The sequence below is a fragment of the Blastocystis sp. subtype 4 genome (genome assembly GCF_000743755.1).
Source record: "Blastocystis sp. subtype 4 strain WR1 chromosome Unknown seqid_0004, whole genome shotgun sequence".
NCBI classification, from domain to species: Eukaryota; class Bigyra; order Opalinata; family Blastocystidae; genus Blastocystis; species Blastocystis sp. subtype 4.
This window is the reverse complement of record NW_014569543.1, coordinates 1-107,108: the sequence shown is the minus strand read 5'-3', so window position 1 is coordinate 107,108 and position 107,108 is coordinate 1. Positions and strand designations below refer to the sequence as shown.

Below are 107,108 nucleotides of genomic sequence, written 5' to 3'. Positions count from 1 at the left end.
CAGAGAAGCACATTCAGTTCGCTGAGAACTCTCCCTATGGAGGTGGTCGTCCTGGACGTGTGGCTAGAAGAAATGGAAAGAACACGACTGAAGAATAAGGGTTTGAGTGAATTCAAAGGGACTCAGTGGATTGTTTGTTCACATTTCACTTCGGGATGGATTTTCGAGAAGTGCTGATTCACAGCTGCGAGCAGCTTGGTAGTTCGCGTATAACTGTACGGAAAAAGAGTGCTTTGGCCATCTTGGAGTACTAATCTTGTCTGTTAATCAATTGTAGTATTCTTAATGATCAAGAACGCAAAAAGCAACTGATCCAACTTGAGATTCTCTTTCCGGCCAATTCGTTTTTGGATGAATTGCTGAATCGGTTTGCTGAAGTTATTGTATTTGAAAAGGAACGTACCACAAAGAAGGCAGATACATCCTGCAGTCAATTGTTCTTCAGTTTTACGGTCATGCTTTCGGAGAACAATTACGTGCTGCAGAAGTATGCAGATCGCATTTTAGGTATTGCTCTATCCAATTTGCAATGGGCAATTACAACTCAAGACCAATCCACTCACTATCTGCTCAATGTGTGTAACATTCTCTTTTCTGTAATGATCTACGGATTCCCTATTATGTAGAATTCTAGTTGCTATCCGTGGATGTCTCAACGAAGTCTTCTTGACTTGATACGACTTGTCTCAAATGCAATTCTGTCTTTGTGTTCGACTTGAATGAAATGTAGTGAAAACGAACTATCTGATAAAATAACTCGTTCAACGGCGATCCAGTGTCTGATCGAATATTGGCGTTTTGCTGCATCTTTCATCAACCGTAATGATGTTCAACAAGTTTTAGAACAACTGTATGCAGTTATGAACTGTCCTAACGTGATGACACATGCCCAACGATCTATGGCTCTGTCTTGCTTAAGTCCATTCACTCGAGAGTCAGAATACAGGAAGGATATTAGATTAGGTTTCCATCAGAGTGTACATCCATTCTTCTACACCATGGAGAGTATTCAGTGAAGATCCTCAAAGAACTGTGTATTGCTGGTCAAATCGATGATTCAATTGTGTCTTGTTTCCCATTTGTGATGTTTGTTTGTTCTTTGAAGGACTGTCCATCTTCCTTCTTTCATGATGCTTGTTCTCTGATTGAACTTGTTTGTGTTCCTAATCAGCAGGTTGTCATGATTAGTAACTCTAATCGATAGTCTTTTTCTGCCAATGGTCGTGTGAGTATCTCGCTTACATTGACCAATACGATTGCCGAAGGACTTGTACAAGCTCATTCGAATCCTCTCTTTGCAGACTCTGTTCAACACCTTCTTACCTCTCTTCAGAATACTCTCATTGAAGTAGGTCCAAATGACTTGACTCATCCAAGCAAATAACTCAACTTGAAACTCAAGGAACTCTTTTTCCTCTCCCTGCAGACATCAACACTCTCATTAGTCTTCTTCATCTGACTGTATCTCTTCTTCATTCATCGCTTCTGACTCTTGATGCTAACTCTCTGATTCCTCGTGTCTTGGGTCTGTTAGATTCACACAATCTCAAAGCTAATACTGATTGTTATATTGCATTCCTCTATCTTCTGAAGGAACTGTTCATGATATCAACTTATCCTATTCGACCTATTGTTCTCTCTATCACGAAACGACTCTCTGTAAGGACTTCTACTGTTAATCAATCTATAGCATACCCTCATGACACTGGATGATATTGTGATGTTGCGTTTCGATATCGTTAGCAAGCTTCTGGTAACTTCAGAGATGGAGATGCGTCAGATATGGTTTGAAGAGTTCTCCACAACAGAGAAGGTTCTCTTCGTGAGCTGCTGTCTTCTTCGTGTTTCATATTCTAATCTCCCAGCTATGTTTTCATCGGTTCTTCAGATCCTAATTCAATGGATCCTTCGTTCTCCTTCGTTTGATTCGTTGTTCCAATGTACCTGTGATACTCTCATTCCTCAAGTCTTCAAGATTCCATCCTCACCATTGGGCACTCTGAATAGTCGTCAAGTTATTCATCAGGAGATCCAGTTTGATGGATGTCTAGCTGTCTTCTGTGAGTTGATCACGGTTCTCTGTGGTGCCAAACTAACCATCAAATACTTTGACGCATCTCTGAGTGAATATGCAACCAAATATGAACAACTCTTGCGAGATGAAGGAGTCCCAGTGGAATTGTTCCAGACTCGATTCATTGAAATTACAGACTTCTCAAACCATCCTTCAGCTCTTAAGAATCTCACTCTAATACGTACAAAACTAGTAGAGGTTGTGAAGGAAGAGTGTAATCGAATCCATTCAGAATTATCGCAAATGGATTGCACAGATGATGTGTATTCTCGATTCCTCCTTTGTGGACAGGTGTGGCAATTGGTTATTCAGTTATGTAAATCAGATCACGAGACTCTTCAATCTCTCTCCAATATCTTTGTATCTTTGATCATGCAGACTGACGTGCATTCACAACAAGGAGGACGTGTGTGGAGTTATTTCCTTCAACTCTTTCTGTTCTCCAATGCTTCACTCTCATCATCCTGTTACTCTCTGAAACCTCTTCAAGATTTCTTTAGTTTGTTAAGTGATCGAATTCTAACTTCTCGGAAGCTGGTTCTGTTTGATACTCCAAGTGTGAATGAAGGATTCCGTTATAATCTGGCTACTTCAATTCACAATAGTGATATGATTCTAGTCTTTATGTTAACAGTGAATGCTCGAATAGCTCTGAAGAATGAAGTAAAAGCTACTGATTATGATACTGTTTTGAGCCATGTAAACGAATGGATGGAAGATATGCCTTTCAGACACTTACTGCGTCTTTCTCTATATCGATTGACTCTCTCCTTATTGGAACAAGAGGATCAGTCTATGAAACAAGCAGGTTCTTCTCTTCTTCAAGCATTATTTACTGTTCAGGATACATATGGAGTAGCTTCATCATATTTTTTCAGTGTTCTCTCTCATTCATCCTCTCTGAAGACTGCGTTTCAGTCTATTCAAGAGTCAGTATTTAACTCAATCTTTGTTAAATCTGTGACATGTCCTCTTCAATATCACACTTTGCTTCAGATCACTAAAGGATTCTACTCTACTCTCGATCGAAACACTCAAATGAGAGTTCTCCTATTTCTTGAAAAGACGGTTATGCTCTCTTCTTCATTATCACTCTCTCAATTCGCAAGACCAATCTTGGAGGAGATAGCAAGTATGGAAAGTCAACAGGCTTTTGTTCAATCCTTTACTCTTAGTCTTCTGAAGAAGTCATGGAACACTCACCAATTGTCTCTACAAGCTATGATTGAACTACTCCTAGTTCTTTCATCTTCTCTTCCTTCTCTTCTATCCATTGCTCTCTGTTGCATGCTTCAAGGAGCTAAAGGTTCTCTCTCTTCATCTCAGAGTCTGATTGCTGCGGCTAATTTGGCCAAGACCCAGTTCTACTCTCTTCAAGATACATCTTTCATTCATCCAATCCGAGAAGTTCTCACGATTCCTTTAGCTGAACGATTTGCTCTTGCAGGTATGGTGTGGGAACTGGTTCAACAAGTCTTATAGTGTGATAATGAATGAGTAATAGGATGAATCATCTCTCTCTCTTCTTCTTCAGTCAATCGGGGAGCATTTGAAGGTAAGTGGAATCAAATCGTCAACATGTTATGATACGTATCCTATTCTTACGACACTCCGACGAAACTGCAAAACAGATTGTGATTTGATTATGAAGTGTATTGCTAATCTTCTTCCAACTCTTTGTGTGATTGAGTATTCAGAGGAAATGAATCTGGAGTTACATCGAGTGACGGACTCACTGAGAAATGATGTGAGAGCTTCTCTTCAAATAGCGTTAGAGAATCACAAAGAACAGATCCAGATAGAATATCTAACTTTTCTCTTTGTCCATAGTCATACCAATCCTCAAGTCATGAATTGGGGTATTTGTGAACTCTTGGAACCAGCAGAGACTCAGCTTCCATCCACATACTTCCTCCAAGCTCTTCTCTCTTTCGATACTTCGACTCGAAACAGTCAGTACGTTAATTCTTTCCTTCAAACTCTCCTCTGTCTTATGGATCGATGTGTATGTGTTGTCCTTTCTCCTTTTTTGTAGTCATCCTGGTTCTCCAATCGATTTGTCACTTATCTCATTCTCTCTCGACTCCAGTGTCTTGCATCAAATATGAGTCGAAATAGTCCTTTGTTAGATTCGATAGCAGATTGTTGCTTCCATCTCTGTAGAGAATGATAACAGTATTTGATCATTAGTGAAATTGGAGGAGTTTTTATGGCATGAAGAGACTGATTATCTGAGTATCAGTGAATACGCTGGGGTATTCGAAATAATTCTTAACCAACGAGATGATTGGAAACGATGTACGGAAGGTTGGTTACGATCTAATCAACCAAGTGTCCAATGGATCCTGTGTTGTGTAAAGACAGCTCTTCCTGTTCTGGTGATGGTATGAATGAATGGCTACAATGAAGAATAGAGATTCAAATCACTGCTGATCACACTTCTATCGATTCTTCAGAAGGATTATGCTAGTCATTGGGACTGTGTGACATCCCAATTGCAACGAATCCTTACAAACTTTATCCAGACTCAAATGTTGACAGTGCGTGTGATGGAGAAGGATGATTCTGCGGAGGGCTCACAATCTCTTTCTACTCCTGATACTTCAGATTTGCTTCTGGATAACAATATGTTGAGACATGTGATCGTTCAAGCTGTTCAGTTTGTATATGCTCGTGCCGATGCGGTAACAGTTTCTGAAGGACGACGTATGTATGATGCATTGCGTACAGTAGGTGACTTAAGATGTGTTTCCCTGTAGCTTCTGAATCTAAACCCAGAGAATCGAGACCTGATGAGTTCCCAGGTGGATTTAGAGTCAGAGACCTCATCTCCTCATGTTCAGTTGATTCTCTCGTTATTAGATTCAATAGCACTGTCCTTGCTTCATGATACTCCTTCTTCTCGATGGATTGAAGCACTAACAGTCCTTCAAAAGGTTATCAATCACAAATCTCTTGAATCCATCGATCATTCACGTTGGGTCAATCATCCGCTTCTTCTTTCTTTACGTGTGCGTCATTCAGTAGAACGAGTGAACACTGAGGTATCCACTCTCACAATTCCTAGTGTTGATGCAAATGATATGATGACGCAAAAAGTGCATATCATGCCAACGGAAGAGGTTCCTAATCCCTCATCAGCAGATACGATATCAGTCGAATCAATGCTTCGTTATCTTCTTCATCTCTGTGCTAATTCTCTCTTTTCGCCATTTCTATCTGTTCTAGAAGAGTGTTTCTCAACTGCAACAATGGAAGGTCGAGAGAACCAGATTTTGCTAATGACTCTTCTGTTATATGAAGCATTACAACAACAGTATGATGTCCAGATTGGAGTATTGATCCGTCTGGCTCTCAGTAGCCAGGAAACAGTTCAACGAATCACTCTTCAGACACTCACTCATCTTCGTCGTTTCATCTATTATGATTTTTCCCATCATTCGGGCCTGTTTCTCTCAGATTCTCCTTCAATCACAAGTACTCCTAGTTCTTCAAAGCGTTCTCGTCCTTCACAAAGTAATCATGAATCCATGGTTTTGCTAAGTGGACACCAGAACTCATCATCTCAGTATCCTTCTCCTGTAGATTGTTTGCTTGTTCGTCTCCAACTCCCTCTCACACTTATCATTGATGCAGCCTCCTCTCTGCATAAGCCAATGACTTCGCTTCTCTGGATGCATTCAGTGACTCTTCCCATCACTCCTGAGGACACTCACATCTACAGCTGGAATACTATTGTGACCTATCCTTCAGTGGTCTCTCACACAGATTCAAGTAGTGATGAAGAGGGAGAATCCATGGAGATGGCTGATAAGCGACTCCGTAGTAATCAGTCTGGGGTTGATGTCCATACTCAAACAATCACTGAACAGTTCTTATCCTTGATTGATATGAAATCACTAAACAGCCAGCTTGTCAATAGTTATCTTGCAGCAGGCAACCCGTATGCAGCCCTTGCTATAACCCAGAGTGGTCAAACCAGTCAACAAATGTTGGTTCAATGCGAGACTCAACGATTTGGTTTTGCAGCAGCTTTCCAAGAGTAAGGAAAAATGAAATGCTTCTCTTCTAGTCTCTCAGCCTATGCTTCTCTGATTGGTGAGCCTCATGTACTTCAACAGTCATTATCAAGTCTTGGAGTAACAGATCTATTCTCAGGACAACAGAAGGACTTGTGGATGGTGTGGCCATGGAGACAACTCACACAATGGGGACGAGAACAGAACGAAGGGAATCAACATGAAGGAGTTTCATCTCTCTTGTTAGAATATGAACAACAGATCAGTCATCCTCTGAATTCACTAGGAATTACGCAGTCCTGGCATCAGAAATCAGAGAAGATTCTATCTCTTGAGTTTCTGGAGATGCTTCGCAGTGAGAGTATGTGATCGCCCATGAAATGAGGAATAGACTTGTCATCATTGCAAGAAGTGATGATTGACTCTGAATTACTTCAATATCTGGAGTTCTGTGCGAAAGATCCATCAATTCAACCTGAAAATGAGAAACAAAGACTTCTTCAGGCGAATCTACTTCTGCTACGAGGTCGACGTGATACTGAAGAGAGTGCTCATTGCTATCAGTCTGTACTGGAATCTCTATTGGAACATATGACACAAATGAATATCCGAACCAGCCATATGGATGAGAGACGCTATGGAGCTGAAGGAATGATTGTTGATAGTAAGATTGCTCAGCTTCGTTACAAGCTGGAACTATTGAGTACTTGTCTAACAGGTCCAGCAGCCGAACTGGTCACAGATAACCATCGAAGTCTCCTTCAACTAGAGACTGCCAAAGTGCTGTATCGACAAGGGTTTATCCAGCTTGCTGTGTCAATGATTCGGTAAGGATCATGAGAGTGAGTTACAGTCAGATCTGCTGAGCACCTTGCTACAACCTCGTTAGTATCAGGAACCTGTCGATTAGAGGAATTGCTGTTAACTTCTGCTAACGAAGATGAGAGTAGACGATTGAATAGTGTTCAAGCGATGTGTTCTCTACTTCACAATGAGGAGGATGAGTCAGTAGCTGAATCATTAACTCCTCTATCAACAAACTCTTTTATTTCATCCATTTGTAGCCAAAGTCAGTTAATCAACACCTTGTCATGTCTAGAACGATCATATCTCACATTGGCCAGTGTTACAAATGATTTACTAAAGCGGTTACAGGGATACTTCGAGAGTAATGAGTATAATCAGATGGAAACCACAATGGTGAGATCACTGAGGAGTGTTAATCTTAGTCAAAGATACGACAAGAATTAGAGATCCTGAGTCGAAGAATCGTCTCGACGTAAATATGGGTGATTCATTGTGATCTAGACACTCACAAGCAATACGACAAGTATTGAATGAACAGAAACGAGAGAAGGAAGTAATGTTGAAGGAATTTCAAGAGGGGCCAAATGCCGCTGATAAAATTGAAGCGAGATTGAGTCTATATCGGAAATTAACTTTAAAACTATGTCTACAAGGAATCCAGAAAGGTGAACAAAATAGTGCCGATTTTGTATATATGTTTGTAAGTCTCTGGTTTAAGAATATCCAAGAGTATGAGAATGGAATAATGATTATGGATAAGAAAGGAGATTGAAGTTTCAATCAAACCATATCTGTTAAATTGTCCTCTTGCAGTCTTTGTTCCTCTTGCTCATCAAGTAAGATTATTCCTTATCTGTCACATAGATTGTGAGTCGAATTGGTCTAGAGAATCCTCTTCTAACTCAGTTCATTCATCGACTAACAGAATCATATCCATTTCACCTCCTTCCATTTGTATCCTCACTTATTCCCCTCATTATCAGCTTCTTCCTATTGTCACAGAGAAGAATCATCTCAATCCAACTAAGCGAGAGTCACTTGTTCTATCTGTTCTCTCTTCTCTCTCTGAACCTGTCTTACCAATCTATCATGCCTACTGTTCTCTCTTCTCAGCTTATCATTCTCTTATTCTTGCCAATCACAGTGATATGGAGAAGGATGCTCCTATTCCTCTTCCCAATTCCTGGGTATCCTCGTCTTCTCTTCGATTATGGTCTCAGCTTCCTGTTCTCACAGCCACACTACCCATTCTCCCATTGGAACAACTCCAACGACAGTCTATTCCATTCATTCACGACTTTGGATCCTCATTCAAGTTGGTAGCCACAGGAATCACATCACCTTTGCGTGTAACCTGTGTTGCTCATGATGGATCAAATTTCAATCAGATTCTGAAGAAGGATGAGATTCGCTCAGACTGTGTAGTCCAGCAGTTATTCGAGCTGCTTAATCGTCTCTTAGCAGAGAAGAATTGTGAATCACAAAACCCTTCGTTTCAAGACATTCATCTCCGAATTTATCGAGTAAGTCAGATTGAAGAATGATGAGCAGATTGTAAGCATCACAAGTAAAACAGGAGTAATTGAATTCGTTTCTAACAGTACGACAATTCGTGATTATTTGGTCTCTGACTCGTATATCAGGCTTTCTCTCTTTCATCTCTAGAAGACACAAAATGGATACTTCTGCACATTCTCGGTATCATCCTGGAGAGATTTCAAATACTCAAATCTGGAAACAAGCTGCTACTCTGAAGACTAGACCTGCAGAAGAACGAATTCAGTTCTATCATTCAATCACTAAACAATTCACTCCTGTTCTTCACTATTTCTTCTTGGAACGTTTCTTTGCTCCACAACAATGGTACCAAAATACCCACCATTTTGTGTCTACGTTGAGTGTGAATTCAATTATTGGTTATATTGTGGGATTAGGAGATAGACATCTTCGTAATATCTTGATTGACAATAAAACAGGCGAATTAGTACATATCGACTTTGGAATTCTATTCGAACGAGGTCGTATTCTGTGTGTTCCTGAGCGAGTTCCATTCCGATTAACGAGAGAATTTGTAGATTGTCTGGGAGTGGAAGGAGTAGATGGTTTACTCCGAGAGCAGATGGAATTCTGTATGAAGCTGGTGAGTGAAAAACGTGAATTGATTCTGACAATTCTGGAGGTGTTCTTGCACGATCCATTGAACAGTTGGGTTGTGAGAAATCGAGATGAGAATGCAATGATGGATGGAGCGAATACGAGTGCTGAACAAGTACTGTTTAAGATCGAAAACAAGCTTTTGGGGCGTGATAATCAGAACACAGAATCTATAAGTGTCGAGAAGCAAGTAGATGTGTTGATAAAGCAAGCAACAAATGAGAATAATCTAGCGCTAATGTTTCATGGGTGGGGAGCATGGTTATCGAGTGTTTGTTCTTAAACAGAAAAGAGAGATTGCTCATATTCCAATCGTGCCTTTCTGACATACCACCATTTCTTGAATCCAATCAAAATCAGACACAAGCTCACTAAACATGCACCAATCAGACTAAACTTATCAATTGGATTGTGCACAATCCAAACTTGCCAGAAGTACGAAAACACTATATCCAAAAACCTCATTGAAGTAGCAGGTCCAGCTTTCTCCAACTGCAAGCCACGATTAATACAGTACTATTCATGAGCCTCACACTCTATCTCTACCTGTGCTCCAGCACCCAGGAAACCTGTTGATACAAGCCATAACCAAGCCTGTACAGGCAATTGTTTTTTGGGCCATGGGAAGATATGAATCATGAAGTAACTCTGGAAGACTGCAATGAGCATGGTAAATATGAGAATATAGTTGATAAGAACAAATGCAGATACAGACGGTCCAACCTTCCGTACAGCAATATAAGCTAGAGCAGCAGCACAAGACCCTGCAAATGCAATCAACAAATATCCAACTTGAATGCTCTATGATCAATCACTAGAATCATTCTTACAGACTCACCACCAAAGAGGAACTTCGGTTTAGCAACGAACAGCACACCAACAAAACAGAAAATGGAGGCAATGGCATCAAACCATCCCCACTTCTCATTTAGCATACAAATAGCAAGAAAACCAGTTAATACTGGGGCGATAAATGTAAGTGTAGTTGCATCACCAACAAATATCTATCTTATAGAAACGAAATATTAATTACCTTGGTAAAAGCAAAGAAATAGCAAGTAATCTGGATACCTCCGAATAATCCACGTAGAATGACCCAGATAAACTTTCTCGTTTCCTTGTAAGGTCCAACTGGATTTGCTTTCACAATAGCACAACAAATGAGGTTGATCGCCAAATTGACGAGACAACGAATAAAAGTAATAGCGGGAGAGGGGATTTTGTAGTGGCTTCCTAAAATACTGACAGCTGTTGCCATCAAACTATGGAGAATGAGTCAAGACAATCCCTACCTTCCAAATAGCGAGCCCAGAGCTACAAAAAACATGCCAAGAGCAGATTTCTTTGTCAACTTGTAGTTGAGATATACTGCTGACTCCTCTTTGGGGATCAGAACTGTAGTAACCTCCTGGTCTTTTCCTACGCTCTATAAGGTAATGAGGACTACAAACGAATACAGGCGTCTCCATTGGAAATAAAAGAAAATATGTCGTTTTGGTCACACAAAACGCCTGATCGTAACTCCAATCTCATTGTAACTCTACAAATAGAATTCTAGCACTCATCTACAGTCTCTGGAACTAACAAACATGCAACTGATGGATCATGTCCCACTATTTATTCTAATGATCGCAACATATAAACTAATAGGAAAGGACATGAAAACATGACTACCATCTCATCTACGAGGTAATTCGGAAACCAATCATTCCAGAAAAAAGCCATATTATCACCAAGATAGAGAATACAATTATCTGTTGATATGGATGTATCGCTGCTAGGGAACAATATGCAAAATGCAGCTGAAGTAGTTAGTTCCAAGGAGGTTACTACCACTCATGTTGAGAAGATGGGACAAGTGCCTGTGAGCGGAGTGATGGACAGAGCAGCGATGGAGGTTGTTAATATGTCGAACAATGAACATTATATGTTGTTAGTGGATGCTAATGCCACACCGCAGTCAATTGAGCCCGAGCTACGTGTAGTGGTTGTATGTGAATAATAACTGTAGCAACTTGCAAGACTCCCAAGTGATGTTGTTATCTTTCTTTTGTTTGAAGCTCGTGTATTGACAGTGGACGAATATTTTCATCCTTTGATCTCAGATACCAACAATACTTTCTACATGTTGTGTGTAGGTTCAGAGACGGTTTTGGATATAGAAAACACCCCAAGTGGAGACTACTACAACCGAAAAGCGTTCACCTGTTGAAGAAGTTACAAACCAGTTATTGGTCTATGAAACTAAGATCTCGAAGTTGCTCACTGAAATAACTTCACTGAAAGTGGTTAACAAGCAGCAGAAATGCCGGATCGATGAATTAGAGTCCCTCTTGAAGAGTAGCCACATTCCTCTTCCAGAAGAGCAGGACTATCTGAAGGAACACGAAGCAGAAATTCAAAAGAGCCTTGAGGAGAAACAAGAATTGGAGGTTGAATCCCAAGCCGGTCTTCTTAAATGGACAGCTCAGGGAGTGGAAGGAATGCGTGATTTGATGAAAGAAATGACAAAAATGACCTATCCAAACCTCGAAGTTCTCGATATTTCTGGTAATTGAGTTGCCTTCTTTCCATCCCTAGATATGCATATTGGTGATGAGGGATGTAAACTATTAGCCAAGTTCTTCTCACAAGGTTGGTCCTTAGTTAACATTTTCCAATTCTACTTTTCACCTCCAACCATGCCTCGATTACATACAATTATCCTCTATGGTAACGATATTGGGAAGGAAGGAGCTCATGCCTTAATCAGTGCATTCCGCTATCTACCTCAGATCGAGTTACTTGGTCTTGAGGTCTTGAGTAGGAGTACTAGAGTGTGTTCAACATAGGCCGTAGGTTATCATCTGCAGAGGTATCCACTTTTAACCAACTTCAGTTGAGTTCACTATTGTTCACCTCAACAGCACTAACTTTGACGAATATGGGTCTTACTGATAACTTCCTTGTCCAGTTCTGTGGATATATCGAATACCTAATCACGGGAGATGAACCCACTCTACGATGTCTCTATCTGAATAGTAGGGTTGAGATATAATTCTAACAAACAGAAAATCGATTCAAGTCTCGTGGAACGATGAAGTTAGCATCTTTGTTCGCTGATGGAAAAATGCCAAATGTGGAAATTCTGAACATCGAAGATAACGAAATTGATGATGAAGCAGTGCAGTTCCTGGCGAATTCCATCAGTACACAGACTACTCCCAATATGCATGAGTTCTACTTAGGAGGGAATGCTATTGGCGATAAGGGAATTCAAATTCTGTTCCGCTCCTTCCGCAAGAACAATCTGAATTCGATTACTCATATGTCTCTTCATAGTAGATATATGGAGTGATGGTAATGAGTAGAAACTGGAATGGGATATGAAGGAATCAAATTTGTTAGCAATTGCGCTCTTTTCAATTGCATGATAAATCTTCAGGATTTGAATCTTTCTGGAAATGCAATTGATTCTAAATGTTTTGTTATGCTTATCAAGTCGATTGAACGGGGTGGTTTCCCCAAATTGAGTCATCTCGATGTTAGAGGTAGTTGAAATTGAAATTGCCTGATTCTCTAGATAACAAGATTGGAGATGATGGTTGTAACTACTTGTTGACAACATTGGCACGATGTCAATTAGGTGAGGTCAATAGGATTGACATGGGAAGTATGATAAATTGATATGATTTGACATAGATAACAATATTAGCAAGGAAATGATGGATACTTGTTCTCAGGTATTATTTGGGCAAACACAGTTAAATGTTTCATTTAGCTAAGTGCAGTTATCATTGAGTGTTTGTTCTTGAACACACGAATTCTTAGTACCACTTCTTCCTCTTTGTGTCTCTGATAGATTTCATGCATTCTTGTTCCTGAAGCTTGATAAAACCGTGTTGATAGAATTGTGGAAACTGTACAAGGAACGATCCTCTTCCCCTTTTCTACCTTTTATTTCGAAGCTCGGTTTTGAGGAATATGAAGTGGTTAAGACCCACTATTCTCAAACTTAACAATACTCATGCCTTTCCTTCGCTTTATCGAGGGTTTTCTGATACTCGAGTATGGAGTTCTAGAAGGCTTTGATGATCTAGTTGCTTGCTAGAAACATCCCAAATCCATCTGCCGCTACAATTTTCCCCGGAGATTTAGTTGTTTGTGAACATCCTTGGGAAACTGGAAAACTGTTAGTTCGTCGTGTTAGATATGTCTCACAAGTGGGAACTACCAAAAAGAACTCTGTAGTCTGGGTAGCTTCCGAAACACTCCATGGAGGTATCGATAGCAGGGTTTTTGGTCCTATCCCTATGTCATCGATCCTTGGCCGCGCAATCTACTATTACAATAGTGCTTCGGTCATGTGTACTGAGTCTTCTTTATTTGTAGAATCACGGACCTGTCCACAACAATGAACAAGCTTTGCGCTATGACAGTGAATTCATTTCGAATGGAAAACAATTTTTCATCTAATATCGCGCTCTTTCTCTTTTCTGTTTGTATCTGTGATTGTGTTTATTATTAACACTTTCAAGTACTTGCATTTTGTTTTCTGAATCTCACAAATGGGAGTTGAGGAAGCAATTCTAGATGTGGAGAGGTAGGATGTACTTATTTAAGTTGAATTATAGTGTGCTAGTGTTTTCTCCTCTAGGCTTCCTCTGTCGATTATTAATGATTTATGTATTCCAAACAGATGGTATCTATGGTCAATTGTTTGCTGTTTTCATTATCAATGTAATAGCAAGGCAGGGTGTGTTGTGTTATCAGAATATAGTTTTATTCTTGGTATTTTGAGTACTATTCGGTCAACTCCTTGCAATAGTTCTCTGTTGAAGGGTTTATCGACGGGTTTCTGTGGTTGTGCTTCCACGTTTGGAACATTAATCACATTGGCATCGTATCAATTTGTATTAGGTGTAAGGATTCAATCTAAGGATTAAATATAGGCAAAACAAGCATCATTTTTTGTATGTGCCATATCTATAGCATTTATTGTGGTTGGAACCGGAGTCGCACGCGACGCCTTTGATGTGATTCTTGTTAAACTGAATCACAGGTAGAATGGGTATCAACTGTACACGTCTATGCAGAAGTTTCAACGCACGCTCCAAATAACAGAATTAGACACCCCTCACTATCCTATTCTGTTCCTTATTTTCAGTACTCTATTAGGTTTGGAGATTATTTGCTATATTGTACTAATTCCATTCTATGAAAAGACGAGTTACTACTTGTTTGGTTTTGTCTTCACCTGTCTTGGGGCTTTACTGCGATTCTTTATTTCCAATTATCTGAACCCTTACAGTAACCGGTTCTTCATTGGTACCTTTGTTTGTAATGTTATTGGATCGATCGTGGCTTCTGTTGTGATGATGGTATTGAAGTGGAAGGCATCTCGTAGTGAATCCTTTTCCTTTGTTATTGAATCGCTTATTTCAGCGCAATCTGTTGGTTTGGCATCAGCATTGACAACCATGAGTACTTATGCAAAGGAAACAACTGGGTTAAAGAAAAACTACAAATGGTTTGTTGTGTATTCATGGTCAAGTGTGTTGGTGAGTTTTGGTTTTTGTTGCTTGATTTTCGCACTCAACCTCCAGATCTATCAATAACGTCATTTAGGAAGCTATCCAACAATCGAAATGGCTGATACATCGATGTTCTGAGGTGCTTCTTTCCAATTGTTTGTTGTTTGTTTTATTAAGAATAGAGAATAGATGGAAGATTGAATAGTTATACCGCTTGTTTAGACGTCTCTTTGTTGATTGGGGGCACCAGATCTCTTCACCAATCAATTGATCGATAAGACATCTATGAATGAACGCAATTTCAGCGTTAGAGCCATAATAAACCTGGAGAATGTCTCTCTTTTGTCAAGATTTCAAATGCAAAATTTGCTCGACACTTGTAAGAAGCAATTCTGATGGAGACAACTCCATCCTCCTTCACGTATTATTGAAGAATCATGTTGAATATGATGTGGAAAGTTCGCAGAAGGGAACATATAAGCGTGTTTGCTGTCTTCATTGTCAAAACCCAAATGTTATGATTTTGGGTTATTGTTTCAATCTCCAGGATTATCTATGTATTGACTGTCTTGAGAAGAAGTCCGTATTTAAGGATTTTACCGATTGGCGAAATGCCTATTCGAGTTGGTTTCCTCTTATCTTTTCAAAGTCTCTTGTTACTCATATGGACTCTGTCCCCAATGAATATAGTTGTGAGAGACCAAAGAACTCAGATTACCCCTTGGCTTTGAATGCCAGTTATTTGCATCAGCTGAAGAAGAACTTAAGTTCTGAACCATGTATTGGGATTACATTAAAGGGTCGTTTCTATGGTTCCTCGGAGTATTGTTGTTGTTTCATGATAACCGTACCGGAGACTCAAGTAAAGACATATTCTGTAGGATCCTGTTATTCTCTTCGTGTTACGGTGAATGACTTCCCTCAGGACTTTGATGCTGTAGTTGTGGCGACTGAGGTGAATCATGTGATATTTACGGTCCTCAATACGAGTAGTTCAACGTTTATAAAGATACAAGAATGCACATTGACTCCTTTCTCTCTTTCGTGGCCAACGATTACACCTCTTGTAGCCTGTGGACGTCTCTTGCAAAAGACAGATATCAATTCCATGCTACTTGGTTATATTACAGGTCGAAGTTCAAATGGACTTTTCAGGAATGTGAAGTTGGATTGTTACGATCGTGTATTCCCAACAGAGAAAGAGATTCAGACACTGGATCGATGTATCAAAACACAGTGTAGTATTTTGGAATGTGGTGAAAATGGAAAACGAGAAGCAGGTACTATTTCTTTCATTTTTGTGAAGTATAGAATTGGTAGCTCTTACTGCAATCTGTATCAACAGAATGAGGAACAGACCTGTTATATTTGTGGGTATGAATGACACAGTGCTGGATCTGGTTACTTTGATTGTAAACAACTTGTCCAGAGATATTGATCGAGAGGTATCCAAAGTATACTGTGGTCGTTTAGCTCCACAGCCTTATTTCCGTATGCATGGGAATGTTGCCCCATTCAATATTCATGTTCTTTCGAATGCTAATCATCGTGATACCACTCAAAATCGTTTCCAGCAGGATGTAAGGAAGGTTCATGCCCTCACGACCTATCTCAAATCAACTCCATTCAGTGCAGTTTCGAGTGAGTATTTCTCGCTCCTTGAGACACTGGATCAACATGTTGTGATTGCAATGGATGCAGAAGAGATGACGGATGCTACGGTGAGCTCTCTGTTGCCAAGAATCGATCAACTTCTATTGTTCTGCTCGAATTGTTCTAAGGATGATAATTCTCTGTTGGTTGTAAATAGAATGAGGAGTTGTGGTATTCGCATTGAGGATTTGAAGGAGGAAAATTCGACTCCTGCAGGGAAGAAGACCAATGTTGAAAAGACTCAGCAAGCAACTAAGGCTAACGAGAAGAAGAAGACTGTGGAAAAGGTAACAGAGAAGCCTGAGAAGTCGGAAAAGAGAGGCGAGAAGAAAACAGAGAGATCTGGGAAGAAGAGTGAGAAGCCTGTGGAGAAGGCAGCAGAGAAACCTGTAGAGAAACCAGTGGAAAGACCTGTGGAGAAGAAGAATGAAAGGAGAACTGAGAATAGGAAGCCAACTCCTGTTGAGAAGCCCAAATCTGTAGAGAAGTCTGGTGAGAGCTATGTACCAACCAATCCGAAGCCCAAACGAGAACGGAAACAGCGCGAGCGGAGAGAGAAGCCGGCCAAGAAGGAGGAACCTGTGGAAGAAGAGAAGATTGTTAGAGAGGTGAAGCCTACTGAGGAAGAGAAACCTATCAACGAGGTGAAGCCAACTGAAGAGAAGCCTGTTGAGGAGAAATCTGTCAATATGGTGAAACCCATCAAAGAAGAAAAACCTGCTGAGGAAGAGAAGCCTACTGAGGAGGAAAAGCCTGTTGTTGAAGAGAAACCAATCGAGGAAAAGCTGGTTGAAGAGGTGAAACCGGTTAAAGCAGAGAAGTCTGAGGAGGAGAAACCTGAGGAAAAGGTTATGGAGGAGGTGAAGTATGAAGAAACGAAGCCTATTGAAGAGGAGAAGCCTATTGAGGAAGAAAAGCCTGTTGAAATGAAGCCTGAAGAGGAGGCGAAACCTGTTGAAGAGAAGCCAGATGAGAAGCCTGTTGAAGAGGTGAAACCTGAAGAAGTAAACCCAGTTGAAGAGAAGCTTCAGCAGGAAGAGGAGAAATCCATTGAGGAAGAGAACCTTGTCGAGGAAAAGTCTGCTGAAGAGGTGAAGCCTGAAGAGGAGGCGAAACCCATTGTGAAGAGGTAGAACCTACTGAAGAGGTGAAATCCATTGAAGAGGTGGAACCTGTTGAAGAGGTAAAATCTATTGAAGAGGTGGAACCTGTTGAAGAGGTGAAATCCATTGAAGAGGTGAAACCTAAAGAGGATGTGAAACCTATTGTGAAGAGGTAGAACCTACTGAAGAGGTGAAATCCATTGAAGAGGTGGAACCTGTTGAAGAGGTAAAATCTATTGAAGAGGTGGAACCTGTTGAAGAGGTAAAATCTATTGAAGAGGTGAAGCCTCTGGAGGAAATGCTGCCTGTAATGACTTCAGGCGATGATACCCTCGAAGCAGTTAATGAAGAGCTCAAGAGTGAAATAGGAATTGCTGATACTCAATTCGATTTTCCTGATAAGGTGACTGAGATCAAACCGATGGAAGTTCCTGATGTTCCTGCTACGGGACTAGTGTTACCAGAGCAACCAGAACAGGATCCAACTCTCTTCGCTAATGAGGAGAAACAAGGAGAGAAAGAAGAATCACTTATTTCAAACGAGCAAACGCAGATAGTCGAAGAGACATCAAAAGAAGCACTTCCTGAAATCCCAAAAGAAGAACCAGCAAAGGTAAATCCAGAAGAAACAAAACCAAAGAGATCATTCTGGAAATGTTGTTCTTTGCGTAGGAAGGAAGAACCTCCTAACTCTGTTATGACACCTCTATTGGATCCAACAAATCCAACAACTCATTAGTATCTTGCTTTGTTTACAAACAGGTTAATTCATATATTTCTTTAGTAACCAATCCACAAGAAGTTGAACTCCAAATCCAGTACCACCTTGAGGAATCCAATCCATTGTCTTTGTTGCCATTCCTGTACCCGCGATATCCAAATGAGCCCAAGGTAGATTGTCTACGACGAACTGTTTCAGGAAGGCAGCAGCTATTCATCATTCATCCTAATCAATCGCTTACCAGTACACGCACCACCATCTCGTCCTTGACCCATACTCCGAATATCAGCCACACGACAATTTTTAATCTCCTCTTCATGTTCTTCTTCAATTGGCATGTACCAGCACCGCTCCTGAACATTCTTTCCTGACTCAATCAGACTCTTCACCATCTCCTCATTGTTACTGAAGAGACCAGCCGAATATTCACCCAGAGCCACACAAATTGCTCCTGTCAGCGTAGCTATATCAACCATACTCTCCAATTCGTATTTCTTCTGTACATATGCCATTGCATCAGCAAGGATCAATCGACCTTCAGCATCTGTATTACACACTTCCACATACTTGTTCTAAATATCATTAACACTCACTGTAATCACATCATATGATTTTAAGATCGAACCTGGCTTATAAGATTGATTGTCAATCATGTTTTCAACCGCGGGAATTACACCTACCACATTGACAGGAGCATTCATCTTAGCCAGAGTATCGATTGTACTCAACACAGCAACAGCCCCACCTTTATCAAGATGCATGTCTTCAATGTGTCCAGTAGGCTTCAAATTCATACCACCAGAATCAAAACAGACTGCCTTTCCAACAAGAGCCGTAAATTGGGGTTTTGTGTTGTCACCTCTGAGTAACTCCCATCATTTATCTTCTTACACATATGTCATTAGAATTAGACGAGGAGGATAAATTGAACCCTGACCAACAGCTTCAATCATATTGAGAGACTCTTTATGCAGATCTGGGGCTTGAAGCACGGAGATTTCAACATTATCACGATCACAAATCTGACGACACAGCAACTCTAATGTGCGAGGATTCATCTCACTAGCTTGCTCATTCGCCCAACATCGAGCATTCACAGTACCTACACATCATCAAATTATGTAACCTCAACCTTCACCAAGAAGTGCTCCATACTTAATCGATTGCTCGATTTTGGCATTGTCTTCTGCTTCTGCCACCTTGTCAGGAACAAATGTCACTTCTTTCAACAATGTTTTCTGCTTATCTTTGGTTGTGAAGTACTTCCCATCGTGAATGAGATGGTTGGAACACACAACAATCTATACTCAATACTCCTTGATACTATTACATCGGCCATAGTCATAGCTACTTCATCCATAGCAAGATGAGGTAGTGTCGGGATCTCCATTACAGCCTTTGTCTGATCCATTCCTTGAAGGGAAGTTGTGGCAGTGTTAACACACTTTCGGATTGTCTACAGATTGCTATTACCAGATGTACATACATTCATTGTCACTTCCTTTTCTTTTCCCAAAGAAACGAGAAGAAGACGATTACGATACACAGATCCAAGATTATCATTCCACATTGATTGACTACATCAAATAGTAACAACTACTCAATACTCGGGAATCACCATCGTACAATTGCTTCTGGGAGATAGTTTCAAGTTTTCCAACTGCATGGAAATCATAGGACACTAACAGTGATCTCTTCTACAGGAACAGAATACAATATTCAGCGTCGAAGCCTTCAAAATGGTAAGATACTCGTTTGTCACAAACTTTACAGTCACAGGAGCATTTTCCGTCGCTAGTACTCAGTAGAGAAACGAGAATCTACCTGACTCCATAACAGGAAGATAATTCAACGTCATTCGCTGAGAAATCTGAGGGATCTTCAGGGAGGCAAGTTTAGAATACATTCGCCTACACACTCCAAGCATACTCAAAAGAAAGTATTAGAACCTCTTTAATCCGAAACGCCGGTTTATTTACAACAAACACTTCAATATGATTTCGCCCACACATCATGGCCAAAACGATCCTTTCCATCTCCATCAGAACCTCCAGTGCGAATACGTGGTGCAATGTTCATGCTGAGCAATTCCTGGAACAACAGCTTACAAGCATATGGTATTTCCACACGAGAGATCTACAAATTATATCCTTCCCTCACAAGAACCTTTGTTGTATTATTACAATGTTTGCAATAATAGGTATTATCTTTGGCAATGCAAATTAACCCACAAATATCACAAACAGCAACAATATACGCATCCGATGAATAGAAGAACCGTTCTCTTACAAGTTGAGAAGCACCATAAGCAATCAACACATCACGCTCCATTTCTCCCATACGCAGACCTCCATCACGTGATCGACCTTCCATTGGCTGACGAGTACTGTGAAGGAATTTAAAGATCAAAGGATCAAGGATATACTAACAATGAATTCATTCCACGCGCACGGGCATGAATCTTATCATCAACAAGATGCTTCAGTCGTTGATAGAAGGTAGGTCCCATAAAGACACGTGACTCTAAGCGCCGACCAGTATGTCCATTGTACAATACTTCATATCCTCGCTTTTGATAGCCTTCATGATGCAGTTTGTTTGATATGTCTTCAACTGTCACATCACTGAAGGCTGTACCATCACCTTCTCTAGCTTCCAATGCAGCACACTTCCCCAACAAACACTCAATCAATTGTCCAATTGTCATACGAGAAGGAATAGCATGAGGATTCATAATTACATCAGGAACAATTCCTTCACAAGTGAAAGGCATGTCTTCCTGACGATAAGTCATTCCAATGGTTCCCTTTTGTCCATGGCGAGATGACAATTTATCACCAATCTGAGGAGTTCGTTCTGATCGAACTTTGACTTTAACAAAACGATATCCCTTGTTGCTTGTAGTCAGCATGACTTCGTCTACTGTGCCTCGTTCTGCATGTCGTAATCCTGTTGAACTATCCTTCAGACTGCTCTTTCCTCGGACATTCACTTCTCCTGTAGGGGTTACCTTACCAATCAGAATACTATCTCCAGTCACAGAACAGCCCTATGATCTCATCACTCTCTCATTCACCTACAGGCATAGCCAAGCCATCTTCATCCAGGTGTTCGTATAGTCTGGACTCTTTCCCCACATTACACTTCTCAGCCAGAGGTTTACAGAATCGCTCGTTACCCAGACTCAAATCTTCTGTACTTATTCGAGACACCGAAGTATCCTGTCTCACCTCTGTATCCATGTAAGATCGATAGAAGATTGAACGGAACAGTCCTCGCTCGATAGCTGAACGATTCACAATCAGTGAATCTTCTTGGTTATAGCCTGAATAGCAACAGATTGCTACCACCACATTACATCCAGCAGGGAGCTCTTTGAACTTCAGATACGTCATTGCTTTGGTAGTCACAAGAGGTCGTTGAGGATACGAGAGAACATGAGCTGTCGTATCCATTCGTTGACGGAAGTTACTCACATATACACCCATGGCTTGTTTTCCCATAGCAGACTGATAAGTATTACGAGGAGATTGGTTATGATCGGGGAATGGAATGATTGAAGCACAAACACCTAGGATCATAGCAGGATGAATCTCACAATGAGTATATGTCGTACAACTGTGATCTGCAATTGATGCCTTCATCGTCTTTAAATCCATTCCAATCATACAATATTCCTCTTCTTCAGCAGACACATATTCAATCAATCGATTCTCCACAAGGTCACTAAAAGTACATCCTTGTCGCAAAGCTTCGACATGAGCTCTCCTAATTACCAGTCGTTGTGCTTTCTGATCCACTACATACAAGGGTCGACAACAACGCCCTGCGTCTGCAGTACTATGAATCACACTCTCTCCTCATCTCTACATTCGTAATTCCTTCTCTTGGATGTCATAAACTAATGAGACATCTGTATCAAAGTCTTCACGTCGAGCCAGGATACTTGTCGGATCACGATGAATCCCAATCCACACTCCATTAACAAACACCTTAGTTGTCTTTGGGATTAGTGATGGAGCAATAGCTTCTAATTCTTCCACTCCATTATTCTCCAGGATTCCGTATATATCAGTCAACTAATTCTCATCCCCATTCACTGCCTCTACTGGCTTTCCAACAGAGATGTAACTCATCAGAGCCAGATTCTTGACAATACCACAGGACTGACCTTCGGGTGTCTCGGCAGGACACATCATACCCCACTGCGTACTATGTAACAGACGTGGCTTCGTCACTTTGCTTCCAGTATCAATTGGCGACTTCAATCGACGCAGATTACTCAGAGACGATGAATATGTCAACCGATTCAGGGTTTGAGACACACCTGTTGAAGTAGGGAGACCACGGGAGCGATCACCCCAATTACCTGTAGCAAAGGAGTACTGAAGACCACTGGTGATAATGGTACTCTAATTGGAATTCCAGAAAATAGGGTAATTACTTTCGCTCCTGTTGCTAGATTCACAAATCCGCTTCCCTTCTTATTGTCAACCACTTTCTTCATATATGCCATTAATTCCTATGAATTATGGAATTCCAGAATTATCCACTTTAGTGAACCGATACAACAGTCCATGGAACAATCTTCCAATCATAGGACCAGCCAAATCCATTCGCTTATTACTAATGTGATCTCGATCTTCCTGTTCATTTCTACTCAGAGAACAACTGAGCAGCTTGTGAACCATGTATCCCAAGTAGAACGATTTCTTGATAGCACTGTTTGCACCCATCTCCAAGCCGATATGGGGCAAAAAGTTCTTCTGTAATAGTCGTTTCGCATAGTCAATTCGATCTGCCTTCTTGTGAGTTCCATCATCACCTGTCATTGCAGAACAACGCAATGCAATGTAGTCAAGAGCCTCCTACAACTAAGTAAGTATGATCGAACCCTACATCCTGAGTGTGAATCTCAGCAGATTCTACGAGACTTGGACGGAATCGTTCCATCATCTCAACATCTTCGAAATTCTAGGTTAAAGAATGACAGCATTCGTACGTAACAAATACGCTCTAAAATCGAACGGTCATCGACACACCCGAGAGCGCGGAATAAAACACAAATTGGTACACCATCGCCCAATTGTGGTAGATAAGCCCAGATACAGTACTTTGTCTGTCTCTGCGTCTTGCTAGGACGAGCAAACATACCAAGTTTCAGTGTCTGAGCAGGAATATTGGATCCCTCAGGATTGCTTCGGATTTCTGCAGTCCAACTGAACTTCGATGGCTGCTTGCGTTCGAATACGTACACTTTGTTCGTGGTTTGGCGTTCTTGTGCGATAATCGCCTTCTCACCTCCATTGATGATGAAGTATCCTCCCTGATCGTAAATACACTCTCCAATCTCCGCCAGACGCTCAGGACCCATTTTATAAAGATTACAAGCACTAGAACGCAACATTGCAGGAATCTACGAATAATACCACTGTTACAACCTAACCATGCAGAGACGGTAGTTCATCGTCTTGGATGTCTTTTGAGGTTCCTCAGATCCATCACGGGTGGATCTTTCTGTAGTCTGTGTCATTTCAACGAATATAGATGCTGCATATGTTAAATTTCGAAGACGAGCTTCACGGGGCCATAATGTACTCACTTGGTCTGAAGCCGTTGTGGTGACAGTTGGACGGGATGCTCGGATATTGCCGATCGTAACTGACACTTTAAGCTTCTCGTTATCATTGTCATCGGCTGTTCTATACTAACCACTAACCCTATTCAAATTGTAATATACCTGAGCTTTTGATTCAACCTCAATACCTCGGTTGGATTGATCTGCAATCTGTTCATGGATGGTTCTGCCCATAAACGTGTTGAAGGAATCCAGTTGCTGACTGACCAATCCTCTCTCAAGGAAAAAGGAATTAATGACTGTCCAAGTATCATCCTAGGATTCAAAAGCTTTATGAACCCCAAACCTCAGTAATCTCATCATTATCCTCTTCTTCCATTAGATTGTCATCATCTTGGAAAATATCTTCAACTTCCATTCTTTGGTTTGAGCTTCGAATCCAATCCAAAGAGAATTTGCTCTTTCTTTATTTGAGTGAATACCGCGGGAATTTATCCTAATGACCTGATTCAACTGATAACAAACAACATCTTCTACCAGTTTCGTTTAGGCAAACGATTCATATTCACATGTTCCAGACGTTTGAGAGCTAATTGCTGCATACTACGATCAGAATACTTGACAGGATGCATATGAACACAAGTTTTTCGCATCGGCATCATTCCATGATTACAGTCAATCACTGTTTCCTTAGTCAGACAGTACATCATCGTGGGAACGGCCATCTCCAGAAAGACTCGTTGAGAATACATGACTGTTGACATTTTCAAAAACAGATCAATATCCGGTGCTGCAATGTAGAAGAAATCAGAAAACCCACGACGTGTATTGTCTGGATTACTAAACTGACAGGTTTCATTCACTTCGGGGTCTTCTATTAGAAGCATGATGGCACGATTCAAGGCAACTGGAAAACGAACTCCACGACTATTGCTTCGGATTTTCCAGTCCCAGTAACTGGAATTATGATACTTCTTTGTTGGTTCTGACAGACTGGAATTCAGATTCAAGGAATTCAGGAATTGAGGATCCACATAACTGTCATCATTCATAAGCAGGTACCCAGCATAAGGGCGTTCGGCTGCATCTTTAAACAGTGCTAAGGCTACATTCACGGTGTGATAGGAGTAGAACCCACCATTGGACAAGCGATTACACAGAATCCGAACTGTCTCGTTATATCTTGGACCAAAATACACAACATCAAAGTCAAAATGGAAATGATGGGCAAAACGAGGAAAGAAGGATTCATTCAAAAAGGAATATGAAGAATAGACTCCATAATGATAATTCACAATAATCAGATAGATCGCACTAGAATTATGAGTACGGAAGCGGTAAAGAAACTTATGCCTCTCCTCTTCCCAATTTTCACAGTTATTCATATAAAGAGAACAAGATGGTATCCCAGATACATTTTGTGGAATAGTCACTGGGGGAATAGTTGTAGACAGATTCACAATCGTCCTTGGACTCGGTATATTCAAAGAATCGCCGACCTCCGCGAATCTTGTTTCAGAGGTATTCATATCTACTCCATAGAGTACTAAATGTTTGAAATATAGTAAAGTAGACTCAATAGGCAAATCAGCATATGCATTCCTAATACAGACTGATTCCCATGCCACCAACAAAACAATTAAGTAAAACACAAAGGCTGGATTACCCATCCAACACCTTTATCATGAAAGAAGGAGATTGTGAAAACAAACACTCAGCATATTTAGTTCTTCTTTTCCTTTCTTTCTCGCTCATCCAATTCAATGATTGTCTTTGAGCTATCAACAAGAGCCACAAGGGACACAATTTGCTTGAAAACGAATACAGGGAAGAAGTACTTATTGATAAGCTTCCACATCCATCTCCATGTCATACTAATAAGTCCCTTGTCCATACTAATCATCAAGTCAAAATAACATCCTTACTAGTAGAGCACATAACTACTGACGATATATGTCTCGTTTAGAAGACAAACGAAGAATAACGAATAAGGAACAACGTAATAAAAACGGAGAATAAAAGGACGCTCGCTATCAAGCGCCTTATGGCTTTTACCAACAAGTGCTGCACTATAAATAATTGAAAGTACTAAAACTCACCTATACATCTGAATCCAATGACTTGTAATCTCGAGAATCAGAAGAAGAGTGTAGTAGTACTTATAATCCGGGAAAACATTAGAAAGAGAGAGATACAATGAAGCTGTACAGAAACGATCGCAGATCATATCCAATACGGCTCCAAAGTGAGAACCTTCAGATTACAAACGAATAAGCTTGACTTACATTGATTGAACCTTCTTGCACAGACTCCATCCAATGCATCCAGAATGTAGCTTATAAAGTATAGCCAACAAAAAGCACTACAAATCAATCCAAGTTATCAACTTCGACGTAGGATTAGAATCAACAAAGTAAAACGAAAGAATACCCGTTACAGCTCTAATATAGCCGATAATATTCGGAATGAACAACGCAACAGACACCATTTCAAGAATTAAGTTTTCCATATGATAGGAGAAAAACAGGGGTATTTCGTCATTCCATTGATAAATATCAAACAAACATAAATCTTAGAAATTCAGGAAATCCTCTTCTGGTTCTGGTTCCTTCTTCTTCACCACTTTCTTTACTACTTTCTTTACTACCTTTTTCTTTGGTTTCTCTTCTTCTTCAGGGACATCAAACTCGTCTTCTTCTGGTTCGGGCTTCTTTACTGCCTTCTTTACCACTTTCTTCACCACCTTCTTCTTTGGTTTCTCCTCTTCCTCAAAGTCATCTTCGATTTCAGGGGTTTCATCAAAGTGATCAATATCAAAATCATCAAATCCATTTAACAGATCATCCTCAGGATGGTGTTCAGGTTGTGCAGGAGCCTCGTCAAAGCCGCCCAGTAAATCCTCTTCAGGCTCAGGTTCAGGTTCAGGAGCTTTCTTCTTCACAACCTTCTTGACTACTTTCTTCACCACCTTCTTCGGTTTCTCTTCTACGGGAGCCTCACCGAAATCACCCAACAGATCCTCTTCAGGTTCGGGTTCAGGTTCAGGAGCCTTCTTCTTCACCACTTTCTTCACCACCTTCTTTGGCTTCTCCTCAACAGGAGCCTCACCAAAGTCACCCAGTAAATCCTCCTCAGGTTCGGGTTCAGGGGCCTTCTTCTTCACAACCTTCTTCTTTGGCTTCTCCTCCATGGGAGCTTCCTCAAATCCTCCCAACAAATCTTCCTCAGGTTCAGGTTGCTGAGCAGGAGCTTCGTTAAAGCCTAACAAATCCTCTTCAGGCTCTGGTGCAGGAGCATCACCGAATCCTCCCAACAGATCTTCCTCAGGCTCAGGTTCAGGAGCCTTCTTCTTCACAACCTTCTTCACAACCTTACGCACGACCTTCTTCTTTGGTTTCTCCTCAGGCTCCTCTTCAAATCCATCTAGCAGGGTCTCTTCAGGTTCCTCCTTTGGCTTCTCATCACCAAATCCTCCCAACAAATCCTCTTCGGGCTCAGGTTCAGGAGCCTTCTTCTTCACAACCTTCTTTACAACCTTACGCACCACCTTCTTCTTTGGTTTCTCCTCATCTGCCATAGGCTTCTCAGGTTCTTCAGGCTCCAACGATTCTCCAACCTCAGCTGGTTCCTCAGGCTCCTCTGCAACAGGAGCCTTCTTCTTCACAACCTTCTTGACAACCTTACGCACCACCTTCTTCTTTGGTTTCTCTTCAGGCTCCTCAGCACTCAGAGATGCCACCGATTTCTGTGCTTGCAATACAGGCATACCATCACCTCCCAGAATCGCAGTTGGATCCAAAAGCTTCTTCTTGCCCTTCAGATTCGTACTGCTGGAACCGATCTTACTAGCAAAGATATCTGTATTCACTGCTGAGGCTACCGTGCTCGATAACGAGACTGGGAGAATATCCGTAGAAGGTCTCAGAGCACTGTGAATTGCAGCAAAGTCCTCATCAAATGCCTTTGATAGATCCAATGAACGCATTTTCGTGGTCTCCACAGTATCATTGCCAAGAATAATACTAATGTTCTCACCTTCAGGAGTTTCATCTTCAGTCGTCTCTCCAGAAACATGTTTCACAGGACCACGCTTCTCAGCAACACGAGCACGTTCTCGCTGTAAACGCATTGTTTCCACCAGCAGACGATACGTACGCTGTCCAAAGAGTTGAACTATTTGTGACCAATCTCAATCAATCATACTCTGTTGAATACGCTGAGAGTTAAGGGACTTGTTCTCATAATCAACAAAAGGCAACACGTTGTGAATGTTCTGAATAGTTTCAGATACAACACGTTCAGATCCATTAACTAACAGATATGCTAATGCTTGAAGAGCCTTCAAACCATGCTTCCAGTTACCAGCAGCAGAATCATTACATCGCCACCACAATGTATCCAAAATCTCTCCACAAGTCTCAGAAGAGAAGGTTGCTGTAGCTAAAGTGTGAAGTGTTTTTGGCACACTGATTCGAGAACTGTTGTTTGAAGTAATCTCAATCACCAAATTACGATACCTAGAAGCTTCTTTTGTTAACCCTTCCTTTCTATCTATCATCCTGTTCTTCATACCTTACACTTTGTTCACCTTATCCTTAACTACTGTAGGAGAGAATGTTCCATCTGTCATTACACACAACTTCTCAAATAATCCTTCTTGAAGGTCCCGAGGTGACAATACTTTTGCTTCCACTTGTAGACGACGTTCAATGAAACGTTCAAACATTTGAGAATGTGGAAACTCCTTTAGTACATCGTTTAAAGGTCCTTTCACATGCTTAGCGAAATTCTCCAGATATGCCACTCGGTCAAAAACCAGTTCTCCCTTTGTTTCCTTTTCAGTACTCGTTGTGAAGAACTGATTGTAACAGCCAAATACAGAAACAAAGAAGGACAAGAATGAATAGAACAGACGATCCTCTTCTAATACAGCTCGTCCTACTGCAATCTGTTTTGCATAGCTACTCATAATCTCATTCTAATTCTTATACTTCAATGCACGCACAAGGAAATCAACGGGATCCACACCTTGGAGAGTTTCACGAGCCTTATGTCCAGCACGCGATAGTACAGAGATTGTGCTACGAACACTTGACATGTCTACACCCATCTTCTTCTCCAACTACACTATCAGACATATCAATCTATCCTACTGTCGACACAGACTTACCTACACCTCCCATGGAACCAGTAGGAACAGTATTCTTTGGATAGAGATCAATGATAGGATCACGCTCATCATATGCAATAGTTCCGTTATCAACATCCACATAGACACACTACGAATCATAAGGAAAACTAATGTGATACAGCTTCCATAGGCAGCTTGTCTAAAGCAGGTTGAAGAGTACGCTTGATTCCCACAAGGAATGGCATAGGAGCAGTGACATATGATAGTAATGAAGCAGGAACAATGGGAATGAAAATATGATGCCAAGAGAAGGGGCAACTATGAGTAAACCAGGATCATAGAGACAACAGAATGGCAACAGCGGCATGAATGCATTCTGAGAGAACAGTAAGGTTATCTCCAATGAATATGATTCTCTTCTCACACATCAAGGAAGAAAGAAGGTTAATCAGACTCTTCACATCGAAACGAGATACCAAAGGAGCAAGCTTCACATCGATCAAAGGAGCATCCATATCACGAGGACGAATGAACTCATATTCTCCAATGTAGAACTTCTCTCCAGGCTCTGGAAGAGATGTTTTACGACACTCATTCACAAAATCGAGAACCTTCTCAGGCTCCAGACGAGTCATGGTCTGGGTAATCTTTACTAGATGAGAGAAGATGGTAAAGTAAGGTCTTCAACTTAGCTTTCACCACTATTCGTACCTGCGAGTTACATAACAAATCACTTGAGGGAGTCTCTCACCCACATCGTATCTACCTCCAATACCTTCAGGAAGATAACGACGACAGAATCCATACAAACGCTCTCCATTGTCTCCAGTAAGGACAACAGTGTATTCCTGTCTATAGAATCACGCAAAACGAGTCCAAAGAGATACGGTTCATATACACTTAGAGGCTTGATCTCATTATAATCGGGAGTAATGAAGAAGGGAAGATCTCCAGGTAGCGACTTTGTACTGTTCTCAGGGAACTGCTTTGAGACATAGGGAACGATTGTACCCTTCGAACTATCAAATGAACTTAGTAACATAGATCATACTCTTTCTTCATCGAAACCTCGATATATGCACTGAACAAGAGGTTTTCAGTATTCTCTAATTCTGGTTTCTTTGGCATTCTTTGTATATCGGGAAAATGATGACATGATATCCTAGACCTTAATTGTTCTTAATTGGGACACCCCTAAATACTTTCATTCTCATAATAAACACATCAAATGACTATTCAAACTGTACAGGCTTCCTTCTTTCCATCTGCTTATTGGATTCCTCGAATGAATGAATATCTTCATCCAATGTTACCCAATTTTCTTTAAACAGAGGTCCTGAAATGACACGTTTTGCCATATCCAATTTGGGTTCCTATTCATTAGAGCCGTCTAACACAATTACCTTATGAAGAGGGTTGTTGCACAAATCAATAGTCTTTGCATCTTTCTTACTCTCCATACTGCACCACGACTCACACCACAACCATTCTTGTGGAAGACTGTAGATTGGAACTTGATCTTGGATGAAGTTGGGTAAATCCTGATCCAGATTTGATAGAGAGTTAGGATCTTGCGATAAACCATTATATACTGTTCTCAATATATCACCAACACCTCGTTTACGAAGTAACTACATCAGATTCATTCATTCATCCATACATCTAGATCAACCTTATACAAGGCGCTAATGTGATAAGGTTTACCACGGAGGTGATCTTTCCAGTATCCTTGAGTCCAGAACTACACATTATCTTCTTCTTTCTAGAATACCATGAATCCCTTTGTTTCCGGATTTGATGTACACAATGGAGTATAAGCATACACATGATCATGAATATCCATCTCCCACAATTCATTCAAGTCAACTCGAGCCACCTGATCAGCATCAACATAAATGATCTACTCTTCAACCCACTCCATTTTACAACTTTCTTAACCTTAAGTGGGAACAAGACATCTAGGAACAGGATCTTGTATGCCCAGATAATGCGCTGTTTCTCTGATTGTGGCCATACCCATCGTGGCCACTTGTAACTAACATAGCTGACGTTATATCCGTAATGAGCACATAATGAAGGAACTGAATCCTTAAACTGAGGAGACAGGAAATTCTCGATCAACCAAAAGTGAACTCGTTTTGAGGCTTCCGAACTCACAGATTTCATCATGATTTTCAAGAATCGCTCATACAGATGACCTGATGCCAATGAGAACACATTTATTCTAAATGTCAGAAATCGGCCTGATTCTACTCTTCATCAGATTCATTCGCTAATTCATCAATTGCTTCTCCAATATGAGAATGTTTAGATGTGAAGAACTTCGATTTCAGCTTATCTGCAAGTGATTCCACTTTTGGCTCCTTTTTCTCCATTTCTACAGTTGTCAATTTCAACGGTATATTTTCCTCCAAATGGTTCCATTGGAATATCTAGAGCTATAGGTTGATTCTCTCACCTACTGGTTTCGTTAACCATAGTGTACCATTCTCAGACACTAGTGCTTTCCCTGGAGAATCTTTACTCACAGATACTTCATACACTCCCATGTTTCCTCGCAATTGCCAATATCCGCGGTTATTCATAACTACCGTATCACTGACAATTTCAGTCATTCCATAATTCGTGAGTTGAAGCATGACACCACTAGCAGGATTCTTCATTTCATCATAGCATGACCCTAGAGTTCATTCCTCAATTCTCTGATACCTTCCAGAATCACTCCATCAACAATGTACTGAGTGAGAATATATGTGAAGTCATCTGAAATACGGAGATTATCAGTATCACACTCAGCATAATATGCAACCACATTCCATTTGAATGGAACTTCCACTGCCATCGTGTACACGTAATGATTCGGGAGATTATGCCATACTGCTTGTGAAGAGTCTTGGAGAACATATCGATAGAAACGCATAAGAGGAAGAGAAGAGTAATCGCTTTCAGGGAGAAGCAGGATCTCGTAGGAGATTGGAAGAATTGATCGTAGTTCAACAAGAAGAGACGAAAGACGTTGCATTTCCTTGGTCAATGGATTGAGAATGGCTTGGATTCGAATAACCGAATCCTTCTGGGAATCATGGATCCTTAGCAATGAAGATGAGGGCAACGCGAGAGATGATGTGAGGAAATAGTTCAGATGGCTGTGAACAAAAGGCAACAGACTCTGGAGAGAATGTCTAAAATCAAATCAGCTGGTAAGACCTACGTAGGAAGAAGAGAATGGATAGGAGTTGAAAGGATCTGATCCATATCTAGTAAAGCTTTGACAATGGATGGAGTGAGTGTAGAGAGGACAATAGAACGTCCATTCAAAAGGATTTCGATTTGAGAGGAGGAGAAGTACTTCTGTAACTTCTGATTCAGTTCAGTATGAGATTCTTCTGTTTTCCAATCCTCTCCCAAGTTCTGAAGTTCCTCCTCCTCCAGATATAACTCCAAACAGCTCTGAATTCGTTCTGTTGATAAATTCTCATCCTTCAAACAGATCAATACTTCCGTAAAGGAATCAAGAGCGTTGATACGCTGAATAGCATGAAACAGAGGTATCAGAGGAGTTAATGGAGTAGTGAGATAAAGAGAATAATCTCCAAACAGTGATATAGATGACAATGCTGTGATAAAGTATGATAATGAAGGAAGAGACAATACAACAACACCTTTATCACCTTCATCCAATGTCATATCTAGTTGAGAGTATGTTTGTGAAGTGAATGATAATGATAACTCAGGGATATAAACATCAAAGACCTGACTATGACTATACAGATACGACTGAATATCACTCATATTCTTGATAGCTTCCGATTTCACACCCTCAACAATACGATCAATCTCCACTGAAATAGCTTGGAAGAATGATTCAATAGACCGTAATGACGATACCTGACCATTGAATATCTCCTTTTCTGCATCTAATCCCAATTCTTCAACCCATTCACACATCGCTCTTGCCTTGCTCCAATATATTTCAGATTGTAACACCTTACTTCCATCTCTATCAACCAACTCATCAAAGAGACGTAGAGCAGCTCTCACAGAGTGATCTGAGCCAGCGAAGAAGTTGTTTAGGAATACAATCAACAGAAGCTTAGTGTCAGTCTCTGTAAGAGCAATCGATAGTTCCATGAGCTGAGCAGCTGAGATCGTCTCGTCCTTCTCCAGGTCAGGAATCGCTTCCTTCAACTGTTGGAGAGCTGATGGCGAATATAGTACAACTCCCCATTGTACAGGATAACCCTGGTGAATGAACTCATACATAGACTGAAGGACACCCATATCAATATGCTGAGGATCCAATACGACCACTCGTGAGAGATAATTCGCTCGGACTGTTGGTAACTGAAATAGAGGCATCAAGAAACGACTAACAGAAGAGGAATAACGAGAATAACGCTTATCTCGCTGAATATCGTTCAAATATGTGATAAATGGATTCGATAGAACCGTGGGAGACAAACGTGTTATATGTTCGCGTTTCTGATCTTCATAGGAGGAGAGAATCTCACTGAGAGACTGGATATCACTCTCACTTAGATTCATTGCTTCTCGTTCTCTCTTAAAATCTAGAACATCTCTCAGTATATGTTGGAATTCAAACACATTGAATGAAGTGGAAGTGAATGACAAACGCTGGTCATTCACATATATAGAACCACTTTCTGTCCCATAAAGTTCATTCATCTTCATTACTTCATCCTTCAGATTCTCTCCCACAGGTACACGTGCAATAGAAGCAGCTACAGCAGGGAGATTACAACTCACTTCCATAAGCTGTCGTAATGGATCCTGACTGTGAGTAATGCGTTGTACAGCTTTTAGACCCAAATCCTTCATTTGGAGAGGAGGAATAGACTCAGCTGTTGCTTCCTCTTCCTGTTGAAGACTCTCTTTGAAAGCTTGCAGTTCCTTTTCTAGAGAGGGATACCGATTCTTCAAAGTAGCGAAGTAAAAGCCGTTAGTATCGGTCTCCAACTCCCCTTCCACAGCATCATTCTCCATGAGACGCACTCCAGCACTGCTTCGATCATCCAACACCTTGTACTCAGTATTCTTAATATCGAGAGCGATTCCGTAACCACCTAGTCGTGTTGTTTTAGTTACATGTGTCGACTGACTGTGAAATGGACGAAGAAGATATGAGAGGTTCTGTGATCTAAGTAGAGAGAGCCAAGAAGCCAAGTCGTGTTGATAGGAAGAGAAGATGACAATAGAAGCGGATGCTTCCGAAGAGTGGTCAAATTCGTGTTGAGAAAGGAGTTCTCTACGTTGCTGTTCGTCAAGGGGAAAATCAGGAGGATATGAAACTCCTTTCAACAGGTCATCGACGGAACATGCATAACTAGATACAGATACAGCGAATGTGTCACTTTTGGGGCACAAAGACATAAAATGCGTCGCTATGTCTTGGAACATCGTCACTTTGGGAAGATATTCTCTATATATTACATAACCGAAACGAGAAGTACCTCGTTGCCAAGGATAGACGCAACAAGGAACAGGAGTCAAAGGAATACTTCTTCATGCAATAATCGTATATCCACGACTGCTTCTCTTCATGCTCCATGGTTTCGACATCCGAAGCAACAATCGCATCCACAAAAGCATAGAAATCACTCTTACCAAAATGAGTAAAATACTCTCTATAATTCAGATAATGAGTTCAACAAAAATACGCAGCTTCCAGTAGCAGAGACTGTTTTGATGATACCCATGGGGCAAAGATCATCGTGTCTACTCGTGAAGCGGAGATTAAGACAAGAGAGCACGACAGGAGGAGAAGAAATCCGCTCATTATTGATAACTGTCATTCTTATCAGACACACCAAGTCTTGGGATCCCATATAAGACATAGTTTATTGGAATCTCAAAGAGTATTCATATGGATATTCTGTATTGGTTGACCGTTGTTCTTTTTGCGATTCTCTATATTCGTATCGTGTCAATGGTATATGTAATAACTAGAAGTTTCTATTTCATCCCGCTATAAGGACGATCGTCATTTTGTTGGTTGGGTTATTCAGGTTATGAACATGACTTCAGTTATTTCCCCAATAACATATATTATAAGAAATAGCAATCCTTCACCTACTATAGCGCATCGTCCATCGTTTGCAACGAACTCCTATGTATTTAATACTTCAAGTTTTCAGACTATTACAGTCAATAAATCAACAGAAGTTCAATCCATATTACCTCAGGTAACATCTATCTCACTAGCTCGAGAATCAACTAGGTTAGAAAAACTGATTCAACGTAATCAGACCGACCCAAATATCTATCTTTTGGGTATCAAGTCTTTATTGCACTTGGTTCCTGACAATGGTTATCCTGAGGATCTCGTCTTACACTCGCTAAATACTCCATCTACAGAGACTCTTCGTGATATATGGAGAGATAACGCAGAGAAGGTGCATTATTCATGTTCGAAGAACCCCATAAACTATTCATTTTGTCAGCGACATTGGATGCTCTCTTGGGATTCCAATACCAGACATTTTACATACTACAAGGAACAACCAGGTTTCACTAATGCTTTGGTTTTATGAATAGTTCCTCCAATGGATGCTCCTGTTGATTTTACTTATGTCACACACTCAACGTTAGTCCTTAGAATCATGGATCATGAGTAGAGTGAATCGTTTGCCTTACATGAAATATATAGTGGAACGATGGAAAGGACCTTTTTCTATAGCAATCTTTCTGTTAGATTCGGAGATTGAGATTGTTGATGCATGGTTAAAACAGTACAGTAATGTCCCGAATCTGAGAGTCACATTTTATATTGTTGATTCCAGATATGATCGCTCCCATTTCGACATTGTGTACTGGAAGCATGGAAACGTTTATCGTCCTTTACGTCAATACAAACGAATTTATCCTATTAATGTTCTCCGTGATGTAGCAATTCTCAATACAGTCACTACTCATTACATTAATCTGGACATGGACTTATGGCCATCAAGTTCTTATTTTATCTCTTTCTTATAAGTAGATACAACGTATGACCATATTAAACAGCTTAATGACTCCATTCTTCATGATCGCAAAACAGCGATTATTCTCCCTGCATTCCAGTTAGCAGGGTCAACTCTCTCGGAGGTGAAGAAGATGGAAGATTATACAATTGAAAAGTCGTGTTGATGTCTGTTGATTATGCGTAGAGCAGTTCCTTATGTCCCAGAGACTAAAGAAGCATTACATGCATGCGTGAATATGAGGAAATGCACTTATGCTAATCCTAGTCAGAATCGACATGTAGGTATGCATCCCTTCTTTTCCTTTTAGAATTGTGTAAGTCGCTACTGGTACACAATGGAATCACCTATTGCAGTCAAACTGAAGTGTTTGAATTTCACTCGTATGGAACCTTATGTGATTGTGAGACGACATGAACTAACTCCACTGTATCATCCATATTTTATCAATTATGGATTTAATAAGGTCGTATTTATCGAATTACTACAATATGAAGGTAAGAATGAGATGAATGTGTAATTATTAGCATTCCAGTTTTATTTGCTAATTTCTGATTTTGGATTCGACTTTCCTCATCCAGAGTAAATCATTTGGAGTATCATAATTGTAGATCTACGTATGTGAAACAGTTTCTTCGAGAAATCACTAGCAGATACAATCCAAAAGTGGAGATGTTTCATGTACTTATTCGACTCCTTAGCGATACCGAAGGATTATCATTTCCGTCTTGTTCAAAACGTTATCGGTAGTTTTACCTTATTTGTACTATACAATCGAAAAACAAACAAATTATTCATCTAAAGGGATTGCTGCCAACAGACCATCAAGATCATCTACTGTATGTCGACGTCGTCTTCCTATCTGTCTGTTACTACCATTTTTTGTAAGTCCTATTTGTGATCAACTTCACAAATACACTACTTTTCATTCCTACAGAAGGGAGTTTCGAATGATCTCCAAAGAATGGAGAGTTTGTACAAATAGGACATTCACAATTAAAGACATTGGTCATATCATAAACTGAACATCTCCAATGATGATCCTTCTTCGATTCATCATACAGACTCTCTGGGCATCGCCAAAATAACTGCTTCTTGCTTAAAACAGACACCTTGTTTAAATCTACTCCTACATTCTTCTTTGTGTCGAAGAAATCCATTAACAATGCATGTCCACTCAATTTGGTTGAATCAATCACATTACGTCCACTACAAATTGGACAGTTTGTGTTGTGTGTACTCCCACGATTATAAACCGTACATTGATAGTGATGTCCTACAGGGCAGATCCACCAGACTTTCTTCGATGAGCTCTTCGACACGTTGTGCGGTGTTAAGGCTCCATTGCGCTCATAATCCCACTCTGCAGCCAGATCAGGACGACAAGTGGCAAGTGAATTAGACTCCTTATCAGCTCCAACACAAAACGGACATTTGTCCTCAATTGAAGAGCGAGGGTGCGTCCGATTACGAATAAGCCGTTGCCAAACATGATTCTCCCCTTTATCACATTTCCACCAAACACTTAACGAAGAAGTTGGGAGAACCCTGGAAGGAGTCAGAGAACCATTCAATGTGGGGTGCCATTGAGAGGCTATTTCTGGATAGAGAGTAGCAAGAGAATTCGTCACAGACACCTTGCGATTCGCGCAAAATGGACACACGGTCTTGCCATGAAGGCATAGCTCATAAAGACTATGTGGCGATGCCTGCCACTCATGATCCAAACCCTTTGTACACTTCCACCATATTTTCGCCGATGAATTTATCGAAAGCTCACTTGGCTTGATATTCATATTCTTTGCTGAGTGCCAGTACTTGATGAGTTCGGGACACAATACTTCAATTGTCTTTTTATTATTGCAAACTGCGTTCGAAACTTCCTTCGTAGATATAACTTCATTTGAAGCCGTCTTTGAGAAGAAGCGATAAGGTTGGTGCCAAATCACTTTGGCGATCCCAATCTGAGATGCAATCGATAATCTACATAGATTAGAGATTGGTCTGAGCGTTCTATTCATCAAATGGAATTGCCGAATTGTGGGGAACAAAATTGATCCGATTTGTAGTCTAATTCCTTTCTCCATAAAAACATTCTTATTCAATAATAGAACTCATGTTTGCTTTATTAATGACTTCTTTTTCTCCATCAAGCATGGATTTGGCATGCTTCTTCTCGATGGCATACAGATTATACCGATACAACAAGTTGTTATATCTTGTTGAAATGCTATTCGTAAAATGATATACTGCAGTTGAGATGCGATGACAAAAAGCCTTTGTGGATTCCAACAGCTTTGAATTCTTCGTTACCGAAGATTTCAGTAGTTGTCCTGTCTTTACAAAGAGTGAACCCATAGAATTGATAACCGTAGTTCCCATTGAACAAACTGTCTGCTTACAGCTCTGAAGATAATATCGAAACAGATGATTTTCGTTCTTCTCTAGTGTCCGAATCTCCTCTTTGGATACCAATCCAGAAGACACAGCTGGATCTCCTCCTGTCTTCACAGCCTTTGAAACCGCCTTTCGTGCATTCCAGTATCGATAATAATTTACCGTTTTATGTTTCACAGCACAAGTTAAATATCTAGAAGGAATCATACAACCATTCGAATACCCAACAACTAGTGCACTAGAACCCAGGATAATCATATCCATCCGATCATACATATTGTTCGTCTTTTTGGGAATCTCCGCAATAGATTGATTAATATGTTCAATGTCCTTTTCTCTACGCTTTACTATAGCAATGGATTCCTAACAGCTTCTGATTGTGCTTTGCTCTTGCAAAGTACGAGGCCCATGCTGCACTCGTTCCAATAAGCGTAGTAACAACAGTAAATGCTGTTCTATCAATGGGATCCTCAACCAACAACAGTACTTGTATTGACTATAAAACTTCTGGACTGCTCCATTTTTCGCTGAAATAGATTTCCATGCGTGTGAGAACATCCGTCCGTCACGAAAAGAGAATTGATAAAACAAAGAGTAGTACGCAACACATATGTTACAAATTAAAACCCTAAAGGAATGTTACACGTATATATTGGCGACTTCACTAATACTGCATGAGAATCTGGATCCCAGTTTATAGAAGAGGCGAAAGAATTCGATATTATAGCATATTCTTGAGGAACATGGAAAGGATCTTCATGAGAGCTATTCAAAGTTTCACCTGAAAGCAATTGTGAAGCATCAGACAGCAAAGGATCACTTGCATTAAAACATATAGTGATATTGCCGCAATCCGAAAGACTCGATGTACCCCACACTGAATCAGACTCCTTAGAAAGCAAGTCTTCGTCTTGCTCTAGATCTGAGTTTACATCATCCGTAATAATTGGTAGAATCCCGCTAGAACCCTCATATCGTGTCAACGGCATATAGGTACTTGGTGTTATATACGGCCTTCCAGTTCGTTTTTCCAAAGAGCGTATTCTCAGTGGTCTGCATAATGGACAACATCTCATTGACGCCCAGCGACAACAACAACTGCAACACATTTTGTGCATATTACAAGAACAATAGATTGATGCCTTCCTTGTCATACAGATATCACATGTATCATCAGAAACTAGAGTAAAACGAACAAAATACGACTTACACACACCGATCTCTGGAACCGGATGTAGTAAATCCATTAGACAACTGATGATAATAGTTAATGACTTATAACAATTGTTAACCTGACAACTTAACAAAGTATTTGCATGTCGTTGCGCGTTCTACCATACTTTAATAGCCATACCAAACAAAAGTAACTAATCTTATCCAGTCTTCTCACTGAATAATGGAATCTAATTCCAACACAAATATAAATCGGTTTACAGTTACTACTATTGTTGGACTATGGAATGCACCTTTAATTAGTGATTCTTTTTCTACTATATTGACTGCTACATGGAATAGACTAGAGAAGAATGTTCATAAGTAGTATTGACCCGAAAAATACCAATTAGAGTGGGACGATAATTCAAAGTACTCTGATCATACAAACAATAAATCAACAAATAGATTATTAAGGCTTTACAGAAGGACCCGTGGGAGCTGGGGCAGGAGCAGGAGCAGAGGCAGGTACAGCGGTGGGAGCTGGAGTTGGAGCAGGAATAGGAGCAGGAGCAGGAATAGGAGCAGGAGCAGGAACAGGTGCTGGAGCAGGAGCAGGTACTGGGGCAGGAGCTGAGGCAGGTGCTGGGGCAGGAGCAGGAGTTGGGCCAGGGGCAGGAACAGGTGCGGGAGCCGGAGCAGGTACTGGTGTAGGAGCAGCCGCAGCCTTTGTCGCTACCTTTGCAGCCTCCACAGGCTTAGTCTTAACAAGAGTTTTATTTTCTCTCTTCACCATCAACAAGATTCCCCATACAACAAGTAGTAGACCCACAATAATAAGGATAATTCCAAGAATCATCATCAAATCAACCTTGCTCTCAATACAGAACGATAAAGGAGTACTCCAGATGGCATGAATTTTATCATCTGACATGATACACTTACGCTCCGAATAACCCTTATATCCAGTAACAGTTGTACAATCGAACGAATAAGATTCACCACTAGCAGTCTCAGGGAAATCCTTGGTAGCATCACAATGAGCAACACGAACCTGAAGTGTGAAGGTGGTATTCGCAGAGCCAGATTCATTTGAAGCATAAATAGTATATACTTGAGAACTTGTTACATTAACAGGAGTTCCACTTATGAAACCCTGGGTAGAATCCAGATAGAGACCATCAGGAAGAGAAGGATCGATAGTGAAAGCGACCACTCGTCCAGTGTAGACAGGAGCTGTGAACCAAACATTGTCATTCACTGTTACAATCTGCACATTTGGTATGTATGAGAAATCTGAGGGAAGTGGATACTGACATTCACTTTCATCCAATACACTCAAGACTCCATTCGTACAAGTACGGAATGCCTGACCAATCATTCCAGTTGGACACTCGTAGGTCACTCTCTCTCCATCAGGAATATTGATTCCATTCACTCCGCTACAAGAAGCAGGTGTCACAATCACCGTTACAGTGGTGTCCGCATTAGAGACGATGTTGGAAGCACGAATTGTGTACGTCACAGTGCCAACAGTAGAAGCATAACCACTAATGACACCAGATGATGACAAAGTTAAGGTGCTTGGAAGCGTACCTCCCACAATGGTGATCGCTTCCACATATCCCTGATATGTTGGGGCAACAACGATGGCAGCTCCAGCCACCACGCTAACAGAACTTGGCTGATAACTAAATCCAGTAATAGAATCATAAGTACAGCCACTCTGATTGATCTCTCCAAAGACACCATTCGTACATAAACGAGTTGCTGTGCCATGCATGTAAGTAGGACAGGCAGCAGTAGATGATGAGGTAGCTCCATTTGCAGCAGCAGGGAACGAATCAAGAGCAGCACAACCATTGTCATTCACTGTAATAGTGAGCAGAGTTGTTTTCTCTTCAAGACTATTCACTCCCTTAATCTCATAGCTTGTCTCAGAAGAAGGAGTCGTTGGTGTACCGGAAATTGTTCCATCATCACTCATAGTTAATCCTTCAGGAAGACTAGGAGAAATAGTTATCGTAGGGAAGTCTGCATCAACAAGAAGCGACATAGGCTCAATAGCTACGCCAGTTATGGCCGTCACAGTAGTAAATCCATAAGTGAAGACAGAACAAGAACGTTGCGTACAGTGATCCAGTTCACGAATGAAGTCACCACCATTACAAAGGACACGTGCATAACCGCTATAGTGTACTGGACAGTAAGAAGTCTGATATTCACCGTGAAGGGCGGCAACATACTCACTTGTAGCCTCACAGTTACGTACCTCCGAAGTTAAACGAATTACTACTGTCGTTGAGCCAGCCGAATTGCTAGCTTGCACAGTGAACACCTGACTAGTCAAAATGGTTTGTACAGCTCCAGAAATCACTCCAGTCGTTGTATCAAACACCAGGTCATTAGGCAGAGCAGGGGAAATTGAATATTCTTCAACAATTCCATACACCTCAGGACCGACAGATTGATCCTTCTGATAGATAAGAGTCACATCATTGTGATCACCATACTTCAGACTACGAGGAGCATTCAACACACACTCATTCACTTCTTCCGAATCCAAAGTACCATCATCCTTACAAAGTCTGTAGATGCCACCACGATATCCAGAAGGACATGCCTTCATCGCCATACTTCCATAGTATGCAGTATCAAAACCATCTTCAGCGTCACACATCTGAGCAGTAGAACGAGTACCAATATACCATTCAGCTAACTCAATTCCCTCTTCTATGCAACCCCACATCTCCATTCGATAATAACTATACGCATTCACATTATCCAATGTGTAATCTATGTATTGACCATATCCTGCTGTAGATGAGATACCACTAGGAGTATTTAATAGCTCCGTCCAGGCTACATCATCATTGGATCCATAAAAACTGATATATTGAGGTCGACGATTCTTCTCGTTACCACCATAATACTTGAGATAGTTGGCAAACTTACGACTTTCTGAATTGTATTGCCATTTGATCCACACTATAGTAGTTCCATCACAAACACCGTCATCCATAGCAGTAAACTTGGTATTTATATTCTTATCAACTGCATTGATATTACGCTCATCCCAGCTTGAACTGTAGAAGCCGTCATGTGAAGCAGTCATTGTACCATCCACAATCAAATCATCATCCTCATTTTCTAATTTGATATCCACAGCAAATTCACTCGCCTCCAAGATTGTCTGTGTGTGGACTTCAATGCAAATTCGATTGTTCTGGTTCTTAAGACCTGCCTTTTTGAAACTCTCCAGAGTAACAAAACCGAAAGAAGATTCATTTTCTTCTGTTGGCTCTGTCTCGTGGGTTAGTTCTCCATTGGGCATTCGAATTCGATTCATTTCCTCACCATTCAAATACAAGACATAGCCACCTCGTGTGTGAACAGTGACAGAAATGCCTCCATAAGCTTCAGTAGAGTAAATGTTGAACGATGTGCAGTAGTATCCAGTCTTACCTTGAGGAGCAGCCATATTTGCAGGAATAGAAGTCTGCCATGAACTAGTAGCATCCGCAGAGGAGTACCAATTCGCTGGAGGTTCTGAGTTGTCAATCTTGTAATACCACTGTGTTTCATCACTATAGAACACATTAGAATTGAATGAATGAGTCACAGGTGTCTGAGAACTACCGATCGTGTAAGAGGCCAACACTGTTGATGCTGTGCGAATCTTCACATCTCCTGGCCAAGCAGAACGTGTGTAGTCTGTGAACAAGATCTGATAGTTTCTCTCTTCCAAACAATAGCCATGATAAATGTCAGTATCATAGGGCTGGAAACCATCATACTCAGCGATCACAGTATCGTACAAAGGATCAATGAGCTTATAACCCATATGAGGTCCTAAAGATCCCGTCTCTGTGATATGAACGAAAATGAGTGGAGTATACTCTTCACATGCAACTACCTCAATAAGAAGTGTAGCTGTCACTTCCTCTCCTCCATTTGCAGGGTGAGCATGCACTACGAAAGTAGATTCAGAAAGAGCAATGGTTGGTGTACCCGCAATCGATCCATCACTACCAAGAACCAGTCCTTCAGGCAGATCTGGAGTGATTGAATAGTCCATGAAGGCTTGTGAAGTAGGCATAATTGTTTCAATAGGAGCTCCTTTCACAGCACTGATGAATCTCGAAGAATACGTCAGAGAAGTTTCAGGTATATTGTCAGTGTTCTCCATCATTACATCAAACAGAGTTAATTGAACAGAAGATCCTTCTACTGCCTTCATTACATGCACTCGCATGCCTCGGATTGTCGTAGGATTGTTCAAATAGAAACACTTACGATCCAAACGACCTCCAAATCGAATATTTGTATAAGTAGTCAGTTCAGTCCATTCTTCTCCATCAGGTGTGGTTAGAACGACAAAGTCAGCAATATCTCGCTTAGGATAGTCAGCAGAAGGAACCATGCAGAACTTGTTGATCTGCTGTTTACGCCAGGCATTTGTATTCCATATGAACTGGAATGAGGCTCCAGATTCGCTAAGAGTAGCAGTCCATTGATTGCTTGAACCACCATTGAAGAGATTGGAAACATTAGAACCGTCGCCAGATATACTAAGACCTGTTCCATGAGCAAACATACTGACTTCACTTCGGAAGTACATAGTAGCAGTGAAGTCCAAAGAGACAGTATCTGATCCACTATTCACTACTGCAACAGCAAGAACGTTATCACCTGTGTGGAGGTAATTGGTTCCTACCAATCCGACAAATACATGAGATGAAGGAGAAGTGGCAGAGAAGGAAGAGGTAGAAGAAGCAGTAACGGGTCCATCCACATGTACACGATAGACTTCAACTCCATTTACATAGAGAACAACACCTGAACGCACCTTCAAATCGATTTCATAAGCATTTATATTAACTAAGGAATCAACATGAACCGTACGACGCAGCAACCACACAGACTGAGATACGGAGGGAACAGGAGTCACCAGTTCACTCCATGTCTCAGAGTAATATGTAGAGAACCAGTTTTCTGGGACAACTCCATCGGCACGATAAGTCCAACCACTCACATCTCCAGATAGCACATTTCCGAGACTAATGGGAATAACTTCTCCATCCTTAGCAGCCGAATACGCGCCCATAAATGTGAATGTGTCTGAAACCGAATTGGATGCAAGAGTAATCTTCGAGCCAGCAGACCAGATCGGGTAGAAATCGCTATGGAACTCAAGCTCATATTTTCCTGCAGGAAGGCAGTAGAATGTTGTCTCTGAAGAGGAAGCTTCACTTCCAGTATCATCAACAGGCTGGAATGTTTCAACGATGGCTCCATCCTTCTTGATATGGATGTACTCAGTACCACGATGCGCTCCATTATCACGTATAATACGCAATTTGCGATACGATCCGAAACAAGAGTCGATTGTGAGTGACAAAGCTCCCGAATAATCCAAGTCACCAGTGAGATAACTCTTTGCAGTCACTGTATACACCGTCGTTCCTTCGTCACCTGGTGCAGTACCAGAGATCATACCACAAGATGAATCGAATGTCAGAGTTGATGGAAGATCCGGAGTAATGGACCATGAGTGGAACTGAGTGGAGAGAGGACTGATCAAAACTGATTGACCTGAATAGAATACATACGGCTTCTCATAAGCAACAGTATAATCAGCGAGAGGAAGATCCTCAGCATACAACGAGAGATCTGCAAACTCAGCTTCACTTCCTCCTGTTGTCAGAAGAGTGAACTTTAATTGTTTGTATCCCTTGCGTACAGCAGACATCCTGAACACACGAGCTGACTGAAAATGACCAGGAGAAATGCCGCTACGATAATCCAACAGTTCCCAGGTTGAACCATCGTTACTACCTTCAACCTTCCAACTACGAGGCTTACGGGCCTCCGAGTATGTACCCCAAATCATCTTATATGAGTTCACATACTCAGCACGAGCGTTATTAAAGGTGTAAATATTCTCTGCTGGAAGACCATTCATATACCACTTATTATTACGCTGATCATCCCACATATTCCACCCCTCTTCTGTTGTCCAATCTTCCTGATGGGTTCCAGTGTTCGTTCCGTCAAACATACGATGAGTACCTCCATAAACAAGACTTAGATAGGCATCAAATTCATCATCGAAGGTTGCATGATTCTCAAGGAAATGAATTTCGACAGCAAGAATAGTATTCTCTGTAAGCAAATGACGACTAGCAAAAGCACGACGCCAACCAAACGATCCATCAGCAGCAGTAGCGTATGTGGTTGAGGTGGCATCAGCAGGAAGATTGTTACGATAAATTTCCTCTCCATTCACGTACATAATGATACCGTAGGTACTCTTGACAGCAAGTTCAAAGGACGAATATCCAGTAAGATCCATAGTGATAGGCAAAGCAAAGCGATAGTAACGAGTGATTAGAGAAGAAGAGACACTTGAGAAACTTCCTTGAGAAGCACCTAACCAAGAATTCACAGTGAAGTCTGGATTCATCCAACCTTCGGAGTACGTATTACTGTATCTCCAAGTGGCTCCAGCAGCAAGAATGAAAGAAGGATTAAACTTTAGGACACGACGCCCATACTTATCCAATGTATATCGACCAAGAACAGTACCATCTTGACGTTTAATGAGCATATAAGATCCAGAAGCCCAACCAGACTCGTCACTACAAATGATTAGCAGGATGAACTCTTACGTTTGAAGAAGGACAATAGAATGAAGTGTAGGATTGAAACACGCCTCGTATGACTGAGTTGTTGACGCCATATTCAGTCCATTCTGTTCGATGACCAAGATTCCGGAATTAGCCTCTCCTTCCCAAACCTGAAACGTTTCTTTGTATGCATTTGATTGATAAACTCTCTCTATGGTAAGAAGTAACTGAGAAGAAGAACACTCAATTGCAGCAGTGACTATAGATCAACCATACTTTCGGATTCAACAAGAGAGAATAAAATATAATAGCACAAGAGAGTCCATAGGATTATATGATTATCAGATTACCATTCATTGGTTGTTCATATGATTGGTTGTTATAAGGGGAGAAACAAAACATATTTGCCATTATCCTCATGTTACCGCGGTATTCGCATAACACCAATAGCCAAGTGTTGTTGCGCATTTGAGCGTATTCGTATTTCAATATATATATGATGGTTAGTATGCGAATATTGAAAGTACGTATACACAAAATGGTACTACAAATTCACTTTTCGTCTTTTTCCCTCTGGTTCTTCGAATACTAGCTAGTTGCAAGAAAACAGGAGTATCATAGATAGTCTTTCAGATCATCTCCAATTAGGTCATCCATATCATCAAATGACAAAACATCTCTAGAATTTGGTTTCACTTTATGATTATCATTTGGAATTTGCATAGACTGTGTACGTCTTTCTTCTTCCACAGATTGCGATAATCGAAACGATTCTTCTCGTAAGCTGCAGTCAATTCGGGAATCTTCCGTTTGTTCTTGTTCAGATTGTGATGGTTGTGTTGGTTTAAAAAGGCTTTCAACTTCCGAGATAACTGAATCAGGAATGAGTTTGAGAATGTCTTTGGATTGTGTGGAAATCGCTTCATCCATATCTAGCAATTCCAGCAGTTCTTCATCTGTTATATCATTCTGTTGGGTTGTATGATGAGGTTGTTGTGAAACAGGTTGGGAAGGAGGAGGCATGAATTGAGAAGATAACGCTGATTGGGAAGGAAGAGGTATGGACTGACGAAGAGGCGCCAGTTGAGAAGGAGGTGTTGATTGAGAAGGAGGAGGCATAGATTGAATGAGAGGTGTTGATGGAGAAGGAGGGGGAATAGATTGGGAAGGAGGAGGCATTGATTGAATGAGAGGTGTTGATGGAGAAGGAGGTATAGATTGAGAAGGAGGAGGCATGGATTGAACGAGAGGTGTTGATGGAGAAGGAGGGGGCATAGATTGAGTGAGAGATACTGATTGGAGAGGAATTCTCTCTTCTTCTCCATGAGCTAACTTTGGATCTACCAATTCTTGCATCTCCTGTCCATCTCCCTCATAAATCGTGTATACATCAGTATTCTTCAACTCATCAAAACTAGTAGGCTTGATATCATTCCTATTCATCACGTATTCTCACAATCTCAACTCCAAATGTAGTTTGGACAGTATTTGAATTTCCAGATTCAGATACTCTGCTTCACAGTCTGTAGGGAAGTCAATATACAACAAGTTGTTAATATCTAGAATCAAATCACTCTCTTATCAATACCCAGAAGACCTGTTCCCAAGACCGAGGCCTCCATCAACAACACCACTACAATGGCATCCTAGGATTAACACTGACTAACAACACTACCATAGTAATCACTCGATTTCGCATCATCAAACGGGCGTGTGCTTGACCCAAGCGAATCAGAGACTCCAACAGACGAACTGTTGCTTGAGCTACACTGTTGTTATGACCTCTTACGTATTGGTAATAACGAGTTAAGATTAACTGAGCCTCTGATGAGAGTAACGGTGTAAAATTTCTTTGAACAAATAATATGTAGCCTTTAAGCTCTTCAACTGACCATAGTGGAGCTTGATGATAAGCTATTGACAGTATCCTTACAATTATAACGCTTTGAGTACTTAAATAGATCTTCATTCTCAATGTTAATGCTTGCATTCAATACATAGTTCACTACTTCTGTATCCCACTAATCATCATTCATTGCAACTTACAACACCTTCTTATTTGAACTATCTAACAATAGCAAGATCAAATCAAAACGAGATAGTAATGGAGATGCAATCGAAGTATTCACAGACAAATCTTGAGACACATCATATTTCCCGCGGGGATTACATGTTGCTATAACAATAGTCCGAGTGTTGAGTGTCGTCACAATGCCAGCTTTTGCAACAGATAATCGTTGTTGCTCCATTGCCTTCCTTTCATTATCATCACTATTCCTACTTCATGAATGGTGGCTCGATCATGTTCTCGAATCGAATTGAACTCATCAATGCAACACACACCACGATCTCCTAGAACCAATGCACCTCCTTCTAACATCCATTCTCCACTATCCTTCACAGCAGAGCAAGTCAAACCAGCACTATCAATCACTCATCGTCATCATATTCCACCTCGTTGTGCCCAAACCAGTTGTCATGACTGAACGAATTGCAATCTTGCTCGCAAAGAGCAATAACTGACTCTTTCCAGTTGAACTATCTCCAATCAGCAACAAATGGGACTGACCTCGAACAGGGTTCTTATCTGAATGATTCGAGACACCTCCAATAAGAATGAGAATCAAAGAGAGTTTGACCTCAATATTAAACTCCTTCAAATCAACTTACCAGATACAAACCATACAAATTTGGACATATACTACTTATGATAATATTACGACCTAAAAAAGGCTGTTTCTGTATAGAGTAGAAAAATTGCCAATACTTTTGGAACTTCTGAATTAGTTCTATTAATGATTCATTTCTCAAGTATTAACCATCTGTTAAAAATCGATCATTATCACGATCACCAACAAGACGAACAGATAGACCAACGACTATCATCCCCACCTCACAAGTGTTATCACGAATCAATGGCTTCCATCGCTGTCTCACAACCCCTGTAATGACAATATCGTCTCCTGCCTTCAAATAAGAGAGTGAACAGAATGATCACTTTGCATGTATCTACTAAGTCATTCAAGAGAATAACTGTGATCGAACGAGGCATCGTCCCAACTTCCAATGTTTGAATTCTCTCTTGAACCAAGATTTCTTCATAATCACAACACACAACACTCCCCTACAGGAACAATGAATGATACAACCTACCTCCACAGGTTTGAATACAGTTGACTTGCATTTGCCAATAGATCCATTTGAGGGACATTTCGTCTAGATATCAACAATCAGAGAGGTATCTACTGGTAATTCCATGATACCACCTTGCTCAATATCGGCTTTGACTTTAAATCGACAACGACATCGATTGTTTTGACACTCAAACTCTTTCTCAGCTTCCAACATCTTAATCTACGTTTGATCTAAAGATAATAGAATACAATTCCAGTTCGGAGTACAGTACCGCTGAACTGAACTAATCGACCCAAATCGTCACTGCGAATGAGACCCACCGAGGGTTTATGAAACTCCGGGACAGGAGGAAGGTCATAGAACCGGCAGTGACATAGATCTTTAATAGAGAGAAGATTCCGATCCTCTTCATCGGTGATCACATTATAGATTGTCTCTTGAGCCTCATGCAATGCAATATCCAGAAGAGAAGTAGTCTGAAGAGATCGATTCAATATTACATTACCCAATTCAGGGTCAACAGAAAACAAATCTTGAACACTTCGAAAATCAACCAGAAAAGAAACCTACCTAACATAAACACCAAAGTGTTTAGTTTCATTACCATGCGCCATAATTACCATCAATTGATCACGACATTCCGAAAGGACAAACGATTTAAAACGTTTTACGATTATTGGAACGTCCATTTGTCCCTGCCGGGTAGGAGAATTCATAGAAGAAGATGGTTTGAAAAAACCGCGCAACAAAATACCCTCGTTTTTGTCATAGAAGAAGTGACAAAAAACAAACATCCACATGAAATATCATATTTGACACGAAGACGTTTCCATATCTGCTTGAAAATATCGTTACAGTTATTACGATAAACACAGTCCCTTCGCAATTCCGGGAGAAATGTATATTCCTTTGTACAAGATTTCTCTACTCCTACTGAATGCAGTAACATAGTCAAAATCGCCTGGTCTTGTCGATGGTTGTTGCGATTCGTTAGATCAGGAGATATACACTTCTTGGTAAAAGCACATTCAAAGAGTGGTCCAAACACTCTCTTCATAATAGTAGCATTGCTTCCGTCAATAAATAGATATCCTCCTGTACACATCAGTGCAAATGGGTCAACAGAGTTAATCATGTGATGTGTCTGAAGGAACGAGATTGATGCATTATGAACCCATGTAGCAATATCTCCAGAAGAATAGGGAGAATAAACACCATAATCATGCATATAACTCATTTCTTGTGTCATAGTTCCATTCAAAACAGATCCGGCATCTGTCCATAGGAGAGGTCCGTGAACTTCACGCAAAACATCCATATAACTGATCACCTTCCAGGCATAGCCACCAACATAATAATTGTTGATACTAATCCAATTAGGGAAATTGTTGAAGTTGAACACACGGTAATATATCTGAGCTGATGAATTGAGTGAAACATGGAGCGAATGAATCAAAGAAAAGTGTTTCTTTAGAACCCGTAGTTCATGACCTGAAAGACCGAAATTTATGAATACAATCGATGCATTTGCGTCAGCTGCTACAATAGAATACATGCAATTTATATTGGCAAAAACATGATTGCTACTACTTCCAGTAACAAAGAGAAGAGGAGAGTTTGCATACACATCTTTACAAACTTCACCAAAATGGATAAAACTTGGAAACGAAGAATCAGACTGACCAAAACTCTTGTAACGGCTAGATTTGTTTTTAAATAGCTGACTAAAAGGAATGGGGTACCAAATGTAGTCATAATCATACTCTGTTCGTAAATCCACTCAGACAACGAAACGATTGCGACTTTGAGTTCCAAAATCAGGAAGAAATGTATTACTAGCAATTTCCGATGTAAACGAGGTCATCTAAACATTACACTCAACGATCATCGATTACAGAAAACCGAAGTTGTTTTTGCTCTTCTAAAGGATGAGGTGACACCATTATTAAGAACCATTGGAGTCAAGTAAGTAGCATAGAACTGATACGCATACGGCTACGCTTAGTGATCCCAGGAACATACAAAAATGCCTCTGGGTCATCTTCAAGCGCTTCTGTTTAAACCAGATGTTTGTGTCTACACACTTTTTGCTTCAGTTGTGTGTCTTTTGGTTTATTTGGAGCAGTTATTCCGGCTCAACTTCAGCGGACACTAAATGAAAATTGTTAATGTGATTATAGTGTTGATTCACTACGCTTACGTATTCTTTCCTTATCAGTTCTCACACGAATAGTGTTTCACTCCATATAGGATACTCATAGGAGGAAAGATCAATCTGGGCATGTACTGGATTGACATGAAAATTGGAACCCCGTCTCAGGACGTCCGAATGCACATTGTATGACTCATTTCGTTGAAATTACTTGAAGGATACGGGATCAAACCTCAACATTCTTGCATCATCAACCTGTGAGACATGTCCTCATGTTCAGTTAGTGGCACATTCTAAGATTGTAGTATAATTATGGATATACAGTGAATACAAGTTCTTCTTCACTAGCGATTAATTGTACCTCGAGTTCTTGTTCATCAAGAATGTTGTTCATAGGAGTGATTATCTCTAGATAGTTGCAATGAACGGTGTAAAGATCGAAATGTATGTTCTCTACAAAATCAATGTTGTGCTCGGTTGGACAATACCCTCTGTGCATTCTATGTGTCGTATGGAGATTCAAGTACGTAGGATAAGGCTATCCACTTCACGATCAGAGCAGAAGGAGGATTACATCGAGATCGTCTCTCAGCAGTATCAACCAACACTGGCACAGTCACTGCATTGTCAACAGTGGGTGTGTCCTTGTAAGAAGTGGGGTGAAAGATGGACTGTAGATTTGAGTCAGGAAACTGGAGTGAACATACAGATGGGCTTCTTGGAATTGCATATAGTAGTTTATATTGTTCTCCATCTTGCTATAAGACATGGATTGATGAGATTGTCTCAGAGTGTAAGTACTGTTTCATCTATATCATTATAGATCAAAGCCAGAATATTACGGATGTCTTTTCCATATGTTTTGGTGAAGAAAGAGGGATCTTGGCTATTGGTGATGTTGATGATGGGTTATATGTAATTCATTTGTTTTATATATATGAATAGAAAGGAAATGTAACATGGGTCGATTTGCAATACACCTCATACTATCTTGTGAAGATGAAAGGAATGGCTGTAGGAGCCGTCAAATTGCAAATTGTATGAATTTGTTATATAGATCATTTGTAGAATTCTCTTGATTGCATTCTCGATTCTGGTACCACACTAATTCTTCTTCCAACCAACATATACAATCAATTTAAATCTGTTATGCAAACACAATACTCGAGTCTTCCATGTCATCATGATGATTTGATATGAATGTAGATGTTTCCACATATCCGAGCTTTTTTGATGATGTGTCTATTACAGTAGATCCAACTAATGATTGGCCATCACTTCATTTCATCTTTGATGGAGCAGATATATCTATTCCTCCTTCTGTATATTTCCTCCGATTGGAAAGAGATGGTGTTTCATATTATTATCTTGGTATTCAAAAGATAACCGAACAGGTATCATTCATATATTCATTTCATTTAGTATGTTCTTTTAGGTGACAGTTTTATGCGAGGAATGAATATAATTCACGATCGTGTTCATGATCGTATTGGATTCTCTGTACCTTCTCCAGATTGTTATGGTAATGATTTAATTAAGAAATTGAGTATTAGTAACAAGTTATGGGATAATTAATGGATTTGATCCATATTCTAATGATTATCGGAATGACACTATGCCAGATGACAATGGTAATCTAATATGGATACAACTTCGTATCTTCATTATGAAGTATTCAGCTATTCTTCTTATTGGAATGATTTGTTTGATTGTGATATGTTGCTATTGTTATGTACAAAGGTTAGAATATGGAAAAATAATGATGAGTAGACAGCGTCGACTTCATCCACCTCATTCTCTTGTGATCCGAATGTCAAAGAAGAATCGAGTCCCTTATCGAAAAGGATTTAAGACGAACAATCTTCCACTTACAGACCCTCAAATAGTAACAATCAATCCTGCTCCTATGCCTGTTCAATCGATTCCAGAATCTTTTGTTCAGGAAGGACCTGTTCATATTACACCCACTCCTCCTCCTAAACCTGTACCATTCTTTGTTTGTTACAAACAGACGACTTTATATGAATTCGAGTAACAGTATGTTGCCTTTCATCGAATAACGAAGAGAATTGATTTACATTCCGGATGTCTTCAAAGAGTATCTTCTCTTCTTTCTTCACCAGGGACCAATCCAAATGTTGTACAGAAAAGTCGTGTAGAATGGAAGATCCCTCTAAGTACTACGTTACATTTTGTACCCCTTCACTTACTCCAAAATAGCGATGACTCATCACATATACACCTTGTCGATCAATCCTCAAATAACCCTGTAATAAGACATAGAAGAAGTCTTTCATAACTCTCTAGACTCAACAGAAGTTCATACACCTACCACTCGACACTCTTCCACAACATATCCAAAATCATGAAGATTGTCTTCATACAAAAGGAACGATTGACACCACTGAATAGGATCACGACGTTGGAGGAGATCATAGGGGAGACGATCCTCTGTCGGCTCTTCTTGAGTAATATCATAACCATAGGCACCCGCACTACAGATTATTCTTATCTATAAACACTACTAAGATGGAAATGCCCAATGATAGCCATCTGAATGAACGGGAATGCTTACATTTACACTCATCCCAACCCTTACTTGGGATTCACTTTTAAAGTATCAAACTTGATCAACAAAGGATCAAATTCAGATTCCAAACAACGATGTTCTAATATGTGTTGACAGTTAATCTACACTCAAGTAGAACCGAAATGAAATACGAGAATTTGTTGTTCAGATCCATTGTAGCAAATTAACAGTTTATTATCTCCATATACCATATCGGGCATTTTCATTTTCCAATCCTTGCTCCATCTACAAAATCACATTTTACATGCATCTAATACTGATCTAATGTAGTTGAAATGGTGATAACACTTCTCTTGGAACAATGAAACGACCATTTTCCTCTTTGATATTCATCTGATATCTTACAAGTCTAGGGATCCAACATACAATGGTCAATATCTGGTATCTGCAAGCTATTCATCTTTTGACAGTTCTAGAAAATCAAGTATATTTTTGCCACCGATTCTGGGACTTGATTCCCAGTTTCTAGAGTTGCTTGGATTTGGAATATGTAAGTTGAATCCTTTGTGTGTCATAGTAGGTCGTCCAGTAGTTCTGTTGTGAAGATGCATTTCTGCAAGGAATGGTAAGGTGTAGAAAGTTCTACATTACGACTCTAGCAACAATATCATGTATGCTGTGGAAGAAGCAGATAGTATTCATGGAGTTCGACTTGTCTACAAATGTAAGCAATGTGACTTTACAGAAGAAAGCAAAGAGCCCTGTGTATTTAAAGTGTCATACAAAGCAGAGTCTAGGTATTGACTTGAAGAAATGTTGATGCACAGATCGATTTTGAATCTGGTCGAAGATGATGTTATTGATGACCCTACTCTTAGTCGAGATGAGAATAAGGAATGCGAGAAGTGTCATCAACGAGGCTGTGTTTTCTTTCAGGCTCACGGAGATGGAGATGATGCAATGGCTCTGATTTTTATGTGTGTTCATTGCAGGCATAAGTGGATCGGTTAATTCGTTGTATCATGTCTTTTCTGTTTGTTATTGATATAGTCATGTTATAGACTTGTTCTTTTTTGAAGAATCCATGAGAGGATCTCCATTTTTTGATTGTTCATGGTTCTGGATCGTCATTAATTGTGATGGGACGCATTGGAATTGATGAGAAGGATATTCGTACCCTTATAGACAACAATCTCCTTGAGTCTGCTGAGTATTGGGTTTCTCTCTGGATTTGCGAGGAGAACTTATCTTCTACAGAATTGGGGAAACGATACTATGTGTTTGGTGATTGCTTGCTGCGACTTCGCAAGTATTCTCAAGCCAAAGTCATCCTTTTGCTCCTTTTTAATTTCTAGAATTATTTCCAGCTTGCGTTAGACTTGATTTCAGCCACTGAAGAGTTCCCAGATCGAGCAGATATCCTTTTCAAGCTCTATCAATGTGAATATGATATGGCTGAGGATAAGGAAGATCGAGCAATGATTCGATCGTGCATTTATATTGTGTGTTATAGATGGTTTGAATGAGTTTGTAGTTAGAAGATATTCCAGAATCCAAACGATCCACAGAGATTCGCTCCACAATGATGCGACTCTATTGGTCTTGTAACAATTATGAGTACAATTGAGATTACCTTTTGAAATAGACTTGCAAAAAAATGTGCGCTAAGTGTCCTGAAGTAATGTTCTATAATGACATTGACTGTTAGGGATCAACCGTTAGCTATTGAAGCTATTTCTATTTTGAGTCGTCTAAATGACTTCAAGGGGTATGATACTAAGACTTAATTCATGGATAGATTGAAAATTGTGGAGCAACAGACACCTCCATTTCCTGACTCTCCCATTCCAGCAGAGTTGATGAAGGCAGAGTATCAGCAATTCTCCAATCCAATGGGTATTTCCTTTTTGCATGATTCATTCCAGATTCGTTGTATTCGCTGAAGGAAGTGAGCACCTTGCTAGCTCCCTGTCCTTTACTCTATCAACGGATCGCTCAATGCTATTTTTCTTCTCATCAGCTCCGAGAAGCAATTCATTGGTATGAGATGGTTTGAATAATTGATGGTTGTGATGTCCAGATGCGATCGCTTGACACTTCCAACTTCTTCGAAACCGACTACATCCTGTCTATAGTAATATCGAGGGTATACAGCATTGAATTAGCAACTCCACCACCTCCATCATTACTTTCTCTCGTCTCTGAAAACAACTCTTTGTTACGTGAACAGAGTTTGCAACGATTCAGTCAACAATCTCCCTTCGGTCTTCCTATTCTTCTTCTCCGATGTTTTCTTACGACTCATCAAGATTTACTGACATTAGAAACTCGCTACTGGAATGTTCTTAACTATTATCCTTCTTACTTTTCCTATTCATGTGGGATATGTGGATGGATTCTGACTATAGTATTGATTTCGTTTTATCTGGAGGAATCGATGTACCAAAAGGCAATGACACTGGCTCAGCAGATTCAGAAGTCCAATCCATATTCGTTCTATGCAAATCTCCTTTTAGCGAAAACAGCGTTATCAGTAAACGATAATACACGATTGGCAGAGACATTGTTAAAGAAATGTCATGAGGAACAGCCTCTTCACTTGGAAACGTCATTTCTGTTAGCTAAGATACATTATGATCGGAAGGAGTATCCAAAAGCTATTGAAATGTAGTTTTGAATCGTTTCGTTCATTCTAGTTTGAGTAAAGTGGTTTCAAAAGACATTTCTCCAGAAATCAAACAGTTATTATGCGACTGCTATTTAAAGAATGGTCAAATGATTCCCTTTCTTCGACTGAAACATTCGTAACAAGGTTTGTTCCAAACCCTATCATGTCACTTTCACTTTAGCCTTTATTTCTTCTGGTTCTTCTTCCTTTTTCGAATGCTTTAAATTAATACTTCTTACAAATAAGAGTTGTTTGTGGAGATCCACTGCCTTGTACATCAAGAACACAAAGATCAGAATGCAGACAATATAAAACGTCCAATTCCAGACGGTACCCCAATTTACAGGACAACCTACAACTGATCACCATAATCGAATCTAACGTCCATCCTGAATATAGACAATACCGTCCAATCTAAAGATATCTACAATTCATACTACATTCATGAAACGACCATTCTCATAATACAACTCCTTGTGTTCAGTATCGCCCAGTGAATACTTCAGATAATCAAAGACATCTTTTCCACGCTGTGTACAGTAAGTTGATCTATAATTAACACACTTAGCGATCTTCCACCGAACATCCATCCACTGGCCAAAGGTACCAGATTGACAAGTGATCCCCTCTTGAGCAAAAAAGCCTTCAACAACAAAAACCGAAGCATTTATCAAAGTCACATTACATAGTCGTTCTATTTGTCATATCAACTCCATAGCTGAACGATTATCTCTTGATGCAACACATCCTTCAACGGAATATCTACGATTCATAACCTCTCGCCAATCTCACTCCGTTGTTGATTCCATTTGAATGGTTGAACAGTCATTCCCATATCGGGTACTTTGGAATGATAATGATGATGGATTATCGCCACTTCCTTCGACATCCAGAATATCCCTGTCTATCATTGTAATTTATAAAGCCATTAAAGATACATGGATACCAGGAAGAACAAGACCGAATATACTGTGTACACTCTATTGTCAAATCTTACATTTGCAATCACTTCCAAATACTGTAGATACTAAGAAAAGAAACACGAGGGATATACCCATGTCAATTGAGAAATGACATATTGAATCTTCCTGATGTTCGAACCCACAAATTCCGGAATTGCACTCTCAATGTGTCTAGTTGCAACATTAGGATGGGCAACTTTGAATAATGCCGTCTTGTGTACTCATTCTCCTCCTGGTGTATTTCATTTAAATTTGATGGTATGGAGATTCCTCTGGACTATTGTATTTGCCCTCTTTCTGGGATCTGGTCTTTGTCCTCCAAGCAGTGATTCGATGTGGCAGAATCTGAAAGACGTATTTAATGCACCTGCTAAAATCATGCTGACTCGATTTGGTGCAACCTTTGTTGCGGGATTCACAGATATGTTGTTTCAGATTTTCATTCTAGGTGGGGTAAGTGCAGCTGGACTTTCGAATTCCATCCCACTTCAGATTGGATTAGCAACCATCTCTGGTTCGTTTCTTACGTGGGTTTAGATATCTGATTTGATAAATAGGTATCTAATTGAAAGGAAAGGAAATCCATTTTTCTTTATTCCAGGCCTGTGCTTGAATCTCTTAGCTGTTGCTTTCAATTCCATTACGTATCTTTTTGTTGTTATTGATTAGTTGTAGTTATGGTTATCTAAGGAAGGATCAATCCAAGGAGACGGATGATGAAACTCTCTTGGAAGAAGATGTCCCCAAAGTGATGAATCAGACTGCTGATAATTCAATAGGTTAAAACGAAAATCAACGTGTGGAAGTTACTCGGCATTTGTGTTGTAGGAGGTAAGGATTCTTCCTTTCTTTCATTCAAAGCTTTTATGGCGATGTTTTGGTCTCCATCGACAGCCATTGCAGGTCAGTCGCCACATGGCTTCAATAGCTATGTAAGAATGTGTTAGCAGTTTGAGTTTAGTCGATGGCTGTATTGGTTTCGTTCTGGTCAATGATCACAGCTGCACCGTTTTCATAGTAAGTATTCCTCATTTGCTAATATTGAGTCTTTCTATGCGTCATCCATTTACAGGAGATCCAGTCGGATTCCAAGAATGGATTCACACTGGGTGGAGAGATTTGCTGCCTGGTAGGAACATGGAATCTTTCTTGAATTAGCAATCTGGGGAGGATTCTGTTGGGCTGTTGGGACATTCGGATACTGTCTAGGAGCCCCCAAGATTGGATTTGCAGTAGCGTAGGAATTGATATGTTTCTATCAAGATAGATATGTTTTGAGTCAATCTACGCCATTTATCTCATCTCTTTATGCTATTTTCTTGTGGAAGGAATTCAAGTTGGCTACAAAGCGAACATGGTTTTTCGAGGCATTAATGCTAATAACCATGGGTATTTCTGTTGTATTTCTATGTTTTGCAAAGGCTCCAAATTGATTTGTTGTGTAATAGCTCTCTGACGTGTTTGTTCTCTCGATCTCATTATTACATTCTGGCTCCGGATTATTATCAGTGGAATCCTCCAAGGAACTCACTGATCCTATCTCTACAACGATGTCCCTGATATCACAACAAACACTGGCTTATCGTTTTGGAACTACAAACAGTTTATTCGGATCCATTCCCACATCAAGATTGACATCCTCCAAACGACTAGGAGGTTTCATGAATGGTATCATAGCATTCCGCAATCGTTCCGGAGGTAGAGCAATGGTTGAAAATTCTTCATCGCTAAGAGATTCCATTCCCTTCAGATCCTCTCCAACCTTCGATCTTGCACTTTTCATCCATTCATCTAGTTCTGTTTGTAGACTTGGATCCGCTTTAACAGCGTTCTGAAGAGCAGAGACCAATGAGGTTACAGAATCCTGAATTCCAGGAAAGATTTCCGTTAGGTCCACTTGACTTAGGTCCTTTTCTGCTTTGGATAGGATGGACTGAAGAGCATCATCCACTTGTTTCCGATCCTCCTTCTTCAGCTGTAACATATCCAAAACATCATCAGGAGACATGTTTTTGAAGTTTGGGTGCATCGATAACACACCATACAGATCCTTAATCATTTTGGAGTCATTTTCATCCAATTCACTTTCATCAATACTCAAATCTTGAATTACTTTTGATAACGCTTCTCTTCCCCTATCACTCAATTCATCCATCTTGAAATCGATAAATCCCTTCCCTGCATCTTCTGAATGTGTATGGTGAAATGGCGTTTGCATATACATATTCGATGGATTCCTGTCCCTTGAAGGCCGGCCCGATTCTCTTTTTGTATGTAAAGGAATAGTTTCTTCATCAGGAATCTCAGATAGGTCAAGATGAACTAGATTAGAAACAAAACCATTCAGGTACGATTTGAACGTGGCCGAGAAAAGAAACGGATCAACACACTTCCCCATTTTGGACTCGTAGTAGTAATAGTCCTAAGCATCCACAAGGGAGAATCGATTAACAGGAAAATGAACAAACAATTCACAAATACATAAGTCGGAGCCTCACAGCTCTTTTCGTTCTTTTTCTTTCTTCTTTTCGTTTTCGATGTTCTGCAAGAACTGCGGCAAACGCTCTAGGACACATACAGGCATTATTGGAAAGCGTTCTTCGTCATAACTACCCTCTTTTGCTACGATTCGAACAAGGGTATGCAATGGAATGGAATAATAAGGAATATTGACTTTTGGACTATCGACAAAGTATGATATGAGGCAGCGCAAAACAGCCTGATGTGAAACAACTATTACAGGTTTGGTAGTTCTTTCTAATTCAAATATGACTGGTTGTAAACGATCAATGATGTCATTATAACTCTCCCCTCTGACATTAACACTATTGACTATTCTTACTGTGGATAACGAAAATTCAACTTATCTTTTTTTCGTTGTCTGGCAATCTCAGGATACTTCTGTCCCATTTCGGTATAGGTTAAATCTTCACAAATTCCAGCATCAATTTCATTCAAAGCAGCCCAACGAACACGACTGTTGCATTCAATGTATTCTGCTGTTTGTACAGTACGTCGCTTACAGCTTGTCCATACTGCGAGACGATTAACATCACAGTATTCAATAGTTGAAACGAAACGGCCCAACATTTGGGCATACTGTTTCCCAAAGGCTGTTAGATTCGGGTCACCTCCGATACGATCTTCCAGATTGTACTCCGATTGACCATGACGAGTGAAAAAGATGGGTTTCGGTTCTGGATGAAGATTCATCACGAAGGATACGATGGTTGTGGTTAAGTAACCACGGACATTGTTCGTAATATAACGCTTACGATTATCCTTATTCACTTCCGCAATACAATACACATAACTCTCTTCATTCTCAAGATCGTTGTAACTACATGTCACCCCTTCTGAAATACGTACCTTAGCATCTGATAAGCTACACGGTTCTCATAATCCTCCATGGCGTGAGCGCGATCGTACCCCATGTATTCGATGGAGAAGAGTTTCTCTCGTTGGAAGCGACGAAGACGGATCGAGTTGTCGTTCATTCGCATTTCGATCCACAATGGAAGATGAACATTGGGCTACAATCACACTTTCCATCAAATTGTACTTCCTGAGCAATTCTTTTTGTAATGTATTCCCGAATTTCGTGACTGGTGTTGGAGCCATCGAGAATTCCCACCTGACCATTGTCTCGTAGATACTCAAACATCTCTTTCATTGTGTCTTTAAGTACTTTCATGCGGAGTTGAACCATCTAAAAATAACGAAATCTATTCTACACAACCTCAGGATTATTCGGATCCCAGTAAATAGCGGGAGGAGATGCGTAATCTGGATAGTTCTTCTTCCTTACTTCAGAACAAGAAAACACTCGGGCTTCATATCCTTTCCATGTTAGAAAGCGGCGAATCTTATTTGCAACATATCTATATGTTAGAGCATGTCCTTACCTACGTTTTCCCGCAACCAGAGACTCCAACCATACAAATGACAAGCTTCACTCCATCTCCAAGTTGCATCAATCCCCCTAATCCAGGAACTCCATGCACATAGGCTTCTCTTTCTCTAGTTCTTCCCGGACATACATCTATTCACTCACCCAACAAACATGACAGAAACCAGATTTATAATTAGAATTCATATTCTCGCATCCAATGCTATTGAACACTCCAGTTTTTAAACTCAAGTAATCTCTTTAATGGTATTTATGAATTACTCCTAGACTTCTATTAGTTTTGTGATTTATGAAATACACAATGGAGTAGTATTAAATAAAGTGTTTAAGTGGTGAATAGCCATATTTCAACTTGAATGAGAGGATCGCTGATAAACATCGTTTATTGAGTAAATCACTCTATCAAATCTTTTAACTGCATTTGCATAACCAATTTTGGTTCTTACATCGCTATTTCCGAACAAGAGAAGAATAATGATACCGAAATCGGGTCTATTCCTGTCACCAATAGTGACCTTGTCAAATGAATACTACAATATAACAATGAAATGGTACTCAGCACACAATCTATTCATTATTGTGTGCGTACAAATGGGTTACTCCTGTTTGCTTTCTTGTATCTTGTAATGCAATTGCATCGTGGGTTGCTGCATATTTATTTCACCTTAGTAACCCCTGTTCCTAGCCCAGAGAACATAAGTGAGTCCGTTATTACAGAGAAAAGAGCCGAAGTCGGACAAACACCTTTCAAACTCTATGATGACAGTATCTGCTGTCTCAACTCTACGAAGTCGTTTCTTTTATGTATGTCATATCCACATCCAGCAAAAAGATACTTCTTATGTCGAACAGCTGGGACGTTCTCTCCAGAATATCCAAAACTACGTCACTATTCACTTCCTCAATCGCCTAATAAATACTATGAATACCCTTATGATGCTACAAATCCCATGAAAACGTATGACCATTCTCGTCTATCAATTCTTAGTCTTGTTATGAAAATGCAAAGTTACATATCTCAACAGTCACGAATACCCCCAGTGGCTGATCATGGGATTCTGTTCCATGCCTACTCCAGTAATGGATCCTGCAACATAACAAACTCCTATGTTGCAGATCTCGAGCATATGGCACGACTGTACAAAACTCTTTCTCCTCTTGTTTGTGTGTATTATCCGACTCATGCGTAGACTCTTATTGCTGTTGTCTCCAATTGTGATCTGTCTCCAACTATTTTCCAATATGTAGATATAGTCATTCCTATCCATCCTCTTGATATTATTCCTTCGAATCAATCTCAATTTACTACGAGATCAGTATACAATATGGTATCTCCTTTCAATTATTCCCTTATCATGGATTCGCATGTGATCGCCTGTAATGCGAGCGATATCGAGGAGGTATTTCGTCTCTTTAGAGAATCCAATGTTGACATAGCATATACGACACGAGAACTCAACAGATGGATAATGAGCGGCTTTGCCGTTCTCATTCATAATACAGATAGGACTTTTCGACTATGGAGACTGATCAACGATTTTCATATGAAGATTGACTACCATACAGACGATCAGTATGGTATTCATTATATGACGAGAACACTTGTGGAAAGTGGTCTACTTTCGTTTCGTTGGTTAAGCAATAACTGGTTCTTTGCATCCCATGGTGTCGACAAAGATGGGGTGTTTGGAGGAACCGCAAAGTCTTACCGTTCCTCTGTCCTTATTAACGGGAGAGTGCGCTTTATTCATACGAAGGATAGCAGGAAATGTGATTATGTTAATGGAAAACATGGTGAGTTATCGCGTTTTCTGAGAACTTTCTATATCGATGGTGAAGATCACTGGATTCCTGTCTTTTCACAAAGACAAATGGAGAGACTGGTGAGAAACTATAAGGCTCCTGCTTTTAACTGGCACTTGTTGGATGACAACAGTCCTAATGCGCTCTATTGGTACCAAAACTGTAATACTACTCTTCCTATCCGTTGATTTGTTTGTTAATCGTGGAAACGTGGAAAACCCCATATCATTATCGGGTTTTATCTCCAAGAATAAACCATGCTCTCGGTTTCTAGACTTGCAGTAAAAAGTATTTCGGGATCTTTATTCTCTCGGTCCTATGGAAAGATCCGTGAACTCACCTCGACAGTTCCTGGCAAGATGCCCAAAGTCTGCACATCTGAAGAGGTTGTAGAAACAGTCAAGAGTGGAGATCGCGTTTGCCATCGTATCTAAGGTAATCGGATAGGTATGGATTCATCTTGGTCCCTGTTCGCCTCTCGGACTTTTGAATTCCCTCTGTGATGTGCATTCCTCAATGAGGTCTGATTATGTAGACTGCTAAGGCAAGAGGACTGAAGGATGTTGAACTTGTCCATTTGCTCACTCTCGGTGAAGCGCCATATACCAAACCCGGTATACTCTTTGATACTTGTTTATGAATAGAGTTTGATGGTATATTCAATACTCGCAATCTCTTTGTTGGCGGAAATACCCGTAAGGCTGTAAATCGTGGGCAGAATGATTACGTACAATCATAATCTTTATTTAATGATAAGGTACCTATTTTCTTTGGAGAAGTTCCGGGATTGATGAGAAATGGAAACTACCACATGAATGTCTGCATGCTTCATCTCTCTCCTCCCGGTAATTCCACCCTTCTTTTCTGATGGTTAGATGAGCATGGCTATTGTACAATGGGTGCTGGTGCAGAGGCCACACGTGCTGCTGCCGAATGCGCTGATGTTATTGTTGCTGAGATCAATTCCCGCATGCCTCGTTGCTACGGAGACACACTTGTTCACATGAGTCACCTCGAGAAGGTGGTTTATGTGGATCGAGATCTTCCTCACTATGAGTTACCTGGTGATTGCCATATCCATTTGTGATGTGTAGAGATGGATGAAGTCCAGTACAAGATTGGTAAGCAGATTGCAGACAATCTGGTAGAAGATGGCTCAACACTGCAAGCTGGTATTGGTGTGATTCCAGATGCTGTAATGGCCAATCTGAAGGGCCATAAGGGTCTGGGTGTGCATAGTGAAATGTTTTCGGATGGCATGATTGATTTAATTCAATCAGGAGCCATCACGAACGAATTCGTTGGGATTCTGCTGTGTGATGATACGTAGAAGCCTATGGATACAGGCTGTTCTTCAACATGCTTCGTAATGGGAACTGAGAAGACGTGAGACTGAGAATGATGAATGAGACGTAGTTATGAATTTGTGAATAACAATCCTTCGGTACTGATTCGAGATGTTGCATTTACCAACGATCCGTTTGTGATTGCCCAGATGCCAAAAATGGTGGCCATTAATTCAGCTATTGAGATTGATATTACAGGTCAAGTTGTGAGTGACTCTATTGGACCGAGAATCTTCTCTGGATTTGGAGGACAAGTTGACTTCATCTATGGAGCTTCGAGATCAAAGGGAGGAAAGCCAATTATTGCTATGCCTTCAACAACAAAGAAGGGTGATAGTAAGATTGTTGGCTTCTTGCGTCAAGGAGCCGGTGTTGTGACATCGCGTGCTCATGTGAGGTAAGAATGTGTGTAGCGAATAAGATCAAGATACATTGTGACTGAATATGGCATTGCTGATTTGTATGGCAAGTCATTGAGAGAGAGAGCAAGAGCCTTGATTAATATTGCTCATCCCAATCACAGAGAAAACTTGGAGAAGATCGCAAGAGAACAATTGAATTTGCGTATATAAATATGTTTGTGAATAAACATGATATTGGATATAGAGACTAGTATTTGATGCTTTGCAATATACAGCTCGTGGATGCATTTGAGAAATCCAAGATCTATTATACAAAAATGAGTGATACAGATGCTTCATCTCTTGTTGTGATTGAAGGTAACTCTCTTTCAATTTCGATTTCACATGAGGCATATCCATTGCATATGAATTTGTAAGGATACTAAACTGATAACCGACATACGTCAAATGTCGCATATGCTGCATCTTATTGTAGCCATAATTGACAAAACGTTCATCAAAGAGAGGTGTATGATCACCTTTCTTCAAAAAGTAATAGGGTTCTTGTTCATAATTGGGAATGCATCGTATCCTAACGATATGATTTGTTCGATTGAGCAAAAACCAATCGGGGTTGATAAACATCTAATAAGAAATGATAATGAAGCGATACATGTGTGAATAGACCGGGTTTACGCTCAAAACATGTACCATTGAGAATACACGCATGAAGATCATTCACAGATGATGGGAAGAAATGCTTTCCTCTATACTAAGAGTCGATATTGGATTAGACAATGAGAACGATTCTTGAAGAGTCATGGAATTGTGGATTAGGGATTGATTGAAGAAGAAGACTGGAATAATTATAGCCATCCGATCATCTGTAAGGAAGCGGGTTGGAACTGCTTGCATTTCATCATATAAATTCACTAAACATGATAAAAGAAGAGAGAGTACATGAAGGCCATAAATCCATGTCAGTGACTGCGTAATGACTGGTGATCACTTGACGAATTCCAGTATTCCGCAAAGTATTAATAGGAAACAAAGATTCGGAATTTGCTGTGACGACAACCACTTGAATACGTTTGGATGTCATTGTCATCACTCTCTCAACAATAGGAGAATCATCCGAAAATGCATAAAAAACAAAAATATATATTCCAGACCATCGATAGGATAACTCTTGAATAAATGAGGCTCTAGATGCTCTAATCCTAATATTTCACACTCAATCCCACGTTAAAACGGAGACTAAAGTAAAGTCAAAACGAAGTTTGGTAGTTGCAAGTGATTGCTGTTCTCTAGTTGTCTTTCTAATTGCTGGATCCCAAATTTGGTCTCCCGCAACATTTACAATAGATTTAAATGTTTCGATATAGAATACATTACTACATTTGAAACCAAGTTCATTCCAAACATAGAAAACAAAATCAGAAGAGAAAGAAGAGAAACAAGCCAGCGCATTGCCTGAGATTGTGACACTCATTTTGACAACTTCGTTTCAATTCTAACAAACAACCAAACTAAACAACTCATTTATGGTGCTTCTTTCCTCTCCTCATCTTATTAAGCAACTTCTTGTGCTTCTCCTCCCACATCTTTCTTCCACTCATCGGAATTCTCACATGATTCGAAATCTGACTCTAATTCTCATACTACAGTAATATAATAAACCTTTTGGTTCCGGCGACTACTCACACTGCTATTCGTGCTAAGCAGTTCCGCAGTAACTGCAAATGACTATAATTCATTCCCTTATCTAGAATGTACATGCAAGGGATCATCAACCTTCTTCCGCTTGTAATCATCCTTCATTTTCCTACATGTTATTGATTTATTCTATTCCTACTCTCTACGACTATTTGTAGTATCCTTTACTGTCACTTTTGGTTTCAAAACATCCGGAATCAGATAATCAGGAATATCCTTCAGGTGAGGTTGAGGTCGAATCAACTTCTTCGCCGCTCCATGTTGAAGCATCTTTAATTCCTGTGGGTTGTCTTCAAAGTGCATTTTCAACTTGGCACTATTCAGAGCCTCACGACGTAACTCCATCACTCGTGTATCCTTAATCAATTTCTTGTTAATTCCACGTTTCACATCCTCTACTCTACAGATTACAATCATAAATATGTCCTCACCTGTAAGTAAATGATTCGATCTCCTTCACATCAAATGGTAGTTTCTGAGGCACAGGGTGACCATCACGAGGTGGATTATGCTTCTGGATCTCCGTTAAAATCAGTTTCTCTTCAGGATGATTCATATCCACAAACGATAGAGCAGTTCCTACGAATAACCGTGGGAATCATTTCAATACCCAGATTCTCAGCACGTGCTGTTCGTCCAATACGATGAATATATGAAGCTACAGAGGAAGCTAAGGAATAGTTGACCACAGCAGAGACATCTGATCATCACTACCTTAGAAGATACTCACTCTCAAAATCTATCCCTCGACTAATCGCATATTCACCTTCATCCTTCAATGATTCGTCTTCCTTCTCCTCATCCAATGAAGGAGCCTCTTCATCACTCATATCAAACAAACCATCTTCTTCGTCAATCTCACTTTCTTCATCCTCTTTCAATAAATCACCATCCTCCTCTTCATCTTCTTTCAACAGGTCATCGTCCTCTTTCAGTACCTCCTTCTCTTCCTCATCTTCTTTCAACAGATCACCATCCTCCTCTTCATCATTCTTACTTTCTGATGTTACTGGTTCTGTGTCCTCATTTGAAACAATGCCTTCATCTGTTGCTATCAAATAGTCAAACAACCCCTAATCATCATTCATTCAATTCCATCACTTACTCGGTTGAATTGATAAATGATATTATTACGTGACAATAAAGGTAATTCATTGTTTAATACAACAGCTTTCATCGAAAAGCGAGATAAGAAGATATACAAATAATACCCCCTATTTTTGACATAACACAATACCTTCTTACAATTCCAGATTGTTGACAAATATGATCACCTTTCCTTTGATGATATGAAGACGGAGTAATGCATACAATAGAAGTGGTTTATCCTTTTCAGAAACATCAATGTAGAATTCCTTCAAGTCTAGACATCAACATCCTCATCTTCATCAACTTGTATTCTCTTCCTTCAATTTAATTGTTACACAATTATGAAGGAGCTTCTTCTTAAGCGAATTCACATCATCCGTCAAGGTAGCGGAAAGAATCACATTCTGACATGTTGCCGGAATAAGATCGACCACTGCATTAACATCACTCTCATATCCATAGGATAACAACTACACATCAATTCGATTCTCTTTTCCAACCAAATCGGCTTCATCGATTACAAAGGTATGGATATTCTTCAAAAGATTCTCTTGATGGAGTTTTAAGTGACTCAATAACAGTTTGGGTGTCGAAATGACAACATCAGTGTAAGCATTCAGATAGTCCCTCTGCTGCTCCACATTTGTGTCATACAATGCAACACAATTTACAGAACTACTGCAATATCGAGTCAGACTCTTGAAACACATAAACGTCTGCATGCACAGTTCTTTTGAAGGAACTAAGACAACCACCTTTATTCCATCAACATTGCTATTAAGTGAGAGGAGTTTCTGAACCGCTGGAACTGCATATGCTATAGTTTTTCCTGATCCCGTTCTTGCCTTCACTAATACATCCTTTCCGGAAAGAATAAGAGGAATCGATTGTGCCTAATCCATCAGCACTCCAATTCCAAGTACACACCTGAACTAATGTGGGATGGGCGTACCCAAGATCGTGAACTGCTTTCAGAATCCTTTTATCAAGACCTACACTCCTCAACGAAATCAAACACACGAAACCGAAAGAAGAATCATCAAACGTCTTTTCCTCATCCGTTACTCCTTGAACCATGATACTAGTCTCTTCAGTATTCGACATTCTCGAAAGTCTACACCACATTTAGGAATAACCTTCAACTTCTCTCTATCAATAACTTACAAGTATTTGATTAGAAATCACTACAAAGAATGGAATATAAACCAAAGGATTGCGAGAAAACGACCAATATAGGAATGACAAAAAGTGAACAGATTTTGAACAAACAGGAAATTTCATAGGAATAACCCTCTTTTGACTTGAAAAAGATGTTTTGAGATGAAATCCTTCATACTGACCTATACAACAATGAAAAACTCTTCCATCATCAGTTCGGATGGTACCTCCATTACAAATGACATAATCCAAATACTCCTTCGATACCTCAATAATCCATAAATCATCTTGAAGAGTGAATAATTGAGGAGGATGAGAACATAACCATTGAATCTGTTTTGCCAAATGAAAAGGGAGAATTGCTTTACCTTCACTGTTATATTTTATGCACCACTGTATAAGTTCATCATTGTATCCTTCAGAAGACTTCAACAGAATATCTCCGGAAATCAAGACAGGAACGCAATTCATTATTGCAGCCCGTCTGAATACATTTGGATGGAATTTACTAGTTACTGGAGGGATAGCTATGGTATCAGGCTGAGACATCATTCGATGAAGAATAGCATTGAGATAGATAAACAATTGCTCACAATGACTGTGCTTAGGAATTCCCAATTCACATTCAATTTCATAGACGGGTTGCACTGTTTTCAGATCCTTTTCGGAGTGCCCTGCTTGAATGACAGTAAGGTCCAGACGATATTCATTATTATAGTTGAATGACGTGCGTTGACGATGACGGACCAAGGTGATTCGGGATTCACCCTTGACTGGTTTCCCTGTTAGATAGTTTATTGCAGCTTCAGAATATTGGGACCTTTCCTGCTCTGTTAGAGGCATTTCATCGGCTACTGCAATACGAAGAGCAAAAATAGAATCACCAAAATGGAATGTCTTCTTATCTCGTGACTTCTTTCGAATCGCCTCTAGTATAGAATATTTATCATTATTCTGAACTAATACAACTCGTACATGGTCTTCAAAAACAACTGCATATTCATTATCTTCCACAGGTCTTATGTGTTTTCCATTTTCATCTGTCCAATAGTTCTTTGTCAAAAGATAGTCTCGCATTCCATAGAAGTATTTCATGTTGACACCTGAGACAAATCCATTCTCTCCCACTTTCCCCAGTCGACTTTCAATCTCGGTTGTTAGTCCAATACTACTCCAATTTTCACTAAGAAGCTTGTTCATATACACTACAACCGGGGAACTCCAAATATCGTGAATATCTAAGGATACACACTGCTGTTTCATAAATAAAAAAAGAATAATCTACTGAACTTGCATATATAAAGAGTATATGATCAAACAGTATTCCGCCAACAATTCCATAGAACCGTGATTTCCTTTCTTATTCATTTTCTCGGCAACAAGAGGTACATGAATCCTTTTGATATTCTTATATTCTAGGTCGGATTGTGGTAGAACATGTTGGCTCGTTGTTGTCGTTTTTCTCGAAGTCTTCCGCTTCAAGGAGCCAAGTTCTATTTTAGTACTCAATCGTGCTCATGACTCTGTATCTTAATAATTAGAGTAATTCCAACAGAGTTGAAGAAGGGGACAATGACTCCAAACTCCAAACGAACTGGTGTTGTTGCCCTAAAGATTGGAATGATGCCAATTTGGGATAAATGGTGTACACGAATTCCTTGTACTGTGCTTCAGGAATGTGGTTGTTTTATCGAATAAGGAATAGATAGAGAATTGTCAAGTTGTCCAAGTTAAAACAATGGAAAAAGAACAGACAAATAGTCTTCAAGTGGGTGCTGGACCTGTAAAGCTTAAGAATGTGAACAAACCGCTATTCGGACATTACAAAAAGGCCCATGTAGAGCCAAAACGGTATTTAACGGAGTTCAAGGTGACCGAAGATGCTTTTCTTCCCGTTGGTAAGTCTTGTGAATTGAAAATGGCGAGACTCAGGTTTCTACTATCAAAGAATGGTAGTACAGAAGTATATCTCTGCCAATAGTGTTGATTTCGGAGAGTTATAGAACACTTCTCCAGAGAGTTCATAACATGAATACCGCTTCATTGGAGTGGTGTGAATCTCGACAATCATATACTCATCGTATGTAGGTACTGAACTCACCTGTCAACATTTCGTTCCTGGTCAGCGTGTTAATATTCAGGGTGTGACACAGGGTAAAGGATTCCAAGGAGTGATGCGACGCTGGGGTTTCCATGGTCTAGGTGCCTCTCATGGTGTGAGTGTGTCTCATCGTTCTCTTGGTTCAACAGGTCAACGTAATGTTGGTTGTGAGAGAGTAGAATGATTCATAGAATCCTGGAAGGACATTCAAAGGAAAGAAGATGCCAGGTCATATGGGAAACAAACGTTGTACTGTTCAGAATCTCTTAGTGATTTGTGGTTGATAATAATGAGAGATAGGTTCAGAAGATTGATCCGAAGAGGAATCTGATCTATGTGAAGGGATGTATCCCTGGAAATGATGGAGAGTACGTGCGTATTACGGATGGCCGTGATATTGGACCTGTGGAACTACCATTCCCTACGTACTGGTGAAAGAATGAGTTGATATTGTAGGTATATTCCTACGGGAGATGCTTCGGAAATGGAAGAAGTGATGGCACCTGCTCCTGCCACCGATCCCTATCCTTGGTATTAATTGCTTTTCTGGTTCTTTATTCTCTTTCTCTTTGTTGCAACACTTGTTTCTTTCATTGAACAAGGACTTCAAAGAAATGGATTCTTCTCTATTTACAACACCATCTCTTGATCACATCTCTCTGGAGGATTATTCTAGAGTGTATTGTATAATTGTCGATAATCATGAATAGATATGAACCAGACCAAGATTCGTTCCTATTCTTGGATGCTCTTGAAGAAGAGTATTCGTTTCTCCAAACGCTTCATCCATCCCTGTTATTAGAAATAGGACCTGGAACAGGCATTATTTCATCGTTCTTATCTAGACTCCTCAGTGAATGAAGTCTATTTCTATTACCAATAGACAAATCAAATCCCGTAGCAACAATTGCAATCGATATCAACTTGGATGCATGTGTGATCACAAAGCAAACATATCAACAGAATTCAGTGATACTCATCTATGACTGGTGATTTGTAGATTCCATTCACTGATGTGATTCGATCCAATCTCCTTCANTGCATTGGTGAGCGACTCAAAGTAGTGGATAATGGGATTTTGAATGTAGAATGCAGTAGATATCATCATATTTAATCCTCCATATGTTCCCACTTCCTCGGAAGAGACGTTTCTACCGTAGAAGAGTCACTATTGTCTAACTCTGAGATCTATCGAATCAGCCTATGCTGGAGGCATTCGAGGAAGAGAAGTTATTGATGTTTTGCTACCGAATGTGAGTGTAGGAGTGGATCTGGAGTTTCATCTAGTCGATTCTAAGTCAAGGGGGTGTATTCTACTTGTTGCTGGAACAAGTCAATAATCCTGAAGAAGTTACATCGATTTTAGAGAGAACAGGACTGAAAGGAAAGGTGAAGGAGTGAAAGACACATGATTTGTAGTTGGTATTGCGAAAACAATGTAGAGGAGAGGAATTAATGATAATGAAATACACAAAAGAATGACAAGTGAGGAATAGGGTTCATAGGGATTTGTTTGTTTTATGTTTGATTGGATATCTATGAGTCATTCGAATCCAAAATGGAATTCTAGAAATGAAAACACTGAATTGACTAAATCGGTACGAATTGTGGAATAGGTTCACATCATCATATCTCAAGAATAATGTCGGTTATCAAGGACCTGAAATCAAAATTCTCGTCGATCGCCTGGTGTCCAGAGAAAGAGCACGCTAGTGTGATGGCTGTTGCTACGATGAAGGATCTCACTCCTGTTGAGTCTGAGTCTCCCAAATCCCTTTCTCTCTACGACTGGCGTCTCGATAATGTGGCTGAGAGTCAGATGGTTGCAGAAGAATCGCTTCCTGCTGGAATCTGCTGTCTTAACTGGAGTTGTATCTCTCTTCCAGATAGAGAGAACATCAAGAGTCTTATTGCATTGGGAATGAGTGATGGAAGTGTTGACTTCTGGCTTCCATCATTCACACAAGAGAACGGATGGAGTTTGGAGCATGTATGTTTTGGAATTGATGATTTCATGAATAGATATCCTCGGTTTCGGTTTCTACTTCGTCCATCCAGTCGATCTGTTCAAACTGCCATAACAATGGCACCCAGCTTTGTGTTGGTTGCCTTGATGGAAATGTGTTCCTTCTTGATATATCCAACCTGACTGGACCTGAAGTGATCTGTCTTACAAAACCAGGAATGAATAACAGTGAAATCACACAGTAGAAGATGATGGGATAATTTGAGATATAGTGCTTCCTGGAATCCTAAGGTTAGTCATATTGTGTGTACAAGTACTGCTTCTGGTCATGTAATTGTGTGGGATATTCGCCAGAAAGCGGTGTGGTGCGAGTTATTCGATAACAATACTAGTCGGATCTCTCAAGTGGCCTGGAATCCTCAAGATGGTCTTCAACTCCTTACAGGTGTGTATTGTCTTGGATGCTGATTCATAGCTCTGGATAGTGATGCCACGCCAGTATTGAAGTTATGGGATCTCCGTAGCAGTACATCGTGTCCTCTTGCTGAGCTCACTGGTCACACAAAAGGTGTGTTGGGTCTTGTCTGGAACAAGGATGATAGTAGTTTCGTCGTATCAACAGGTCGGGACAACAAGGTCCTTTTGTGGGATTTACCATCGCATTCAGTGTTGGGAGACTTGGCTGGAAGCGAAGAGAAGACAGAAGTGCCTCGAGACGCTGCAGATTTCTTCACGACAGCGGCTCATGCTGCAAGTGCCACACGAAAGACATGTGTGACTTGGAATCCCTTCAATCCTGCTGTGGTGGCGACTGGAGCCAGTGATGGAATTATCGTGTTACACAATGTGGAGGGTGTGACAAGTCATCACAGAGCTGAATGCCCTCCAAGTGTATATTCTGCTGTGAATGGATATGAGAATCATTTCCATGGTAAGATTCTGTCAGTCACAGATTTGATTCGAGGAACGGATCTGAAGGAAGANATTGAGAGCTTTGAGACAAGTATGCGAAATGGTGATTTACAAGGGTACTGTGATCATATGAGGAACATTTGTGAGGATAAGGAAGAGCAACAGTTATGGTCGTTCATGAAGGTGGAGTATGAGAAGAATGATTCATGTTTAGTGTATGTTCGATGAGGATGCTCGAGATGCTCTTATTTGTCACCTTGGTTACATACAGACACCTCTTGAATCATCTCAGGATGAATCTGCTCAGGAAGTGTCTGCTCAGGAGGAAGCGAAGCCTGTGGAAGAGCCTGTGATAGCACCAACAATTACTGCAGAGGATCTGTTCTCCAACGCCTCACCATTGAATGGAATCTCGCCTGTTGCAGCCATGTCACCTACAGAAGAGGAATCACCTGTAAAGCCTGAGGAGACAATGCCTAAGGAAGAAACACCAGAAGAATGGGAACGAGCAGTGAAGGATCGAGTGATTGTAGGTGATTTTGGTGGAGCTGTGGAAGTGTGTTTCAAGTACCAACGGTTTGCAGATGCTTTGGTGATATCAACATGGGGTGGAGCAGAATTGGCAGAGCGAACCACTGTACATGTGAGGTATAATAATTATCCCTAGCAACGCTATATGAAGCAATTCAGTGTTCCTCTTCTTGGTCAGTTAGCAACGATTGTATCAGGTGATCTAGAGGAGGCTGTGGCTAGTACTGTGTTGGATACATGGCAGGAAACTCTGGCTCTCATTCTCACTTATGCAAAGGAGCAAGAGTTTGTTCCTCTCTGTCAGCAGTTGGGCAGTCATATGGAGAACCTTGGAGATCGAGATGCCGCTTTGCTCTGTGCTGTGTGTGCAGTTGATGTGGGTTCTCTCCTACGTCTGGGTCTTGGTCGATCGAGTGATTGTGGTGTGAGATCGCATCTCTCAGTGATGGAGGCATTGCTTATCCTATGTTCCATGGTAACGCCACAAGACTTACTGTTTTCACAAGAAGTGGTTCCTGTCGGAGAGAAATTGGCTACATTGTGTATCGAACTGAAGGATCAGGGAATGGAGTCAGTAACTCGGTTCCTTCAGTCTCTGCGTAATGCTCCTTCAGCTCAGCCTCTCCTTCAGGTGATTGTTAGTGCTGCTCCTGATCTGTTGCCTGGATATGTGCCAAAGTCTGTTCCTCAGACAGTTCCTGTTCAGCCGACTATTTCTCAGCCTGTACAATCAACTCAGCCTGCATTTAATAGTCCTCGTACTGTTCAACCTGCTTTCACTACATCTGTTCAACCTACGTTCGCTTCATCTGCTCCCAAACCGTTCATTCCATCTATGAGCACCTCTGTTCAGTCTGCTCCTGTTCAACCAGTCCTATCACCAACACCTATGGATAGACCACGTCCTGCTCCTTTCATTCCTTCAACTCCTGTCATTCCTCCTCAATCACTCCAACCAACTACACCTCAACCCACTCCTGAAGCTCAACCAGAAGTGGAATATGAGTAGAGAATGAGTATTAGAATGAGAGATAGAATCACATCCGATGAACAATCAGTGATGGATGCAATTAGTCGTACAATTGAAATGTTGAGTCAAGCTCCATTGACAACGGTTTGAAATGATATTGAGAATGATTGATAGCAACAAGATTTGATAGTGAAGAAGGAGGGTGATGGAGAGTCAGTTCAAGAAAGGTGTTGTGAGTGCAGAAGCATTGAATCTACTGAGACAGATAGAGAGAATAACCCTGATGTGTACATTCATAACTCACTGGAGGAGAGAATGAGAGGAACAGTTGTAGGTCTTCTGGAAATCTCATAATGAATGATTATTTCCTTTCAAACATTCTGTGTAAGAAGATATCTTCCTAATTAGTGTTTCTTTGTTCTTGTGTGTTCAACAAATCGATGAATTACACACGTTCATTGTACATCTTTACTCCATCCAAACCATTCATTGTCTCTTCCCATTTCATCAAATGAGGGAATCCATTCAGAATATCACTCTTCTTTGATTTCATAACCTTGAGTGTTCCATAAGCATGAGCATCAGCAACAGACACTTTATGATCTCCCATGAACGGAGTCTAATCATCATCAATTCCATTCATATCATACTCCATAAGATACATATATCATACTCCATAAGATACATACACATTCTCAAGCATCTTCAATTGATTTCGAGCCTCTCCTTCAAAGAACTCATCCACTTTATCAGCAGGTCCAAAAATGGCTCCAAATGTTGTTCAACAGATCATTCCAACCATTCAACAGAATATCCACTTGAACACTATTCTTATCAGTCATATCCTTTGATAGATATCTATTCATCATTCTATTCATTCAATATCACTTTCTCGATATGTAGTTGAGAATAGCCATACTCTGAACAATGTTCATTCCATCAATCTGAAGAAGAGGAACTTGACCAAAAGGAAGAAGACCACTCTTCAATCCTTCTGCTTTCTCTTCAGGCCAATTCTGATTTGAAAGTGAAAGGAATTCCAGCAAGATCCAAAGCGAGTTTGATTCCTTCAGCACGAGCAGGCATAGGGAAATAGGTAAGAACAACGTTAGACATATGTAATTGATTAAATTGAAATATGAATCGATTGAGTTGATAGAGTTCACAATTGTCAAGATTTGATCATAACCAATGAAATGACGCAATTGGATATCTCTTTTCGCTTATGTGAAAATGTTCATTCTTTCTATTCTCAATGATTTCATTAGTATGGAATAGATAGACGTGTTATTGAAGTATCACAGATATCAATACAGAATTCATATTGATTGAATGAATGATCATAACAGAATGGGGTTTTTCATATCTACACAATATCCTGATTCTGGTATGTTATACCATGAGTTATAATAACCACTGTTTATCTCATCCATTCCTTTTTTCTATGGATCTAGCAGATTTGCAGATTCCTGATGTATTTATAAAGTATTTATATGAAAATGAAGGGTTTGGAAGACTTTGATCCAGCAGAGTTTGAAAAGGAGCTTGCAGCATCAAATGGAGATCTTTCATCTTCTTCATCAACGGATTCTTCTGATGAATCATCTTCTACTGACAGATCGTTGTTTTCACAGTCTGTGCTAATATTCTAGATTTGTAGATGATGTTTTTCATGAAATGACGGAAGAAGAATTAATTGAAGCTCGTCAACAGCGTTATGGAAGAAGACGTAGTCAAAGTATTGATTATGGAAGTAGAGGAGGTGGAGATCATAATTTTGAACAAGTACTACAACTGTTTCGTTACTATGTAGACTCCAGATCAAGCTCTGCATTCTCGTTCAATTCAAATTCTAAAAACAATTCCAAGATTCCAATATGAAGCATTAAGCTGGGTTCCCAACTTATTGAAGGTTCAGGATACGGAGCAGGAATTGAATAAAGAAGAAGAGGAAGAATATGATCATGACATTCTACCAATTGAAGTGGACAGAGTTAAATATTCGAACATTGTGACATATCGAATCGGCATTTTTGGTGACGTGGGTCAGTCTATGTAATAGATTTGATAATAGGAGTTGGTAAAACAACGTTGCTTCAAGCTTTAATCAAGAAAGTAGATCCAAGTAGTACGCTTGCAACAAACGGGTTTATTGTTGATTCTTTCTACTTATTGTAGTGTCGATTATGAAGAATACTACAAGATTCGAGATGCTGTTTGCCATCGCTTCATTTTCTGTGATTTTTCAGGTCAAACTCGATTATATCCAATTCTTTCAGGTATGGAAAAGGAAGTTCTGAAGAATAGGTTACATGAAGTCTATGGATGCTGCGGTTTTGGTAGTTGATGCATCGGATTCATCAACTCTTCAATATATCCAATTCCATCCACTTTTGTTATGTTTCTTCATGTTTACCACATTCGGAGTATTATCTTCCAGAACTCCGTAAATGCCATTCAGAGAATTTCCCCATACTTTTTATTCTGAATAAGACTGATTGTGTCCAGCAACTAAAGAAACATCAAGTATCAAAACTAGCCAAAGGGTTTTTCAATACAGTTCTCGTTGGTAGCAGTAGTATAGGTAAGGGTCGAAGTGCTGTTAATGGCCTTATGAAAGAGTTGATGGATATTCTTCGACAGAATGGCAAGTATGAATTTGAAACAATAATAATTGGAAGGGGTGATGATTTGTGTACTCTATTTCGCTGTTGATGTTTGTTTAAAACAGATCATAAGAGTGAATGCAGTAACTGCGAGATTGTATCCTCAAAATGAACATCAATAACATCAATAAAGGTAGGATCCATTACTGTATACTCCAGAATACAATCAGGTAATTCCATCCACATTACGTTTGAATTTGGTTTGAGTGTTTCACTCTGTTTCTTACATAACCTACATATCAAGACATCCTTTAATATATACATATTCACTCGACCAAAATTACTTCCAATATGGACAGTCCTTTTTTGGGTGGGTTTTTGGTTAACCTCATTATCGATTCCTTGTTCCCAAATATACATCTCTTTCATTTCTCTCTCAATCTTTTCTTCTTCTTCTATATAAGAACGCATTATTACAGTCTGCCTAATATCCAGTGATTGCCATTCACACCAGGAACCCACATCTCGAACATGGCTCATAATGCTATCGACTTCCTCAGGAGAGATATGGAGGAATCGCCACACACACTCACCACGAAGCAATCTGAACATCATCAAATCCTATCAATCATACCCCTTGACTTTAGTAATCCCACACGATCCCAAAAATGACAATTCCACAAATACCATAGATTTATTGATATTTCCCTGAGGACAGATGTACGAGTGAATATGATTGTTGGTAACAGGCTTTCTGCAACGAGTACAAATGGAAAAGACTCGTAGTGAGAGTACCAACTCTACCTCGATGGATTGCCATGAATAATAGAGAGGTGAAAGAGGGTAGGAAAGAGTACGTGGAGGACTAGGAAGAATTGACTGAAGAAATTCAGTTTGAGGAATACAAAAAATGGAGGAAAATTTGGAAAACACAATTCTATCACCATTCTTGCAAGATAGATTAGTCACACACACAATACTACCAAGTGGGAATCGTTCGACCCATTCTTCACAGGACAGTTGAATGATAATATCCGAAGTAAGATCGCGAAGGCGTATTCGACTAAACCCGTTCTGGTTGGAAGGAGTATAATCCACTAGAAGACCTATAAGCCAAAATACATCACTGGTATCATGGAGATAATGTATGAGAGATGAGGGAGTGAAGACAAGATTGTGGAAGAGACAATGACAATAAGCAGTTTGGATCTGCTGGTATTCACAATGAGAAAGTAAGAATACTTCACCTGGGACATCACATTCCGTGCAAGCGCATTGAGGAATATTGCTAAGCAGACTAGCTACACTCGATATTGTGTTTTCATTTTCCTTATTCTCAATATCCTTGAGAATTCCATGTTGAATGATCGACTGTTCGGTGATCACATAATACTCATGACCATTTACCACTGAATGGTTCAAATGCTGAATATAATAGCACTGACTGAGCTGAAGTCGGTCGTTACTCTCCAACACATTCTGGGTAGTCCAAGGAAGTGATTCATAACGACAGCGAGTAAGAGTACAAGGAATGAGTGTATTTGTGGTTTGATCAAGATACAATGCTTGATATTCACGAATACCCAAGACAATTCTCTGAGAGAGCGTTTCATCCTGTAGAGAAGAGAAGGTAATGACTCCGCCATGAACCCTCAATAGCAAAAAGTAGCGAGATTGAATCGGAGTCTCAATGGAAAATGATTGTAGATGATTGATGAGACGCTCAACAGAGGCGGTAGGAAGATGGAGCGTATAGGTGTCTCCACCTCCTCGCAACAAGCACTTCCACTGAGGAGAAAAAACAGAGGGATCCAAAGATTCTAATGAAACAGGCAGAAGTGTAGGAATCCGTTTTGGTTTGAGGGACGGTATCAACGTATCTCTTGGAATGAATACACAGTATGAATAATTCCAATATCCTTGGTCCCACTCCCTTGTTACCAATAGTTCCAACTTCTCGACAAAGAAACTAACATTCTCCATTTCAATTCTACTACAACACTCCATCACGCACTCCATTTCAAATCCTCGCATAGCTGCAACTAATCGTCCAGTATGATCTCTCCGAACAACAATATGGAAAGGTCGTTCTACTACACATCTACTGATTCAATTCCATCATTGTTCATACAAGCCTCGCTCCATAGGTTTTCGAGAGTACTCCAGAAAACAAGACATCCGTCTGACTGGAAGTGTTTCCATATAGTTTTTTGCATGTTCACGGAGAGAGGGCAACATATAACCATCATCCAACCATGGTCCACTGATGCCTGACCGTGAATAGGAACAACTCATTCTTGAAGAAAATGTCTTCGGAGAGTATGAATTCACTGCAAAACAATTATTACTGAGTACAGATCCAATTGATACACAGAATAATGGCTTATTAGAGACCATATAACAATTGGGTCACTTTCCTTTTGCATACCATTCACTTATCCACAGAAGTACATCCAATTTCATGTACGTATCTTTTTATTGATCTGTTCTCCTTGTTGTTACAACGATGAGACCGGAATGTGAGTGGAAGGGTCGCTAATTGTATGTAGCATGGTGAAGCAAAAGCATCACACAGCACGTAACCAGAGCATCAAGAACCACAAGAATGGTATCAAGAAGCCTCTGCGTCAGCGTGCTCGCTCTATGAAGGGAGTGAGTGGTTTTGGAGTGGAATGAGATGTAGGTGGATCCTAAGTTCCTGAGAAACCTTCGTTTCTCTAAGAAGCACAATCTGAAGGAGTAACAGCGATCTTAGCTTTCTTCCTGTGGAAGGCTGGTTTGTTCCAACATACATGCGAGTCACACACATTATAGACAAGAAACTACACTAATCTGTGGATCTTCAAATCCTTCTGTTTGCCTTCTCTTCCACTTGTTTCATGCGGACAGTCCACATTAACTCCACAATAATAGCGCTTAATTTGCCGAATATCGTTCAGCATTCTATATCGAACAGGTACTCGTGAAGAATAATCTCTATCATCAACAACAGCTTCAAACTCAACGTCTGATTTATCAAAATCGGTTTCCTAGACATGAAGTGAAACAAGCGAACTAACAGAGAAAGCAAAAGCCGTTGCACGTATATTACAGTCTTGAAGAATCAAAATAACAAAAAAGACACAAAAGATCAACAGGTCTACAGATAACGGTTCTTCTATTCGAATGACTCTTTCTTCTCATAAACCAAATTACAACCCAAACGACCACAAAAGCATCAAACAGAAAGAAATCAATTCTGTAAATTCCAGTGTTGTATAGTGATCGAGATTGTATGATAATCAATACAATCGATTCCTACTGATTGCCACAACGAAGAAAAGTGGTTTCCAAACAAAGAATACACTCTACAATTACTATATTGCCTGTAATTTCTTAGCACCACAATCACTTCATCACAGTAGTTATCGACAAAGAGCGCAACGTCACGAGCATATTCTTCGTATTGTCTTTCTCTTTCTTGTTCATCTGATCTGAATATTACCTCCACAGAACAAGTCAACTTGTATCTACAATCACTCGTTGTAACTGGGGAAATCGTTGCTTATCACTTAGCATTGTCAGAAGAGCATACACACCTTCTGCTAGGAGGAATTTATCTATTGATCATTCACCTTCACCATCAATACAAGGGATCGATAATGAATACGCTTTGAGAATGACATCACCCATTACAGGAAGCGCTGGATAGGTCTCAATCATTTCACAGCCACCTTAGTATCATTCACTTCTCAAGGATCGACAAGAAATGGTAACAATATGGAGATCGGAGAAAAACGATTCATGGGATGCTTTGTCAAGTATAGGAAGTAACGAACCAGTAAATGTCCCTATAATCAATGCACTGCGTTGATCTCACAGTAATTCTTAAGATTCTTCAGCCACAATTGCATTTCTGTTTTCTTAAACTCAATCATGAAGCAATCATGAGATATCTGACTTAGAACTATAGTGATGAGATCAATCAAGTTGTACTCTTCATTGAATGAAATGTAAATGGAGGAGGCAATTCAAGTACATGCTACGATGATGATCATCAGTCAACATCCATACTCGGAAATAAACAATGGAAGTTGGAGCATCACATGACACTTCTTTAAATCCTGATTCAGGGATCGGAATTCCATCACTAGTAAAAGCGGAAAATAAGACAGAATTCGGTAACTTTGAGTGTCCCTTTCATTCAGGTAAAGCATGATACTTACAAGAATGGCATTTTGAAGGATTGGAATGTTGATATAACGCAAAGTAAGATACACTGTTTCTCCAGTCACTATATCCGAGCAAACAACTAGTTTATTGGTCTTTCTAGAAGTATGGGGATTTTGAACCCTAAATATGACTTGTGCACAATACATTACAACTTTCGTTGAATCAACAGACAGCATGGATAATCTATCATGTTCTTCTCCAAGGTTGAATTCAAATCCAATTCACGTTCCATTTCGTTCAAAAATACATTGCAATCTGTCTCATCTATACAATGAACATCTTTGATCATCACCTAGATGTGAATCAGTCCAACTGTACTAACATCAAGATAACACTTGACAATCGTCCGAATGAGCATTGAAACAGGAGTCATGTCGAGGATAATCTCCTTGGAACAGAAATCACTTCGTACGGTCACTGAGATTCCAACAGCTGCATTATCAGGTTTTGGAGATTTTATAATCTCATCGTCTGTAGCAAATAGAGTCAACATCACTCCTTCTTTAAATCCCTCAAAGGGGATTATATACTCGCTGGTATAGATGTGGCCTACATTATCGCGAACATATAGAAGAGAAAGATCACATACACTCTGATCTGGGTAAACCTACTCATGGTCGATTGCAACAACAACTAACAGCAAAAAAGGAAGAAAGGAGCCCATAAATCGGAGTGGATGTGTAGTAGGGAATCGAACAACCAAATCCTTGATACCAACACACAATTGTCTTTTTTTTACACATGGTAATAACAGGATAGGGCCGAATGTCCTGGAAAGCAAAGAACAGGTCCCTAATGATTAAACGATTGTTGTGTAGGAAAACAACAGAATCGTCTTGATCGAGTTCATGTATCTACTCTGGAAGTAACTTCATTGATGTACTTGTCCATTCTTCAGAATTGAGTTAAGAGTCGAATAGTCATCGTATTCAAATACATCCTCATAAGGGGGATGAACAAGAAAACCCTCTTTCATCTCACTTTCAGTTTTCTAGGAATGTATGTATAGTGATTGTTGATAATCAATACTATCAGACTATGTGAGCAGTGATCATTAATAACTAATATTCATGATAATCCCTCGTTCTTGTTAATACGATCTTTTCAACAAACACAACGATAGATGCACAGAAAAAGTAAATGAACATAACTACACAAGAAGTTATAAATCCAGTAACAACTGGTAATTCTTTTCATCTTTCGAATCTTCCTTATACTCCCACACGACAATATTAGCTTCATACGAATTGATGATACTCACCCAGTTCTTCGTTTCGCTGAATTCCACCACACAATTCACCATATGATTTTGACAAGACATTCGATACAAAGTGAACACAACATCTGGATACTCAGAAACAACACGTTTTAAGATCACAGAAAGCAGGGGAAGCTTCTCAAAGTAATTTGCATCATTCTGAAGATTCATACTCACACAGATTCGACAAGGATTTGCCGCTTGAGCCAGAATACGTTCGGCATTCTCTCCAAAAGTAATCATCTCTTTTAGCTTCTTTCTAACAATGATTTTTTTGTCTCATTCTTACGTATCAATGTTGCCAATAGCGGTCCAAGTCTGATTACCATGAGACCATGATTCACTTACCTCTACTTCAGCAAAGCGACGGAAACAATTATCCATTAGCGCTACACTCGTACATAATGGCTTGATACCAATTACTGTACTAGTGTTCAAAAAAGTAATTACTATCAATAATTGACAATCCAAATAACGAACTAATTTTGCCATTTGGAGAAGTTTCAGCATTATCCGAGTAGTCAGTAGTACTTCCCAATGTGAAGAGAATAGAAGGATAATGCTTGATAATTGTATACAATCCAGGGAATACACTTCCATTAATACAATTCTCTAATCAGTATGGTGAAGGAGAAAAATCTACCTCCAATATTGTGAATTAACCTCCATGTAACTGTCACATGAAGTGAGTTCTGATTGAATGAATCCAACATTTTGAATAGAACATCACACTTCCCCGCTTTCACTTGCATCACTTCTACACGTTCCAGAATCTGTTTCTCCTGCAATAAAGGAATCACTCTGATGGGTTCTCAAGGATATAATTGTTGAGCGAGTAAAATCTGATGGATCTCCATATGTCTCAAAGTACATCCGAAGTGTTTCTGACAGACTTAAATGTGAAGGAATAGAGGCTAAATATCAATGATAAAGCATACAGATACGATCTGTGACTTCAGTAGCTTCAGTTATAGAAGAAGGATAAGTGGCAGTTGGCTGTTGAGTGTTGTCGAGAATTGTCAAATTCAACTGTGTGAGCCAATCGCTATTTTGAACTATTCATAACCAGATTGAATTAATAATACTTCCTGGAATGTCAGTTGTACTGTCATTCCAAACATTAGGTGCATCTCCCCAACCTGACTGGAAACCATCCCAATTGGAACCCTCAACCTGTTTACCGGAGTCATCTCGAGTTGGCTGAACAAGACAGGAATCCATGATGGTCAATGAAGGGATTCGTGGCATGGTTGCTAAACTCATTTCTGGATGTACTTGCCTCTGTGTCTCGACCTTCACAACACTTTCTGGAATCGGTACTTCCTTCTTAAGTGGAATTGCAGTTGCTAGAGCGGGATACACCACATCAGGATCCTTTTCAGCACGCTTTTTGTTTGCTGGATTCTCCTTTCATTAAAGTAGATTCTCAGTCTTACTTTGTTTTGACGCACTTTATACACTTTACAATGGACATGAGGTGGAGGGCGCTGACAGTTACACATACAACAGCAGACTCCAGTGCATCTCGGACACTTGAAACATGGATCATTTGCCGTTGCAATGATTCCAAATTTGCGTTGCAGTTGTTGTAAACAGAATATACGGGAACAATAAGCACATTTAACACGTCCCAAACGTTGACCACACTGAACTTTACCACATAAATGACAGGTCTGAATTCCTTGATGACTTCCTTCCTTCGCCGTTTTCATTTGACTAGATCTAACAAACACTCATAGAATGGATACAATCAAAGAAACAGAGGCTCTCCAAACCAGTATATCGATTACAAAGTTAATCACAATCGAAAATAAACTTGACTTCGGAGTTTGGAACTTGTGGAACTCTCACGACCAGTGATCCTTTCTATACAAGGATCTCCACATTTCCAACAAACAATCTGAAAAAAGAACCAGAAACCACAAGAAATAACTAATACGATTTACATTTGCTTTGCTCAGATGAGATCGATGAGATATCTACGTCATCTCCACCTTCTGTGTCTTCTCCCTTCGATCCAAAGGATCTATTTCTAAACTTACTCTCCAACTCCTACTCATTCCATGAGATATACTGCTTTAGGGAATTCGGATTTACAGAAGGAGTACACTATTCTCAAACAATCTCCTCATCTCTACCACTTTGAACGCCTCAATAAAATCCTTTAACTGAATAGGTCGAATCTTGGAGTTTTCCACACTCATCAAATCATCAATCTCACGGATCTACGTAATACAACCAATATTCCATTACAGGACCCATTGCAGCTTCCTTACAAAGTACTTTGATATCTGAACCTGAGTACATGTTACTCATGTCCAAAATCTTCTGCATGTCTTCTTTACTCAAATCACATTTCTGTTTCTTCAACAGAATCTTAAATAACTCAAAACGAGTGCGTTTATCCGGAAGAGGAATCTATCTTACATTCCCGTGGATATACCTACATATACACGACGAGCCATTCGACGAATCACAGCATCATCGAGTTCAAAAGGACGATTTGTAGCTCCCATAATCAACACACGTTCTTCTCCATTGGTGGCAGCACCATCTAACTGGATCAGGAATTCAGTTTTGAGTCGTCTGCTTGCTTCATTTTCATTCTCCCTACAGTTTAAACCTCCCACTTGAAGTACGATCGAGCAGTTAGGATGGAATCTATCTCATCAATAAAAATGATTGAGGGTTGGTTCTTGTAAGCCACTCTACATCACACACTAATTCAAATTCAACTTAAACAATGCTCTAACAATCTTTTCACTCTCTCCTACCCACTTGCTGGTTAGTGATGAGGATGAGATGCTGAAGAACAAGGCATTAGATTCTGTAGCCACTGCCTTTCCAAGCATCGTTTTACCTGTGCCTGGAGGACCGAAAAGGAGAATTCCTTTAGGAGGAGCTCGCAGACCTGTGAACAAATCTGGACGTTTCGATGGAAGAATTACGGTCTGGGAATGAGTTTACTTGAGTCCATACTTCATATAAAACCTTCTTAGCATACTTCATTCCAGCAATGTCTTCCCACTTCACACTTGGAGAGGAGTTACGTAAAGGAATCTGATAGAAGCAAGTGTGTAGGATATGTCTAAAATGGTTTCTACCACATTCTTCTCATAGGGGTCATTCAGACTACATGTAATCATCTCTTCAATCCCAAACTCATATACAACATCCATTGGTTTTCCTGTTACTTCGACAGATACAACTGTTTCTCCTGGAGCCACTTTGGGTGGTTTGGGAGGCAAAGGAGCAGGTGGTGCCTTTTTATTACTAGAACATGTCGGGCGCAATGGAAGAGCTGGGGCAGGTTCTTGAATCGTCACCTTCGGCGACTCAATCATAGGTTCATATCCTTGTTGTTTTAGGCGTTCCATTCGCTGGTTTGCATCTTTTAGACATGATTTCATGGATTCGTAGTGCGTTGGAGGTAGCTCATCTCAAGATTACCTTTCCGTTTAACACATACTTCGATATTCCTCTGCAAATAGTAATCCAGTGCACACAAAGTTATAGTATGCAGTAACTGCAATACCATACTTTTGGTTCATTTCTAGTCGAGTAGCCTACAAATCAATTAATACATTTTCTTTCACAATTGTATACTGTTCGACTAGTTTCTGGTACCGGGTCCACATTCCATTCATTCTAGACGAGAAATAGATAAAGTTCGCAATCAGATAATCCAGTTTGGGGGATCCCAACAAACACATTATCCCTAAAAACACTATTCAGTAGCTGTTAAAGTGGCCTTTGTTTCAACATCGGTGGTAATCACTTTTGTTTCTCCTTCAGTCGCAGGATTCTTTGTTTCTCCTTCAGTTGTAGTATCCTTCATTTCTCCCTCAGTCACTTCCTCCTTTTCTCTTTCCGCGGCTTTCAATGCATGTCGCTTTCGTGTCGACAACTTCTTCTTCCTCTCTGGAATCACTACTGAAGAATCCGCTAATTCCTCATTAAAGAAGTATCTTCCAGGAGTGATGAATCGCGTATCCAAAAAGAAAGAAGGACCATGCGTGGAACAGATGCATACTGAGTTTACAAACTTCTTTACAGTAGGTGGCTTGATAGAGCTCAGAGTGATCTAGGTATTAGGAGAAGGAAATAGAACCACAATGAACTCTTTCAGATTATCATACAATTGCTCGTTTGTGAACGATAACTTGCCAATCCCTGTACGAATTGCAGCTGACTTATCGGGCTTAATCTCTGTTACACCACGCAGCGCATCGCGAATAGCATGAGGAAGATCATTTGACACAGTTCCATTTCGAGTTGAGGGCATCAATTTTTTGGGTCCAAGGATCTATTTCAAATGATATGAACAGACTTACTCGAGCCACTGGAGCTAATCGAGGAACAAACCTAGGAGCCGTAAGAAGAATATCGAAATCGATCTTTCCACCCTTAATTTCGTTGATGATCTCATCCAAACCCACACGGTCTGCACCAGCTTCCTGGGCATCGGAGGCATACTTTCCTTCCGCCAAAACACAAATTCGAGGATGCTTTCCAGTTCCGTGAGGAAGCTATTGCATTAGGTGACCCATGGACGCATACCGAAAGAAGTCCACGAATAATCACGTTTGTTTTCTTAGGATCGATATTAAGATTTGCTGTAACCTCCAATGTCTCATCAAACTTGGACACGGCACAATTTCGCACACCGTTAATCGCTTGCATGGGAGAATAATACTATTGGATGAAATACATCCGAAGAATATGGTACTTGACGATTTGGATACTTTTTACTTGGTGTTGCAGTTGATGCAAAACAACGCCACTGCAGAGTACTAGGTGATGAGAATCCAGATTGGAAGCATCCATACGTTGCAGCAATCAAAGGCTTTACGACTCTCAACATCGAAAAACGTGATTTTGAACAAACCCAATAAAAGGAGAAAATCAATCACAGCAATTTCCAAATGAAACTGGATCCGACTTCAGGAAATTCTGAACACAATCCATCTCCAACAAATCAGGACGTTTTACAAGAATCCGCAAATACCGATTCAAGCCCTGAATCCGACTATCGAACAATCTCTTGTTAATGTTACGTAATACATCAATATGTTTTGGAGGTAACTTCAATCCAATCACAACTCCTCGTCCTCTTTCCTTTATCATACACTTGTGAACAAATCTACTCATTAATTGTTATCAAAACGTATACAAAAAATCACTATATCTACGATGTACCTCCCATGTGACCATTCCACTCGTAACCACAATTTCAAATACTTCAAATGTGTGTGAATATCGACCCGATTTTGTCAACTCCGAATTTTGATGCCATCTTCCAATCACTGCAGACTCTGGATTCAGATTCTCAATATCAACGGGAGTATTCGGATGCAGAATAGGAGATGGAGATTCATCAAAAGAACATCGATCGAGCTGTTCCTTAACCCGATCATTCCATTCGTAATCTTCATCAGTTACGACCTCACCATATACAGTAGCGATCTGTTTGATAATTGGAACAGTCTCTGGAATACGATTACTCCGAAGGAGGTCTACAAGGATGCAAACGTGATAAGCAATGTCTTGAGATGGAACAATCACTACATTATCATGATCATGAATGAGAAAGCGAAGGATGTTAAATTCGTGATCAATTCGTATCAAATCTTTGTGTGATATTGTCCAAAGTACAGACAAAGAAGGAGTAATGAGTGATATACTTCGTTGTGTGAGAAGAAGGATATTTTGCTGATTGTCAAAGATGTGAATGAGGTAACAATCATGAACCTCTAAAGAGGAGGAAGCAATGCATTGACGGAAGATCAGTTGACCTTCGGCAAGATGCTGACAATATGAAGTAATCACACCATCAGGATAGATGTATCGAGGAGGGCGTATTCGTTCCACTGTATGCCTTAGGTGTGTTACACTCTTGACTCCTTCGATCAGTCGAGTTGTATCATCCAGAGCACCTGTTACTGGCTTCAACATCAGTCCAGCCAAACCTTTTCCTGTTCCCTTCAATGCACCTAACAGACCATTCATTCTCGCTCCATTCACAGTATCCTTCACAACTCCAGTTACTCCTTCTTTCACTCCATACAGCAGAGAACTCTTCCCAGCAGCTCTCTGTGTCTGATACTCTTCATTCATGGTCAGAGATGATAACCCATTACCTAGGGTTCCTGTGATGTTACTCACTGAATTGCAAACCCCATAGACAGTGTTCATCACTAATGCCTTCGTTCCCTTCCCAATTCCATCAATAAACTCCATTGGTCCATTTGCAAGACCCTGAGCTGGTTCTGTGAAAAATGCTTTCATACCCGAACCCACACTATCCAACAGACCCACTGGATTACCGAGGATGGTGATAGAGCCGAGAATCTTATACAACTGGCCTAGGATTTGTCGAAGGTAATGATTACCTAGACGCTGAAGGAGTTCCTGAGGAGATAAAAAGACATTTTGAAGCAATAGTCCATTCAGCTGGATAGATGCATTGTCTGTGTTTCCTATCATCGTCATCGCTGTGTCAATCCATGCTTGGAGAGATGTGACACATGGAGAGGAGAGAAGGAAGGAGGTTACAGGACGAGTTGGATCCATCTTACACGTCAGTGTGATTACAAGACTCTGGATACGGAAGAAGGCAGCATAGAGAGACGAGGTAGATAAAGGTACATTTGGTATGATCAGAGATCTATGATAATCAACCAGTATTTTATGATTACTGTACAAATCGACGATCCTGTTGGAGGAACAGAAGCCATTCCTTCTGTGATGATGAAGACACATCCCAAGGCAGATCACGAATCAACTGAATGAGCGATGTTAACAAAGATGATTCCACACTCACATTACAGTCTTGCATCCTCACATCCACTCCTTCTACACACAACACAGAAGGATGAGCACTCAACACAACAGTAACTGATAACCAATCCGATGAAGGACAACTGAGAAGCACAGGAAAAGTCGATTCAGTACACTGATTGTCAATTTGGAGAGATTGAATTTTCATAGAACACATAGTCTGACCATGTTCTGTCAAGGCAAAAATGCCTTCGATTTCTGTCATACTTAAATACATCAATTCTTGAGGATTCTTATCTACAAGGGAAACTCCTAATCCATTGAAATCCATTTGAAGACTGACAGACATCAATTCTTGTTCCTGACTTTTGCATTCCCACGATGTTTCCAGACACAAACAGGACTCATTTGCAATCAACACACTTATCTCTGAATCCTCTTCGTGAGAGATGGGAAATGACTGTGTGAACAATAACCTGTCTTCTAGTTGATCCTCCTCCTCATACACACTAACAGAGAAGGTGGATGTCTTCGATGTGATTCCTGTGGGAAACACCAACTTCTGATTGAATGCATATTGAACGAACAAAGTGTCTTGAGGAAATGCAAATTCGAGAACCTTTTCGGAGGAATCACTGTTGAGGAGCGATGTGAATGCAGCAACAGTCTTAGGAGGTTCCATGCCATTCACTCGAATCAGTCGATGGCCTACTCTTAACCCCTCCATATACACAAGGGAGTTGTGTGCTATCTGACTCACAACGAGAGTCTTCTCATGTTCCATCAACACACAATCTGAGTCAGCATGACGCCATCGAAGTCTTACTGTAGGAGTGTCATGAATGTCAGAGTCTGGAGAGACATCCGAGCAGAGAGGAGTTCGTAATGTGACACTTCCAACTGTGACGAGAGCAAAGAGTCCTTTGATAACTCCCAAGGATACGGGAAGTCGCTTCAATGAGTGGAGCATTACAGAGAAGTGGTAATCAGATGATCCCATCATCCAAGCTGATTGTGATTGAGAACGATAAAGACCGGATCCAATAGCTCGAAGGATATGTGACTCATTCTCCTTCTGCCATGTTGCAAGTTTCCATTCATAAGAACAACGCTCGAGTATATTTTCAATCTCATCATACAGTTGTTGGAGAGTGAGTAGGTGATAGGTCTTAGCAGAAACATCAAGAAAGAGAGTGTTCATCACAGTCACTCGCATCTCACACAACCATCTACCTTGTCGATCAATACAAGGTACACACACTTCCATCAGACGATCAACAGTAAGATAGTCCTTCAGATTCAATATTCCTTCACCAACTTGTTCAATCTCATCGTTCCATAGCGTTACTCGTATCTTGACAACAGATTCTGCTGGAACAATCATTCGTTCCATCACAACACCTAGCACACCTTCAGTCTCACATCCTCCAAGCTGATTCTCTCCAGCAACTGCTTCAAAACGATAATGAATGTGTTGATTCAATGCACAACAAGATGATTGGATGAACTGGAAGTCTAGGAAGGAGGTTCGTACCGAGGATGAGGCAGAATGCACATTAGCATACTTGATCAAAGACTCCTTTGTCTGATGAAGGTCTTCAAGAAGTAAATTTCGTTTCAGAAGAAGCCAATGACGTTCTGAATTCTGTTGATCCACTGAAACACTCTTAAAGACCAGGATGTGGGTGCTGTGATGCATCAAGACATCAACTGACACTACTACATCAAGACCAGAGTCGGTTGAAACTGTGAATTCACCAAGATGACCAGGACGAGAGAGGGATGCAAGGAATACAGGAGTGAAGGAAGCAGGAGTAACAAAAGTTCCAACATCTCGAGAAAAGACAAGGAATGATGGATCAGATTCAATGAATGAGAATGCCAACATACGTGAAGACAATGGTGGAAGTGATACTGCAGAGTCAAATAAAGCTCCATTCTGACAGATCGTAATGGTTTCTATGAGCGTATCATTACTGACACAAACTGAAATGAACTTGGGTGAAATCTGACGAAGAAAAACGAGACATTGGGCTTCAACTGCCATCACATCAATCTGGAGAACACTCTGAGGATTTGTAACAGGGTCAAAAGGAGGAAGGAAAAGATGAGCAGATGTCGTAACTGGATCCATTACAGGAGAATGAAGAGCCAGAGAATAGTGACCAGGAACCAGAGGAAATGGAGATGACCATGCATAGGAGTCGAGAAGGAGTTGAATCGAACGAGGTGACGAGAGTGATGTCCAGTGATAGGGAGTTGATGAATGTGGTTGAAGTACTACATTCTCAAGCGTATCTTCCTGTCGAATTCGAATGAGTTGTGGAAGTTCATTCATGAGGATATACAAGGGAGTAAGTGTTACAACAAGAGAACGAGCAAAGATTCCTGGAGCTCTGCTAATTACCACAGCAAAACAATGTTCCCGTTCCCCTTCTGATCTCCCTCGTACAATACATTCGCCCCTCATTCCTTGTGTATTGATACTGAATGGTTGTGACCATAAATAATCTCCTTGCAGCATCACTTTTGCCTCCTCTTTCTTTCCATCCTCACATACACTGAACAAGATAGGTTGAAGAAGCATCTCTTCATTCCATAAAGTCTCATTCTCTGTCTTAACATCCACAGGATACCCTGGAGCAAAGAAGCAATAGGAAGAATTTCCAGCATCCGCCAGAATCAGATCATCCCCAGTTTTGTTCATGATCCAGTATTTGCAATAGAGTTGGAGGTTCCATGTTCCCTGTTTCGAATGAGTAAACTCATAATGAAGTCGTAACTGAATACCAGTCTCTCTGTTTACAAGAAGGCAAGTTCCATTAGGTTGGGAGAGGGTTGGGTTGATTGAGTTGTCATACGAACTAAATTCAAACGACTCAGTCACAAGACGAAGACTCACACGAAGACCTTCCTTCTTGGAGAATCGACATGTTGTGACTCTCTGAACACTCCCAGGCTTAACAACATTCTCGGTGACAACTCTTCCTTCTGGAGTTATAATCTGAAACTCGAGAGATTCTGGAAGTAGATTCTCTAATGTTAGAATATCCGAGAGAATGAGATGATAGCAAGGAAGAGTGCGACATGGATGAGAAAGAAGAGGAACCGAATAGACTGTTTCCTTTACCATAACAAACTCATTTCCCATATTCACAACACCTGTTGCAAGTTCCTTCTCAATCCGACTTCTATCAATAAATCGTCTTTGAGACCCCAGTACAAATCCTCCTTGGACTTGCTCTGATCCCCAAATGGAATGGTTCGGCTGTAAGGATGTGAGAGGACTGGAAGAGTCTTTTCCAAAGGCACACAATAGAGGTCGATTTGTAGTATTGGTGATCTTCACAGGAGTCGAAAGTGTTAATACTTTCATTCCTCTCTCAACACTTGCTTCAATCATGATCCGGAATTCCTGTTCAGGTCCTTTCAACTCAACACCAACAGACTGAAATCGATCCACTTCTAATGGAAACGATGGCATATTATCGAATTGAATAGTAATCATACGTGGAGGGACTTTCCGATAGGACTGATGGAAATAGAGAAGAGAAAGTGAGGGATGAGCTGGAAGTGTAGTTGAAATAACATCTCCTGTGGCTGGAAGAGGTTGATAGTTCCATTCATCTTCTATGGATCGTGGATCGATCATGAGCGGTGTAATTAGTCCTTGTTTCAAGTACTCCGTCCAAAGATCGAATTGAGATCTGCTTTCTACAAGAACAGTCACTAGATTCTGAGAGGAATCGAGAAACGAACACACAGGAAATAGTAGACCTTCTGAACCCTCCTTCAACTCATATTCCTGACTTGAAAACTTCGGATTTCTGGAATTACGAACAAAAGGAATTGAATCGTAAACACGAATATGAGGCTCCAGAGCATGGATTTCAATCCAATACGTTCCTTCTCCTTGAGATGACTGTACAATACCAAGACCTCCAAACAACTCTTCATCCAGTTGCTCCTCATTCAGTTCACATTCATTCTCCTTCTGAAAATGGTTCACACCTCCATCATTTTCAATACAATACTGTGCTCCAACTCCCATACAGTTACGCAGACCAATGAAGTAATGACTATCCCAAGCACGCTCTGAAGATGTACATTGCTGAAAGTCATGAACAGAATGGAAGAGAATACTAAGAAATGAGGCAGTGAGGTTGATATTGAGAGGCTTAGGCGACTCCACAAAGAGACGTGTGATTGCGTTCTGAAAGTCTGTATAGGAGGATGGATCGCCAGAGAGACGCTGCAAGATTCTTTCTCGAGGCTCCATCTCCAGTACAGCATGGATCGTCCACGGTTCGACTACGGGTTCCCATACATTCTTCATGGCATCATAGTACTCGGCTTCCATACTGAACTGACCATCTACTTTCAAGAGTTCTTCTGTCATTCCAAGTGAAAGTACAGTCCCTTGGAGAAGTCCATGAGCGATGGGCAGTTCAGAATCAGCAGTATCATTGACTACAACAACTGATATCTCGTTCACACTGCCAAAGAAATTCAGAATCCATGGGAAGCGAAGTCCTTGTAGCCAGTAGGGTAGAGAATAAGAAGACCTTAGATTGTAAAGGACGCCTGTCTTAATGTTATTATTTGGTACAGTCTTCATCCCTCCAGAGAGAGTCTTGTTCTCATCAGAGATCATTTCTGACTTCCCTTTAGCAATAAGAGAGGATGAAACCAGATTCTGTATGGCATTGGTCATAAGGAGGAGATCCTTCATACTCACACGCATACTTATTCGCTCTGAAGTCAAGGTGCCATTCACCTGCTTCATCTTATGAGTACTATGAAGATTCATATTCACATCCAATGGGTTGATGACATCAATCATACTTGGTGGAGGTATCTCTTTCTGTATAATAGAACCACGACAACCTCGAAGTCCACTGACACTTAATGTTACATCTAGATTCTGCAGTGGTGAAATGCCTATGGAAGCATCCGCTGAAAATGTGATTAAGAAGGAAGGAGAGGTTTCTCGGGTTGTATCTTCAATAAGGAATATGTAGTGATTATCAACTCGAACATCAAGGAGAACATGACATCCTAGCTCTGAAGATTCAGAAGAACCAAAAAGAGACGATTGAGTTGAATGATGGAAAGAAGGAAGTTCCTTAACAAGAGCAGCCTTAAGCGTATCTATTTGTGTCAACAACTGAAAGATCCAGGGTGTAGGAACAATGCGAAGGTTTCCAATACGAATCGACACACAAGCATCTCGAATACGAGTATCAGGAGAAATACCAGCTTCCAATAACTCGGGATATGAACTAGCTTCTTTCTTATGAAGCTTCAGAAGAACAGTAATGGCTGGTTTGGCAACTCCCCCGAACAGAAATGGAACAGTGAAAGAAGAATGAATTGAAGAACCATGGCGCGAATCATGAATGGAGACAGACGAGAGACTAAGACCACCAGACATTTCATCCTTCATGATCAGAAGGAAACCATGAAGGGTTGTGATGTCTACGTACATCATTGAAGTTGGTTGCATTCCGACACATCCTGCCAAGTCCTTCCCAGTAACAGGATGTGAATACCCTCCAGATCCATTCAAGAATTCGATTAGTAAGCCATCGAGAGCGACTGATACAGAAATATCATTTTTAATCTTCAGGGTTCTAGAAGAAGCCCTCGTTGATCGATACTGTGTCAAAGTCTCCTGAATCCACTTCAGATCCTCCTCACAAAGAGACTTTTCATGAAGATTCCCATTCAATGTTCGTAAGAAGAAGGAGAGTTGTTGCTCATTCACTGTAACGGCAGGTTTCGAGATGTGAATCCTTATACCAAGCTGATGACCCACAATCATCGTTGCCTCAATAGAAATGTTACCAATAAGAGCATGAGGTGGAACAGAGGGCTGGACAGTATACGCACACATCTTCTGAAGAGTCAGAGTGACTGTATTTAGACTGGTGAGAATCTGTTGATCCATATCAGACTCTAGAAGCGAAGGTTCACTATTGGATATGGTTATCCGTCCCAGTTCAAATACAGTCATAGACTCGCTAGTGGTAGACTCAGGAATCTGAACAACAAAGTTGGTAATTGTAACATTAAGGTATGGAAGGATGATTGGAAGCGAACAATCCTTCTCTCCTTCAGTGATGAGAGTCTTTCCCATCTCCATAGCAGAAGAAATCATGGACATGGGTTTAGATCGTTTCCTTGTGGAAGCAATATGTCGATTCTTAACCAAATCGTAGATCAAGCCAAGACACTCAGCAAGAGATCCCACAGCAAAATACTTCACAAGCTCTTCAGATATCCGACGACAGTAAGTCAGACATGGACTTAGGATATTGCAAGTGAGAGAGAGACGATGACCTGGGTACTGGGGATAAGAACGTTGTCGATAAACAGTAATCACAAATTGAATGAATGATGATGTAGTAGAGGCTTCAGTAATGGACAGAATAGACGAATGCAACCCACCATCTTCACTGGAGTTTGTGATTTGAAGATCGCCTAATGAGCCTGAGATTTCAATCAGTGCAGGACAAATCCCAACTCCAATATCAATTCGTTGAATACCAGCTACGGTTAGGCACATTCCCTGATCTGTGAGTAATTGAATGGATGCAGATTGAAGAGTAATTGTCACTTGAAGGTCACGACGAAGCCACTCTCTCCTCGACTTGTGATGATGAAGCAAGCATTTGAGTTGTCGATACAAGTACACAATAATGGGCTCTGTAGGAACATCTGAAGAAGTGAAAGATTCTGACTGTAGATTCGATTCCTCAGGAGGTATGGATAAATGGATATCTGAGAGAACAAAATGGATGAGATGAGATACTGTAGGTCGGAAAACAAGCATCATAATCGAACCGAATTCCAAACTCAGAGACACATCACTTGAAGAAGCAGCATATTCAGGAGAATCCTGATTAATCACACTTGCTGATATCCGGATCAGTTGAGGTGCTGTCTCCTTCCCATTATCTGACAGAACCATAAACACTTCATACCCTAGAAGCTTGGACCTAAGACAATCCTTGACCGAGATATCACCGAGAATACAGTTCACAGTCCAATCGAATGAACGTCTCTGAAGCGACAGTTCCAAATCATTCATTGTCGCTTCCAGTAATGGTGTGGAAGTATCCAAAGCATCCGTTTCAATCAATGTTAATGTAACTCCCTTGAAAATGCACTGAAACTGGAGAATGCAGTTCTGTTGAAGGATGACCTTCTCTTCTTCCGAATACTCCCGTAATGCTCGTTTCATTTCTTGCTCTTCAGGAGTAGTTTCTGAAGCAGAAGGTTCTGGGAGGAAACGTGTGACCATAGCTGTGGAGAGATTATGGAAATCCACATGATTCTGATTTATCAGAGCAATGGCCGTATCTGTAATGTCTCGAATCCATCGTATCAGTTCCGTATACTGTTTCTGTGTGAGTGAAATATCAATCAGAGATAGAGAGAGGACAACTTTCACAGAAGCAAATTGAGGTTCTGATGGAGCAATACTAATCCCAATAGCAGCAGAAATATCAAAATTGTGTATGAGTGAGAGATTGTATGTAGTCTGAACATCAGTTGATTGCCAGTTCTCATGATAATTTGTCAGTAAGAGTCCAATATCACTAACAGTCAACAAAAACATGTCATAAATCTTATCTTCTGTCAATTTAGTTTTCTTATCTATTGGAATAGGATTACTATGGATTGAAATATCCCCTAGACGAATCACAACAATTTGAGTGTGCTTAACATCTTCATTCACATTGGCAGGAATCAGAACACTCAGCGCACCAACATTGACATCCAATTTGATTCGTTTGTGTGTGGCAATCTCTCTAGCAACTTTTCTATGTCGTCTTTCTTTCAGGAGAGACGTTGATTGGAAAGGGGAGAAGGTTGATTGGAATGATGTGAAAGTAGGTGAAGTGAGAGATTCTTGGAAAGAACCACTGGATGATTGGACAGAACTCGAATGATTTCCATTCAGATCCGACATGAAAAATGCAGCCACATCCATCAGACAAGGAATATTAACCACCAATCCCAAGGGAAGAGAACTCACCTGAATCTCCAAATCCATACTTTGATCAAGAGAAGGAGATTCAATAACCACTTGTAAAAATGGAATTCCATGCTTTCGTACCATATCTGATGGTAAAAACTGGACAATACGAGTATTGTCAAAAGAACTCTCTTTTTCGGTATATATAATGTGTCTCCAAGGACTCTTCTTATTCTTCTTGTCCTCTATATGAACATCTTCAACACAACACCAAAACTGAACGAATTCCTTTCGCTTAAAGAAACGGATCGAGGACTCCTTCAACTTACAGACAATCACTTTTGATGAACCACTAATTAGATCCAACCCCACAGTATGAAGACGAAAATCGACACGAATTTGGATATCCTTCGGTTGACCCCCTTCCCAAGGCGACTCTTCATCTGGTGATATATCAAATTCACTCAGTAACTCTTGCCGTCGTGTTTCATTCCATCCGAAATCATTTTCTGAATCCGAGACAGGACTATGTGAAGATTCCAAAGTCTTCCGACTCTTGCGAGTGAACAAACCCTTCTTCCTCTTCTTCTCTTCACTATTCAATTCACTCAAAGCTATCTTGCGAAAGAGAAGAATGTTTCCCAGTGTCAACTCATCCTCAAGTTCCTGAAGTCTCATTAGCACACGTGGATCCTTCTTTGCCGTCTGTTTTGAATCATTCTTCCTCTTATAGAGTTCGATGTACTCAGAACGTAATTCTTTGAACTTGAGATACTCTCTCCAACTACCTGGTTTCCGAGTCTGCTGAGTACTGCTGATTACTGCCTTAATTGCAAATTGCCACCACTCTCGAGGTGCAGCAATAGGATCCTTTCCTTTAGGACGAAAATGATGATATCTGGCTTTGATGGTTTGAATGCTCAGACTGTTAACAAACTCCAACAAATCACGATACTGCTCCCTATCAATGGACAAGACAAATCGATCCATTTCTCCATCAACTACAACCATGGGAGAGGCTGTGTTTGATACTTCCCAACACTGTTCACAGAATATACGAGCATGTCTCAGTGCTTCCTTGGAGGTGAACATGGAGCCGTATTTCTGTAGTAGACGGTCTCGTACCAATCCCCACTCTTCGTCAATACTACGTCCTTGATGGTCATTCTTCCGGATATGACAGTAACATCGTTGAAGGATTGTGAGCTCATCTGATGGCCACTGCAATTGTGAACAAACGAATGATACTGCTTCTTCTACACTTGGTCTTCGTAGTTCTACTCTCCGCATATCCAAATGAAGGTTTAATTCGAGTGAGATAGGTTGCAACAGATAGTGCTTAGGAGTTAAAGGAGATGAAGAGGAGAAGGGAGCAATCATTCCATGAAACAGAGTGTCTGGAGATGATGTGTCAATACTCGTGGACTGTTGATAGTCCCAGTAGATTCCCAGCTTGTGAAGCTTCACACGTTTGTCAATGACTCCTGGAATAGGAACAGAGGCTTCTGGCGCAGTTCCATCATTTAATGAAGTGACATACAACTTTTCAAGAACAATACCAGCACAAAATGGACGTCCTGGACAAGAACTAGATAAAAGTCTCAACAAATCCATACGAATGATCTTCAAAACGAAGATGAATGCGATTGATTCGAAGTTGAAAATTGTCAATAATCTTGGCAAGCAATTTGGCTGTGGATGACGTGTACTCCTTTGTATTCATTTCCTCTTCAATATGCTGTTCATTATCTTCAACCGCCTACTGTAAATCCATGAATAAACATCTACCTTTAATTGTGCCCGTTTGATATCCCTTTCCTTAGTTGCTTTCTTGGTCTCATCAAATTCCAATTCTGATTTCGGACAGGCAATAACATACACATCATCCAAGAACACCTTTGTAGGTTTCTTTCCCAAATTCTTCCATGGAATCTAATCATCAGAAATCATAACCAAAAGTACCTTGAGAGTCAATTTCCCAACAAATCCATCTTTCACCTGAATGGGAATATTTAGATTATCCAAAGCCTCGGTTTTGACTCTCTAAAATCGAATAAAACAGATAACACTACAAGATTTAGGAGTTCCACGTCTCCCTTCCATAGAGATATTTTCAAATCGCTCTTTGTCAGACCTTCCAGATAGTCTCCTAGATAGGTAGAAAGAAGACTACTAACGAGATCCTCAAACATCTATCTTGCAACAATAACAATCTGTTGTTACGTTAAATTGAAACAAAGAAGTGAAGTAAAAAGATGTTTCAGTGCATCAAGAAAAACAACCAAACTCCGAAGCGGGGAATCGAACCCCGGTCGTCCGCGTGACAGGCGGAAATACTTAACCACTATACTACTTCGGATTCGTTAAAAATTTGATGCGATTCTATTTAATGAGTTCATAAAAATCTATCATCTATAACAGGTGTTTTCTATCTCACCGACACTTTTGTCTTTTTTTGTGGAAATGAATGACAGTAGAAAGGATTCGTCTTCACATAAGGATTCTAGTAACAGTTGGAGTGATTCGGGTGTTTGACCTATAGAATTCGATTCGACGCCTTATTTCAACCCAAGAAGTGGATCTACGTCACGATCCCGGAATGCTAATCGCAGTTTCCCAAAGAAGCTATTCATTGGTCATTTACCCAAATCTATTTCGGAAGAGGAGCTTCATTCGTTTCTCTCCCAGTTCTGTCCTATCCTTGGTTTGCATCTAATTCAAGATTCGGTCACCGGTGAACAAAGGGGTCAGAACTGTACTTCCTAGTAATACCTAGGCTGTGCCTTTGTATATGTTGATTCAGAAGATAAGGCAGACCTCCTTATTCGTAATCTGGATAGCCGTATCAGGTTTCGAGATGTATGTGTGAGTTCATTGTAACATTCTAGCAACTCAAGTATTTGAATGTATCGTATGCTGTAAATCCCCATAATCGTCGGAATCGGACCCAAGTACCTGTAAGGGAGCCACTACCTTATTATCCCTATTCTAGAAAGGCTCCTATGGACATGTCAAATATAAGTGTAGGTGTTTCTGTTATTCGTTTTCCCTAGCCTCCGTCACTTTCCATTCGTCCTTATGAGTTTATTGAGCCATATTATCGTATGTATCCTCCTCCTCCCGATTTCGTAATGTCATCTCCACTTTACATGGACAATCCTGTAGAAACGGTAAATGAGACGACCAGACCTCAGTCACTCTGTAGGTTTCAGATGGTATTATGATTCAAAGCTCCTTCCAGTGAATATCGAACTATGTTCCAAGATGATAAAGCGTTCACCTCGCCATCAGCTTTTTGTAGGAACTCTCAGCAACGCCCTTCAACTATGGAGAATCGGTCCTGTCAAACATCTCCACAAATGTCTCCGTTACGTTCGTTCCATCAGAGTGAATTATCTCTCGATGCGTTGTATGAGAATGTGAGAAGTACTACTCCGGTTCATGCAGTCTCCGATACAAATGGTTTCGCTTTTTCAGATGTTCTCTCGGATGCAGATTCGGAGATGCAAGCATGTTCTCTGCCAGAGATTCATTCACGAGAGCATTGTAGAGAAAAGAAGTTTGGTATGGATGAATATGAGGAGAGATATGCATCCTCTGTAGGAGCCAGTTATCCAGCCTCTGTTGAACCCAGTCAGGATCCATGGTATCCGTCAACAGTGCAGATTGAACCTGATCGCTATGATCCGAGAGTGCCAAATGAATGTTTAGGATGCATGCAGAATCCGCAGGCCGTATACCAACTTCCTTCAAGATTCCCTCAAGCCTCACAATCCTTTATCCCTAGTTATTCACAATCGTATCATCCCATTCCTCCTGGTGTCCCTCAGAGTACTCCTCAGAGGTATCAAGATGATCAACCACCCCCTGGTATTCCTGAGATTACTCCTCCCTCTTCGCTTCCCTCTGCCATGTATATGAATGAAACAAATGTCTACTCTCCATATGTTGTTAGTATTTCTCCATCTTCACCTCCCTATGGGTCCCAATGGACCAATGAATCTGATTCGTATTACCACTATCCTCCACAAGCGTATTCCCGTGGAACCTATTCACCTGTTGAGAACCGTGGGATTCACAAGGAGGGACCTCCAGGAGCGAATCTTTTTATTTATCATCTGCCTGTGAGTGTCACAGACGCAGATTTGAAAACATTGTTTACTGCATGTGGACACATTGTGTCAGCTAAGGTTTATATTGATAAGCAGACTGGGAAGAGTAAAGGGTTTGGTTTTGTAAGTTATGATTCGGTTTTATCGGCTCGATTGGCGATTGAAACCATGAATGGATTTAAGGTTGATAATAAGATACTAAGAGTACGAGTGTGAATTGTTGGGTGAGGGATAGGTTCAGTTGAAGATGGAAAAGCGATAAATGAGTAAAGGTATTTATGAATGATTGTTAGTATGATTAAGATTTATGGATTTGTGAATTGTTTGTCAAGAGAGAATAGATAGTGTAGGATAGATTGAAGCATTTACCAAATCAATACTATTGGGTGATCCCAAGATCTGTCTAGTATGGACAATCCCAACTATTCACCAACCTGATTCATTCCTTCATAATGCAGAAGGTAGTAATCCCTCGGGAAATCCAAGAACTCAGTCGAGTGATCTTTGGCAATTTGCCAACTACTTCTCTCGCTCGAACGGGATTGAAACCTTACAACAAGAAGCCAATCGCTAAACAAATGGAATTGACTAATCCGAGGACAATCAAGGAAATTCTACGAACTCCTTTGCAGTATCCCACTAATGATCTGATTGTTAATGGTTTTACTCCGTATCAGTGGCTACGCTATTCGGAAATGATATCAGATCCATTTGCAAAGAAGCAAGCTGGACAATTGGTTGATGAGGAAGAGCTTTTCTTCTACCGTTATGCTAGAACGCGACGACATGTGGATGGAGGGATTGCAAGTTCTTATAGAACAGATCAGGCTGATTATTGGGAAAAGAAGGCTAGGAGAAAGAGATTTCAGGGAAAGGGACCTCCAAAGAAGGGAGAGGGAAAGAGAAAAGGAAAGTAATGGGTCATTTATCCAATGTTTGTTAGAAGCAAACAATATGAGAATAGTATAGTACATAATGAAACATTAAGGAGCAACAGTGGGACCATCCGTTGGGTTTGGATTATTGCTCTTGTTATAGAAATAGTTATCAAGTTCCCCATTGTTATTCTCATTCTGAGAATACAAATTCATACCAGAGAAAGCAGTATCCTCAATCAATGTGAAGTCAACATCCTTCAAACCAGTATCCAAAGCCTTAAGAAATTGTCTCCAGCATGATAATCAAACACTAATGTAGCAAGAGCAGGAAGTGCTACAACTCAATAATCACCATCAAGCATACACTTTAGAGTCATTTTTGCACCCTCAATACCTTGATCCTTTACCAAAGTCCATGATTCTCTTCCCATGTTGATTTGAGTTAGTTTCGGGCAATTCTCAATGGTAAGAATCACACCATTCTTGAATGAATCACGCAGCATTGTGATAGTTTCCAGATTAGGACAATCTACATTTCAATGACTGTAGCTTCTCTTACCACGTACAATCAAATTGTTATAGCGAGCTGAATTAACTCCAAAAGACAAGACCTTCAACTTACCAGTGACAGTCACATCTTTCAGAACAATGTTATCATCCAGACGGTGACCAGTAAAATCCGAATGTGTAACGTATACATACTCCGAATCCCAGAAGTCACTAAAGACCATCCATCCATCATAGAGCATCTCATCATCCACAACTAGTGTCTTAATTGAATTGAACACATCTTTGAGAGCGAAATTAACACCATTAGTCAACAGTGGTTCCAAATAAATAATGACAGTTTCGATATCCTCTCGTTGAACCAGTTGGTCAGGTTTTCCTTGACTTTCGCTAATAATAGCATCAGCCAATGCTTCAAACGAAGTCTGATTTTTAACTGAACTCAGTCGATCTTTAGTGAATTCAATCACTTTGTTCCCATCCTCTGATGAGCTATCATGGTATTCATCTGGCACATCAATAGAAACAGCCATGCTGGAAATAGCAGCAAAAGGATTACGCAACATGCCTTTCTTCTCAAAGACAGCACCCACCCTCACATAATTGTAATTTACGCTCTCACTATAGTTGTGTCGACGAATGTACACCTCCCAGAACCCTTTGTTCCCGTTCGTGAAATCATAACCAGTCAACACCCCAGCATAAGAGGGTTTCCAGTATCCAGCAGTAATGGGATCTTCGGCAGATGGTGAATGGAATTGGTAATAGTTAGGATTCAATCCCAGCTGAACATACACAGGATTATTCTTAGTCTTCAGCAGATTAACCAAATCCTGATTCTTCTGTTGCATTAATCGATACCAGTTGGTAATACGATACTATCAATGAGACAGAATAAACATATCTACTCTTGGACAACTAGCTGCTAATTTGTTGAAATCCTTCTCCAGACAAACCCCAGTAACAGCAAGGTGTGGGAACACAACCTTAGCATTCAGTAAATCCTTTCCTGGAGCCAGATCATAACGAATAGAATCGACAGAAAAATCCCACTATAACTATAATACAGAAAGCATGCAAATACCTTTTCGTTAGGCCACTTTTCAGAATAGACAGCTCTCATAAGATCCACAGCAGCATACAATACATAGTCATTCTGCTTCACTCCATTCTCTAAATCTTCATAAGTTCCAAGAGGAACATTCAGAGCCTCAATATATGAATTCCCAACGGAAAAAGAATCGAACTTATCAGGCTTTCCCGTAAGATCAGGATTCTCCCCTTTATAAAACAACTCAGTCATAGTGTAAGTAGTATTGAACTGTTCCATAGAAGTGCCTATGTAGATACTGTAGCTAACAGAAAAATCGTCTTTCATTCTCTGATGATCCACAAACACCTTGTTGTTGTCACAATTACTTCTTCTATAAATCAGAACAAATCATCCTCATCAACTTATCATCACTATATGACAAGCATGAACTAAAGCCAGTATCAAACTCTATCGACGAGCAACTAACAAGTAGAAAAAAGAATATCAGAATTGAAGATCTGGTATTCATATTATTAATCCGGTAAGTCGAATAGAATAATAAAGATGCAAACATATTCAGAAACACCAATAGATAAATTGTCAGGGCCAAAATGCGACTTCAATTAATAGACTCTTCTCTCTTAGATTTGCTAGAGGCATAACACAGTTTGTCATTGTAAAAGAAGAAGAATATAAATGTTAAATCACCTTCCAAACTCCATCAAGTGCATGCCTTTCTTGTTTGAATCAAATTACGATAAAATGGATACAGGATTTCAAGATGGACAAAGAAAATGGAGGTGAAGAAAGGCAATGCATATGGAGAAAGATTGTAGGCTGAGAGAAAATAGAATTGGCAGGTATATACAAAGCAGTATAGGATTCGGAACAAATTCGGCATGGAAAGAGATAATATTTATACCAAAATGACGACAATGTGGACTAGAATGTGGATTCAAGGTCTTGATGCATCTTGGTTAAGTATGGAAAAGGTTCAAAACCATGCTCAAAGAAATGATATGTAGAAGAAGAAGATCTTGGTAAAATGCTTGAAAATGGAAAGTATTGTACGACAGAAATATGCTGGTTATTTCGAAAAGAAGAGACAAAGAATGGATTCCTAAGATAGTTTACGATATTGAATGGACTATTTGGATACCTATAAGTTGAGATCAAGATGCAGAAGCCTTGTAGAGCCTGCCTACAGTACATAATAATTGTGTTTCAATAGTATAGAGGGTGGGGGATAATATTAAAATAAGAAAGAAAATTCATTCAAATGATCCAGGGGTGGGGATTGATTATTATTGGTGAGATAATCGAGTGATAAATATTGGATTTCGAATATGAGAATTCTCTTTTATTACCTTATTATTTGGTATTTTCCATTATTGATATAATGGTATATTTACTTCATATTTACCCCACCTAAATATTATTTATAGGCATTTTTTGATTTTCAAAACGCCCAAATACTGAATCTCTATTTAGCCCCAGTATATGTATATTTTGGGCCTTTCATTTTCGATTTAAATTGGGGCGTTTCATCGAAGAACACCAAAATGCAATTCACATGGGCTTTTAAAAATAACGCTATCCCAACCCAAACCGGATCATCCTATCTTATCTCTACATAATCAGTCAATTTGACCATAAGTTGAGAACCTATCATGTTATCTTTTCGATTACTATCAAGAATGTATCATTCTCATTGTTGGTTTTGTAGGTACATTTTTATTCAGTCAATTCTAGTATAAACTGTGGGAGTTGCTTCGATAGCTCGACGTGAATATTCAAAACTTAATACTTCGAAGGCTACATTTATTTCAATCTTATTCATAGGGTGCACAGATTGCCTCGTATCTGTATCATTACAGTAATTCCATTTTGACTGATCCAATTACTTGTAATAGTGATGTCTAGAAGAATTCTATTACTAGAGTATATTCAACAATCTGGCAGTTACTTAGTACTCATCATAGTGAATATAACAATTGTATAGTAAGCTCACAATTGATAATTCTATTTCAAAAAGAAACCTATTTGTATTCTTTCCTTTTAGTTAGAGATTATTACTTTTTCATCATCCTACCAAAATCAGTGGTTCATTTGTTTCAATATACATATCAACTAAAAGTCATTTTACATAATGATGAAGGAATACTATCATATTAATGTTTATATCTTGTCAGTAGAACCATTATTATAAAAAGACTACGAATGAGTCAGCAAACGGTCATTTCATATTCTCCTTATCCCTTATTCAAATTCTCTCATTTTAATGTTTATCAAATAGTTATGTGCAATCATTCTTTCATCTCATCTTCCAAACAATCTTTCGTCGAGAGTCAGGTGATAATTATATTTTTCAAAGGATCTGAGTACAGATTCTGTGTTGAATAGAAATGGATTAACCACAATCTGTTATGATCATTCATTCAATCAATATGAATTGTGTATTGATATCTGTGATACTTCAATAACACTTCTATCTATTCCATACTAATGAAATCATTGAGAATAGAAAGAATGAACAT

At 40.1% G+C, this 107,108-nt stretch overlaps 39 protein-coding genes across 39 annotated transcripts; 16 read left to right on the top strand and 23 right to left on the bottom strand.

The window, feature by feature from the left end:
- Nucleotides 1–8,048: 8,048 nt before the first annotated feature.
- Nucleotides 8,049–9,337, top strand: JH06_0789 (serine/threonine protein kinase; the record flags this gene model as incomplete). The annotated part of the gene is made up of 3 exons (XM_014674642.1): nucleotides 8,049–8,423; nucleotides 8,452–8,534; nucleotides 8,566–9,337. The coding sequence occupies 3 exons, from the start codon at nucleotides 8,049–8,051 to the stop codon at nucleotides 9,335–9,337; spliced, it is 1,230 nt and encodes a 409-aa protein (XP_014530128.1).
- Nucleotides 9,334–10,523, bottom strand: JH06_0788 (hypothetical protein; the record flags this gene model as incomplete). The annotated part of the gene is made up of 6 exons (XM_014674641.1): nucleotides 9,334–9,570; nucleotides 9,601–9,855; nucleotides 9,885–10,058; nucleotides 10,088–10,316; nucleotides 10,347–10,480; nucleotides 10,506–10,523. The coding sequence occupies 6 exons, from the start codon at nucleotides 10,521–10,523 to the stop codon at nucleotides 9,334–9,336; spliced, it is 1,047 nt and encodes a 348-aa protein (XP_014530127.1).
- Nucleotides 10,524–10,816: 293 nt separating this feature from the next.
- Nucleotides 10,817–12,818, top strand: JH06_0787 (hypothetical protein; the record flags this gene model as incomplete). Its single annotated transcript, XM_014674640.1, has 9 exons — nucleotides 10,817–11,035; nucleotides 11,066–11,188; nucleotides 11,217–11,604; nucleotides 11,635–11,856; nucleotides 11,886–12,074; nucleotides 12,105–12,374; nucleotides 12,405–12,584; nucleotides 12,617–12,706; nucleotides 12,736–12,818. The coding sequence occupies 9 exons, from the start codon at nucleotides 10,817–10,819 to the stop codon at nucleotides 12,816–12,818; spliced, it is 1,764 nt and encodes a 587-aa protein (XP_014530126.1).
- A 783-nt stretch (nucleotides 12,819–13,601) lies between these two features.
- JH06_0786 (hypothetical protein) lies at nucleotides 13,602–14,651 on the top strand (the record flags this gene model as incomplete). Its single annotated transcript, XM_014674639.1, has 5 exons — nucleotides 13,602–13,636; nucleotides 13,668–13,751; nucleotides 13,781–13,955; nucleotides 13,986–14,095; nucleotides 14,201–14,651. The coding sequence occupies 5 exons, from the start codon at nucleotides 13,602–13,604 to the stop codon at nucleotides 14,649–14,651; spliced, it is 855 nt and encodes a 284-aa protein (XP_014530125.1).
- Nucleotides 14,652–15,084: 433 nt separating this feature from the next.
- Nucleotides 15,085–18,062, top strand: JH06_0785 (hypothetical protein; the record flags this gene model as incomplete). The annotated part of the gene is made up of 4 exons (XM_014674638.1): nucleotides 15,085–15,847; nucleotides 15,879–17,341; nucleotides 17,368–17,457; nucleotides 17,496–18,062. The coding sequence occupies 4 exons, from the start codon at nucleotides 15,085–15,087 to the stop codon at nucleotides 18,060–18,062; spliced, it is 2,883 nt and encodes a 960-aa protein (XP_014530124.1).
- Nucleotides 18,063–18,086: 24 nt separating this feature from the next.
- JH06_0784 (leucyl aminopeptidase) lies at nucleotides 18,087–19,614 on the bottom strand (the record flags this gene model as incomplete). The annotated part of the gene is made up of 7 exons (XM_014674637.1): nucleotides 18,087–18,253; nucleotides 18,286–18,616; nucleotides 18,647–18,905; nucleotides 18,936–19,146; nucleotides 19,177–19,345; nucleotides 19,375–19,500; nucleotides 19,531–19,614. 7 exons carry the CDS (start codon nucleotides 19,612–19,614, stop codon nucleotides 18,087–18,089), a joined length of 1,347 nt encoding a protein of 448 aa, XP_014530123.1.
- A 419-nt stretch (nucleotides 19,615–20,033) lies between these two features.
- Nucleotides 20,034–24,040, bottom strand: JH06_0783 (DNA-directed RNA polymerase 2 subunit; the record flags this gene model as incomplete). Its single annotated transcript, XM_014674636.1, is given in 13 exon segments — nucleotides 20,034–20,180; nucleotides 20,211–20,468; nucleotides 20,518–21,093; nucleotides 21,125–21,884; nucleotides 21,915–22,123; nucleotides 22,154–22,456; nucleotides 22,489–22,566; nucleotides 22,598–22,912; nucleotides 22,944–23,018; nucleotides 23,047–23,460; nucleotides 23,491–23,751; nucleotides 23,764–23,937; nucleotides 23,969–24,040. The coding sequence occupies 13 exon segments, from the start codon at nucleotides 24,038–24,040 to the stop codon at nucleotides 20,034–20,036; spliced, it is 3,642 nt and encodes a 1,213-aa protein (XP_014530122.1).
- A 115-nt stretch (nucleotides 24,041–24,155) lies between these two features.
- JH06_0782 (hypothetical protein) lies at nucleotides 24,156–25,292 on the bottom strand (the record flags this gene model as incomplete). Its single annotated transcript, XM_014674635.1, has 1 exon — nucleotides 24,156–25,292. The coding sequence occupies one exon, from the start codon at nucleotides 25,290–25,292 to the stop codon at nucleotides 24,156–24,158; it is 1,137 nt and encodes a 378-aa protein (XP_014530121.1).
- Nucleotides 25,293–25,345: 53 nt separating this feature from the next.
- Nucleotides 25,346–26,110, bottom strand: JH06_0781 (hypothetical protein; the record flags this gene model as incomplete). The annotated part of the gene is made up of 5 exons (XM_014674634.1): nucleotides 25,346–25,517; nucleotides 25,548–25,691; nucleotides 25,722–25,875; nucleotides 25,908–25,984; nucleotides 26,016–26,110. The coding sequence occupies 5 exons, from the start codon at nucleotides 26,108–26,110 to the stop codon at nucleotides 25,346–25,348; spliced, it is 642 nt and encodes a 213-aa protein (XP_014530120.1).
- An 84-nt stretch (nucleotides 26,111–26,194) lies between these two features.
- On the bottom strand, nucleotides 26,195–29,881 carry JH06_0780 (hypothetical protein; the record flags this gene model as incomplete). The annotated part of the gene is made up of 10 exons (XM_014674633.1): nucleotides 26,195–27,795; nucleotides 27,826–28,169; nucleotides 28,200–28,583; nucleotides 28,614–28,744; nucleotides 28,776–28,901; nucleotides 28,933–29,071; nucleotides 29,099–29,434; nucleotides 29,465–29,605; nucleotides 29,641–29,772; nucleotides 29,805–29,881. The coding sequence occupies 10 exons, from the start codon at nucleotides 29,879–29,881 to the stop codon at nucleotides 26,195–26,197; spliced, it is 3,411 nt and encodes a 1,136-aa protein (XP_014530119.1).
- Nucleotides 29,882–29,922: 41 nt separating this feature from the next.
- JH06_0779 (glucosyltransferase) lies at nucleotides 29,923–31,128 on the bottom strand (the record flags this gene model as incomplete). The annotated part of the gene is made up of 7 exons (XM_014674632.1): nucleotides 29,923–29,947; nucleotides 29,996–30,126; nucleotides 30,157–30,384; nucleotides 30,414–30,494; nucleotides 30,525–30,653; nucleotides 30,680–30,977; nucleotides 31,007–31,128. The coding sequence occupies 7 exons, from the start codon at nucleotides 31,126–31,128 to the stop codon at nucleotides 29,923–29,925; spliced, it is 1,014 nt and encodes a 337-aa protein (XP_014530118.1).
- A 63-nt stretch (nucleotides 31,129–31,191) lies between these two features.
- Nucleotides 31,192–31,595, bottom strand: JH06_0778 (hypothetical protein; the record flags this gene model as incomplete). Its single annotated transcript, XM_014674631.1, has 2 exons — nucleotides 31,192–31,433; nucleotides 31,463–31,595. 2 exons carry the CDS (start codon nucleotides 31,593–31,595, stop codon nucleotides 31,192–31,194), a joined length of 375 nt encoding a protein of 124 aa, XP_014530117.1.
- A 365-nt stretch (nucleotides 31,596–31,960) lies between these two features.
- JH06_0777 (UDP-glucose:glycoprotein glucosyltransferase) lies at nucleotides 31,961–34,470 on the bottom strand (the record flags this gene model as incomplete). Its single annotated transcript, XM_014674630.1, has 3 exons — nucleotides 31,961–34,193; nucleotides 34,225–34,398; nucleotides 34,424–34,470. 3 exons carry the CDS (start codon nucleotides 34,468–34,470, stop codon nucleotides 31,961–31,963), a joined length of 2,454 nt encoding a protein of 817 aa, XP_014530116.1.
- Nucleotides 34,471–34,788: 318 nt separating this feature from the next.
- Nucleotides 34,789–36,319, top strand: JH06_0776 (hypothetical protein; the record flags this gene model as incomplete). Its single annotated transcript, XM_014674629.1, has 7 exons — nucleotides 34,789–35,278; nucleotides 35,309–35,357; nucleotides 35,389–35,720; nucleotides 35,751–35,892; nucleotides 35,920–36,013; nucleotides 36,044–36,230; nucleotides 36,261–36,319. 7 exons carry the CDS (start codon nucleotides 34,789–34,791, stop codon nucleotides 36,317–36,319), a joined length of 1,353 nt encoding a protein of 450 aa, XP_014530115.1.
- Nucleotides 36,320–36,523: 204 nt separating this feature from the next.
- On the bottom strand, nucleotides 36,524–37,529 carry JH06_0775 (hypothetical protein; the record flags this gene model as incomplete). Its single annotated transcript, XM_014674628.1, has 2 exons — nucleotides 36,524–36,624; nucleotides 36,656–37,529. 2 exons carry the CDS (start codon nucleotides 37,527–37,529, stop codon nucleotides 36,524–36,526), a joined length of 975 nt encoding a protein of 324 aa, XP_014530114.1.
- Nucleotides 37,530–37,830: 301 nt separating this feature from the next.
- On the bottom strand, nucleotides 37,831–38,688 carry JH06_0774 (hypothetical protein; the record flags this gene model as incomplete). Its single annotated transcript, XM_014674627.1, has 4 exons — nucleotides 37,831–38,323; nucleotides 38,354–38,467; nucleotides 38,499–38,585; nucleotides 38,618–38,688. 4 exons carry the CDS (start codon nucleotides 38,686–38,688, stop codon nucleotides 37,831–37,833), a joined length of 765 nt encoding a protein of 254 aa, XP_014530113.1.
- A 1,066-nt stretch (nucleotides 38,689–39,754) lies between these two features.
- JH06_0773 (hypothetical protein) lies at nucleotides 39,755–46,024 on the bottom strand (the record flags this gene model as incomplete). Its single annotated transcript, XM_014674626.1, has 2 exons — nucleotides 39,755–45,923; nucleotides 45,954–46,024. The coding sequence occupies 2 exons, from the start codon at nucleotides 46,022–46,024 to the stop codon at nucleotides 39,755–39,757; spliced, it is 6,240 nt and encodes a 2,079-aa protein (XP_014530112.1).
- A 502-nt stretch (nucleotides 46,025–46,526) lies between these two features.
- Nucleotides 46,527–50,989, bottom strand: JH06_0772 (putative DNA helicase; the record flags this gene model as incomplete). The annotated part of the gene is made up of 18 exons (XM_014674625.1): nucleotides 46,527–47,346; nucleotides 47,377–47,470; nucleotides 47,500–47,557; nucleotides 47,587–47,813; nucleotides 47,845–47,932; nucleotides 47,963–48,163; nucleotides 48,193–48,334; nucleotides 48,366–48,550; nucleotides 48,582–48,700; nucleotides 48,731–48,878; nucleotides 48,910–49,035; nucleotides 49,065–49,127; nucleotides 49,158–49,265; nucleotides 49,295–49,586; nucleotides 49,617–49,741; nucleotides 49,801–50,810; nucleotides 50,841–50,910; nucleotides 50,942–50,989. The coding sequence occupies 18 exons, from the start codon at nucleotides 50,987–50,989 to the stop codon at nucleotides 46,527–46,529; spliced, it is 3,924 nt and encodes a 1,307-aa protein (XP_014530111.1).
- A 630-nt stretch (nucleotides 50,990–51,619) lies between these two features.
- Nucleotides 51,620–52,773, top strand: JH06_0771 (aspartyl peptidase; the record flags this gene model as incomplete). Its single annotated transcript, XM_014674624.1, is given in 7 exon segments — nucleotides 51,620–51,721; nucleotides 51,736–51,845; nucleotides 51,876–52,113; nucleotides 52,144–52,236; nucleotides 52,267–52,366; nucleotides 52,405–52,592; nucleotides 52,621–52,773. The coding sequence occupies 7 exon segments, from the start codon at nucleotides 51,620–51,622 to the stop codon at nucleotides 52,771–52,773; spliced, it is 984 nt and encodes a 327-aa protein (XP_014530110.1).
- A 605-nt stretch (nucleotides 52,774–53,378) lies between these two features.
- JH06_0770 (type 2a phosphatase activator) lies at nucleotides 53,379–53,988 on the bottom strand (the record flags this gene model as incomplete). Its single annotated transcript, XM_014674623.1, has 5 exons — nucleotides 53,379–53,501; nucleotides 53,531–53,693; nucleotides 53,724–53,768; nucleotides 53,798–53,889; nucleotides 53,920–53,988. 5 exons carry the CDS (start codon nucleotides 53,986–53,988, stop codon nucleotides 53,379–53,381), a joined length of 492 nt encoding a protein of 163 aa, XP_014530109.1.
- A 409-nt stretch (nucleotides 53,989–54,397) lies between these two features.
- Nucleotides 54,398–54,739, top strand: JH06_0769 (DNA-directed RNA polymerase 2 subunit; the record flags this gene model as incomplete). Its single annotated transcript, XM_014674622.1, has 2 exons — nucleotides 54,398–54,525; nucleotides 54,556–54,739. 2 exons carry the CDS (start codon nucleotides 54,398–54,400, stop codon nucleotides 54,737–54,739), a joined length of 312 nt encoding a protein of 103 aa, XP_014530108.1.
- A 128-nt stretch (nucleotides 54,740–54,867) lies between these two features.
- Nucleotides 54,868–55,355, top strand: JH06_0768 (hypothetical protein; the record flags this gene model as incomplete). Its single annotated transcript, XM_014674621.1, has 3 exons — nucleotides 54,868–55,053; nucleotides 55,084–55,230; nucleotides 55,263–55,355. The coding sequence occupies 3 exons, from the start codon at nucleotides 54,868–54,870 to the stop codon at nucleotides 55,353–55,355; spliced, it is 426 nt and encodes a 141-aa protein (XP_014530107.1).
- Nucleotides 55,356–57,613: 2,258 nt separating this feature from the next.
- On the top strand, nucleotides 57,614–58,791 carry JH06_0767 (multidrug transporter permease; the record flags this gene model as incomplete). The annotated part of the gene is made up of 8 exons (XM_014674620.1): nucleotides 57,614–57,885; nucleotides 57,916–58,002; nucleotides 58,034–58,106; nucleotides 58,138–58,290; nucleotides 58,320–58,375; nucleotides 58,405–58,487; nucleotides 58,517–58,595; nucleotides 58,626–58,791. The coding sequence occupies 8 exons, from the start codon at nucleotides 57,614–57,616 to the stop codon at nucleotides 58,789–58,791; spliced, it is 969 nt and encodes a 322-aa protein (XP_014530106.1).
- A 146-nt stretch (nucleotides 58,792–58,937) lies between these two features.
- Nucleotides 58,938–61,332, bottom strand: JH06_0766 (fructose-bisphosphate 2-phosphatase; the record flags this gene model as incomplete). The annotated part of the gene is given in 8 exon segments (XM_014674619.1): nucleotides 58,938–59,780; nucleotides 59,840–59,923; nucleotides 59,937–60,183; nucleotides 60,201–60,698; nucleotides 60,728–60,891; nucleotides 60,921–61,067; nucleotides 61,098–61,239; nucleotides 61,268–61,332. The coding sequence occupies 8 exon segments, from the start codon at nucleotides 61,330–61,332 to the stop codon at nucleotides 58,938–58,940; spliced, it is 2,190 nt and encodes a 729-aa protein (XP_014530105.1).
- A 562-nt stretch (nucleotides 61,333–61,894) lies between these two features.
- JH06_0765 (hypothetical protein) lies at nucleotides 61,895–63,259 on the top strand (the record flags this gene model as incomplete). Its single annotated transcript, XM_014674618.1, has 2 exons — nucleotides 61,895–62,428; nucleotides 62,459–63,259. 2 exons carry the CDS (start codon nucleotides 61,895–61,897, stop codon nucleotides 63,257–63,259), a joined length of 1,335 nt encoding a protein of 444 aa, XP_014530104.1.
- Nucleotides 63,260–63,430: 171 nt separating this feature from the next.
- JH06_0764 (4-hydroxybutyrate coenzyme a transferase) lies at nucleotides 63,431–64,989 on the top strand (the record flags this gene model as incomplete). The annotated part of the gene is made up of 10 exons (XM_014674617.1): nucleotides 63,431–63,487; nucleotides 63,519–63,575; nucleotides 63,607–63,685; nucleotides 63,716–63,798; nucleotides 63,829–63,916; nucleotides 63,947–64,135; nucleotides 64,166–64,371; nucleotides 64,402–64,457; nucleotides 64,488–64,814; nucleotides 64,845–64,989. The coding sequence occupies 10 exons, from the start codon at nucleotides 63,431–63,433 to the stop codon at nucleotides 64,987–64,989; spliced, it is 1,287 nt and encodes a 428-aa protein (XP_014530103.1).
- Nucleotides 64,990–66,414: 1,425 nt separating this feature from the next.
- Nucleotides 66,415–68,640, bottom strand: JH06_0763 (RNA helicase; the record flags this gene model as incomplete). Its single annotated transcript, XM_014674616.1, has 12 exons — nucleotides 66,415–66,504; nucleotides 66,535–66,583; nucleotides 66,614–66,874; nucleotides 66,906–67,053; nucleotides 67,085–67,174; nucleotides 67,205–67,547; nucleotides 67,580–67,688; nucleotides 67,720–67,837; nucleotides 67,868–68,033; nucleotides 68,064–68,456; nucleotides 68,491–68,555; nucleotides 68,589–68,640. 12 exons carry the CDS (start codon nucleotides 68,638–68,640, stop codon nucleotides 66,415–66,417), a joined length of 1,884 nt encoding a protein of 627 aa, XP_014530102.1.
- Nucleotides 68,641–68,715: 75 nt separating this feature from the next.
- JH06_0762 (hypothetical protein) lies at nucleotides 68,716–69,984 on the bottom strand (the record flags this gene model as incomplete). The annotated part of the gene is made up of 1 exon (XM_014674615.1): nucleotides 68,716–69,984. The coding sequence occupies one exon, from the start codon at nucleotides 69,982–69,984 to the stop codon at nucleotides 68,716–68,718; it is 1,269 nt and encodes a 422-aa protein (XP_014530101.1).
- A 309-nt stretch (nucleotides 69,985–70,293) lies between these two features.
- On the top strand, nucleotides 70,294–71,360 carry JH06_2354 (50S ribosomal protein L3; the record flags this gene model as incomplete). Its single annotated transcript, XM_014674653.1, has 6 exons — nucleotides 70,294–70,402; nucleotides 70,431–70,619; nucleotides 70,810–70,982; nucleotides 71,014–71,091; nucleotides 71,123–71,247; nucleotides 71,279–71,360. The coding sequence occupies 6 exons, from the start codon at nucleotides 70,294–70,296 to the stop codon at nucleotides 71,358–71,360; spliced, it is 756 nt and encodes a 251-aa protein (XP_014530139.1).
- A 76-nt stretch (nucleotides 71,361–71,436) lies between these two features.
- Nucleotides 71,437–71,815, top strand: JH06_2353 (adenine-specific DNA methyltransferase; the record flags this gene model as incomplete). The annotated part of the gene is made up of 3 exons (XM_014674652.1): nucleotides 71,437–71,501; nucleotides 71,533–71,675; nucleotides 71,706–71,815. The coding sequence occupies 3 exons, from the start codon at nucleotides 71,437–71,439 to the stop codon at nucleotides 71,813–71,815; spliced, it is 318 nt and encodes a 105-aa protein (XP_014530138.1).
- Nucleotides 71,816–72,464: 649 nt separating this feature from the next.
- JH06_2352 (hypothetical protein) lies at nucleotides 72,465–75,212 on the top strand (the record flags this gene model as incomplete). The annotated part of the gene is made up of 7 exons (XM_014674651.1): nucleotides 72,465–72,812; nucleotides 72,845–73,029; nucleotides 73,061–73,233; nucleotides 73,264–73,883; nucleotides 73,915–74,337; nucleotides 74,368–75,157; nucleotides 75,178–75,212. The coding sequence occupies 7 exons, from the start codon at nucleotides 72,465–72,467 to the stop codon at nucleotides 75,210–75,212; spliced, it is 2,574 nt and encodes an 857-aa protein (XP_014530137.1).
- A 608-nt stretch (nucleotides 75,213–75,820) lies between these two features.
- On the bottom strand, nucleotides 75,821–76,136 carry JH06_2351 (hypothetical protein; the record flags this gene model as incomplete). The annotated part of the gene is made up of 4 exons (XM_014674650.1): nucleotides 75,821–75,850; nucleotides 75,875–75,969; nucleotides 76,001–76,059; nucleotides 76,090–76,136. The coding sequence occupies 4 exons, from the start codon at nucleotides 76,134–76,136 to the stop codon at nucleotides 75,821–75,823; spliced, it is 231 nt and encodes a 76-aa protein (XP_014530136.1).
- A 509-nt stretch (nucleotides 76,137–76,645) lies between these two features.
- Nucleotides 76,646–77,548, top strand: JH06_2350 (hypothetical protein; the record flags this gene model as incomplete). Its single annotated transcript, XM_014674649.1, has 6 exons — nucleotides 76,646–76,675; nucleotides 76,707–76,822; nucleotides 76,854–76,986; nucleotides 77,015–77,246; nucleotides 77,276–77,348; nucleotides 77,380–77,548. The coding sequence occupies 6 exons, from the start codon at nucleotides 76,646–76,648 to the stop codon at nucleotides 77,546–77,548; spliced, it is 753 nt and encodes a 250-aa protein (XP_014530135.1).
- A 6,788-nt stretch (nucleotides 77,549–84,336) lies between these two features.
- JH06_2349 (hypothetical protein) lies at nucleotides 84,337–86,286 on the bottom strand (the record flags this gene model as incomplete). The annotated part of the gene is given in 11 exon segments (XM_014674648.1): nucleotides 84,337–84,684; nucleotides 84,714–84,993; nucleotides 85,094–85,143; nucleotides 85,191–85,228; nucleotides 85,272–85,303; nucleotides 85,334–85,386; nucleotides 85,416–85,493; nucleotides 85,507–85,695; nucleotides 85,725–85,887; nucleotides 86,014–86,228; nucleotides 86,245–86,286. The coding sequence occupies 11 exon segments, from the start codon at nucleotides 86,284–86,286 to the stop codon at nucleotides 84,337–84,339; spliced, it is 1,488 nt and encodes a 495-aa protein (XP_014530134.1).
- Nucleotides 86,287–87,004: 718 nt separating this feature from the next.
- On the bottom strand, nucleotides 87,005–87,960 carry JH06_2348 (ribosomal protein L1; the record flags this gene model as incomplete). The annotated part of the gene is made up of 4 exons (XM_014674647.1): nucleotides 87,005–87,361; nucleotides 87,389–87,583; nucleotides 87,612–87,806; nucleotides 87,838–87,960. The coding sequence occupies 4 exons, from the start codon at nucleotides 87,958–87,960 to the stop codon at nucleotides 87,005–87,007; spliced, it is 870 nt and encodes a 289-aa protein (XP_014530133.1).
- Nucleotides 87,961–88,182: 222 nt separating this feature from the next.
- On the bottom strand, nucleotides 88,183–88,428 carry JH06_2347 (hypothetical protein; the record flags this gene model as incomplete). The annotated part of the gene is made up of 1 exon (XM_014674646.1): nucleotides 88,183–88,428. One exon carries the CDS (start codon nucleotides 88,426–88,428, stop codon nucleotides 88,183–88,185), a length of 246 nt encoding a protein of 81 aa, XP_014530132.1.
- Nucleotides 88,429–88,437: 9 nt separating this feature from the next.
- Nucleotides 88,438–89,850, bottom strand: JH06_2346 (vacuolar protein sorting-associated protein; the record flags this gene model as incomplete). The annotated part of the gene is made up of 2 exons (XM_014674645.1): nucleotides 88,438–89,642; nucleotides 89,670–89,850. 2 exons carry the CDS (start codon nucleotides 89,848–89,850, stop codon nucleotides 88,438–88,440), a joined length of 1,386 nt encoding a protein of 461 aa, XP_014530131.1.
- A 121-nt stretch (nucleotides 89,851–89,971) lies between these two features.
- Nucleotides 89,972–100,233, bottom strand: JH06_2345 (vacuolar protein sorting-associated protein; the record flags this gene model as incomplete). The annotated part of the gene is made up of 5 exons (XM_014674644.1): nucleotides 89,972–99,629; nucleotides 99,658–99,800; nucleotides 99,830–99,973; nucleotides 100,004–100,084; nucleotides 100,114–100,233. 5 exons carry the CDS (start codon nucleotides 100,231–100,233, stop codon nucleotides 89,972–89,974), a joined length of 10,146 nt encoding a protein of 3,381 aa, XP_014530130.1.
- Nucleotides 100,234–101,400: 1,167 nt separating this feature from the next.
- On the top strand, nucleotides 101,401–103,070 carry JH06_2344 (hypothetical protein; the record flags this gene model as incomplete). Its single annotated transcript, XM_014674643.1, has 2 exons — nucleotides 101,401–102,357; nucleotides 102,561–103,070. 2 exons carry the CDS (start codon nucleotides 101,401–101,403, stop codon nucleotides 103,068–103,070), a joined length of 1,467 nt encoding a protein of 488 aa, XP_014530129.1.
- Nucleotides 103,071–107,108: the final 4,038 nt, after the last annotated feature.